Below are 123,525 nucleotides of genomic sequence, written 5' to 3' on the forward strand. Positions count from 1 at the left end.
CCCCCCCCTTCCCCAACCCCAGAGGCCATTAAACTGCCGGAGCTCACGTCTCCCTTAACAGCATGACCACCCCCATGTCTATCTTTGCTGACTCACCTGGCCTTCGACTGGTGCACTGGTCCATTGGGAAAAACAGAATGGGAAGAATTGGCACTTCCTCCAATTTTAGCCTCCTGTTTAATACTGTGATGGTATAAAGTGACTAATTAAAGGCTTAACAACTCTTTCTTTCATTTTTGGCTTGTGGCTTTAATAGGCTACTCCAATACCTGAACGCTCAGCTCTCCCAGCTCAGCTGGGCTCCTCCTGACAAAACCAATCACATTTTTTCCATTCACAAACCACCACTTAGAATCACAGTCATAAAACCATTGACAACACTGAGCAAGTATGGCTGGTGCTTGAAAAACAAAATGAGTTTTAATAAATTTGCTCCAAAATATTTTATTAAAAGTTTTATATTAAAAAAAACAATAGAAGAAAGTTATGTGTCACACTGAATAACACATTGAAAGCATGTGTATGGTTGTGGTTTTTAATTTCTCTACAAAATTAACCAGCCATGATGGAGTAGAGTTCACGTACATATCCTATTCATATCATTTTTTTGGAACACTTCGAAGTACAAAAAGCATTCTGCTAATTTTTAAGTGCAAAGAAAGCTCATAATAAAATAGACTTTAAAAATTACAAATAAAAATCTGTACATCAAGGATATTTTTAAGGCTTTTCCATGTGCATAGCACTATGTAGAGAAAGAAGAGGAGCTGCCAAGAGAGGAACCATCATATCAGGTGGCACAGGTCTGGCCCATTTCCGCTTGCAGAACCATCTCCTCTTTTCTCAAGGGGAAAGTGTCAATCAGATTGAAGAGGGCCGCAGGCATCACCAGGGAGACATAGCGTTCCTTGTCCATGCCATGCTTATCCACTAGCACCATACTGAAGGAATAGAGAGGAATTCGCAGCAACAGCCTAGGGAAGACAGACAAAGAAAAGAGAAGACTACGTCAAACCTGACTCCCAAGGTTCTAGTGGACCAACACATGCCCTATAGTGATACTGTGTTCAGAGAAAGGCTTCTACCACAAAGGACTGAATCATCCTTTAGACCCTTGCAACTACTCCAAGTATGATCCTTGGACCAGCAGCATCACATTGGAACCTGTTTGTTAGAAATGGAGAACCTCATGCTCTACCCCAAACCTACTGAAATATTATCATCTGCATTATGACTGGGATGCACATGAAAGTTTGAGTAGATTATAGATTATACTCAGATTATACTATAGATTATACTGCTTTAGATTATAATGGTCAGGAAGACTTGAGGCCTACAGTGGTACTATATACCAATAGTTACTACAAGGCATTTACAACAATGCTAACAGATTTTTTTGTATTAATTGGAGTCAACTCAAGTTTGCCAACTAGGTTTGCACAACCACATACACACTACGTCAATGGTTAGCAACAAGGGTGATTTTGCCCCCCCCCCCCCGGGGGCCTTTGGCTATGTCTGGACGCATTTTTGGCTGTCACAATGGAGAGGGGGATGCTACTGGTCTCTAGTGGGTAGAGGCCAGGAATGTTCCTTAACATCCTACAATGCACAGGACAGTGCCCCCTCCCAAAGAATTAATTATCCATCCCCAAATGTCATAGTGGCAAAGTTGAGAAACCCTGGACTAGATGAAGCTGATTGAAATACCTTTCCAAACACTGTAGTTCTGGCCCATTCAGTAACCAGCTCAGGGCTGCACAGTTAGAGGGGAATGAACTTGGTCTACAGTCTAGGTATATTGACTTGGTTAATTATAATTTGTACCTCAATTCCAAAAAGAATTTTAAGTGGTTTCAAAAGTCTAATGTCCTTTTCTACTCTACCACACTAGAATTTAAACTATGTAAAAAATATGATTTTCATATCAATTCAAACACATTTAGATGAAAAAAGCCAGAGAAAGCAAACAAATAAGCTGAGCCCAGGGAAAAAATGAGCCCACTCAGAGTTTCTTCTCCAGATTTTGTTTTTTAGTTGTGATTTCTTGAGATTGTTGTGAGGCAGAATATACACTGCCATCTGGATTTAAAGTGAAATATTTTTTCCTCACACAAATGGAGGAAGGAAAAAAAAATCATTACTCAAAAGCCAAACTGACTATACTTTCTTCTGCCTTTTAATAGTTTTAGGAAAGATGGGAATAATTTATATTTTATCCCAGTGGGAAGCTAAACTGCAAATCCATTTTAGTGACTAGAAATAACAGAAAAACAACATTATAATGTCTCTGTCAGGTTTCCTGTGGTTCTAAGAGGGGAGCACAGGAGTAGATGACTTGTGGAGTGCATTAATGAGTCTTTGAATATGTAAATGTAGACCGTGAGGTGAGGTGAGAATGGAGAGCTAAACTGCTCTGCATCTTTAAGGACAGAAGTATTGAGAGAGATTTTTGGCCGGGGGAGAAGTCCTAGGCCGCAAGAAAGGGGGTGTCCCAAGCAACAGAAGAGTAGAGAAGTAAGCAAGTCTGGATGGAGAAAAAGGCCAAGGAACGTTGTGGTGGCTGTAGCCTGTGGGAAAGGGTGACCAGTGAGGAATTGGAGCATTTGATGTTACAGCGCTGATGAGGCTAGGATGGAGACGCCCGCCACCGCCCCCCCCCCGCCCATGGTGCCACCATCTGCTACCACACACATTCCTCATGTGAGCCTTGTGCCTTGATTGACACAGAATATAAAGAGGGAAAACTGCCATGGGAAGTGATGAGTGGTCAGATCAGCAGGCTAGCAACAGGCACAGGAATGCATCCCACCGTGGCCAAGAGACCACGGAAATCTTGGGGATGGATGATCAGACACCCCACAGGATGAGGGGTAGTGCCACCAGTATGTTGGAGTTACATAAATGTCTGTCATCAGATTGGAATGACTTCCTCCTGGAGAATCTTCTAGACTCAAAAAAATAACATGGGAGGTTCCAGTTCAAGATGCTGATGTAGGAAGATCCGGAACTCACCTCCTCCCATGGACATACCAAATCTACAACTACAGATGGAACAACTTTCTCCAAAAAAAACCCTAAAAAAGTAGTGGAGCAATTCCTGCATATTGGGCAAGTTAGAAGGAAACCACATGCAAGTGGGTAGGAGAGGCTGAGACACAATCTCACCAAAAACCCCACCCTCCCTGCCCCCCAGCACAGTGACCCACCATCAGGAAGGAACTCACAACTGGGAGCCTCTCCCTGAGGAGCCAAGGGCTCGTAACCCACATTGGGCACCCCAACTTTTAAGACCAGCACCTGTGAGATGAGCTCCCAAAACATCTACCTTTGAAAACCAATGGGGTTTGTGCCACAGGCTGTGGCAAACTGGAAAACGGGGTAAAGGGCTCCCGTGCAGACTCACTCACCACAAGGTGCAGTACAGAAGCTGCTGTTTGAAAAGCACCCAGACTTTATGTCAAAGAGGCCCAGATGATAATTTTAAAGCATTGGACTGAGGGGCAGGGGTCTGCTGGGGTACTCTCTGGGGAAGGAGGCTGGTGGGCACCATTGTTGTGCTCTCCCTCTGTCCTGCCAAAACCAGTGGACACCAGCTCTTTTTTTTTCTTTTGTCTTGATTTTTCTTTTTTTGCCAGTGGGTGCCATCTTCACACTATCCTTCTCCCTTGCTACAGCCAGCAGGTGTCATCTGTCTGTCTTATTCTCTCTCTCTCTGCCTGTGTGATTCGCCCTGCTTTTTCTCTGTTTCGATCTCTCACTCTCTGTCTTCCCCTCTCTCTCTGTTGGTCTCTCTCATCCTCACCCTCTCTCTTTCTGTCTCCCTCTATTGCCTTGCTCTGTCTCTGTCTGGCTCTCTCTCTCGTTCTGTCTATCTTTCGCTCTGTCTCTGTCTCAATCTCTCACTCTCTGTCTTTCTCTTTGTCTCTCTCTCGCTCTGTTGTTCTCTTTGTCTCTTACTCTGTCTTTGTCACTCTTTCTCTCTCTCTCTGTATGTCTGTCTCTCCTTGTCTGTCTGTCTCTCTCTGTCTCTGTGTCTTGCTCATTCTCTCTCTCTGTTCCTCTCTGCTTACCGTCTCTCTTGCTCTCTGTCTCTCTCTCCTTTTCTCACTCTATCATGATCTCTCTGTCCCCTGTCTCTGTCTCCTATCTCTCTGTGTGTCTCTGGATGTCTTGCTCTCTATCTTTCTCTCTGTTCCTCTTTGTCTCTGTCTTGGTCTGCCTTTCTCTTTGTCCCTCTCTGTAACTCTCCTGTCTCTGTGTCCTGTCTCTCTTCTGTGTCTACCTGTCTCTTTCTCTCTCCCATCTCTCTGGTTCTCTTTGCCTCGCTCTGTCCCTCTGTCTCCTGTCTGTCTCCTGTCTCTGTCTTTGTCTCTCTCTGTCTCTGTCTGTAAATCTCCATCTCTTGCCCTATCTCTCCTCTCACTCTATCTCATCTCTTCCTCTCTCCTGTTTTTTCTCTCTTTCTGTCTCTGTCTCATGCCTCTTTGTCTCTCTGTCTCTATCTCTGACTCTCAGTCCCTGTGTGTCCCTCCTGCCCTTTTGCCCCCTCTCTCTCTGTCTTGCTCTGTCTCTCTCTCTCTCACTCAGTTTGCCACTGTTTGTCTCACTTTCTGTCTCACTCTCTGTATCTCATCTCAACTGTGTCTCTGTCTTGTTCTATCTCCTCTGTGTCTCTATGTCTCTCTCTGTCAGTCTTTGTCTGCCTCTCTCCTGTCTGTCTCTCTCTGTCTTTGGTACTCTGTCTCTATCCTGTGTCTGTATGTCTCTGTCTCCTCTCTCTTGCTCTGTCTCCTATCTCATTCTGTCTCCTCTGTCTCTCGACCTCACTTTGTCTCTCTCTCTCTCTCACTGTCTGTCTTGCTCGCTCTGTCTGCATCTGTCTGCCTTTCTCTCTTGCTCTGTCTGTCTGTCTCTGTCACTCTGTCTCTCCTCTCGCTCTCTTCTGTCTCTCTGTCCATCTTTGTCCTCTCTTGCTGTCTCACCCTCTTGCCCTCTCTTTCTGTCTCTCTGTCTCTCTCACTGTCTCGCTCTCTTGCCCTTGCTATCTCTGTCACTGTCTGTCTCACTGTCAGTCTCTGTCTCCTGTCTCTTTTGCTCTCTCTCTCCATCTTTGTCCCTCTCTGTCTCTCATCTCTGTCTTGTTCTGTCTCCTCTCCATCTGTCTCACCTTCTTGCCTTTGCTCTGTGTCTGTCTCTGTCTGTCTGTCTCTCTCCTGTCTCTTTGTCCCTCTCTGCCTCCTATCTCTTTTGCTCCCCCTGTTTCCTCTCTGTCTGTCTCTCTCCTGTCTCACTCTCACCCTCTTGCCCTCTCTTTCTGTCTCCTTGCCATCTTCCTCAGTCTCTCACCCTTGCTCTGTCACTGTCTGTCCTGCTCTCTTGCTCTGTTTCAGACTCTCTCTCCTGTCTTTGTCTCTTACTGTCTCTTGCCCTTGTCCCTGTCTCACTTACTCTGTGTGTCTCACTCTGTCTCTGACTGTCTTTATCTCTGTCTCTCCTGTATCTCACCCTCTCCTGTCTTTCTCTGTCTCTCTTGCTCTGTCTCTCACTCTGTCGCTCTGTCTCATTCAGTCTCACTCTGTCTCTCTGTTTCTGTCTGTCTATTGTCTCTGTCTTTCTCCCTGTGTGTGTCTTCCTCTCTGTCTCCTTTTTATCTCTGTCTTTTCTTTCTTTTATCAGTAGGTGCCCTCTTTGCACTCCCACAACTACCTCACTCCAGCTCGTAGGCTCCATCTTCACACTCTCCCTCGCCTTGTCTCAGCTCACTGGTTATCTTCCAGAAAGCAGCTTATACCCTTGTCTGGCGCCCTGACATTTGTGGCTGCTGTCAGGGTACATCTCTACATCATCTAGCTCTGGTGGCCAGCAGTGCTTATGCCCATGGGTCCCACAGGACTGTAACCAATGGAAGAAGAGTCCTTAAACTACCACCCTCAGGGTACAGCAAGAGGCAACAGACCCAGGAGCTCAGTCTTTCTGTGAAAGAGGCCTATTAGTTTATCATCATAGCTGCAGCCTGAGAGGCAGGCTTCTAATTAAACACATCTAAGGGCTGACTATAAACCTTTCCAGAGACCTCAGAGGGCAGGTGCTATCATCGTGATCCCCCTCTGTTGTGCTCCTGAGTACCAGCATCTATCAGAGGGGAGCTCGTATACATGTTAGGTGCCCCTGTTTTTGCAAATGCTGCCCAGGGAATACCCCCTGATCACCTAGCTCTAGTGGCCAGGAGGGCTTGTGTTCCTGGGTACCCTGGGACTGTAACAATCTAAGAGACAGATCTTGGCAGGCTATCACCCCCTGGGCACTGCACAGACAGCAGACAAACACAACCCTAGTCTTTCTGTGAAAGAAGCCTATTTGTTTGTCCTAGAGCCTCAGGGGCAGGGTTCAGGTTTGGCACACATCTAGGAGCCTGCAGAGGGACTCTCAGGGAACACAGGGCAGAAGATGCCATCTTTGTGCTCCCACTCTGCCTCACTACAGCTCACTGGTATCTCCCAGAAAGGAGCTTATACACTCGCCTGAAGCCCCAATTTTTGTGACTGCCACCCAGAGGACATCTCCAGATTGCCAGGCTCTGGTGGCCAGCAGGGATTACACTTGCAGTCCCACAGGACTGTATGTACTTGCATACTTTAAAAGCTGCTGCCTGAGGGAGGGTCTGGCTTCCTATCAGCCTGAATCTAGGTGTTAACTGACATACTCCCCTTTGAGACACATACACGTCTTGGCACACTCTCTTAAAAAGCTATTAAAAATAGGCTGCTTGGACAATCACAAATGTTTGAGAGACAACCAAGAGCTAGGGCAGGGTTGAATGATCAAAGGTTCATGTCATACAAGAGGCCACTCCTTCAAGACCAGAAGAGTTAGCTGTTTGATCTACTGTATAGAAACCAACACAGAGAGTCCAGCAAAATGAAGAAACAAAGGAATATGTTCCAAATGAAAGAACAAGATAAAACCTTGGAAAATAACCTTAATGAAATGGAGATAAGTACTCTACCTGACAAAGAGTTCAACGTAATTATCATAAAGATGCTCAGACTTGGGAGAAGAATGGATGAAAACAGTGTTAACTTCAACAAAGAGATAGAAAATATAAGCAAATACCAAATAGAGCTCATGAAGCTGAAGAATACAAGAACTGAACTAAAAACCATACTAGAGGGGTTCAAAGCAGACTAGATGAAGCAGAAGGAAGGATCAGTAAACTCAAGGACAGGGCAATAGAACTCATCCAATCAAAGCAGCAAAAAAGAATAATGAAAGAAATAAAAATAGCTTAAGGGCCTTATGGGACAACATCAAGCGGACTAACACTCACATCATAGGAGTCCCAGAAGGAGAACAGAGAGAGAAAGGGGCAGAAAACTTATTTGAAGAAATAACGGCTGAAAAGTTCCCTAGCCTTGGGAAGGAAACATATCCAGATCCAGGAAGCCCAGAGAGTTCCAAATAAGAGGAATCTAAAGAGACCCACACAGAGACACATCATACTTAAAATCTCAAAAGTTAAAGACAAGGAGAGAATCTTAAAAGCAGCAAGAGAAAAACCACTTGTTACATACAAGGGAACTCCCACAAGACTATCAGATTTTTCAGCAGAAACTCTACAGGCCAGAAGGGAGCGGCACAATAAGTTCAAAGTACTAGGGAAAAGAAATGCCAACCAAGAATACTCTACCTGGTAAAGTTGTCATTCAGAATTGAAGGAGAGATAAAGCTTCCAGACAAGCAAAAGCTAAAAGACCAGCCACCAATAGACCAGTCTTACAAGAAATGTTAAAAGGGCTTCTTTAACCTGAAAAGAAAGGGTGCTAATTAGTAACAGAAAACATATAAAAGTGTAAGTCTCACTGGTAAAGGAAAATATACAGTAAAGGTAGTGGATTAATCACTCATAAAGCTAGTATGAAGGTTAAGAGACAAAAGTAGTAGAAATAACTATGACTACAATCATTAGTTAAGGGATACACAAGATTAAAAGATGTAAAATGTGACATGAAAAACAAAATGAGGAGAGAATAAAAATATAGACCTTTTGAATGCATTCAAAATTAAGTTATTATCAACATAAAACAGACCATTATAAACATAAGTTGTTATAGGTAAGCCTCACGGTAACCATAAAACAGAAACCTATGGTAGATACACAAAAGATAATGAGAAAGGAATCTAAGTATACCACTAAAGAAAGTCATCAAACCACAAAGGAAGAGAAAAAGAAAAAAAAGAAAGGAACAGAGGAACTACAAAATAGCCAGAAAACAATTTAAAAAATGGCAATAAGTACATATCTATCAATAATTACTTTAAATGTAAATGGACTAAATGCTCCAATCAAAAGACAGAGTGGCTGAATAGATAAAAACAAGACCCATCTATATGCTGCCTATGAGAGAGTCACTTCAGACATAAGGACATACACAGACTGAAAGCGAAGGGATGGAAAAAGATATTCCACGCAAATGAAAACCAAAAGAAAGCTGGGGTAGCTATACTTACATCAGACAAAATATATTTTAAAACAAGGACTGTAATAAGAGACAAAGAAGGGCATTACATAATGATAAAGGGGTCAATACAATAAGAGGATATAACATTTGTAAATATTTATGCACCCAACATAGGAGCACCTAAATATATAAAGCAAGTATTAACAGATGTAAAGGGAGAAATAGAAAGCAATACAATAATAGTAGGGGACTTTAATACCCCACTTACATCAATGGATAGATCATCCATACAGAAAATCAATAAGGAAACATCTGTTTTAAACAATATATTAGACCAGATGGACTTAGTAGATATATATATAGACATTCCATCCAAAAGCAACAGAATACACATTCTTGTCAAGTGCACATGGAACATTCTCCAGGATAAATTATATGTTAGGCCAAAAAACAAGTCTTAATAAATTTAAGAAGTCTGAAATCATATCAAGCATCTTTTCTAACCACTAGGCCAGTGTTTCTCACAGTGTGATCTCCAGAACAGAAGCATCAGCAACACCTGGGAACTTGCTAGAAATGCAAATTTCCAGCCCCATCCTAGACCTACTAAATCAGAAACTCTGGGGGTGGGGCTGCAATCTGCGTTTTAATTGCCCTCCAGGGGATTCTGTTGCAGGCTCAAGTCTGAGAACCACTGCATAATTCATTTATGCAACTTACTTGTTGCTTAAATCATCCTCAACCTACAGAGATCTATAGTAGCCCCAACATATACAACTTGAATGATAGGTTTGTTTTTCCTTAAATCAGATTTTTCTGTTTTTCAAATTTAAACCGTTTAAAAATCACATCAAGATTTTATAGATTCCCTTTATATATATATCTGCAATCCAAAGCAAAACGTTTAGCAAATTCTGCAACAAGTTTTTAAAAAAAATCATTGACATAGGGTATGAGCAGGTAGTTCTAAATAAGCAACAGCTTCATAAAACTTAGAGAATTTTCATTATAAAATTTTAGATGTAAGCATAGTCCTCCCTCTTGAGTTTTGTGGTCTTCAACTTGAATAATTAGTAATTACACTCTTAAAGTCTACTATCACCCCTGGGAAGAGTAAAGCTGTTTTAATTTAGAGTCATTTACTCCACTTACTTAGCACCAACATGGTGCCAGGCACTGTGCTAGGTACTGGGTAGCAAATATTGAAAAGATCTGCTACTGACCTCAAAAGCATTAACACTCTAGGATGGTGCCAGCTGCAAATGCGGTAGGACAAAAAAAATATATATATAAAAGCTTATGAGTGTACCCAGCCTTCTCCCTCCTTCAGCCAACTAAAGAGAATTCAGGCATCCTCTTTTTTTCCCCATCCCTGACCCTCTGAGTTTTTGACCTTGGTGTGGATGGGGCAGACCCTAGCTAGAGAGAGGTATAAATCAAACATGGGATGGTTCAAAAGGCAGATGGGAAATAGGGAAATTAGAGAAAGAAGCTATTGTGTCAATCTATAACATTGCTTGCTAAGGACATATTTCTATCATATAATCTCTCAAGGAATTTCTGTGACCCTCTTTGAACATCTGTGAGAGGGTTCACCAGGTCCTATTTCATTTGCTTCTTCCTAGGAATAAAGACTGCATTTCCCAGCCTCCTTTGAAGTTCGATCGCCATGATGTGACAAGTTCCTGCCAATGGACTGGAAGAGAGAGCCATTTTATGCTTCCAATGTGAAGCATAAAAGAGGGGTGTGGTTGGTTTTTTTACTCTCTTCCCCTTTTGCAGAAATCTGGAAGCCATGTGTTCTGGATGCTGATGCTACAAGATGGTGGAGCTGCCATCAGCCTGGGACCCTGAGAGACTATGGAGAACAGAGATCTGCACCCTCCCTTGCAGTGTGTGAGAGAAAAAGATGGGTGAGAAAGGAAGATTTTAAGGAGTTTTGCTTTAGCCTAATTATCCTTTTCACAGTGGTCAAGAGATGCATGTTAAAATTTGGGTTGTTCTGAAATTACCTTTTGGATGTTGAATTCTTCTTTAATGTACCATTACTCAGAGTCTGAACACCACGGTTCTGGCTTTATAAGTGTTACCAAAATAAAATATAATTGTTAAAATGGGGGTATGGACAAGTGCCCTGGAAGCATGGAGGAAAAGGAGGCCAAGCCTGGAAGGGCTAATTGGATGCCTGCCCTCTTAATAAGACCAAGGATTGCTTAAGTCCTTTTTGCAGGCTCTCCCCTACCCATCTCACTCCCACCAAAGGAAAAAAAAAAAAAAAAAAAAAAGAACAAAGACAAAGCAAAAACACTTGGTTGGAGGGGGAAAGAAGAGAATACTGGTAATTACCCACTGCACGGTATATTTGGACAAGCAGCAACATGCCAATTAACATGGTTATAATACTCCTGGAATAAAAGCAATTAAATGTTGAAGGTTACCTGGAATCAATACTGAGTAGAAAGAAATCAGGGAACCCGATCAGAAAAAAATGTGCATGTATAGGGGATAAAACTGAAGGACAGGACTTCCTCCTACCTGAGCTGCAGAGCTAGGGCTGGAGGCATAATCTTTGCTCCTATCCTGCCGATGAGGGTCGGGAACACGCCTACCAGCTCCACCACGGTGATGTGTCGAAGATCTAGCCCACACTGTGCTTGCTGGAAAAAAAACAATAGTGGCAGAAAGAGACTTCCATGTCAAACTACAGACTGACAGAAGCAACACTGGTCTGTTTTTGGAAGTTTATTTGCCCACTCCACACTGCCCTGAAAACAGTTGAGAAATTGGGGTTAAACCGGTGGCTATAAAACCTAAATACCTTCCTAGAGGAATCATTCAGAAATGGCTTGGCAATGGGATTTTGAAAACCTAAGCAAAATGGCAGTCTTTGTATATCCAGATGGGGTGAGACCTCACAGGCGCCAAATTTCCTAGAAAGTGTCCAAGACCACTCCCTGAGGATTCTCAATTTGTCTTTGCAAGGAGAGAAGAGTATTTCCAGAATCCTCTTATCTGCCCTTGTTTTTACCCTCCACATCCCCTTGCTCTAGGCCCAAAGGAGACAGGAAAACAAAGATAAAAGGTTCCAGCCCTCTGAGCTGGCCCTTGGCAAGAGCCTCGGGAACAGGGCCCATCAACTACATGCCAGGTCTCATCAGGAGCTGCAACGGCAATAAGGGAACAAAAAAGTAACTAAGACGAATCTGCCTAAACGGGGAAAAAAATTTGAAACTCCTGAATTATTAGAACACCAATTGTTTTTTTTACTATAATTCTACTGAAACATCCCTATATGGGATGACAGAATTGGTAGAAAAGTTGGAAAAGGTAAAAATATACTTTTTTATTATTCTAACTGAAATACCTAAGTCAAGCAAACCTTTCCTTAAAGGCTCTGGTTAAAATGCAAATATAAATATGTTGAGTAGGGGGAGGTCACATACAAACATCTTGATTCCAAATATCTTCTTCATCTAGTTGATTAGTAACTCAGCTAGTACCTGAAGGAATGGGATAGCCTAGGGCGGGGGTCAGCAAACATTTTTTTGTAAAGGGCCAGATAGTAAACATTTTAGGCTTCACCATGCTGGATGGTCTCTGTCCTTACTATTCAGTTGTGCAATTATAGTGCAAAAGCAGCCATAGACAGTGCACAAATGAATGAGCGTGGCTGTGTTCCAATAAAATTTTATCTACAAAAGCCATGGTTTCCCAACATAGAGGAAAAGCAAGTTGTTTGGCTTATTCATTTTTTATGGAATAAGAAGAGCTCAGGAAATACATTGTGGAAAATGGCTGCCTGCAAGGCCAATTTCCCACACAATGGAGTGGTGTGAGCTTGTGTTACCTGAAGAGCAAGGCCCTGGCTGGTACAAGGGATACAAGGATGGAGGTAAGGTGCCAGGGATTGGGAGAAAAGACACAATGAATTGGATTCCTATCAAAGGAGCCTCAAAAATTTTGTATGGTTCATGGGGGCCCAGCCCCCTAAAGGGGGAAAATTAAGAAAGATATCATTATTCATTGTATTAATGCTGAAACGAGAAGTGAAATTGCAGCCTTTGATTAAACTAAGATTATTCTAAACACTTAGTTCTATTTACTGTAATAAATGAATGGAGTGCAAAAAAGGTGCAGCACCGTGTCCATGACCTAGCACTCATCCTGCCTCTTGAGCATTCAGTCAGGTTGGCCACTCTTATTGCAAACCAGCTTTAGGACAAAATCAAGTAAGTTCTAGTTTGATCCTTTCAGCTTTTAGTTTGTTTGTTTTTTCCTTCCCCAAAGACAGTGGTTGCCTCATTTAGTAGCTACAAAATTTACACAGCTGAGAAGGACACATTTCCTAGAAAAGTGTTCCTCAAACTTTAAGGTGCTGAGGAATCACCTGGAGGTCTAATTAAAATGCAGATTCTGATCCAGTAGGTCTGGGATGGGGCTTGAGAATTCGCATCTCTAACAAGTCCCCAGGTGGTGCTGATGCTGCTGGTCCCTGGACCACACTTTGGGAATCACTGGTCTCAAAGACTGTTGTCACTTTCTGAGGAGCTCTGTGAGAGCTGGGGAAGCCCCTTGGAGCAGGACCTGGGGCCTGAGGGCTCCTGGACTCCCCTCATTCCTTGAGCCAGCCTTTTGGGCTAACAACTGATTGATCGCCTCCAGCCCAGGCATATCCTGGACAGGTTCAGTATAGACAATTGTTCTTTGGCTGGGCCTGGACAGCATGTCAAGTAGGCTTATTAGTGAAGACAGACAAACCTCATTAGTTGGAAAACAATTGGGTTAGTCCTGGGGAGTCAGTGTTATTCAGGTTATGCCCCAGAACCAGAAATAAACAGTGGTAACTCTGAAGTGCTAGTTCTTGAGGCTCATAGTAAAAGGACTAGGCACTGAATCTGGCCTTTACATTTAATGAAATGTCTGGACCCTTCCTCTTAGAGGTCCCCTTCCCACCTTGGCCCTGCGGCAAGGACTCACTTGAAGCATTCCCAGCTGCAGTCTGTAGAGGAGGTTTCGGGCTGTGGGTGTGGACACAATGAGGAGTCTCCTTTTCTCATAAAACTGATCCAGGAGCGCAGCTGCTGTTCTGACGCCCACATTGACATTCATGGCTGTAATTAGAAATGGCCATCTGGGTCAGAAACTCCTTACTTGTTCTGACTTAACATAGCCTGTGATGACACAGAACCATATGTGTAAGAAGTAGACCCTGAGATAAAGATTCAATTGTAAGTAGTTTATTCGGGAGGTGGTCCCAAGAAGCACTGAGAGAAGAGTGGGGAAGTGTGTTAGTTTCCTCTTGCTGCTGTCACAAGTCACCACAAACTTAGTGGCTTAACACACACAGATTTATTCTCTTACAGTCCTGGCAATCAGAAGTTTGGAATGGGTTTCACTGGGCTAGAGTCAGAGTGTTGGCAGGGCTGTTCCCCCCAGATGTTCTAGGGGAGGATACTTCCTCGCCTTTTGCAGCATCTAGAGGCTACCTGCATTCCTCAGCTCGTGGTCCTTCCTCCGTCTTCAAAGCCAGCAGGATAGCATCTTCAAATCTCTCTTCTCTCTGACTTCTGCTTCCATCCTCTTTTTCTCTGACTCGGATAGCAGTTCTGCCTCCCTCTTATAAGGACCCTCGTGATTACATTGGGCCCACCTGGATAATCCAGGCTACTCGCCCCATCTCAAAATCTTAATTACATCTGCAACGTCCCTTTTGCTACATAAGATAATATATTCACAGGTTCTGGGGATTTGGATGTGGATATCTTTTGGGGGGTGGGGTGGGGAGCATTATTCTCCCTACCTCAGAAAGTGAGATGGAGAAGGAAAGAGGTATGTTCTTTCTACTTTAATGTATGAAATCGAAGAACCTTAAGCATTTAGCTGATGTCTCTCTCTCTCTCTCTCACCTACCTCTGAATGGCTGGGATTAAAGGGAAAGCATAAAGATGAGAAAGGACCAGAGAATGAGACAAAAAGAGGAGTATATAAATAAGAGCTATGTCCAGAATTTTCTGGCTAGTCTAAATTTCACACTATTATCACTACCCAGCCCAATTTTTGTTCCTCAGTAATAACAGCTGACATGTATTGAGGGCTTACCCTGGGCCAGGCACTGCTCTGTTCCACTGTTCAGTGGATGACCTCATTTAATCCTTAGAACAACTCTAATAGCAGGTATTATCTTCCTCATTTGACATAGAAGGAAAGATTCTGAATGCCCGAGGCCTGTGTGATTCCAAGCCAGTGCTGCAAAGCAGGCATTATATTCTCTGTATGTGGTAGTTTACTAGTTTTATAAAAAAGATCCTTAGACTTGTAGAATGGAGGAACAAGGGTAACTAGAGCAGACTGCTGATTCATCAAGTCACTAAAGGCTGGTCCCGGGTTCCCACCTCCAGCTTCTTCCTTAGAGGACATGAAAGAGAAATCAGAAGATAGGCAGAGGCAAAGGAGGAGAATGGATGAGATGAGCTGCAGCAAGGATCAAGGGATCATTTTCACCCCATCAGATGAAGAGGGATGGCATTGAACCTTTCCAAGTGTGTAGAATGAAACCCTACCTCCCTCTACTGGAATCCAGAACCAAGGGGTCTTCAGGTTCTGCTGCTGGCTAGAGAGAGGGCTGCACACATACCTGCACAGGTGGGCTCTGTGCCAGACCAAGCCAGGTTGGATTGACATACTCGGGCAGGGCTACCCTGTAGCTCGTAGCCACCGATGCAGGAGAACTCACAGGTGGCTCCGTAATTATCGCCGTCGCTGGAGCACTTCATGTAACCATTCTCTGGGGCATTGAGTTTGCCACAGCGTCTGACTGTAGGGATACAAGCCCAGAGGGGTCTCAGGGCTGAGCTCCCCTCAACAGAGTAACCAGGGAAGGTGAGGGCTCAGAGGTACCAGCTTTGTAATCAGGCTTCTATATCAGCCTATGAAATAAGTGAGGGGGCAGGGATGGCTATCTGGCCAGTGGGTGAGCCTTGGAATGGTCACTATTCATACCAATGAGACCACTGAGATCAAGTGGTTTAGCCCTCTGTGTTTTAGATGAGGAGGTTGAACCCAGAAGAGTAACGAGTAAAGATGGTTAGTAATTAGCTGCCCAAATCATGAGGCATAAAGTAAACCTTAAAAATATTTTTTTCAGGTAGAGGTTCTGGAACACCAAGAACATGGTCTGGTGGCCCAAGCTAGGGGGCTTCTAACCTCCTTTATAGAAGAACTTGCAGGCTTTAGATGGTCACTCAAGCCCAGGGATGGAAAAGTTATTGAATAATATTCTTCTGGGACAGCCAGGTGTGGGCTCATGTGAGACTAGCTTACTGCTCTCTCAGACTCCTTAAATAATCTGCCAGCACTGACCCTCATCTGGATTTGTATTGTGAAATTCAGACGTTAAGATGGCACGCTTCCCCTAGCCTCATCAGAGGTTAATCCACAGAAGGCAGTACGCCTATGGCAGTGGGCACTCAAAGAGGTTCTTGCTTGAGGGCCTGCCTCCCTTTGCTCTTGTAAAGAGGGGGAAAAGCCATTAAGCAGTATTCTTACCTCTTACTTTAACTCGAAATTTGCAAATGCCCTTGTTCTCGGCTCTGTCATAGACTGTGTACTGGATCTTGTGGTCTCCTTCTGGAAAATTCGAGCCTGGAGGGAGGCCTTTTAGAATAACACTTGAAGAAAAAAACCCAGAAACACCAAAGAAGATCATTATAGGCCTAACAACAATTAGGCAATTGTGAGCCTAATGATCAAAGACCCTCATTATGGGCATTTGTTGAGTACCCACTCTGCACAGGGCAACCATTAGGCCAGTTTGACTAGAACAAAGATTGCTTGAAGAACAGAATTTCCTGAGCTTTACTCTGTTTTGGAAGACCAGTATGAGACCAGAAAATGGAAGTCCCCAATTCCTGGGGAGTTTAGAATGTAGAACAGAGGATGGGGGAGGCTGAGAACTCAGGGCCCAAGTCTTTGTCCCATCCCACCTTTGTTCCAGGGGGGACCTGAATTGCCTCACTGTTGGGAGGATGAGGCAATTTTCTGTGAGGAAAATCATTGGACAATACAGTCCAAGCAGTCATTGGCAATTTGGGCCCGCAGGGGTTGCTAGAACTTTCTCTGCCTTTTCTATGTGGGCCCAATCCCTGATTATGTCAACTGTGACTTATTTTTTAATCCCAATTGCCTAAAGTTTCTCTTTAGGGGTTTGTGACGTGTATGTGACATCAAATAAATAATTTTTTTAATAAAGTTTGAACTTTATCTTTGAGGAGTTACAAGGAAGAACACAGCTAGCAGTATTATCTAGATGGTACACTGGGAGAAAATTATCAGGATGTAGGAACAAATGTCCTGCTAGGGGTGAGACTCACCCTCTTCCTAGTAGAAGATGTTCTGTTATTGCTAACAATTGCTTCAAAATGTTTTCTCTTGCACAGCCTAGGTTTGATAGGATTCTAGAAAGTCTTTCCCTGCCTCATGGCTCACCAGGGGATAATTCAGAGGTATCCTTTGTCCATAGGTGGAAACTTAGTGGGGAAGTCTAACAGGGCCGTGAACTTTAAGGCACAGAGTTGAACGTGCTGACAGGAAGTAGTGGCCTTCAGGGAACGTGGAGGCCGATAAAAGAGCCGCAAGGGTACAGGCCCAGATGCTGGATTAGAACAACATGCAGCTCAACTTCACCAAAGAGAACCACACGTTTTTAAAAGCATTTTGGATGTATGTCAAACTATTAATGCACTTTGTCCTGGAGAATGGGGTTGGGATGGGGAAGAAGGCAGAAGACATCTTCTCTTTTTTTATAAGCTTCTTCTGTAAGTGTTTAATGTGGTCACAAGTTTTAAAAAATAAATTAAAAATCCAAAGTTTTGAAAGAAGCAGGTGCCAAAAATCAAGGGGTGGAAAGTTCTGCACTAAACCATACTCACAGAGAGCACAAGGGGGGCAGCATCTGGCTCCACCTGGGAGACACAGAGGCTTCCCAGGGAAGTGACAGCTTAGTAAGGCCTGGGGGCATGAGTAGGAGCCCCCTGGGCAGGCGATGGGGGTGATTCTATCCCTGAATAAACCAGATGGCTTCCTCTTCCTGTCCCTCTTCTTCCCACCACCTCTTCCTACTTCCCTTCTTTCCTTCAACAAATATTTACTGAGTACCAACTATGTGCGAGGCACAGTTCTGGGCATTAGGGATATGGCAGGAAACATACTGTAGTGGACATAGTCAATAAACAAATACATAAGTCAAATATATAGTATGTCAGATGGTGAAGACGACTACTGACAAAAACAAAGCATGAATGAGGACTAGCTGAAAGAGTGCGGTCCTGAGTCTGAATGCAGAAACAGACCAGCATACACACACTTCCCCACTCTGGGTAGTAAATGTCTCACATAAAAGAGGCAACATCATTCCAGCTGCCAAGCTGCACTTACTCAGTTAGAATGCCGTCTGCTGTGTCTCTTCCCTCGGGGGTCTCCCAGGACACCCGGACTGTCAGCTTATTGGGTTCAGCAATGCGTTCCTTCACACTTGGGCACTGGATTCTAGGAGGTTCCACATCTGAAAATATAACCAGAGTATTCTCACCATCATCAAGAAATATCTTGTCAACTTGGGGTTCAAGACCCTGCATTTGACATGCCAAAGGCTCTAGGTGCTCCCCATTTTTGAAGGGTTGGTTCACCCCTCTGTATTTCTCTTCCTTCCCTTCATCTTGCCCCTTTTCTCCTGCTGAGTTTTGAAGATTGTTTGAGTACTCACAAGTGCTTGGTTAAACCTGCAATCACCTGGCCTTGCTAGGTGTCTTGTGGGGTAATTTATTAGCTACACCATCTTCCTTCCCATGTTTCCAAACTCTGCCTACTGACTTGGCAATATGGCAGTTACCCAGCTAGAAGTCATTCAGCCATAGTGGGTCCCTCCTGCTTTATAGACAGCATCACAGAATATTAGAGAAAGGTACCTGAGCTATCATCTAGTTCCATTCAATTCAAGGCAACAAATCTTTAGTGAGTGCCTGCCTTACTCAAGGCATCATTCCAACTTCTGGGTTTGGGGGTACACAAAGGCAAGAGAATCATGTGCTTCTCAAAGAGTTCATAGTCTATTAGGGGGATTATGTTGCCACACATGAAATATGACATGAGGTAGAAAATGGCACTGCTCCAGGTGAGGTAAAAGTAAATGCTATGGAGGCTTAAAGGAGCCACTCAACACTCATTTTACAGATGTGGAAACTGAGGCTCAGAGAGGTGAAGTGATTTATTCAAGGCCATGTAGACAGTGATAGTGTGGATTATAACCCAAGTCAGAGCACTTACTCCTGGAACAAGCTCTCTCTCCTCTGGCTCTGTCTATTCGCAACAATATTCCTCAGCATCTTAAAACAAACGATGGTCTGTCTGGGTCCACTCTCCCCTCCAACTGCCATTGGACAATTTCTATGGTTCTTTGTTTGGGGATAGCAGTTCTGCCTTGGCTCTGGCTCTCCAAAGGCCTCCCAAATTTCACCAAGTAGTTTCTCTACCTGGTAATAGAATTTCTGCCCTCTCACCATCAAGGATGGGTGGAGGGCCAGCCCAGTGGCTTAGCGGTTAAGTGCGCATGCTCCGCTAATGGCGGCCCGGGTTTGGATCCCGGGCGCGCACAGACACACCGCTTCTCCGGCCATGCTGAGGCCGTGTCCCACATACAGCAACTAGAAGGATGTGCAACTATGACATACAACCATCTACTGGGGCTTTGGGGAAGAAAAAAAGGAGGAGGATTGGCAATAGATGTTAGCTCAGAGCTGGTCTTCCTCAGCAAAAAAAAAAGAGGAGGATTAGCATGGATGTTAGCTCAGGGCTGACCTCCCTCACAAAAAAAAAAAAAAAGGATGGGTTGATAATAAAAGCTAGATATAAATGAGATGTCAATTCGTCACTGGGTTGGATTTCACCTTCTATAGCTAAAGTGAAATCACGAGCAGGGGGAGTTTAAACTTTTGCAAATTCTACTTGATGATTCTGAACAGAGAGAGAATGTATTTAAAGAAAGCATAGCAAATTAACCACATTTAGATTTGCATTGCTTTACATATCAACTGATAGTTATTTAAATGCTACTACAACCTGAATGAAAATTAAATGTCATTTGATTCTGAATCACAAACATCTTTGAGAGACTAAATGCACCAAGTAAAGTCTTCATATATTTTCTCCTGCATCTTGTCTAATAACTTATCTTATTTAGGGTAAGAAATTATGAATAATTTGTTAAACAATTTTGCCTTCAGCTATCCAAATTCATTTTCATTCTACATCATGCTTCAATGGAGTGTGAATTTACAGCCTTAATACACTAATCCTAAATTGAATAACTACCATACTTTACTGAATCTAACTCAATATCAATTGTGGGATGCATCTCAATTTCAGGGATATTAAAATGTGAAAAAATGTGCTTCTTAGAAGTAATAAAATAAAGTATATAAATGTTATGAGGAAATGGAAGCTGCTGTAAATGCATTCAAGGTATCTATTTTCAGTTGCTAAGTTTTTAATAATAATCCTTTTTTTCTTAACTATGATAGGTGATAGAAGACATACTTTTATAATTCAGATAATATATAATTATAATTTCACAGCTTTAGGCGAATCAGAAAGAGAAGTATACAACACCTGCCCCCTGCTGGTCAAATACAGCTGGCACTTTCATCATAGAAAGCATACTGATTTAAAAAAAATTTAAAGCGAAAGGGGAGGGGCTGAGGAGAGGAGATAGATTTCAATGTAAAATTACACCGTGTTACCAAATTTTTTCGGAGCAACATTGTCAGAGTGAAGAGATACTCTTAGTCTCTGTCATGTAAAATAAACATCTGGATGATATGTTGGGTTGTTTTCTATAACAGCTAGACGTGTTGACATTGTGAACAAACAGGCTCCAAATTAGGTTATCTGGGTGAAGAGTCTCAGAGCTTCCCAAAGCCAGCTCATGTCCAGCTAAGAAGGGTTAGTCGAAACTGACCTAGTTTTTCAGAAGCAGTGCTCTTCTAAACCAGAAACAAGAAGAAATCACTACAAATAACAGCTAATATTTACTGAACCTTCCTACATGCCCACCCCATGCTAAGCACTACCCCTGCATTATTTCACTGAATTCTCACAACCACCCACTAGACTGAGTATTGTTATTATCATCCCCATTTATAGACTGGAAAGCATTTCCTCTCATTTGGAATTTCTCTGTGGTCTGAGATTTTAAGACATGATCACTTATTTTTTAATTATTTTAATAAGCCAAACCCTCCTGTGTGTCTGTCTGCTGCTAGTGTTTTCCTCCAGCCTGTGCGCACACAGTCTTCTGTGGTCGCCTGCTGCAGCTTCCCCAGAAATCAGTGAAGAGCAACAGCAGGCCTCGATTCTGTTGCATCCTCAAGCATCATGCCCTCTCTTTCAGCTGATGAGACAGCTGGCCTGCCCTTCAGCAGATGCTCCAGAAACCTAAGCCTATTATTACACAGCCGTGGCCATCACTGCTTTTTATAAGTTATCATAAATTTCCATGAATGAAATGAACAAAGTTACTATAGAAACATAACTACAATTCCGTGTTGAGTCAGGATGCCCACCGAGACAGTTATTGTGTGGAAACCCTGAAGCTCGGTGAAAATCTTGGCCTCTGCCCCATTCATTGGAGACATCTGACCAACTGTCTCCCTTCCCTGTGCTCTAGTTTCCTCTCTGCATATAAAATATCAGAAACAAATATACTGTAGAGAGTCAACTGCTATTTCCCTAAGGAGCTGAACTATGTACTTGGGAATCCTTAACACGTCTAACCAGGTAGATGGTAAAAACAGTAAAGAGGTTCAAAAGGACAATGTCCTGGCCAACAGGTAACAAGAAAAAAAACCTTTTAAACTAAGGCTATAAGTTAACTGCATCCTAAAATGTTTGCTTAAATAGTGTTTTCCAGTGCAGATCTGTGTTTGAAGATGACTGTGAGGGATATGATTAATAGGTGCTTCAGAACATGACAGTAACTTCTGTCTGAGACTGCCTGACCTGGTGTGGGGTCCCTTCTCTCCATCTCATCCTAAGGCAAGATGATATGCTTATCCCAAGTGTTGTCACAGCTCCTCACAGCAAACAAACAGACTCCATTTATGCCCTTTCCTCTCTGACTTCCTACATATCCCATTCAAACTGGCTTTTTAACTGCTGCTTCTCTCACTTCTTTTATCCCTTGATCTTTCACACCAACTTCCTCTCAATCTGTATAGTCAACGTGGCAGAGCCTGGTGGTTGTTCATCTACTATCTGATCCCCCTTCTTTTATAGCAAAAGAAGTTTGCCTGGGCCTTTGGCCTTCCAGAATACAGACTACATTTCCCAGCCTCCCTTGAAGTTAGGTGTGGCCAGGTGATGGGTTCCACTAATGGGCTGTGAGAAAAAGTGACGTGTGCAACTTCTGGGCTGTGCTTTAAAAAAGGGGGTGGGGTGTACCCTCCTCTTTTTCCTTCCTCCTCCACCCTGGTTTGAACGTGGATGTGGTGGGGAGCTGGAACAGCCATCTTAGACTGTGGGATGAAAGCTGCAAGTTGAGGATGGAGGAACAACAAGTGAGAAGCAGTTTGGGCCTAAGACATTGCCCTGGACTGCTTAAGCACAAACATTTATACGAGAATGGAACTTCTATCTTGTTTAAAGCATTATTATTTTGGCCTTGTTAATAGTACCTGATCACACCTGTTTAAGCAATGACACCTGTTCTTTCAAAGTATTCCTATATAGCATCTTGTATAGTATCTCCCAAGAAGTATTTCACTAATGATTTCCAAGCACTGATTTTTAACAAAGAATATTGTGGTGAATTTTCTGCAAAGACGGCTACCCATAATCCCATTATATACATGCAGCTCCTCCTCCCAAGAGGTGGAGTCTATTTACCCTCCCTTTGAATCTGTGCCAGCCTTATGACTTACTTTGACTAACAGAATGCAAGGGAAGTGACCCTATGCCAGTCCCAGGCCTAGGCCCTTAAAGAGTCTGGCACCTTCTACTTTTGCTGTCTTGGAAGCCAGCTGCCATCTAAGGAAGTCCAATTATCTGACTGGATAAGTTATGTGGAGAAGATGAGAAATTATGAAATGAGCAAGAGAGAAAAAGACTCAGCCAAACCCCAGCCAGTACAGCCACCTCCGACTGAGACAAGTGAGTAAAGCCATCTTGGATCCTCCAGCCCCAGTCTGTCACTTCGGCCATTACTATGTGGAACAGAGGTGAGCTGTCTCCACCAAGCCCTGCTCAAATTCCCAGCCCCAACAACTATGAGCAATGACACGGTTGTTCAAAGCAACTAAGTTTTGGGTGGTCTGTTGTGCAGCAATCGATTACTGACACAAATATAAAATAATTTGAGGTTGGTGATGAAGGAAGGAAGCGACCATTTCTTGGGGCACAGAAAGAGAGTGACTGCCAAAGGCAGAACAAACCTGGACAATGAAAACTTGCCCAATTGTTTGCTTCCCTATCCAGAGTGTAGTTCTTGTGGATGCCTCTGGGAAGTGGTTCCGTTTCTTTGGTACCATATAAGATATTAGAAAACTTTCCCAAATGGACAAAAAAGGCAAGAAGGGAAGCAATAAATTCCATGATTAAAAGTCACCATCTTCATCAGATAGATGCCCAACTAAAAATTCATTGGTGATGTGTTTATATTAGAGAGGGCCACTCAAAGTTTACCTGTCCAGTTTGCACTAACAAAATCATGCCAGGTAAAAAGGGGATCAGTATCTCAATCAACCAAGTTGTTTCAAAGCTGAAACTGGCTTCCTGAAAGTTATTTGCCAACCCGGGAAAAATTTAGCATAATTTAAGATAATCTACAACAATGCACTGATAAATTTATTCTTAGCCCCACGATGTTTGTATCTTCAACTGAATCTCTGGAAATAATGCAGTGCAGCCCAGCAAACTTCCCTGTGGGACATTGGGTAAACCTAGCTGTCAGATAGTTGGGAAACCAGAAAGGTATTCCATCGATTTGTCTATCTTAAATCTCAGAGATTTTTTTATTCCAGAATTTCATTTGTGTTAACTCTCCATCTATTCTACTCTGTAGGAAATACAAAACAAGCAGAGAGCCATTCCAAAAACCAAGTTTGTTTGTACACTGTCCTTTATTAAAACAACTAAATGGGGCTTTCATGCAGGGGCTCTCTGCACGTCAAGGTATTTGCTGAGTTTTTATTGTCCATGGTTTTTAACTTTCTTGACTTTTTTTCTCTTCCTCTTTTGGCCTAGGAAAAAGTGTTGGTCTAAAGGAGAGATCGTGTGTGTACTCAAAATCTGGTCTGTAGATGAGGACTTGTAATTCTAACTGTCCATTGTTCTATCTAAATGCCAATGTAACCAAAAATAACTAAAAATGGAAAGAAAAAAATACCCCCAAAACAATAGTTGTTACATTCTAAAGTTTATTTTTTTATGTCAGTGGAAGTTGTGGCTCTTTAAATATCTTAGCCTTCTGCAATTTACAGTCCGTTTTTTCTTCTCCATTGATTTATTTCTATCTATATCTGTTTTGGAAATAACCATGGATTTGAGTCCACTGCCAGAGTGTGGTTTGCATAAGAGAATTAATTTTAACTTGTGGTTCTTTCAAATTAGCCAGACCACAGAACTGACCACCTCAGAGTCAAAAGTAAGCCATGTTCTCTCCTCCCTCCAGGTCTGGAAGAGAACTGGGACAATTTTCTCAGCACTCAGCACAACTCTGGCCAAGATGCACCATTCAAAGTTATGTGGAAATCTGGGAACTACTCAGTCACCATGTGTCAGCTCCTTAAATAGGCTGAGGTCTGAGTTATGCTCAAGGACCCCCTAGCGCCGCCAACACACAAAGTTATTAAACTAATTTAATACATTGAAAGCCAAAAGAGTCAATGACATCCCTGGAGTAAAATTCACTGGAGACAAACTCCAGCGCATCTGTCACCAAATCAAAGAATTGCCCACTTGCTTTGTCCATTTGTCTCTTTTTCCTGCAGGCTCTATGCCCTCTTGTGGCTCACTGGTCCCCTTTTTGCCGCTCCCACCTAAATGCATGCACAATTCCCCTGCCCCTCAATATGCCTGAACCTTGCTCTGGCAAACTCTAAGATAAATCCCCTGAAATTGGGGTTCATTTCTTAGTTCTTTCTTTCTCCTTCTGGAAAGGTTCCAGGCCCATCTGGTCCAGCTTCAGACATGCTTGCTGCTTTTTGAGAACAATTAGCATTTTCTTTCCGTTGTTGCACTCAATCTGGACATCTGAACAGTGTGATCCCTAGAGAACTCTGCCAACGCTTGCTTAGCAGAAAAATTTTTGAGCATCTCCTCTCCTCCTATCACCTCTGCCCCTTCCCATGTGAGGGAAGAGAGATTCAAAAATTTGGGGGGTTGTTTCTGAAGAGCTAGGAAATACTGGAGGAGATACTGACAGCAACATCTGTGAGGGCCCCTTCTGACCTGAACACCTGGCCTTAGGTCCTTGAAGAGGAGCATGTCCACAGTTCATAGCCTCAGTTCCACTCTACCTGTACCGGTTGGCCAGGACTGCTCTGTAGTCTTCTTTTCACTGAGAACTACAATGATTCAGGGGAAAACGTCTAAAACCTTGGAAAAAGGTTGCTGTGCCAAATATTCTGTTGCTGCTCTGTTTTTCTATAATGTCCCCTTTACTGCCTGGACTAAAAGTGTCAAAATTACATTTCCCAGACTTCTTTTGCCAGCTGGGTGCCAGATAGGTTTGCCAACGAGAGGCACTCTCAGGAGAACAGGAGGCAGGAAGAAGGTGGACGCCATTATGCTTCTGGTAGGAGCTTCAATGAGGGTTTCCTGGGCTTCTGAAATATCAGCAGGAGTGTGGGCTCCTGACCTCATTTTCATCAATGATGGTGTCAGTTACAGAAATGTCAGCATCACGGGTGGGCTTATGGACTTTGGGTGACACTACCATTCCACTTTTGCTCCTCCAGCCCTTGGTTGGTATGGCTTTCTGCTGTAACTAATCTCTGGTAACAGTGTTTCTCCTCTTTTGCTCCTCCAGCTCTTCCTATATTTTTATAACCATTACCCTGTATTAAATTCCCCTCTGTTTGAAATACCTAGTTGTTTCTGTTTTCCCAAATCTGACTGATACAAACTCCTACCTAACTCCTAGAAAAAAAGAAGCCCAGCATAAATCTGTCAGCTGAGTAATTATTTGGACCTGTTGCTCTCATCAACTGGATACAAGGTATGGTCCAGGCTGTGACTCCGATATAGAAGGGTTTTGATCACATCTTGGGCCAGGTCCCTTGGCTACAGCTCATTAACCACATGACTGCAGAGTGAGAACGGCTGGTGGGGAAGACAGTGAACAGTGGTGCCATCACAAAAACACCCCTGGGACCGAGGCCAGAGAAGTTATTGCACATCTGACCCCAGAGAGTAGCACCCAATTTCAGTCTTTCTCCTAAAGTATCTGTCCAAGACACTGAGCAGGCAGGAAGGAGTCCTAAGGGGGAGTGAGGTAAAGCACATTAGCAGACTGAGCTGAACAGTTCTCTGGAGGATGGGCAGATCCCAGCAGGGTAGCAGTCAGGCTCCCATGGCCAGCTGCCTTAACACCTCAGTGCCAGAGCTGTCCCTGGATTCAGGGACTCTGGGCCTGAAAGCCTGGAGACATAGGCTTGGCTCTATGCAACCCTGAGCAAGTCAAGTGACCTCTCAGGCCTCATCCGTAGAGTGGGGGATTGGACTAGAATGTTTTGTAAGGATGGGTCCTGGCAGCTCTAACAGTTTATGTGAAAATGATCCCCTGGGACAGTGTTTCTCAACGACTTGGGGGAGCTTCAGAAAAATACCAGTGCCCCAGAGATTCAGATTTAAATGGCAGCCAGAGTTGAAAACCACTATCCTAGAGCAGTCTGCCTCAACATTTAAAGGGCATAGGAATCCCCTGGAGATCTTAAAATTTAGATTTTGAGCTGCCCGGTTTTGGATGGGTCCCAAGATTCTACGTTTCTAAGAAGCTTCCTGCTGGTGCTAATGCTGCTGCTCAGAGGGCACTAATGTGAGTAGAAAGGTACTAAACTTCTTCCCAAATTTGATCTTCTAAGGCAGGTCCTCAAACTTAAGAGCATCAGAATCCCCTGGAGGGCCTGAAAATGCAGATTGCTAGGCCTCACTCCAGAGTGTCTAATACTGCTGGTCTGGAGTGGGGCTGGGAATTCGCATTTCTAACAAGTTCTCAGTTTGATGCTGCTGTTCAGGGGACCACACTTTGAGGTCCACTGCTCTCAGACAATGGTCCTGGACCTTGGCTGCACACGAAAACCACCTGGGAAGCTTTTATACTGCCACTTGCCTCCTCCAGCTGTCCTACATCAGGTAAACTGATTCAGAATCTCTAGGGTAGGACCAAGGCATGGCTAGGTTCTAAAAGATACTCAGGTGATTCTAGAGAGCAGCCAGGGTGGGGATCCACTGCCCCTAGACCAGTCCTTCTCAGAATGGGGGGTGATTTTTCTCCTTACTCTCCTCCCCCCTCCAGGAGACACTTGACAATGTCTGGAGACATTTTTGGTTGTCACAACTTGGGGGTGGGGGGGAGATGTTACTGGCATCTAGTGGGTAAAAGCCAAAGATCTGCTGCTAATCGTCCTACGGTGTAAAGACAGGACCCCACAACAAATAATTATCTGGCCCCAAATGTCTACTGTGCCAAGGTTCAGAAACCTTGCTATAGAGCACGGTCTAGCAGAGTCCCAGGTCCCCCCTCCAGACCTGCTGAATTAGAATCTGCATTTTTAAAACGGTTCCCAGATGAGTCCCCTGCTTGAGAAGCACTGCCTTAGATCAGTGGCTCTCTAAGCTTCAGAACGCCCTGGAGGGCTTATTAAAGCACAAAATGCTGCATCCCACCCCCAGAGTTTCTGATTCAGCAGGTATGGCGTGGGGCCATAATTTGCATTTCTAAAGAGTTCCCAGGTGCTGCTGCTGCTCCCAGGACCACACAGCAAGAACCATTGCTCAAGAAACTCCGAGCCAGGTGAAACATCCAAATCCCTTCCAGCTTAGCAAACTGAGTGCTTGCTGACTACCAGAGTCAACGACAAAGGAACTACATCTGTGGGCTGAAAGCCACATAGATGCTCTCTGCAGGACTGTCCTGCAAATGTCAGTAACTGCTCAACACTACAGGGCAGATCCCTGAACTAAAGCAGCAGGAATGTGCCCTACCTCTGCCCGCCTGCAGCTGCCTCAAGAGCAAGCAAGCCAAGAAAGAGACCAATGTCAGATGAAAGCCATCAGCTGTGAAGTCAGCTCTAGGATAGAGACTGAAGTTAGGTCTGGGCCGAGCCAGAGGACTAGGGATGAAGAGAGCTACTGAAAGCAAAGCTGGGTGCTTATGCTTTACACACAGGATACTGATGCTTCCTTTAAAATCCACTGTACGAACACCCCCTGCTCTTCTCAAAGTGTGTGCCTCCTGAAGGCTGTGATAGTTTCTTACCAACACAGGAGGCTGGTTGGCCACTCCAGGCCTTGTTATCCATGCATGTGACCGTCCGCTCCCCTTTCAGTGTGTATCCTGGTGAACAATAGTACTCACACCGGGAGTTAAAGTAGGCACCATCTACGCACTTGAACCCTCCATTTGCCGGCATGGCAAGGGTAGGACATCGCTTTTCTGAAAAAGAGAAAACCAGATATCCAGCATTTCTTAGTTTTTGTCCAGAGAGTTTCAGAGTCCAGAAACTCTGAAAGCATAGGGTGAAAAGTTCTTGGAAATATAATGGATAGAATTAGAGAAACAATGGATGGTTGCATGTCACACAGAAGGACACCAAGTTTCACATCAGACTGGCTTGGGTTGGCATCCCAGCTAAGCCACTGTCTTAGGCTGAGTTCCTCAGAAGCAGACCCTGAGACAACGATTTGTGTGCAAGTGATTTACTAAGAAAGTGCTCCCAGCGGCTACCAGTGAGGGGTGGGGGAAGCAGGACAGGGGATGGGAGGAAACCGGACAAGGTGGATCTCAGGCAAAGTCAGCCTAGCCTGCTCCCACGGGGGAGCTCTGCAGCATGAATGACACCTGAGTCTGTCCTGCCTTCAGGCAAGGAAGCTGGGCTTTCATAACCCTTTACCAGTCAGTATTGGGGTAGCTACAGGCTGCCCATGGGGGATGGTCTCCATGTCAGAACAAAGAGAGCAGTCTTCTGAAGGAGCAGAGCCTCTTCTTCCTCTGAAGAAGATCGAAGGTGCAAGTCCTTAAGAGCAGAGCACTCAGAAGCTGGGAGATGGACACACAGAACTGGTAAAGGGCATCCAGGGAGATCTGAGTGAAGCACCGAAAGTGTCCACTATCGTCACCCAGTTGCATAGTCTGCATAGGCTGGATCACATGGCTGCAGCCCTTAACCTCAGTTGCCCCAACAATAAAGTTAAAGTAATGGCACCCGTATCCATAGCGTTGCTGCACAAACTGAATGTATGTGAAATTCTTGGCACACAATAGGTGCTCAATAAATGGTAGCTGTTTTGAATAACAAGGGCATCTAAAAAGTGCTTCAACAATGCTATACCACTTGCAGTTTCCCAAATGAGATATGACTTTCATGAAGCTAAAAGTCAGCCCCCAAAATCATCTTCCAGTCTTCTCCCCTGAGGCACGCTCCCTTCCGTGGACTAAGCATCACTCTTCAGTGACTCTCCCTGTCTCCCTAACCCCACCCCTTAGGAGAACACTTCTTGTCTCCATTGCCATGAGTCCATGACTTAGCAGCATTCCTATACTCATTTCGCTGTTTACATCTCTGCCCTGCTGTCTCTGATGCTATCTTGTGATGTCTCTGATGGCAGAGCCTGTGTGTGTCCTATTTGTTTCTAAATCCCTGACACCTTTTCATGTCTAGCACTTACCGAACAAACCTAACCTGTTTACTAAACAAAAGCTCTGTTCTCTCTCCCTTTCCTAAACTGCTGATCATATCCCTCTGTCTGAAAGGTGTCATCTCACTTCCACCATAGCTTAGAAACCCACTGGCTTCTGCTCACAAGGGGAATGTTTCTCATCAAGGACCGCAAAACGTTCAGTAAAAAGCCCTGATCTCAGAGCAAAAGAACTTCAGCCCTGAGGACCCCACGTGGGGCTGGGCTACTCACGCTTGCAGATGACCTTGTCGGACCACCGTCTGTTTGACTGGCAGATCAGCTGGGAAGAGCCATGCAGCTCGTAGCCCTTCCGGCAGCGAATGTCACACCTGGTTCCCAGGGCTGTTTTGTAGTATCCTCCTTGAGGGGCCCTGCAGTACACATCCCCGTACTTCACCTTGATTGGGGAGCACCACGGGGTGTCTACAGGTAGCAGAAACAAAGGAGGGGAAAAATAGGAAGTGACGTCTTCAGAAAAGGTATCTCCTCATTCTTAAAGTCCCTGGCTGGCTGCATTCCAGATTTTGGACCTCCAAATAGTGCCCCATGTCTTTTAAAGTGTCTCTGGGTACGGAGGTTATGATCACAGGACTAGGTGTCAGACATATCTGAATATGGATCCGGGTTCCTCCATTACTAGCTGTGTGATCTTGGACATGTTACTTAACCTCTCTGAGTCAGTACCTATACCTTTGGCATAGGACTCTTACAAGGACTAAAAAAATAATGCATATCAAGCACCTAACACAGTGCCTAGCACACAGCAAACATTCAATAAATGCTTGTTATTTTTAGTATTTTCCTTAACTAGATACATAATTCTCTTAAGGGCAATCGATACCATCGTGAACCCTAACTCCAACCATCCATACATAGTGGCAGGGGAGTCAATAATTGGTTAATTTAGATTTTTCCAAGTCTGTATGCATATTCTCTGTAAGAACTCCTAGTACTGTTTTAATGAACGTGAATGAAGCTACAATTTCCAGGTTTTGGCCTCAGGATATAATTTTGGCTTAAAGTCACAGAACAATTGCTCCCCATAGGGCAACAACCCCCCTTTGCAGATGTCCCCAGTTACGCCTCATTTAGGTAAGCGAGTGACATCCTTCCCAGATGGCAAAGTTCCAGGGTGTTTTGATTTTGGTCTCGTAGTCGCCCAGAGCACAGCTAGGATGACACTAGTAAATCAGAAGTTCTCCCCTGTGCCTTTGGAAGGTGCTCGCTGAAAGCCATAAAATTATTAGGGCAAGACTAGCTCCTCGGTGGGGAAGTTCCCACGGTGGCCACTGCACAATCAATGGGGACCAGTGACAAGCTCCCTCAAGCCTGCCGGGCTCTCAATGCCATGAACAGGAGCAACGCCTTGCTCCTCACTCCACCCCAGCACCTGAGATGCCAGTGAGCGGGGTTCGTGCGCCATCATGTGGCCAGGAAGGAGGACAGACCTTGTGTGCCTTTCCCACGAATTCTCTTCTGCGAATGTGTTTCTGACTGCTTCTCAGCCATGAAAACCAACGGTCATGTCCAGGTCTTCTGCATAGGCTGTTTTTGTCCTTTTGTACTTTCACGTCTCCTTTGACTAATCTTTCATCACATAATGTCTTGCAGACAGCTGCAAGTGTGTCCTAAAGACAGGACTCAAGCAGCATTCCCCAGACTTTCTGGGTAAAAGTAACGTCCCGAGGGCTTAGCCTAGAGCTGAGTAAATTCCACTGTGTGGATACAGACTTGCAGGAGCTTACGCCAGGCCTACAGACTTTCCTTGAACAAAGTTTCCTTCCTCTGGGGTTTACACATATAGTCTGTATGTGCCAACATTTTTAAATGAGAAAAATATGGACCCTGAAGTAAAGTATAAAACAGCATACGTCTCCATTATTTTCTTCTAAAAAATAAATAATCTATAAAATAAAATCTATAAAATAATTATATAAAATTCTATAAAATAATTCTTGAACCAATTTTAAACGGTTTAGTTCTTTCTTTGGTGATGGCTCCAGGTAAGCCATGAAACTAGATTTCAAGATCACAGGTAAATGAGAAGCCCTTGGGATACGTTTGTTTAGCACTGCCAAGCTGTGGATATTTCTTCTATAATCAAATGTCCTTAAGATAAATTCTGGGGGCCGGCCCCAGAGGTTGGGGAAGAGTGATGAGGTGGGAGTGAATATGAGCGACCCAGAGGCAGATATGAAAACGTAATGAGCTAGTGAAGTATGGTGGATACAATATTGGGCAGAGTCAAGAGGCTTAGGCACACATTCTAACTCTAACTACCATCTCCTAGTAACCCTGGACAATTCACTAATGGCTTAGCGGTTAAGTGCGCGCGCTCCACTGCTGGCGGCCCGGGTTCGGGTCCCGGGTGCGCACCGACGCACCACTTCTCCGGCCATGCTGAGGCTGCGTCCCACATACAGCAACTAGAAGGATGTGCAACTATGACATACAACTATCTACTGGGGCTTTGCGGAAAAAATAAATAAACAAACCTTTAAAAAAAAAGATAAATTCTGGAAAAATCCATAAATGCCTACCACTCAAATAAAACTGAGATTTGGAACCTACTGGCTTCTGTGACTACCAGAGTGAGGTATATTTCTCTCTCTCTCTCTCTTTCTGCCTTTCTTTTCCAACTGTGATAGGAAAGATCACTTACAAGGAGACTCCAAAATGCACTTGGTGTTTTTAATCTCAAAGAAGCACTTTTTATAGTTCGTCAGAGGACTTCCATGGCGTTAAATCTTAAAAATCATCTGTCGCTTTACCTCTTTATCATCTTTCCCCCCCTTCTCCCTAACTTCCCCACTGCCTCACTTCCTCTTAGTTTCCCTGTCTGCCATGTTTCCCTTCTAGACTGCAATGCTTCTGTGCTTCCCCATATCTAGCCAATTGGGTCCCCTTTACCGTCTCTTTTCCCACCATCTCACAGGACAAACTGTGGAACCCTTGACTGAGAACTGGGCTCCAGAGAGAGAAAATGAAACCCCTATTGGAGGTTGGGGAAGAGTGATGAGGTGGGAGTGAATATGAGCGACCCAGAGGCAGATATGAAAACGTAATGAGCTAGTGAAGTATGGTGGATACAATACTGGGCAGAGTCAAGAGGCTTAGGCACACATTCTAACTCTAACTACCATCTCCTAGTGACCCTGGACAATTCACTAAATTTTTCAGAGAACCAGATTCCTTATCTATAAGGGACAGGAGTGGGCTAAATTATTTTCCAAGTCCCATCTAGCTTTAAAGTTGTATGATTCAAACTCTGTTTTATTCCTCTCTAATCCCCTACCCATCTCATACCCATGCCCACCTCCTTACTCCTTATTCTGACTGATAACTTTGGGTAGTCTTCTCTTGTAACCCTTCCAGCTGAAGGCAAATCCTTTTTGCATTCTGGGTCCTGATCACGATTCCACTAATGTACAAACTGGAAGAGTGTCCAATTCTCTACTTGTTTTTCACTCAAATGTTGAAAGCATTCACATCCTCTAGCTCCTGGACTTTGGCATGAGTTTAGGAGGGACACAATTTTAGAGTAAACTAATACGAGGCAGCATACTTGCAATTCTTAGCACACACATTATCGTTGTCTTTTCCACAAATGCATCCAAATATTTAAGGCTAGCAGGTACATTAAAGAATGACCTGCATATACATATATCACAAATTCTCATATTTCAATACAACATGCAATTAGCAGATTTTGCCCCATATTCTGAGTCTTCAAATCTTCCTAGCAGTGCTGGCTGCACATCCAAAAGCCGTGCTGTTGTCAACGTGTGGATAAAATGTCTTGTTTTCATTTATTTGCAAAAGAAATTTTTTTTGGATTACTTTCCAAGACAAATATTTGGAAGATATTTTGACAGCTTAGTAGCCCTGCAGTGAATGTAACTAAAATGTTGAGTGAGTGACTTGAATTTGAAGTGTATACAAGCACCATGCGTTACAGTGAATTAGCAAAACTTTTAATGTAGATGTTTAGAGAAAGGAAGCTCTTATGCTGCTTCAATTAAGACAGAGTTTGCTCAGGGAGAAGTCTAAACTGATTATTCAGGAGAGCTTTTTAATTCCCCTGGGCCAATGTGGTAAGCATTCCAGGTAACTGGATTTCCTGGGGTAGGCATTATCCTGTAGCAGACTAATGAAGAGCCACGAGCAAACTCTGCGAATTGAGTTAAAACATCTGGATTTCAGATCCAAACTTAATGTAATGGCTGTTGGCTAGCTGTGTGAATCTGGGCAAGTCACTTAAACCCTCTCTAATCTGTGGTTCCATCATCTGTCAATAAGGAGTAACAACATATCACTACACGCCTTCCCCTTCCCTCAATTAGTGTGAAGATATGATGGCATTCCAAGTAAAAGAATCAAAAGCAATGTTGGCCACATTCTGAGAACACAATAAATGTTAGTCAAATTTCAGTTTTTCTTTTACTTAAATTTAATTAAAAAACACTTATTGAGTGTATACTCTGTGCCAGACACTGTGCAGGGGCCTGCAGAGCTAGAGCTAAACCCCCAGTTAACAACGGTTTGCCTCTAAGTTTTAAAACTAAAAAACTGACAATGAAAGCAATTTCCTAAGAAATATTTATTCTTCAACATTGAGAGTAAGCTCTAGGGCAGGCACACATTTTGACCATCTGGTCTACCTTCTGCACTTGCGAAGCTGCGAGGTGCGAATGAACAGTGGGAAAAATGATCTGAGAGCACTAGACGACCCCTACTGTACATGTGAAGGGTCCCATGTGCACACATATGTTTTAGGAAGATTTTTCGACAAGGGGCTCAAAGAAACTAAAGATTTTCTAGAACCCTCAATTAATTAAGAAGTGTTAGGAATCAGAATATCTCCTTACCCCAAACATCTAATTAACAAGTTTGTGCTTTGCTTGATTGGTTATGTCTGAGGCAATTAATATAGGGGCTGTGGATAGGAATGAGTATGTGCATTCACAGGTCATAAGCAAATGTGGAATATGGTGGGAAACACACCTGGACACACACACCAGTCATTATATTAGAAAGATTGTTCAGTTGTGTGGAAAACAACTGAAGGACTCTGTCCAACCAAAGGCTGACCAGTACTGCCCTGATTCTCTTGGAACTTAGACATATCACAACAGAGCAAGGCAGTGTCCTCTTGCCATAATGTGGGCAAATTTCCTGGGAAAAATGCCACAATGAAACTTTATTAACCAATATTTTTCAAATTATTCCTCCACTGTTAAAAGGAACCAGATTTGGAGAGAAATAATCTAAATTTACCTTCACTTTTCCCAGGGATCCCTAGGCTTCAGAGAAATGCCTTACCAGTAGAAATATTTGTGGACATACTTACCTGAGTCTGCATAGAAGGTCCTTGATTAGGCTTTTTATACCTGCTGGGGGGTGGATTGCTGGAAATGTGTAGAGCTGAAGTTCTTTATCATTAGATTAAAGTTTCTTTGGGAAACACACTTTACTCATTATTTCAGGAGCCAAGCTGGACTCAGAAAGAGCACAATGAAATGAGCTTATGAAAATCAAGTTTTCTCATTCCCCATTCATCTCAGTACATTAGCAGCACTGGGTCCAGATTTGACCTTGGGTAGTTGACTCTGGACGATTCTGGCTGTAATGTATGAATCAGGCAGAACTCAGGGCTTGATTTTCACTTTCATCAGCTAGAGCTTGGCTTTGCAGAAGTAAGGACAGTAAAGAAACTTATGAGAATAAAATGACCACTGGGGTGCTGAAGGACAGCACTTCAGAGATTTCCAAATGCTTTTTGTTTTCTTTATTTTTTTTGTAAATGGGAGCATACGCGTACTAATTTTTTTTTTTTTTCTGGAGAGGTAATGGAACTTAAATGCATTGTCTGGTCACTTTATTATAGTCTGCTCTGCAGGGCAAAAAGGAAAGTTCTCCTGGCATCAGCAGGCCCTCATTAGCACATCAGCAAAGCATTCACCTTCATATCTAGTGTGTGAATACCCGACTTCCTCATCTTCTAGCGGTGAGTCTCCAGATCCTACAATAAAAAAGAACAGAAACTGCAGAAAGAAAAGCCACATGATATGAACGAATATTTCGAAGCATTGCATTGGCATAGTCCATGCAAGAGGGGCTATTAGAACGCAGAGCCAAGAGTGAAAGCTTTTATGGCCATTCATGAAGGGACAGGGGATCTCTCAGAGTGAACCTGGCTGGGCTGAGATTGCCAGAGTCAATCAAAATGAGCCTCAAAGTGTTTTGGAATCACCATGTGCCAACTGAAATTCTGGACTCAGATAGAGAGAAGTCAACTTCACTCTGAGAAGACGCCAATGTATATGAATCTCATGCCAGAGGAGATGCAGTAAAACGTGTGTGACTCATAGATACAAAGAAAAAACTAGGGTTGCCAGAGTGGAGGGGGGCAGGGTATGGGTAAAATAGGTGAAGGGGATTAAGAGGTATAAACTTCCAGTTATAAAATAAGTCACAGGGATGTAATGTACAGCATAGGGAATTTAGTCAATAACATTGTAATAACTTGGTATGGTGACAGACAGTTTCTAGACTTGTCATGGTGATCATTTTGTAATGTATAGAAATGTCAAATCACTATATTGTACACCTGAAACTGATATAATATTGTATGTCAACTATACTTCAATTAAAAAACTGTGTGTGACTCAGATATGGCCCATAGTTTCTCCAGCAGTCAAAGAAAACCCAGTAGAACCAGGTGTTTATGGTACCTGAAAGTCAGTCCATCTTGTGAAATGAATTTGGGTGGAGAATAAGGAGGCAAATCCAATGTCTTATCTTAATGACAAAAGAAATACAAAGCTGCTTTGGTATATTTGTAGGAAATGAGGGCCAAACTCGAGATCTGAATGTTTATTCAGAACCTCTCACCAAGGCATGGCTAAAGTAAAATATCTTAATAAGTCTTGCTACCCTTGAAAACCACAGCCTCAGAGAGAAAGTCTGTATTTAACTTTAAAATTTAAACTCATTTGGAAGTTGGAACTGAATCATTTTTAGAATATTGAATTTTGAATTCCAGTAAGTAGTAGGTCTTTAATTTTGAAGCAGTACCAGACCCCAAACTTCAAAACAGTAATCTTAAGTTTAGAGACCTTTCCCTCTAGACTTCCTAGTCTGATCACTGATCATTGAGTCAGCACCATCTTGTTCACACATTTACCTACGGGACCTGCAATCATAACAGACAAGGACACTCTATTATGAGGTTATTCAAATCTCCATATAGGATGAGCAAATGAGTAATGGTCCCTGCTCCACTTGTATTCTGGATGAGAGATGGTGAGTGTGGAAATTGAAAGTGGGGAGGTGATGAAGGCTGAACCATGTCCATTTGGAAAGGACCCTCCCAACTAGAGAAGCCCAGTTCTGTGTTCTGCTTGGCTACAGGTTTCTTCATCTGGTCTCTGGCCACCCAGACAGGTACAAAACTACACAAACTGTTCATTATTCCACATCAAAAAGTGGAAACCAGTATTAGCTTTCAGGAAAGCAATCTAGCAACATGAATCAAAAGCCTATGTTCAAACCCCTTGATCTAGTCATTCCACTTCTGGGAAACTATCCCAAAGAAATAATATTAAATATAGAAAAAAATTTACACACAAAGATTTCTTTGCAATGTCATTTATAATAGCAAAAGACTATAAACAGACCAAATAGTTGATATTATGGTTAAATAAACCACAGTACATTCATTGGATATAATATAATGTAGCCATTAAAAATAATGTTTATAACAAGATACAATAGCATGGAAAAAGCTTGTTATAACATTAAGTGAAAAACGTGCTATAACAAAATTATATAAATGGTGTGATTTATAACAATGTAAAGCAATCAAATTGAAAATAATGCATATAAAAGAGTATTGATAATTGGATGTTTTTCTTCCTTCTCGTCTAAACTTTCTACATATAAACTACTAAATTTTCATACTATAAAGTATGTATTACTTTCATAGTTGGAAATAAACTTTGTTTATTATGCATATAACTCAAAGAAGCTTAGTTTACAAAATACATTTTGAATATATTAGAAATGTTTAAGAATCTACTGTCCCTCCCCTCCCACCCTGCCCCCCATTTCTTTCCATATTCAGAGTCGAACTGGAATTCCTCTAAGAATGGTTGGATTCTCCAACTCCATAGGGCATTTTTCCTTCCTTCCTTCCTCCCTCCCTTCCTTCCTTCCCTCCTTCCTTCCCTCCTTCCTTCCTTCCTCCCTTCCTCCTTCCCTCCTTTCTTTCCTTCCTTATTATTTTATTGAGGTCACATTGGTTTATAACATTGTGTAATTTCAGGTGTACATCATTATATTTTGGCTTCTGTATAGACTGGATCGTGTTCACCACCAAAAGTCTAGTTTCCACCTGTCACCATACATATGTGCTTCTTTAACCCTTCACCCTCCTCCACCCCCTTCCCCTCTGGTAACCACTAATTTGTTCTTCATATGTGTTTGTTTGTTTGTTTATCTTCCACATATGAGTGAAATCATACGGTATTTGTCTTTCTCTGTCTGACTTATTTCACTTAGCATAATACCCTCAAGGTCCATCCATCTTGTCCCAAATGGCGCAATTTCATCTTTTTTATGGCTGAGTAGTATTACATTGTATATATATACCCATGTTCTTTATCTATTCATCTGTTAATGGGCACTTGGGTTGCTTCCAAGTCTTGGCTATTGTGAATAATGTTGCAATGAACATAGGGGTGCATATATCTTTTCAAATTAGTGTTTTCATGTTCTTTGGATAAATATCCAGAAATAGAATAGCTGGATCATATGGTATTTCTATTCTTAATTTTTTGAAGAATCTCCATACTGTTTTCCATAGTGGCTGCACCAGTTTGCATTCCCACCAGCAGTGTATGAGGGTTCCCTTTTCTCCACATCCTCTCCAACGCTTGTTATTTCTTGTCTTTTTAATAATAGCCATTCTGACAGGTGTGAGGTGATATCTCATTGTAGTTTTGATTTGTATTTCCCTAATAATTAGTGATATGGCACATTTCTAAGCATCAAGAGATCTGTCTCACATTAAGAGCACTTCCCTCTTCCCCCAAGTCATCCTGGCCTCCACATAATCTACTTAGGCAGTGAGAGGCTCTGGGCTTACTCCTGACTCTAAGCAAAGAAGACAACTGTGACAGGTTGCGTTCTCTGGGAAGCAGCTTCTGAGATGGAATTTAGTGCAGAGGATGTTTATTAGGGATCATCACCTGTGAAAGGGATAAGAACGAAGCAGGTTTGGACAGAGGGAGAAGTCGAGCTTTGATGTCAACCCAATGACAGCCTCTCACGTTGGGCTGAAATAGCTGGGCCTTTATATTCTTGCCTCAACCAGCCATTAGATAAGGCCTACCTTGAAAAGGATGTGTGAACTTGGGTGAAGTACTCCCAACACCTGAGGCAATCTCTGAAGGGGCGGAAAGCTGACTGGCTGTCTGAGAACAGCATTGCCTCCAGCTTAGACAACCACTTCTTCCTTGAAGGAAGATCTAGTTGATGCATCTCCACGACCAGCACAACAACACTAGCGCATTGAGAAATAACTTGAGATGCGTCAACTCATGAAGGGGGGACTCTCCATGGAGAAGAGAAGGGGCTGAGATCTACTGGAGAGACAGGTGTACCTGGGGTGCACAGCCCTACTTTACCGGTACATCAGCATTCTAAGACACATTCATCACATATTATTTATTATAGTGCAAGTTAAACATCTGGCAATAGGGAAATGAGCAAAGAAATTATCTTATATCAACAAGCTATTATATAGCCACTAATCAAGTTTGGAATGGGGAAATGTGTATGAAATACAGCTAAGGAAAAAGGCAGATGCTGCAGTCTATATACAGGATAAAGTATGAAACTGAATATATATATAATATTGACACATACATATGTCAAACTTGGAATATGATAAGGTGGGATTACTAATCAGTGAGGATGAAAGGTCGATAAATATGCTGAGATTAATTGGCTATGCATATAAAGAAAAAAAACTAAGAGTCCTATCTCACACCATACCAAAAAATCATTTCCAGATAGTTTATAGACCTAAATTTGAAAGCAAAAAATTTGAGGAAAAAATTGCAGAATATCTGCATGATCATGAGGTAGAGAAAGACTATTAAACAAAACTTACAAACCATCACCCATAAAGGAAAATATTGCTACACTTCACTACACTAAAATGTAAAACTTCTGTGCAATAAAAGACATATAAAGTTCAAAGACAATGCCCAGACTGGGAGAAAATATTTGCAATGTATATAATACAGAACCACTATCCACGACATAGAAAGAAAACAGTCAAACATGAACAGTTACTTTACAGAAAAATAACATGAATTTGAAGCAAATATCACAAAATGTTAATATGAAAGAATCTTCAACCTCACTAGTAATCAGGACAATATGTGTTAGGATACCAATTCACAGTCATCAGATTGGCAAAAATTTAACTGGCGAGGGTGTTGTGGTACAGGAACTCTCAAAGTTCTGCTAGTGGAAGTACAATTGGTACAAATAGGTTGGAGAGAAATTTTGCACTACATTAGAAACCACCCTTCAAATCAGCCATTCCACCTCCAGACATATGCCTCAGGAACGCCTGCATAGCGCAAAAGTAGCCAGGCACTAGAACGCTCATTTCAGCATCGCCATTAGTAAAAACAACTATAAAACCATTACTAGAAGTAAACGGTGGTGTATTCAAATGATAGAAAGCTGTAAAAGTTAAAATGAGTGAACTCGCTCTACATGAAACAAGGTAGAATCTCGAACACACACTGTATAGTGAATAAAAGCAAGTTACATAAGAGTGTGATATCAATTATCTAAAATTTTAAAATGCAGAAAATAATACTACATGTTTTCTATAGATAAGCAGTAAACATATAGTGGACATCAACTTCATATTAGTGGTTTCCTCTGCGCAGGGAGAAAGGGGAAGGAACTCAGAAATGTATACATAGGGGCCACTGATATCTTATTTCTTACAAAAATAAAAGATATGAAGCAAATGTGGAAATATTAATATCAGTTGAATCCATATTGTGAATACTTTTCTTATATTTGAAATACTTCATTATTTTAAAAAGGAAGAGAGGAGGAGAGGAAAGGAAGGAGAAAAGAAAGAAACAGGGAAGGCAGCTGGAAGAACATACTCTGTGCTGGAGCAGTAGAAATAATGGGTGAAAATGTCCCCCTTTCTTCTATGCTTTAGAAAACTCTATGCAAGTTCTCTTCATTGAGCATATAATGACCTTAAAATTTTTAACAAAAACATATTGAATAATTGTGAAGGACTAAAAATGGTGGATTGTGGTATCCAATATTTATTATTCATTCCAGACTATTCTAACACATCCCAAAGCCTGTTACACGTCTACAACGACGGCCATACAGACAAGTGCAGGGCCAACTGTCAGAAACTGAGCTTCTATACTCTGGGTTTTGAGTTTTCTCCATTATCCCCTTCATCTGCACACACATATCTCCTACAATGAGCTTTGACCCTGTTTGTCGCCTCCAGGGGTGTCAGGGGTAAACTAAATGTGTTGTTAAACCACAAGTTCAACTCAAGACCACAAGCTCAACTCAAGTGTCATTTGAAAAGCAGTAGATGTTTGCCTAAAGAGAAGAAACCTCCAGGTTACACCATGAGAAAAGTTTTTATAATGAGCCAAAAGGAGACACAAAGATGATTCACATGACCACCCCTAATGTAGCACTCTCCCTGGCAGAGGTCAAGCGGCTCTTTTCTTCTCCATTTGTTTCTTTGAACAGCTCACTCAAACCCAAAGCCAGGCATTCTCACTACTGCTTTACTTAAATTAGAGCCTGCAAGGCAGACATTTGAGATGATCTCAATTCAGAATCCTAGCGGCGGTTACCTTGATTAGCAACTTGATGAGCAGCTGACTTATATTGGTCCATCCACCACCACTTAGATTTTCTCTTTCCCTTGCACTGGCAGGAAAACAGCAAATGGCTTCTTCAGCAGTGCAATAACAAGTATGCCAAGGAAGAGTGGGCCCCACAAAGGCAAGATAAAGAATTTGTGTGCAGCAAAAGCTGCTGGTTGCCTGCCCGGCAGCCATTCTTCTCTTTCTTCTTGCTAAAAGACCCCAGGCAGTGTTCAGCAGCAATGTGCTCTTCTCCAGGAGATGAACCATGATGACTCAAGTCAGAAATTCCCCTTTGCCAGTGATTGTTCCAGTACTGGCCAATGATAAGTAAAAAGAAGTCTGCTTTGGGGGGATGGGGCTTATGGGAAAGATTTTCTCCCTGATAAAAGAGAAAACTGCTCAAGGAGAAGACTCTTGCCTTGTTTCTCCCTTCCTGCTTTGGAAGCTATTGTGTAGCAGTGAATGCCTGAAGCTATGGCAGCCATTTTGCAACCCTGAGGTAAGATGTCTCAGGATTAAAGATTTTCAGTTGAGGATGGCAGAGTGGAAGGATAAAAAGAACCTGGGGTCTGTGATGACCTTACTGGGCTACTAAATCAACCTTAGACATCTTACCTCCATACTTCTTGTTAGGACAATGATAAATGTCCTTTCAATTTAAGTCACTGTGAGTAGCATTGTTTGTTACTTGCAGCTGAATGCATCCAAACTGATATACAAATGAATGGAAAATTTACTGCCTACTATGGATAGGAGATAAAAGAAGTGAAAAGAAAATAAATGGATATTTGCCACCCCTTCCTGAAAATTTCCAGTTTATATTAAGCCTAAATTCATACATCAACTTTAATAAAAAAAATGATGACCAGTCTAAAAAATGGACATCCTGAAGGATACAATAAGATCAAAGACTGACTAACTTATGTTGAGCAAATTGTACTTACTAAAGCTTACTGAAGCAACAGGGAAGCTATTTTCCCCAATACATACTGAGGAAAGACTTTCCACAGGGTTAAAATAAAAAGAAAGAAAGGAAGAAAAAGTGGGGGGGGGGGGGAGGGAGGTTTCCTAACAAACTCTTCTTTATTTACAAAAGGCCAACTCCTTTAGAATTCTGGTTAATTGAGGTTTTATTATGAAAACCATTAATCAGTCCTCATATGGTTCAGATTACCACTCTTTGGAAAGAATGCTTCAATGCTTCTTCCACACAAATACAAATTTTACGTTGGCTCAGATATCAGAAACTCAGTGCCATGTAGGATTCTGTTCCTCAGCCATACCTGGAGCCAATTCCATTTATAATTCTGCTCTCCTTGCAGAAACTTCATCTAATTCAACAGATTTTCAAAGAAATAGCCACTCCTTTTTTTCAAAGTTCAAAGAAGGGTCTTTCTGGCCTATTGAATCCCACCCTTTCATTCTGAATGTCCAGTTAGATAATATCATTAGGCACCAAACTCACAAGAAATATCTATTGTATGTATTAGAATGACATAAGGAATTTAGATTTTAGAAGGCTAGTAGAATGCTCCTTCCATCACCTTAAAAGTTTTCTTATTGTAAGGTGGGTAAGGGGGCAGGGAGGGAGCATTTGAAACTAATGGAAAACGTGGCCAATTTGCTAAAACTATATATTTCTTTATTGTGACACATGATCCAAATTGACAGATTCGCTGGTTTTGTGTTATATTTTTAGCTCAAAGGTTTGGGTTTATTTTTCAGTTATTTTGAAGACAGCTCTGTATTCTTACTGTTTTGCCAGAAATTTTTGTTTTTCCCCTCATCATCATTATTATAAATATAATTTTATTATCAGAAGTCATCATATTTAGTAGTAAACTACATCATCAATTTTACACTGAAAGTCAATGGGAAAATAAAATTCACTTTGCAGTAGATTCTTAACCTGAGACTCTGGCCTCCTAGAGGGTCAATGGAAGGGCTTTGGGGAGTCATGAACCCCTTGCAATCGGACACGCCTTTTGGTACATGAATATGCTTCCTGGGGAAAAAGTTGCTGACTTACAGTAAATTTTAATAAGGGTCTATGATCCAAAAAAATATTAAGAACTATGATTTTACAGCATTCTTTATTATGAAACATGTTAGAATATTTATTGAAGAAGTATGTAGTATCTCCTTGATATTTAACTCTTTTTAGTATGGGAGAGGACAGACAAATATATTCAAAACAAGGATAAATGTTTATTTTTATTAGATCCTATTTTTTTTCTGGATTACTGCTGTCCAATGAAACTTTCAGCAATGACGGAAATGTTCTATATCTGTGCTGTCCAATAGGGTAGCCACTAGCCACATGGGGTTACTAAGCACTTGAAACATGGCTAGTACAACTGAGGAACTGAATGTTTTTATTTCATTTAGTTTTAATTAATTTAAATTTAAATAGCTATATGTGGCTGGTAGCTACCATACTAGACAGGATAGGTCTGGACTTAATTTTTTTAAAAAATTCTATGGAGCTAAATCATGTCTCTAAATTGCTCAGTGGTGAGAACCAAGTCTAATGTGCTTTGTTTACCTGGCATATGATTCAGAATTGGTAGTCAATAAATGTTAGAAGTAAGAGAAAAATCTGCCTTAAGTTTCCTATGACACATAAATCATGTGTCCTTATGGTCATATGTCTGGAATGATTTTATCCTACTCAGTACAGCTTCAGTATATAAATTTGAATTGTGACAATACTGGAGAGATTTGGATGTTTAGAAAAGGGTATTTTGCACTATTGGAAGCCATAGGGTATTTATTTATGGGAGCCAGATGATTTAGTGCTAGCAAATGATTTGCCAAAGGGGTTACACTGCAGCTGCAATAAAGTGAAAAGGACATTTGAATGGCTTCTAAACAAAGATCAAATTCAAGGCACTGCCAGGAAAACATAGTCTAAAGATGAAGCCAAGGATATGACTGTCAAATCCTTTGTAAAATCAAGGTGGTGCTTCAGAGTACCTTCAGTCATACAAAAGGCCCTTTAAAGAGATTAAGGATGTGTCTCACAGATCCTCTCAATCAAACAGACAAGAGTTTATGTCTATGAAATTTGTGGGTGTGGCTTTTGTCTAAGGGAGTGAACTCCAAGAAGATTCACAGGAGACCCACAAAGTTCTTAATGAGTTATATAGGCAGAAATATCACAAGTATGACTGAGGGGGACAGAGACATTATAGAATGAGGAAAGGCCTTTGAACTCCCAGAATTCTACTGTCAGGAAGCAGGCTCATAGAGCTGCTTAGCTCTAAATAGGTGTTACCTTTCATGAAAAAGGAAAGAATGCTCAGAGGGTGGAATCAAGACCCCAGAGGGTAGAGGAGGGAACCATAAGGAATTCTTTCCCTACTGTGAGGCCTGAACAGGCCAGCTAGATTCAAAATTTCTATGGAACCGTGACTCCTTTGTGCCTCCCATTTAACCCCATCTTTAACAGGAATCTCTATAGTAGTTATATTATGCCTATTCCACCATTGTAGGTTGGGTGCGTGGGGAGCAGATAACTTATCTCTTTAGTTTTACAGGTCTACAGATAGAGAAGAACTGTATTCAAAGAGCTACATTTAAGGAAGTACATTTGATGAGCCTCATCCCCATCTGGACCTCATTTAGATAGTGAGATTCTAGATTTTGAGCTGATGCTATAATGGGATGAGACTTCTAGGGACCTTGGGAGGGAGAAGTGTATTTTGCATGTGGGAGGGACATTAATCATTGGGTGCCAGAGGGTGGACTGTGATATGCAGCCTCTGAGATGGCCCCCAGTGATCCCTGTCTCCTGGAATTCATGCCTTTGTATAACTCCCCCCTTTGAGTGTGGAATGGACTTACTGACTTTGTTTCTAATGAATAAAATATGGCAGAAAGGATGCCATATCTCTTCTGAGGTTAAGTTATAAAAAGACTGTGGTTTCCATCTTGGGCACTCTCTCACTGTCTCTCTTGGATCACTCATCCTGGTGCAAGACAGCTGCCAAGTCATCAGGGAGTCCTGTGGAGAGGCCCACGTGGTGAGGCACCAAAGCCTGCCAACAATCACGTGAGTAAGGTTGGAAGATCTTCCTTGACACATACACATACACACACAAGTCGAGACTTCAGATGAAACCTCAGGGTAAGCTAACAACTTGGTTGCAACCTCACAAGAAACATTGAGCCAGCTAAGCCATGACCAGATCCTGACTTACAAAAATTCTGATATAATAAACAGTATTTGTTTTAAAAGCAAAAGGAGGAGGAGGAGAGAAGAAAGAGGAGGAGGAAGAAGCAGAGGAGGAGGAAGAGAAAGGGAAGAAGACAGGGCACTTAGCTTAGAGTCAGGTTTCTATGTACTTCTCAACCTTGGTTTTCTAGCCTTCTCTTGGGTCACTGCAGTAGATGCTGTCGATCCCCACTCAGATCGCTTTTACCCACAGTGGCGTGCCCATCTCCCAGCTGCTGTGAGTATTTGGTTGCTAATGGCTCACAGCTGCCCTCTTCTCCCGAGAATAGTACTCAGCTGATAGGAGCCACTTCACTCACCGCACCCGCCACCCCGGACCCCTTTGCTGGAGGCAGCTAATGTTTGGTTGAAATGGAGGGACAAAAGATCAGACTCCCTGCCTCAAGTGGCAGGGTGGGGGTGGGGGTGCAACCTTGCAGGATTTAAGTTCCTGGGCACCTTGTGGTGCTAGATTTTACCTGAGACTGTATCCTTGCTTGGCTCCTTTTTGCTTTCCTCCTTCACTTATAGGTTTCCCCTGAGAGCAGTCCCTCAACAAGTCACAGGCTCCGCTTCTAGGGAACCAAGTTAAGACAGCCATTGAATCTCCCTAAAACTCAAATACCCCAATCAGCCATGCCTCATAGGATTGCTGTAAAGGGTAAATGGCATATGTATGTGTTTTTAAAATACTATATTAAAATGAAATAATTACTACTATTCTTGCTTTGTTTTACAAGCTTCTCATTTGATGGCTCATAATCACGTTTTCTATTTAATTCAGTGTGTATATATTTTAGGCTTCTACCTTGAGTTGCTATGCATGTGAACGAGCTTCTTGTAAAAATCTTAAAATGTTACAAACTAATATCTGGCCTGATATGTTTTTCAAGAATTTAAACATTAGCATAATCAGGAATCGCAGTGCTATCAAAGTTTTCTGTGTGTTTTTAAATTCCTCTGTCTAAACCATCTTGTATGATTTATCATTTAGAAAAACATATATATATATATATATATATATTCAATTTAATAACCACCAGGGAAAGCCACATACTCAATCCTCTCTAGTAAAATAAACTGTTGTCAAGTTTAGTCTATGAATTCAGATGATCAGATGCTAAAATTTGCTTTAGGAAAAAGTGACTTTCAGGCTCAAGATATTACCATAGTTTATCCTTTTAGGCAGGAAAACCCCTGTGGTTCCCTATATGCCTTCACGACCTAAAGATTTTTACAAAATGGGAGCCTACAGAAAGGTATTTTATTGCTGTGAAGTATTACTACTGAGTCTCACATTCTTGTGGCTCTTGCTAACACATATGAGTGTTCAAACAATTTTGGGGACCCCGAGGAAGAGTGAACAGAAAGTAGAATGGTAACCCTTCTCTCCTCCATGGGTAAAGTTGCAGTTGCTTCTTAGCCAGAAAGTCCTAATACATGGGGGAGCCATTGAAGAAGCCCAGGGGTGAGTCTCACATGCCTGACTGGCGGGCAAGACCTGCTCTGTAATGTTTTGGCAAAGTTTTGAGACAGAGGAGAGATGTCCAGGAGCTAGGTATAAATGTGTGTGTTTGAAGGAGTGGAGCAGAGAAGACAATTTAGCTTTTCAAGAGCATCAGCTTCAACTCCGAGACATAGGCCCAGAAGAAGTACGCAGAAGGCCAGAAACTATAAATGAGACACACTTCCTTGGAAACTTTACTGCTCTAAATCAGGGGCAGATTAACAGATTAAAGCCCAAGGGTAAGAAAAGGTGGAGAAAGTTACAGAGGAGATACCTGTTCCAAGAGGAACAAGGGGATCCAGAAAGACCGATCTAAACCTTTTGCTAATCATGGGGAATAGATTGAAGGAAATGTTTATTACCAGTGTTTTTCTTGGGGGAGAATATTCACCAAAATGTTCAGATGGGACAAGTTTACAGTACATCTCAGACATTTACCTCACCATACCCCCTCCCTTCCCTTCTCCATCACCATCCCAGGCCCTCACATGTACCAGCAATCAACTAGAGTAGTATATTTCAAACTCCTGACTCCATTTAATTGGTCATAACTAGTATTTTTGTAGTGAAATAGAATTTAAAATGTTAGGGTTCATTGCACATATTAAAGATAAATACTATCTTCTGCAACTTCTGCTTCAATTATATGGGTGTATGTGTGGTAGGGTATCCCCAGTTTGCATGAGACAGTCCCATTTTGTGTCTGTTGTCCCAGCATTATTATCAATAGCACTCCCTTTCACACTGAAAAGTGTCCTGATTGGACAATAAATATTATATTCACCCTAATAATAGGTCACAGTAGAATATATTTCTTCCTATGGGTCTTAGTCAAAATAACTGGAAAACCAGTGATTTAGAATATTTTGAAAACCCATTGGTAATATATCCTTGTCTAGTTAATTCTGTTTCTTTTCTCAAAATGAAGATATTTGACTATCTGAGAAAGGCTTCTAGGGGCAGTGGTGGAAGCCTTTGCTTTCTCCTAATTTGTTCAGGACATGGATGTTCTATCCCACAAAACACCAAGCAGGTACCGAGTGTCCTCAACCGCCCATGGCCATCCTCTCTGGTAGGATGCAATTGAAAGAGCCCTGGAATTAAGTTCCAGCTCTTCCACTAACTGTACGGTCTTGACTGGGGAAGCCACTTTCCCTTCCTGAGCCTCAGTTTTTCTCATCTGTAAAAGGGAGTGACTGTAGTGGGGAGAAGAGTGCAGTACATGTTTTCAAATTATGTTCCCTCAGTACATTCCTATCTTCAACCTCTAGTTGGGATCATTGTAGTCAAACAAATCAACTTGCCCTCCCTCCTCCAACTAGTGATAAACAATTAGCATGGTGCATCACTCTAAACTTCACCAGGTTCTTTCATCTCCATGGCCTCTTGCAACCCCAGGAGGTGGGTATCATCCAGGGACGAGAATGTAAACCTGGGGAGGGCAGTGACTCTTTGCTACCTTGCTCATGACTGTACTCGCAGCTTGGAGAATGAAGTGAATGTCAATTACAAGAGAAACAAGGATTGAACTCCCTGACCGTAAATCCTGTGCAATTTCACAGCTACTTGTTTCTGTCTTAATGCCTTTGCACAACCAACCTGAAAAGTCCTTCCCCTCCACTCAGTCCCTTTCCCGTTTTAAAAGCTATTTCAAAGCCTAGCTCCTCTAGTTTGTCTTTTCTAACCTTTACTTTAAATTCTATTCATGTGGATATGCTCTGTTCACATTTCTGAATTAGCACTAATCTTATATTGCTTTGGATTTTCAGAAGTCATTTCAGGTGTGTGTAGGTTCTGTCTTGCCAGGTAGACATCAAACTCCCCAGGGAATATGGTTGGGTTCTGTTTCCTCTTACTAACCTAGTGAAACTAACAAAGTGCCCCTCCACCAAGAGGCCCTCAAAAGGGTTCTTCCCTTTGAGACTTTAGTCTACGCACTACTGATCTGCTTGAGCTGTTCCACCAGTGTCAAAATGAGACACCAATCTCCCTTAGTGAAGGCTGTACTTACAGCAAGAGATACTGTATTTAAGATTCAAAAAAGCTGCCCAAATAAAGCTGCAACTGGTACATCGTTCTTGGCAGTAAACCAGCAGTATAATTTACAAAATTCTGGCACATCATGGCAAAACTGAGAATAACAGGATTCAGGAAAGAGAGATACTAAGAAAATAAAATAAAATTGCAGCATTGTGTACTGAGAATGGTAGGCAGCAAGCCTTGAATTGCACAGCTGTAGAATGATATTTTAATACAGTAGACTAAATGGCATAGAAAGGGGGGGGGGGAAGACTGTGAGGAAAGACACTTCCAGAAAACAGCCCTTAAATGAATATCGTGAAAATGTCTGTAAGTGACAAGCTGCAGCCTGCTCAGCTGAAACCTGAGGCTTCGTCCTTCTGGAACATTCTCTGGCTCCCTGACAGAGGATGGAACACCAGTACCCAAGAATGAAAACTTAGACTTCACTTGAAGCCTTTCATGCCCAATTTATGTAGCCAGCTCTGTCTGTGGCAAGGTAGAATGGTTTCTTTTCTGTGTAGTTTCTCCCTTTGATTTTGAAAGCATCCATTTTCCATTCAGTGCCCTTGAACTGACAGTCACACACTGACTACTGTCAGTTATTACTATCTTCACTGGGAGACTCAACCTCTGGGGAAAAAAAGAAAGTGGAACTGAACTGACGGCAATTCTGGTTTTCAAAATGATTATCTGCAGACCGTGTGCAATACCTGTTGGGAGAGGCTAACCCTCAATACAGAATGCCTGGTGCTACCCTCTTCTAGGTGGAATGGACATCTACTGTTCTTCTAAGTGAAACAGGACTCCACCTTTTGGAGAACTGCATCATTCCCTATGCGACCCAGGTGGTTCTAGTGAAGATGGCTTTATCCTATCCCCTGACCACAGGGACAATCACATGAACCAAGCTGGGACAATCAGATCCTTCAGAGGATTTTTCTCTGGTGGTAAAACAAGGAAGACACGAGCCCTTTAGTTGCCAATGACAAAGGTTAAGTCTCATAGAGAATGCTAATCCAAGAGAACAAAATCATCAGAGAAAAGCAGAGACAAAACAGAGAGATATCCCACAGTATTTGAGCCCTTGGTTCCGGTATTCCTCGGGTCCACCAGCATATCCCTGCCCTAACATAAAGCTATAAAATCTCCCTTTTGCCAAAGCTAGTTCAAGACGGGTTTCTGTCACTTGCCATCAAGAGTTCTGACTTAAACAGTAGGCCATCAATTCACATTTGAATGAAATGAATGACCAAAACATATGGCATGTCATCTGGTTTGGGATAAGAAATCAGTCTCGGCATATCATCTCCAATTCCCTATTTCAAAACAATACTGTAGCTCAGATTTAAAACACATTAGTGTGCTGTTCAACAAATTTAGTGGGACCATCTTTATTTTTAATAAAATACATTAGATCAGAATAGGAAAAAAACAGTAAATACTTATAACACACCATACATAGGAATGGTTTATGAAACTTTTGTTTTCAGTAATATATATGTATATTATACAGATATATAGTATTTCGTTGATTCTAAAAAGCACTTTTTCTTACATTTTAATTTCTCTGAACTCATGATGACCTTTATAATCAATGGAATGGCGTAATTTAATTGACAACACTTTTTCCATTTTTAGTGGTACCTAAAATAAAAATAACGGTGCCTCTGACAACCAATGGAGTCTTAGATTTGATGACATACTCTGTGCACGTGCACGTGCACGTGTGTTTTCTGGATTGTGATGCAAAATATACTTCTTACTGCAGGTAGCAATCAAAAGAATTTGAAAATAACCGCATTATACAGTTTATCTAGGGATCCCAAATTGATCATCAAACACAGTAATCTTTGCTATACATATCAACTAAGACATTTATACACTTTCATATTTACATAATGCCTTAACACAACCAATTATACAAAGGGTTCCCCAAATGGCTTCCTTATTGTGGAAACCCTCTGATCCTCACAGGGAAACTTCAGGTAAGTGGGGGTAATACATTGGATCGATGGCTTCTAGTGTTATTCTACAAATACCACATGCAGTCTCCTGCCCAAAGAGAGGCACAGCGTGGCTTGTAACCCTGCCAGGATTTCAAGGCACTTATGACAGGGGAGCTCAACTGCCTATCACCTACAGATGGCAGTGTCCCAAAAGTGCATTTATAAATTAGTTGCTTGTAACTTGAACTTGGCTTTCCCTTGGAAACCATATTATAAATGGTGATCAGATCCCCTGGAGAGTCCACAAGAGCTGTTCTAAGACATAATGTGGTCAAACTCTAGATGTGCCTGGGGGTAACTCAGTACCCTGGTGGGATACCCTTTTAGTAAAGGGGAGGACATTCTCCTCTCTCCTGCACCTGCTACATCCCACACCTGCACTCCCCACCCCCACCTTGGGACACAACATTCAAGCTCATTCTATTCCCAGTACAATCATCCTGATAGTTGGCAGTCTAGATCTGCTGACCTAGAGTCTAACAAAGAGACTAATGTAGGGGCCGGCAGTGTGGCTTAGCGGTTAAGTGCGCGCACTCCGCTACTGGAGGCCCGGGTTTGGATCCTGGGCGCGCACTGACCCACCGTTTGTCCGGCCATGCTGAGGCGGCGTCCCACATACAGCAACTAGCAGGATGTGCAACTGTGACATACAGCTATCTACTGGCGCCTTGGGGAAAAAATGGGGAAAAAAAAGGAGGAGGATTGGCAATAGATGTTAGCTCAGGGCCGGTCTCCTCAGCAAAAAGAGGAGGATTGGCATGGATGTTAGCTCAGGGCTGATCTTCCTCACAAAAAAAAAAAAAGAGAGAGAGAGAGAGACTAATGTTGATAATGGATATCTATATGTGTGTCCTGGTTTCTCTTATTGAGAGTCTTCTAGTCCAAGAATTCAAAGCTCAGAAATTCCAGATGCAAACACAATTTACCATTTTTATGTCTTGGCTGCTTTCAAGGATGCTGCAACTTGTCAATAGCCTGCAGGCATGTTGGCCCCTTCCCAGCCCCTTTCTGGAGAAGGGCCTGCAGTGACAAGCTCCCTTTGTCCTTCCTCCAGCACCTCAAGTCATCAGTAAGCCCCAGGGTCAAGGCAACACTGTTTGCGGGGAGGGGACTTGTGGAGCTGGTCAAGTTCCCATTTGCAGGGATGAAGGCAATTCTCAGAAACCATGGGCCAGTAAAGAAGGAAGTATACACCTTTACGGGAACTTTGCCAAAGCCGTGTCTTTCCCAGCAATTTTCCAGCACCCTGATGAGCAGATACAAGTCCAGAGTAAGAATGAGACAGCCAAATAAAAGGTAAATGAAATGAAGTAGCAGTGATTCCTCCAACCTTTCATCACGCAAGAGCAGCTCTGTGCAGCCCCACATCATTTGACCTTATTGGCCAAAGTAGACACCAGTGAGTCCTAACACAGGTGTCTGCGGCTTTTAAGAGGGAAGAAGGACCTACTCTTTAGTGAACAGACACTACCCAGGCACTGCCCTGGGTGATTTACACAAAGTATTTAATTTTATCAATGTATTCACATGAAGCCTATCCAAAAAGAAGGAGAAATGCAAACACACTATTTTGCATCCCTCACAAAACTTGTCAGTAATTGTTTTGTTGGTATTGGTCTTTGAAAGTTTTTCTAGATGTATGGTAGTCATGTCATATTCAAATTCTAGACAGCAAAATTAAATCAAGTATGAGATATTTTTCATCATTAAAGATGCCTGGGGAGATGGGCATTTTTCGAGCATGAATGCCAATGTCTCCTAGAACTATCCCTCATCAATGAAATACTGGGCAAAGAATTGCAAATGAAAAATTAAGGCAGGCAGTAAATGGGAAACATCCTAGGCAGGCTTTTCCTCTCCTCCCTTGGTAAACACACACAAAAATTCTCAAATGTTAGCAAATGGCAACTCTTTGTTTTATTGTAAAATATTGAACAAGTGATGGGGTAGCCATCTGCACTGAGAATTTTCTAGTTTATGAATTTGAGGAGGGCAGTTTGAGGAGGTACACGTGTCCTTCAACTCATCAAATCACCAGATTGCTCTGGTCCAATCCTGCAAAATACATTTAAAAGTAACTATAGGTTGGAAAGGGAATCAATTTCAAAGTCAAGCAATTAGGACTCTATTTCAGGCAGTATGGGAGCCATTATAGCTTGACTGTGCTCACACAAAAATCAACTAAAAATTCTGGATGAATTTTTTTGTGTGTGTGTGAGGAAGATCAGCCCTGAGCTAACATCCATGACAATCCTCCTCTTTTTTTTTTTTTTTTGCTGAGGAAGACCGGCCCAGAGCTAACATCTATTGCCAATCCTCCTCCTTTTTCTTTCCCCTTTTTTCCCCCAAAGCCCCAGTAGATAGTTGTATGTCATAGTTGCCCATCCTTTTAGTTGCTGTATGTGGGACGCTGCCACGTTATGGCTTGACAAGCGGTGCATCGGTGCGCACCCAGGATCCGAGCCCGGGCCGCCAGTAGTGGAGCGCACACACTTAACCACTAAGCCACGGGGCCGGCCCCCTGGATGAATTTTTAAAAGAAAATTTTGAAATCTGATTTGAGTTCGCAAGAAAGTAAGAAATACTCAGAGGCCAAAACCTTTACAAAAGCGGGAACCTGGTCAGGTAAGCAGATATTGAGGCTCACCTTTCATTCTGAGGACAACTGCCAAAACTGAGCTTTGATATCCATGGACCGGTAAAGATTCAGGTACAGAAGACAAACTCCAGGGACCATTCAAGATTGGCAGTTTCAGAGGAGACTTCCCACCTCCCCTTACCTCCCACATAGAGCTAACACACCAAAAGTCTACACGTTCAGTGTAAAGAGTGAACTAGAAATAAATCCATCCCATGTACCGGGGCTACAAAGAAAAGTTCTTGTCTTGTACCCTGGCACTGAGTGGAAGATGAAAAAACCCTCCCATGAGAATTCATAACCACATTATTATTGCTTTTATAATGTTACTAAAATCTCATTAATAATAATAATTAAAACCACAGTGATACCATCTTACACCCAAGCAGTTTAGCAAAAATTTAAAAATCCAACAAGATCAAGTGTTGACAAGGATATCGAGCAGTGGAAACACACATTGGTGGTACAATGTTTAAATTGGTACAATGTCTTTAGTAAATAATTTGGTATTATTGAACAAAGTCAAAGTTATGCATGCACTGTGATCCAGCAATTCCACTCCTAAGTATTTATTCTAGAAAAATTTCTGCACACTGTTCCAGAGAAATGGCCAAGAATCTTCCCAGCAGCACTGTCTGTAATAATATAAAAACTAACAACAACCCAAATACACATCAAGAGTAGCATGAATAAACTATGGCATATTTACACAATGGGATTCTACATAGTCATGTGAATGAACAAACTACAACCATATGCAACAACATGAACCAATATCAAGAATCTAACCTAATGTGGAGTGAGAAAAGCAAGTTGCAGAAGAATAAATTCAGTATAAGTCCATTTATACAAAGGTCAAAAGCAGGCAAAAGTAAATACTGTATTGTTAGAGATATACACATATTCAGTAATACTATAAAGAAAGTCAGAGGAATGATAAACCCCAAGTTTATCATCTCTCTCCTCTGAGGAGATGGGACAGATAGAATCCAGGAGGGGTATAGCGAGGACTTCAAGGTAACGCTTATGTTCTTTTGTGATAATGTTCTTTTTATTGAACTGGCTGGTTAGTGCAGAAGTATATATTGTTGTTTTTTATTACTTTATCCATATTACATAAATATTCTTTTGTTCTACTCAATGTTTAATTAAATAAAAACAGTTTTTAAACCAGAGCAGTTATAATGTCTTTGATGCAAAAAAAAATGTTTTTAGGTTGGTTTCTCATTTGTTTGCAATTATAGGAACTTGTTTATCCTAGAAGTTCTTAAGAATGACCCTTGGGGCCTCAACTACAAGGAATGCTTTGCCAATAAAATTAGAGAGTCTTATATCTGGACATTCTCTCGAAAGATAATCTGATGCAGACACTAGCCTCAAGGACTGAAAGTATCCCAATGAAAACTCAAAGTTTGGAGACACAGCCATCCCAGCCTATTCTCAAGCGGCTGTCAACAGCTTACCTCTAGGACGGTCTAAAGTGCTTCCTTAAACTCCACCTAAAATCTTTCTTGCTTTAATATGTATGTCAATATTCTACCACTGCCATTATCAGCGCTCAGGAGAAACTTTCTGAGTGGATCAGATAAACCTGGGAAAGGGTTGATGACAGCATATCAAGGCGGACAGAAAAGGCCTCTTGGGGCTCAGGCAACAAAACTGGGTCAAATGGAGGCAAGGCCTAGTCCACAAAGTCACCCAAACAGACAATGGAACTTATCTCTGCAATGGGAAGTTGGAGTTCTGAATCTAGACCGCCCCGGGGAGAAGGACCAGGAAGTACTGATCACCATGGCAAGATGAGACGGGATTTGAAGTCTGGGAAAGAACAAAAGGGGAAAGGCTTACAAATTAAATTCATAAAATATATTTTCCCAAACAGATTAGAAAAACTTAAAAAGATCAGTAATATCCAGTGTTGGTTAAAATGTGGGGAAACAGACAGTCTTATATATTGCTTATAGACATGTGATTGAGAAGACTCTGGAAAGCAAGCTAGCAATACACATGAAAATCCTTAAAAATACACATGCACCTTGAGCCAGCTGCGTCCAGAATTCATCTTAAGGACACTGATAAGTTTGCATAAACAAGAATGTTTGTTGTGATTGTGTTTATGCTAACAAAAAGTTGAAAATACTCTAATACCCAACAAGAGGGGACTAGCTAAATAAATTGTGATATGGCTCTTAAAAATAATGAAACAAACAGTAATTGAAATGATAATGGTACACAGACTAAAGCATAGGGGTTCTGATGTCTATAAGTTTGAAATGTATTAAAAAATAGATGTATTAATGGATGGAGGGATAGATAGATATGCAATGAAACATGTATAGTTAAATGTTAATTGTAGAATCTAGTTGGTACCATATGATCATTCACCATAAAAATGCTTTTAACTTTTCAGTGTGTTTGAAATTTTTGCCAACATTTTTTTGACAAAATGTTAATTAGAATGGAAAGACGTCCACCACAAATTTTAATTTTACAAAAAGCAGATTACCCAAAAATAGATGGATAAATAACATTGTTTTAATTGTGTGAATGTATGTAAACAATAGAGCCTAGAAAGATAAACACCGATATTAAAACTGGTTATCTATGGGTGGTAGATTATAGGTGATTTGATTTGATTGTTTATATTTTATGCTTTTCAGTCCTTTCAGATTTTTTCAATGGCCCAGTGTTACTTTTACAATTATTTAATAAAGTTATTCCCACCCCCCCCCAAAAAAATGGAAGAACTGACGAGTATCAAGAACGGAAAGCAGGAAGGGGAAGAGTGTGGGAGTGAGGCAGAGAGTGGAGCAAGCCCAGAGCCCGGGCGGGTTGTGCTGACCCTGCTGTTGCTGGGTAAGCCCGCTTTCAGGACCCCTGCCCTAAACACAGTCAGGCCCTCTAAAGAATCTGGCAACTTCCCATACCACCAGCTATTCCCACAGTCATGTGGAAGAATTTCTGAACTAGTGAGTAGACGAGGACAACATCTTGCTCATCCTGTTATGACACAAACTGTGCAGATTCCATCTATTTTAATATAAATGAGGAGTTTTAAAGTGATAAGAATATAAAGATGAACTGGACACTACCTGAGAAGCTGTGGGAACATGAACAGATTAACAGACTAAAACTAGATTTTCTCAACTCCTGCTGTACTTCTGTCCCCTCTACGGAGACGAACCATCATCAGACTAGCAAAAGCCACATGTTAGGAAGAGGGGCTTGGAACAAGAGCGGTGAGCCCCCAGCTGGCCCCTTTACCTGAGCTCAAATTTCTAGATCCAGGGAAACTACCTCTCAGGGCCTGAAAGAATGTAGAGGGCAGACTGGGGAATTATTCCTCATAATCACTGAAAAAGTAAAGGAAATCAAAGAAGTGTCAAAGACTACGGATGGGCAATTTTCAAACCAGTGAAAATATGGAGCTGGAAACTATAGACGTGAAACACTTCAATTCTTTCCTAAGCTTTATTTTAGAACACATTATTAAACAGAAAAATAGGAAGAATTTTTTTAAATGATGATAATTTGGAATCAGCATTGGTTCAAAAAGAACAAAATGGGCCAAATTAATTTCATTTCCTTGGTTTACTCAAGAGAATGCCTCCTCTCATACAGCACATCTCGTTTGCATAAAGGCCCATACACCCTCATTTGATATCCTTGTGACTAGACGGTCATACCTTAAGCGGTTGTAAATATCCTGAAGAAATACTGATTTATATATTGTGCTCGCAAAAGCAATGACTTTTCAACTTTTTTTTACCACAACCCATGGTAAGAAATAAACTGTAACTTGTGACTCAGTACACACATATATTTACATAACTGAAAAATAAGTTTCACAGAGCAATACTTAAGGTGTGATGCCCTCTCCTATTTTCTCTTCTATTCCATTTTAGTTTTGTAAAAACACTGCTGATGACCCACTAAATGGATTTCACAATCCATTAATGGGTACCACACTCTCAGGAGACATGCTGTAGGGCTCTGTGTAGTTCTGTGAGTGAAAGAAGAATTAAGGAGAATAAATTTGCAGAAGATACAAAGCTGGAGAGGACAGGATCTTAGTTTTGTTCCTCCCAAAGCAGACCCTGAGACAAGGACTCGGGTGCAGGTAGGTCGTTTGGGAGGTGATCCCAGGAAGCACAGTGAGAAAGGAGGGGAAATGAGCTAGGAAAGAGAAAAGTTCATACAGGCGTGCTAATGAGCGGGCTGCCTCTGCGGGTAACCAGGACTCATGCCCACTGAGGAACCTCTGGAGAACTTAGAAGCTAGGGTATTTATCCACTGACTTCTGCTCCTCCTTGGCTGAATGCTGGCTTCAGGGGTGTTAAATCTCCTACTCTCCCAGAACTTCCTGCTGAGCAAGCTCCCACAGCACTGGAGAAAGCCTGCAGGCAAAGCCTCTGAGACACCGGGAGATCTGAGGCGAGAAGCTGTCAGCATGAGCAGAACTGTCTATCTCGGCTGCAGGAGAATGCAGAGGTGGGCTGAGGGGAGATGGGGCAGGGCATCAACAGCATTGGCTACGAATGGGCAAAAACTACAGATGAAGAAATCATCAGAGGCAGTAGCTGGTCAGAAACTTACAAGGAGAAATTTAATAGAGATTATAAACATGATGTCTTGTATTTTTCTTCCCATACTAAGCTATACCAGTATGCAAGGACCCACCCTGGCAGCCTTGGGAGAGAGTGGTCAGCTAGTTGCCTACATTGTGAGGTAGCAGGTGAAGCAGCTTCTAAAAAAGAGAAGGCAACAGTGACCAGAAAGAGGACAGAGGCTAAACTGCAGAACGCTAGTTTATCCTTGACTAAACCAACCACACGGGGAGTACCAGGCCATTTAGACCAATTCTTGGGGCTACACTTGGAGAATGACATTGACATGCTGGAAGATGATAGAAAGAAAAAACAAAAAGAGACCAACGTGGGCTAGCTTTAATAACAAGTGAATAAACAAATAAGTTAAAATGTTGTTGAATGGTGAGGAAACTTTAGATATACAGTCTGAAGAAAATTAGACTTAAGGGAAATAGAATCCCCGTGTTCTGATTTCTCCTGGATAAAAATATGTGGAGAGAGACTCGCTCCGTATAATTCCAAAAGTGAAAAACAGGGACAATGTCTGGAAGTCATCCACAGGCTGGTTTCAGCTCAATTTGAGGCAGGATTTTCTAAGGCTTGGAGACCATCTTGAGACACCATCAAAGCTCGCTAAGCCTGGAAGTATTCCCACGAGGCTAGAGGATGCTGGCAGGGGAAGTGAGATGGGGGATTCCTGCACTGGGGAGTAGGGTGGGGCTCTAAGGCCCTTTCCAAGGTTAGGACCCCAGACTGAATTTTATGTCATGGAGAAGCAACCTTTGGGGAGGGAGGGATGGGCAGAAAGATGGAGGAAGGAATGAAAGAAGACTCTAAAAATAAGAGAGAGAAATAATAAAAAGGCCAAATGATGAACACCTACAAAAGATCATTTCATCAGCCCTGGGGAGGAGGGAAGGATCCATGGCTTTCAATCCACTGCTGGTTACAAACTTGGGCTCCTACCCCTGCCCCTATTGTAAAAGAAAGATGAGGAGGGGGAGAGAGAAAAAGTCTCAAAGAATAATCATTTCATATGTCTCGGATTCAATGTAAAAAGAGGGAAAAACAAGAGGTTTCGGTGCTGTCATTTAGAAAATAAGCTACAGACTCTCTCACACATATTGTCAGAGCCTTGGAGCACAGACGTGCAGGGAAACTATAAATCCAGATGTGCCCTGGCTTGTTAGAAGCGTGCACAGCAAATATTAAACAAGCAAGTACCCCGGGGTGGGGGCCAAGATAACTGCATGATTATCTCCATGATTTTCCGCTGTGGCAAATGCCTCTTTTTAAGTAGGATTCTGCAGCACTAATGGTACAAAGATTATGCAGGCGCCAGGAAGCAAAAGTACCCTGGAGAGCAGAATAAAAGGGCTTAAAGAGGAAAATGAATTTTTAAGATGGATGAGACACAGTGACTTGTTGCATAATAAAAGGCCTTAGCAGAATATTAAGTTCTGAGGCCCAAGCAAAAAATCAGGGATCGTGCCATATGCCACTTGTCTCCTCTTATGCATTTTTCCCAACCTGTCCACCGCCAGTCACCCCTCTTCTGTATACTTTTTATAAATGTTTTATCTAAAGAAAAGTGCACAGTTCAATGAATTGTCACAAACTGAACACACCCATGTAAAAGCACTCAGATCAAGAAATGGAACATGACCAGAATCACGCCACTATCTCGACTTCTAACATCATCACAAGTTGATTTTCTTTCATATACTTAAAAAGTGTGGAAAGAAAGTTGTGAGCAAATTAAAAACTCAGTGTGGTCTCTTTAGTTGTAAGTGGATTAAAAATTCAGTGTGGTCTCTTCAGAGGTGAAGTTCTGTCCTTTCTGGAAGACTAGGAGGAAAACAATGGAGCAGGATGTTAGGAAGCCTCATCCAGCTCTGCTACCACCCAGCTGTGTGACTGTGGCTAGCCCCACCATCTCTCAGAGCCTTAGTTTCTTACTGTTTAAACGTGGAGTTGGTGTATTCTTTGAAGATTTTTAAATTAAGACATAGGCATTGTATCAGAGGGAAAGAGCTCATTTCAATAGTGTGAGCAGAAGGACACAGATGAGGAGGGAGATGGGAATGATAAACAACAGAGCTGCTGGAGAAAAGGAGAGAAGGTCGCAGATAGCAGGGCTGGATGTTCTAGTTGAAAGCAGCATGGCTCCATTTTAGATTTCAATCCTGATTTATATTTCTGAAGTGTTTTTATGAGCTAATGATGAATTACAAGTCAACATTGTTGGTTCACAAGAAAAGACTTCAAAAGAGCCTGTTAAATTGGGGGATTTGGCTTTTGTTGATGTTTTGAACAGAACTTGAAAGTTAATGCAAATGTTGTTTTCCAAGCCTCAGCTATCACTGGAATTAAGCTGTAGTCAATTTCAGATGTCTTCTCAAAATAAAGATGTGTGGCTGGTTCATCTATGATTAGAAATAGCTTGGGCGGAATAAGAAGCTGAGCCAATCACCTGGGCTAGGGCCACCTCGTACACAATCTGCTCGTGGGTGTGCTGAAGAAAGCAGTCATCTGACTGCAGTGGGAAAAAAGCCACAGTTCCTCGCAGTTCACTCTTTTATAGACAAGTGGATATAATTTCATTTGTTTTAAAGCTGTTTAATGTTTGATGATACCAATACAAGTGCCAAAATAAAAGCAATTGAAAAGTTTACCAAAAGCCTCATCTGCGTGAAAGATCATGTTTTACTGAATCTCCTCCAATTCCAAGGTTTCCATTTCTCAAACTAAAGATAGGGTTGTTTATTCACTACTCAGATAAGCTGTCTAATAAGCAAAAGAAGGACATATCACATTTGATGCATAATTGTTCTACATGGTTATGGTCTTTTAATTATTAACATATATTTAATGGCATTCCCTCATGAAAAAAGGCTTTGGATGGAACTAAAAAGAGGTTTTGGGTGGTTTACTTAAAGGAACAAAAGTAACTTATACCTGTGTCAGATACAGATATATTATCCTTTGGACTTTCAGGGTGACTTCGTAAGATCAGTATTCCCCATTTTTTAAATTGTGATTCTTTTCTTCTCTCATCCTAGTAGTTTATCTTTGGAAAGCAGAAAGTGTTTTCCAATGATAAGCATTCCAATCATTTCTCTAAATTGTAATAGTCATAAAACCTCACCCAAAAGAATTTTCACCATCAGCAACAAAATCAAGTCAAAAGTTTTTTTTTTATCAAATTCTAACAATACACTTGGTACCACAGTCAAGAAAATGTAGAAAAGAATAAACAAAAGAGAGAAAGAGAGAAGGGAGGAAGGAAATCACCTGTTTGATCACCATGAAAAAGATCATGTAACATTAAAAAAACAGGTCGCATGATTCCAGTTCTGGGTGAAATGAAATAATCACACTTCACCTTGTCTTTCCTACTGAATGCAACTAAAAAACCTGAACAGACTGCATTGAACAGCTATTTGAGGACTCTGAAAAGTAAACATTAACAGGCAGAGTGGAGAAGACGACAGAATTTGAAGTACCACTGAATTGGCAGTGGCTTTCCCCTGGGCTGACCTCAAGTCAGCCCAAACACAGAAATGGACACTGGATGCAGAGAGAGTTCCAGAAGAAGCCCTCTAGTTCTGGCTCAAAGAGTGGGAAAGGGGACTCCTAATGCTCAGAAAGAGTGGGGAAAATCCTCCAGTTTTCTCTTTTGTTTGTTTTCTTTTTTCTCTTGTGCCCCAGGTAATCTTGTGGTGGCACTGGGTAGGAGTAAGAGCAGTGGCAGCTATAGCAGTAGCAGCAGGGGTCTGCAGGTACCTAAAACTCCGGGTAAGGGGAACTTTCTTCTCTGATTGGAGAAGCTGTGGTCTCAAGAGGGCAGGGAGATCACCCACGGCTCTTTGTCCTTCTCTCTCTTCCTCTTGCTTGGTTAATTTTTTTCATTCTTTTTCAGGGACCTGTGGGACAAGATCAAAAGGTCTAACATTTAAGACATCAGATTTCAAGAAGGAGAGAACAGTGCAGCGGGATGAAGCTAAAGTGGTGCTTAGAGGGAAATTTATAGCATCAGATGCTTATGTTAGAAAAGAAAAAAGGTCTCAAAACAGTAATCTAAGCTTCCACCTTAACAAATTAGATAAAGAAGAACAAAATAAAGTCAAAGCAAGAAGGAAATAATAAAGGTAAAAGCAGAAATCAATGAAACAACACAACAGAGAACACAATAGAGAAAATCAATCAAACCAAAAGCTGCTTGTTTGAAAATATTCATATAATTGATACAACTCGAGCAAGACTGACAAAGAAAAACAAAGAGAAGAAACAAATTACCAATATCAGGAATAAAGCAGGGGGTATCACTTCAGATACTATGTACAGCTCTACACATAACTCGGACAACTTAGACGAAGTGGACCAATTCCTCAAAAATAATAAACTACCAAAGCTCATTCAGGATGAAATCAATAACCTGAATAGTCCCATAAACATGAAAGAAATTAAATTTGTAGTTAAAACCTACAAGCTCAGATGATTTCACTGGTGAATTCTACTAAATATTTAAAGAAGAAATAACACCTTTTGTTTTTTTTTTTGTGAGGAAGATCAGCCCTGAGCTAACATCCGTGCTAATCCTCCTCTTTTTGCTGAGGAAGACTGGCTCTGAGCTAACATCTATTGCCAATCCTCCTCCTTCTGTTTTTCCCCAAAGCCCCAGGAGATAGTTGTATGTCATAGTTGCACATCCTGCTAGTTGCTGTATGTGGGACGCGGCCTCAGCATGGCCGGAGCAGCGGTGCGTCGGTGCGCGCCTGGGATCCCAACCTGGGCCACCAGTAGCAGAGCGCGAGCACTTAACCGCTAAGCCACGGGGCCGGCCCCAATAACACCAATTCTACAGAGTCTCTTCCAGAAGGTAGAAGAGGAGAGAACATGTCCGAATTCATTTTATGAGGCCAGTATCACATTGACGCCAAAACCACACAAAGAAATTACAAGAAAATAAAACAACAGGACAACATCCATCATGAATATAGATGCAGAAGTCCCCAATGAAATATTACCATATAAAACCCAGAAATATATAAAAAGAATAATATATCAACATCAAGTGGTATATCTCCTGGGAATGTAAAGCTGGCTTAATATTAAAAAATCAATCAATAAAAGAATCAATCAATGTAATCCACCACAGTAACAGACTAAAGAAGAAAATTCACACGATCATATCAATTGATACAGAAAAAGCATTTGACAAAATTTAGCATCCATTCATGACAAAAACTCACAGCAAACTAGGAAGAGAAGAGAACTTCCTCAGCCTGATGAAGAGGATCTACAAAAAGCCTACAATTAACATTATACTTCATGGTGAATGATTGAGTGCTTTCCCCCATGACTGGGAATAATGCAAAGACGTCCACTCTCACCACTCTTACTCAGAATTATCCTGGTAGTCCTAGCTAGTGCAATAAGAAAGAAAGGCATGCGGATTGGAAAGGAAGAAGTAAGCCTGTCCCTATTCACAGATGGCATGATTATTTATGCAGAAAATCCTAAAGAATCTACAAAATAATGCCTGAGGTTAGCAGGGTTGCTAGATACAAAGTCAAAACACAAAAATCACTTGTATGTCTATATGCCAGCAAAGAACCATTCGAAAGTGAATTTTTTAAAAAAATGCCATTTCCAGTAGCTCCAGAATATGAAATACTAAAGTACAGAAACATGTACCAGATCTGTATACTGAAAACTCCAAAATGTTTATGAAAGAAAAAAAAATGACCCAAATAAATGAAGAGATATACCACGTTTGTGGATTGGAAGATTCAAAATAGTAAAGATGTCAATTCTCCCCAAATTGATCAATAGAGTTAACATAACCTGAATCAGAATCCCAGCAGGCTTTTTTGGTAGATATAGACAAGCTTATCCTAAAATTTATAGCCAAAACAATTTTGGAAAAGAACTAAGTTGGAAGAAGCACACTACCCAATTTTAAGACTATTTACAAAGATACAGTAATTAAAATAATGTGGCATTGGCGAAGGGATAAGCACATAGATCAATGGATCAGAATAAAGAACACAGAAACAGACCTGCAAAAATACTGCCAATCAATTTTTGAAAAAGGTGCAAAGGTAACTCAGTGGAGTTTATTATATGTCAAGGATATCTCAATAAAGCTGTCTAAGAAAAAAAACCCTGTGTGCTCCTCTCACATTTTTTTGTTTTTTTTTTTAATTTCAGGAATTTCAAGAATGTTAAATGCATGAAGAGGGGCCTTTGGGATTCACAAAAATGGAAAATTATTTGGGACACTGCAGCTGTTCATCCAAGCTTCTTTTTCCAAATTTAGAAACTAGATGAAAAATGTTCTGTTACTTACTCCTCACGTAATCAGTGTCCTTATTAAATATTCAGCATTGAATTTAACATCAGGTCCTGGAGAAAAAATAATATATGAGAATATACAATAATACATTTCAGACTTTACCATTGATTACAAGTAAATTCAAAGAAAAAATCAAGGTCAAATTAAATCGCTTAGGTATTGATAGTACCACAGAACACTAAAGCCCTTTGTTATGGGGCACGAATGATGCAAGTTCCTTGAAACGAAAGGACATTAGGACACTTGAGGGCAGAAAAAGTAGGCAGTGGGAAATTTTTTTAGGGAGCCCAAAAAACCAGATTGGCTTGGAAAAGCATGGTGGGAGACACCCACGTCCACTTGAGCTTACAGTAAATGATCTGCCTCAAATTGCTAGTGGCCAGTGGTTACCCAACAGTCATGGACAGCAATTTGTGGGTGTCTGTCACATCAAGTCCAATGAGGGAGTCAGAGAAAATGGCTAGTCAGCCCTCTACAAGGAACAGAAATGTGTGCAAGTTGTTTTTTGGGAGTTATAACTATACCTTATATTTGTACTGTATGTTACAAATCACTTCCCTAGGAGAGCAGGTGGCATTGTTTACATTTGGCAGATGAAAGCAAAAGGTAAGTTGGTCAAGTTCATCCAGCTAGTAGATGGGTAACCATGTTGAGAATCTTTTCATATACCTTCTTTGGTGAAGTGTCTGTTAAAATATTTTGGCCACTCTTTAAATTGGGTTACTTGTTTCTTATTGAGTTTAGAGAGCTCTTTACACATTCTGGATAAAAGTCCTTTATCAGATATGTCATTTGCAAATATTTTCTCCAGTCTTTGGCTTGTCTTTTCATTCTCTTAACTGTGTCCTTCAAAGAAAAGAAGTTTTAAATTTGGATAAAGTACATTTTTTTACCTTTTATAAATCATGTTTTCAGCGTCCTATCTAAGAAAGCCTTATCTAACTCAAGCTCACAAAGATTTTTCTCCCATATTATCATCTCCCATAACATCATCAAGAAGTTTTATAGTTATAGGTTTTATATTTAGGTCAATGTTCTTTTTTGGGTTACTTTTTCTTTAATAAAGTCTTTACCTTGGATGAAAATAAGAGAGTGAAGTATGGGGGAGTAAAAGATGGAAGTGGTGCTAGTACCAGTAAGCATTGGGAAAAGAACCTTGGATATTCCCCGGACTACAGATTTACTCAGTTCTATGGACTTGCAATGAATCTGGGCATGCCACATTCTGTAGCTAAACAGCCTAGTACACTTGGACAGCTAACCTAAGTCCAGTATTTAATCAGAATGCACCCAGCAAACATCCTGGGCAATTAAACTCACACTTCCAATGTGCTCTCTTCCAAACCAGCCCTGTAGTGGATAGCTTGCAAAGTTGGCCACCAACAATTCCTCCCACCTTGCACATGCATACCACTCTTCCTATCTTTTTTTGTGTGTGTGTGTGAGGAAGATCAGCCCTGAGCTAACATCCGTGCTAATCCTCCTCTTTTTGCTGAGGCAGACCGGCTCTGAGCTAACATCTATTGCCAATCCTCCTCCTTTCCCCCCCCCCCAAAGCCCCAGTAGATAGTTGTATGTTGTAGTTGCACATCCTGCTAGTTGCTGTATGTGGGACGCGGCCGGCCTCAGCATGGCCGGTGAAGCGGTGCGTCGGTGCGCGCCCGGGATCCGAACCCTGGCCGCCAGCAGCGGAGCGTGCGCACTTAACCGCTAAGCCACAGGGCCAGCCCCCCACTCTTCCTATCTTAAGAGGTAGAGTCTATCCACTACCACCACCACCACCCCAAATCTAGGCCTGCCTTGGGATTTGCTTTAATGAATAGAATATGGCAGAAGTGATGCTGTGACAGTTCTGTGCCTAGGCCTTCAATGTTCTGGCAGCTTTGGCTTTCATCCCCTGGGAAGCCATCTGCATGTAAAGAAGTCCACTTATTCTGCTGGAGAGAAAGGCAACGTGGAGAGACAGAGAAGACATAGAGAATAGGAGACTGCAAAAAGCTAGAGAGAGGCGCCCAGCCATCCCAGCTATCTCAGATGAAGTATCAGACACGTGAGTGGAGCCATCTTGGATCCTCCAGCCCCATATGAGCTGCCCCAGCCAACATCATGTTGAGCAGAGAGAAGCCATCCCCACTGAGCCCTGCCCAAACTGCAGAATCATGAGCAAATAAATGGCGGTTGCTGTTTTAAGCCACTAGGTTTTAGGATGGTTTCTTACACAGCAATAGATAATTGAAACACTCCCCAAGCTTCCTCAAAGAAGTCTGCCTTACGATTCACTTACTAACCTAGATAGCTCTATGCAGCAGGAATCAATTCAGCAGTAGCACAATCTTTGAATCGGAAAACAAAATCTTGGGTTAAGTTCTAGCTTAACTATTGTTTGCATGAGTTCCCCCAAAAGCAGACTCTAAGATAAGGTGCAAGTAGTTCATTTGGGAGGAGATCCCAGGAAGCACCAACGAAGGACTGAGGAAGAGAGACAGGGAAGGGAGGAAAGGCAGTATACTGCTTACTGGGCAACTGCTGTGGGCAACTGGGGCTCCATCTTCCTCCTGGGGACTCTTCCTCCTTCTCTTGCACCCAAACACTAGCCTTATTTAACTTCTTTCCCCATTAAAGCTACTCTTAAACATCCATTTTAACTTTATTTCATCCAGAAAAAAAATAATAGTGGTAAGGTTGGGGGCTGGCGAGAGAGTAACCCCTGCCAGACTTGAGCTCTCAGAGACAGCCTTGCTTCTACAGCTGCTTCACCTGAGAGAATATTCCCTTCCTCTATTCGAACTCTTCTGCACAAGACTCCAAAGTGAAGACTTTAGGCAGAGTCAATGGCACCCTTAGGCACTCTGGCTTTAATTAGCAAAGACAATTAAGACAGCATGTGGCTTGCGAAATTTTAATTGTCGCCATATTTTACACAGATAACAAAAAGAAAGTTAAAAGGATAATGTTACAAATGAGGCATTACTCTTGTTCAAAGGAAAAATAATATTTTTTTCAGTTTAGTCTTCTTCTATTGTTTAATATTATGAAGGGCTCAAGTGTGTCCCTGCACATCTCCTAAACCTGGAAGAAAGGAGAAACAAGAAAAGACAGGCACCTAATTCTGAGGAGGTTAGCCCAAAGCAGGGGCCCTCAACAAATGCCTGGTCCCACCAAGGGGCATTCCCAAAGCCCTGGAGTCTGTTCACATTCAACACAGACAAAAATAGGTCTAGCCTTTAAAGTAATATCAGATAGTGGAACAAAACAATGGCATATGGTCCTCCAAAGGCTCAACTGTCCTCCACAGAGGTCAACTGACACACAGTCAAAATCCAAGAAAGGAAGGAGTCTGCAGCCAGGCCTTGAGCAGAAGGTTCCAGATGGAGGCACTGGCTGAGGCCACATGGCATCAGAGAGCTGTAGAGCATGCGAGGGAGATGCTGAGCTAGAGAAGAGCTCTCTCTTACACCACGTTCACATTTGGAGGCCATCAAATTGCCTCTGTTTCCTGGCAAATGTGATTCTGCTTCTTTACAATTCTATTCAGAAGGCAAAACCAAATTAAGAACCCATCCATCCACATCAGCTTTTGAGGGCTTGAGGCCTCACCTCCATTTAAACAAAGAGCAAGGCCCTGGGGAACAGAACTTAGTGGCTCCTCTCACCTTACCCTTAAGCTTCAGTGCCACTGGGATTTTCAAACGAAGTGACAACACAGTATTTATGAACTCTCTGATAGCAAAGAATGAAAAGTGTTCGCCTGCAAGCCCAAGGCTGTGACACCACCGGCCCTCATAGCAACCAGCACAGGAGGAAGCTCTGGAATGAGAGGGAGTGAGCGAGCTCTGAGAAGGAATGTGCAGCTTCCCTGTGCTGAGAGGCGCTGCCTGGGAATAGGCCGTCTCCTCAGATCTGAATGCTTTCCAAGGCTTTCCCATGGAGAGAAGGGTCACTCACTGTGGGCAAGGGCACCAGCAAAAGCCATTTGGACTTGACTGGCATGGAAAGATGGGTTTGGAATTTGCATGAGGAAATTTTGCAGAGGAAAGAATGGTATTTTGAAAGGAGGCAATGCGCAGAGGAGGAGAGAGATTATCTACATCCCAAGGGCTGTTCCTAGCTTTCTTCACATTTTAATACATAAAAGCACATTTTAAGGAACACATGTTTCCAAAAGCCAAAAGTTGGTGGCTTTCAACTGGAGAAAACTTCTTTTAACCAAGTATGCACATGACTGCTCAGTGGAACAGATGTGAGACAGATGATGCTACCCAAAGGTTTTTTTTTTTTCTTTTTTTCCCCCTTGAGCATGCAGTGGTCACTGCCACCAGTAAATGCTTCAGGAAACTCAATGTCATCTTCCCAAATGTCCTGTCCTGAAACCAAAAGCACAGTTCCCTTTAAAAACAACAAATGTGAAACACTAGTCTAATGAGATGCTCTGAGAAAATAATTTGGAAGTGTCCACACCAGTGGTTCTCACACTTGCGTGTACATCAGAATCATCTGGAAGGTTTGTTAAAACACAGATTGCTGGGCCCACCTTTCCTCACAGCCAGATTCAGTAGCTCTGGGGTAGAGAATGAGAATTTACATATCTAATAAGCTCCCAAGTGATGCTGCTGCTGCTGGTTGGGGGGACCACAGTTTGAGATTTTGTGGTCCTCACTATTATTCCCTGTCTTGTCCCAGAGGGTAACAAGGTACATTAGCATATCAAAGACCCTGAGCAGTCCTGCAATAAAGAAACCTACTTAACTGAGCATTTCCCAACTTATTTACAGTTTGTTCTGCTGCCCATCGAACATCTATGAACCTTTCTGGGAAGCAGTGCTTCAAGGAAGTCACTTTTGGAAATGTTCTACTACGAGTACCTGCAAAGCTCAGGGATGATCCTGACCAGCAGAAAGATTACAGGCTCCTGAAGGAACAGCAATCAACAACAGACAGACGTCCGAACCAAGCCCTCAGGAGCAACCTGGGGTGATGGGCAGTGGAGGGCTGTGGGCCACGCCACATAACCAGATCCAGGCAGGGCAGCAGATACGGAGAGGCCAGAGCCTGCTGCCCAGAAATCCAGGCAGCATCAAAGAAGTCTGTCATCAGGTAGCAAAGGCCAGTCCACCTCCAACCTTGGATTAGGACACCAGGCCTTGACCAAGAATTGGCAAGAATAAAACAGGGTTCTAGTTTCTAGAGGGTCTAAGGTATCAGGAGGTTGCCAAGTCTCAAACACAAAGACAAGTCTCAAACACAAAGAACAAGACACCCAGTTATCTATCAGATAAATTAACAGTATGGTGTACAATGCTAGTTACAGCATCCTGGCCTAGACCTCTTCAAAGGCCCCCTGGCTAAGGCCAAGCTGAGTCCTGAGCTGAGCCTCATGGTGAAGGAGAAGCAGCCCCAAACACCTAGGGATCTTGTTAAAAGGTAGACTCTGATTTTATAGGTCTGAGGTGGGGTACAAGATTCTACATTTCTATAAAGCTCCCGGGTGAGGCTGGTTCTCAGTCCATACTTTGAGTAGCAAGGCCCTCGTGTAGGGGTTGGCAAACTTTTTCTGCAAAGAGCCAGATAAGTAAATACTTTCAACTTCGTAGGCCATATGGTCTGTGTCACAACTACTCAACTCTGCTGTTGTATCAGCAAGTAGCCACAGACAGAACCCAAACAAATGAGCATGGCTGGGTTCCAATGACACTGACATTAGACTTTCATATAATTTTCACATCTCACAAAATATTATTCTTCTTTTGATTTTTTCAACCATTTAAAACTTTAAAAACCATTCTTAGCTCACTGGTCATACAAAACCAGGCAGTGAGCCATATTTAGCCTGCCCAGACTTTGGAGACCCCTGCCTTAGATTACTGGTCACCATCCCAGATCTGCCAAAGCAGAACACACAGAGATGGGGTCAGGCAAGCCTTATTTCATCAGACTCCCCAGGTCATCCTAATTCGTCCTATCCAAATACCATTGCTAGATTTGGAACCACTTACCCACCCAAACCCCTGTAAAGGTGGGAGGCCCCCTTTTAGTGCTGTAACAGTTCAGTCTTCCTGACTTGCCCAATCTGGGGGGGCTTGGGAGGTTTAACGTGAGGCGCTGGGTGTGTTCTCCTGACTTCCTCATTGGTGTCAATCTCACTCATCCTGTAAGGTGCTGCCTCCTCCCTAAACCCAGTGGCACTGGCTTCTGGTAAAAACGTGTAGTCCCTGTGTCTGTAGGGGTTGGTCAGTTCCAGTAATTCTCAGTCCCAGGACAAGATCTTGCTAGAGAGGCAGCAGTAGCCCAGATCACACTAGTGTGGCTTTCTTACCGAGCTGAAGTTATTTCTAAGGTACAGCTAGCTGCAGAGCAAAGCCATGCAAGGAACCTGTTACCAATCACTGAAGACGTGCTTCGCTGCTGCTAGAAGGTTAGGCCAGGCAGGAGGACTTCAGAGGAGATGAAGTCAAGGGCCCCCTAAGGGTCGGGTTTGTTTTTGAGTTAGAAGAGGGAGTAGAAACCTAAAGGCTGTGCATGCTTATCTCAGGAATGTCGGGGACTTAGGAAAGGAAGTCTAGACGATGCAATGATGAAGGCAAAGCCAACAGGAAAAGGGAGAGAGGAGAGGAAGGGAGCTATTGTGTGACAGTTATAAACAGGCAAACTGCCCTGTCTTGGCAAAGGGATGAACTCATTCATCAGACCAGTACTTCTCAAATTTCACTGTGCATAAGAATCACTGGAGGGATCTTGTTAAAATGTACATGCTGATTCAGCAGGTCTTGGGCGTGGCCTGAGCTTCTGCCTTTCTGACTTGCTCCCAGATGATCCAAGAATTCAAGCAAGTAAGGATGCTGCTGACATGCCGGCACAGCTTTTCGTTTTGTTCTCCTTTTAAATAGACACAAGCTGTAAAAGAATATGGGGTCCACAGCTCTGTCTCACCTGGGGCTAAGCTACTGACATCCAGGACTGCCGCATATATGCTTGTTCAGGGAGTTCCCTATACCACTGCACCCACCATCACACCCAGCAAAAGAGCAAGCAGGGTCTCAAATTATCCTGCCCTCCAACTCTTCAACTTGTGAGTCCTGGGCCTGCCTCTATCTTTTTCCTAATTAGCCCAAAGTCTGTCTCCTGATCAAGCCCTGAGCCCATGAAATTACATGTGCCCAGAGAAGGCATCTTTTTCTAACTGGTCCAAAGGTGCCTTATGGGCTAGCAGTGGCCCTGCAGCCAGCGGTGACAGGGTGGCAGGCACCCTTAGGTGACTCTTGCCAGTATCCTACCACAGTTGGCAGAACAGACACTGCTTTGTCACTCAACCCTTGAGTGGAAGCTGTTAATAAGCTGAGATAAAATGATATCACTTAATCAAAAAGACAGATAATATCAAGGGTTGGTGAGGATGTAGAGAAATTGGAACCATCATACAATACTAGTGGGAATGTAAAAGGGTGCAGTCCCTTTGGAAAGCAATCTGGCAGTTTCTCAAATGGTTAAACATAGAGTTACCATATGACTCAGCCATTCCACTCCTAGGTAGATACCCAAGAGAAGTGAAAACATATGTCCAAACAGAAACTTGCACATGAATCTTCACGGCAGCATTACTCACAATAATCAAAAAGTGGAAACAACTCAAATGTCCATGAACCAATGAAAGGATAGATAAAATGAGGTATATCTATACAATGGACTATGATTCAACTATAAAAAGGAATCAAGTACTGATATCTGCTACAACATGGATGAATATTGAAAACATTATGCTAAATGAAAGAAGCCAGACACAAAAGGACAAATATAATATGATTCCATTTATATGGCATAGGCAAATCTATAGAGAAAGAAAATAGATTAGTGGTTGCCTAGGGCTGGGGGAGTGGCACTGGGGAGTGATGGCTAAGGGTGTGGGGTTTCTTTTTGAGGTAATGAAAATGTTCTAAAATTGTAGTGATGAATACATAACTGTGAATACACTAAAGACCATTGAATTCGTTTAAATGGGTGAATTGTATGGTATGTGAATTATATCTCAATAAAGCTCTTAAAAATTTCATCACATATCAGTTGGGGAGCTCAGAGCAAGAGGTGTAGAGAGGGAGCACTTGGGACCTTGACAAAAGGGGGCAAAGACTGCTTGGGACAGCAACTTCTCAAAACCCTTTAGGAACATCCAAGCAGCCCCAGATATGAGACCCTGAGATTGCAGCCAAGTGTTGATATGAACAACCATGCTGAGATACACCCTAGACAGGGGCTCTGTGAGTGCACGCAGTGCCATTGATTCTTGCCTGTCTATCCCTGGTGCCCAGCACAGTGCCTAACATGTAGTGGCCACTCAAAAATTGAATTCAGTACATGTCTGTGGTAGAGTGAAGGGAATTCTGGAGTCATCAGACTGAGCTCTAAACCCAGCTCTACTTCTAACTTCCTGTGTGACCCCAGACAAGTCCCTTCAACTCACTGAGCCTCAGTGGCTCATCCCTAAAACACAAGGAGTTACATCATCTCGGGTACCCTCCCAGTCTGAGGTTCCACAGTTCCATGAATTAGGTGGCCCATGAAGGGGAGCCTGGCTGTGGATGAGAAACTCATGTGGAAATCTAGAAGGGGCCTGAGACACCCACCCAGAAGGTCAGGACTGGCCAGAGGCGTGCTCCCTGGCAGATTTCATTCCACAGACCCACTGAGAACCTCCTGGGAACCAAGTCTCTGCTAGGCCATGAGGACACAAAATGAACATGATCTCAGTACCTGCTCATATGGCTGGGGGCATCAGACCCATGAGTATCTAATGGTGAAACAATATGATTCTACCCCTTGGAAAGCTGAGTTAAAATCTAAATGGAAACAGGATTTCAACATTGGATATTTAAAGGAATTGGAGCCTTTGACAAATGCTGAGTCAGTGGCAACAAGTCTATCCAAGTTCCTATAAGGAATGGCCACGCTGGGGGCAAAGTCTCAGAAGGTGGCCACACCACCACTTCCTCACCACGCCACAATGGGCCTGCCAAACCTCGGCTCAATTCTCGCCCTGTGGCCCTAATTTAACCAGTGTTTCTGAACATTCTTGGATCCCTGAAACTGGCAGGGTTATTCAGCTCAGCCACCCACACAGTAAGTGGCAGGCCAGAGTCATTCATCCAATGGTCCTCGGGTGCAATCAGCATTGAAGAGCTAGGTGTTCATTAGGCACAACTGGACAGACACTGCAGGGGAAACAAGTCACTGGTACATGTGACTCATCACACTACAGGTCCCTGTAAGAGAAGGGCAGAAGAAAGAGTGCAACAATATTTCAAGGCCAAGGCAGAAAGTCTGCCCCCACATTCTATGTTTGGATTTGTCTATTACTCATAAAAAAGAGTTTTAAAGCCAATACACTCAATTTACAACCCCAAACCTCTGGGATAATCCAAGCCATTATGTCCAAACCCATTTATCTTCTCCCTGGAGAACAATGTGTAAAGAGGCATCCAGTATGAGCTAAAGATTATGAGTGAGTGAATCATCCAGCTCGGGAATGAGTGCTCCAGAGGTTTCTGAGGCCAGAGTGTGCCATGCAACCGTAAGATCCAGGTGCAACCAATTATCATCTGGAAAACTTGCGAGCTTAGCAATGCTACCAATGACTCTTCTCTTGCACAAGCTTTATCATATCTTTATCTGAAAATCCTGCCTCCAGAACTCCCTGGAGTTTCTAAGTCTCCTAGAATAGTGTCCTAAGGTGATCTGAAATCCAAGAGCCTCAGCAACTAATTATGCTCTGACTCGTTGCCTGTCCAGATGAGTCTCTTGTTCAGGGTAGTGCAAATTTCCTCTGACATTTTGCTAGCTCGCATTACTTTCTCTTTGCGAATTATCATCTTGGAAATTCTGGTTAAATCCTGCAGGGATATTTGAAATAGAATGTGTTTCTTCCCCGTCATAATTATTTCAATCGATCAATTAATTAATCCACAAATATTGACTAAAGATCCTCCCCCAGGTCCCAGACACTGTGCTAAGCAAAGGGTACAACAAATCGCCAGCCCAGGCCTAAAGGCAATTACAATCTATGATTATGTCTGCTTTATTTGATGTTGCTTTTTAAATGAGAACAGGAAACTGTACTGCTGGTTATAACTCAAGAGGCCACCTGCTCATTGGTTCAATCAGTTTCCCTACCTGGCAATTTCACCCTACTTTGTGTGTTGATTTTCATGCCCATTAAGTACACATTCTCTCATAGAATGAGTGAGTCATGGTTTTGAGTTGGGATAGGGCCTTCTCCCCAGAAAAAGAACAACCACACAGATTTTTGTTTCCAATTTCAAAATGTTCTTAGAGAAGCCCCCAGACCCTGTAATTGAAACTTCCTTGGGCCTGTAGTGCCGCTATCATTGGCATCAGCATCTATCAACATTATTCTTCAATATCCAGGCCCAGTGTTCCTGCATGGCTCCTTTTTGTATTTCCAGGGCCTGTCAACAAATCTGTGTTATGACACTTACCACCTTAGATAAGTTGGTTTCTATTTCCCCATAAGATAGAAAGCTATTGACAGAAGGAATTCCCTACCTTCTTCATCTTGGTATCCCAAGCACTCTATCGTTCAGTGTCCCCTTTAAAAAGTAAATCTCTGGATAGAGCCCAGGTTTCATTAGAAAAGGCAGAAATGGATTCTACTTCAGAACTAAATTCAAATATCCAAGAGAAAGAATCAGGCTTAAAAGACCACCATAAATATTGGTCCATAAAACAATGGCCCAGAAGAGCTGATGGTCAAGAAATCACACAATTGAGAACTGAGGGGCTGACGTGAGAAACTCCCCATGAACTGGAACTCAGGAGAGGTGATTATTCACATTGCTATTTTGGAAGTGAATCTTTAACTTGAACTCTTTAATCATAATTTGGCTGCTACAATTTCATACTATGCTATAGCCTGGTAAAAGCAAACGTTCTGTTTAAATGCAATCTTCACTTTCAATTACTCATTTCAGTTGTGTTCTGTGAAAGGAGAATTGATGTAGCATACATATTTGCGTTTACTAAGGAAACCATTCAACCACTTTGGAAGGGGTTGTAGCAAAGTGGCCAACAAAAATAATAAATGCAAACTCCAGCTTGTGGCTGCAGTAAGTCTCTCGTCTTACAGCCCCCAACAGAGAAGGTTATTGCTTAAACAGAGGGTGTTCATGGGTTTGAAAGCAACCTCTATAGCCAGCAAGCCATAGTCCCTCTGTATGTAGATTCGTGGTGGCACAAAGCCCTGTTTACCTGAGTACATGTTTCTCTCAGCTCCTCTTCTGTCCAATTGTCCATCACCTGAATTACAAGGAACCATTAACTTGATAACCACAAATATCCACTTGGCTCAAGGTGCTCGGCTAGGCACCGTGGGAAATACAAAAAAAGGTAAGATGTAGCAGCGCTCTGCCTTCAAGAGCTCAGAATCTAGGAGAAGTAGAGAATAGCACATAAATTATTGTAATGTATGGCATGTATGACAAATACCACAAGAGAGACATGAAGCGCTGTGGGTGTTGAAAGGAAGGCAGAAGCTTCCCATCCACAGGATCAAGAAAAAGTTTCATCAAAGTGGGGGTGTCACTGGACGATGGGCAGAATTTGGACAGACAGGTGGCTGGGGGGAAGCATTCCAGGTGCAGGAAGCAGTAATCACCAAGAAGAAGGAAAATGTGACTCAGTTCTATAAAAACAGGTAGTCTATTTTTGCCAGATTTTAGGAAACCAGGAGAGAAGGACTGGAAAATTAGGCTGGAAGAAAACTATATAGTCCCCTGAAGATAGCTAAGAACTTTCTAGTTAACTTGAGAGAGGACAGGGAGCTGCTGCTCTACGTTTTTGAGTAGGAGAATAATGTGATAAAAATGGTACTAAAGTAAAATTGTACTTAAAAGACCAGTATCTGGTCCCAGCCCCGGTGGCCTAGTGCTTAAGTTCCACGTGCTCCACTTTGGCAGCCCGGGGTTTGGTTCCCAGGCATGGACCTACGCCACTCATCTGTCAATGGCCACACTGTGACCGCGGCTCACATACAAAAAGAGGAAGATTGACAGCGGATGTTAGCTCAGGGCAAATCTTCCTCAGCAAAAAAAACAAAAGACCAGTATCTAGCCAAGAAAGTAGAATGAGTTAGAATGAGAGAGACAAAAAGTGAGAATGTTATAATAATAATTGAAAAGAGAGGGGCTATATTTCAATTGTGGTATGAGGACTGATGAGGTGGGAAGGTTTGAAGATGGTGCTTTAACGATGGTTTCTGCTGCTTCTTTCAGCTCACAAATCTGTGAAATAAGATGCAGTAACACCAATGTACTGTACTGAAAGTGTTATGAAGAAAATGTCATACGACAAGGTCCTCCTCTCCCCAGCATTCTCCTTTGTAACGCAGAGTAATTTTGTCAGCCAATTACATGTTTTAAATCCAAATAGAAATTTCTAGACTAGCCTGCTCCTGGTGAGACTTTAATTGTATATCCCAAGCCAGGTGTTCAGTTCCTAATCCTTATCTCCAAATGTGGCATTTCAGAAGACTGCTTTGGCTGATGTGGTCTGCTTTCGCTTTTTAGCAAACCTCACTCAGCTTTCCTGACAGGCAAAACCACACTACTTTACCAGTTTTCTCCAGGCGTAAGATTCATGGAGCCTTTCTTAGTGGCTATGGCACTCATTCTCCACCTTCAGCCTTGCTTGCAGAAGGAGGTAGAGTGAACCTCCAAAATCTCAGATGGAAATGAGGTTTCAAGAGTTCATTTAAGAACAGAATAAAAACGGAAATACAAATCAAAACCACAATGAGATATCACCACACACTTGTTAGAATAGCTGTTATCAAAAAGACAAGAAAGGGGCGGCCCAGTAGCAAAGTGGTTAAGTTTTTGCGTTCCTCTTCGGTGGCCCGGGGTTCGCAGGTTCAGATCCCCGGCACAAACTTACACACCACTTATCAAGCCATGCTGCAGCAGCATCCCATATAAAGTGGAGGAAGATGGGCGTGGATGTTAGCCCAGGGCCAGTCTTCCTCAGCAAAAAGAGGAGGATTGGCATGGATGTTAGCTCAGGGCTAATCTTCCTCAACAAAAAAAAAAAAAGAAGAAGACAAGAAATAAGTGTCGGCAAGCTTGTGGAGAAAAGGGAACCCTTGTGCACAGTTGCCGGAAATGTAAATTGGTACAGCCACTATGGAAAACAGTATGGAGGTTCCTCAAAAAATTATAAATAGAATTACCATACAATCCAGCTATTCCACTTCTGGGTATTTATCTGAAGAACACAAAAAAACTAATTTGAAAAGATATATGCATCCCCATGTTCATTGCAGCACTATTTACAATAGCCAAGATATGAAAGCAACCTAAGTGTCCATCGATGGATGAATGGATAAAGAAGATGTGGTATGCATAAACAATGGAATACTATTCAGCCATGAAAAAGAATAGAATCCTGCCATTTGTGACAACACGGATTGTCCTTGAGGGCATTATGCTAAGTGAAATAAGTCAGACAGAGAAAGACAAATACCATATGATCTCACTTATAGGTGGAATCTAAAAAACAAAACAAACCAAAAAACCCAAGCTCTTAGATACAGAGGACAGATTGGTGGTGGCCAGAGGGGTGGGTGAAATGGGTGAAGGGAGTCAAAAGGTACAAACTTCCAGTTATAAAACAAATAAGTCATGGGGATGTAATGTACAGCATGGTGACTATAGTTAATAATACTGTATTGCACATTTGAAAGTTGCTATGAGAATAAATCTTAAAGGTCTTCATCACAAGAAAAAAAGAAAAAAAATTTGTAACTATGTATGGTGATGAATGGTGACTAGAGCTATTGTGGTGATCATTTTGCAATATACACAAGTATCGAATCATTATGTTGTACACCTGAAACTAACATAATGCTATATGTCAATTATACTTCAATTAAAAAAAAAGAACAGAGTAAAAACCCCTATCTGTTAATAGGCATACAAACATAATCAAACACAGACAACTTTGCTATGAACTTTCCATACATTTCATGCTGGTTTTTATAGACACTTCATCTTTGTTAGGCTGCAAAGAATAAATCAGAGGGCCAGAAAAGCTGCATCAAATTCAAAGATGGAAGAACTCCAGAGACCTTCCAGGAGTGGGAATGGGAATGATTTACTCTCACTCTGACAGACTTGCTATTAAATCTCAGATGGTTACATAATCCGGGGCTGAAGGGGCCCTAGATTCCCATCTCCCTCTTTCAGAGGTTCCACGATTCTGTGGGTGGCTGGGCCCTGGCAGCAAGCTACACTATATAAGGGTAGAAGCTGAGAGAAAGGAGAGCAGAGGGCAGGGGAAGGGAGGGGAGGGGAGGTCAGATGGAAAAAGAGAAGAGGCCCCTTGGCTGAGAAAGGCTCCACCAGATGTACAGGCAGCTCAGAGACGCCTCGCAATTCAACATGAAAGGCTGCCTCTAGCTTCTCAACTTCTCCCCCTGCTCCCTGTCCAGTATTGACTTCCCCTTCTCCTCTAGGTTCATTTTAACCTGACTCCTGCTAAAGGGGGTGGGGGGCATTAACACACCAGCCATGGGAATGGCACTTGCCTGGCACTGAGGATAAAGTCTCCTTTACACTTTGCCCTAAATCAGTTCCTACTGTCCATCACTTTACATATTTGTTTGATTCATTCATTCATTTGGGGATGTGCAGAGAATTTGCAGCAGCCCTCCCTACATCTCCCAAGCACACTATCTGGGAACCCTTCCCACTGCTCCATTCTTCACCCAGAACTTGGTAGGTTCGCTTCTCAGACCTCAGATTTAAACTGCCCACAGTGTTGAACGCAAAGCCAAATATCCGCCCTCCCATAGTCCACGTCACCCACTTGCCCATTAACACTAAATTAAAATGAGCCCATGGATGTCTTCTCCATTCCTGGGGGACAGGGGTACATCCACGTTGTCCTGCCCCTCTGAAGCTCTTTGCTAACCTTAGACTCCTGGATGAGGGCATTAGCTGGAACATCTTAAAGGGCATCTCCAAAGAAAGTTTTGACAACACCATGAGAGCCCCAATAAACACCAGGGTCCCCTTAGATGCTGGAGACCAAGCCTTCCAACAACAAGAAGCCACACCTCCTGCCTAGCAGAGCCGCGCGTGTGTAGTCCTCTTTCCCTGGGACTAACCAAGCGCATGCCACATGTCACCACTCTCAGCTGGCACCTCTCTCCCAGAGGCGCAGACTTTCTCGGAATCTCCGGCAGGGGGGGTTGGGGGTGTGGGAGAGGCCCCGCCTGTGCTGTCCTCAAGAGTCACTCTACCGTGGCTCGTGCCCTGCAGCCCCACGGGGTGGCCGGGGACCTCGAGTGGGAGGGGGTAGGGGCTCCTTCCAGGAAAAGCTGCCAGCCCCCTGGGCCTTGGCCTTGAGCAACCGTTTGAGAGGCAAAACTCCAGGTGGTGAGAAACTAGCCCGGGGCCAAACTTCTCTCCAAAGCCTCCTACGCCAACGTGGGTTTGACTGGACCCCTGGAACCTCAGACGCAGAGGGTGCTCGGGCTTACGGCGCCGCGAAGGCGCCTGGCGATGGGCTGACAGTCGGCTCTCCCCTCCCGGTGCCCAGATGCGAGCCCCGCTCCGCGTCACCTCCTCCCTGGGGCTGCGAAAGACGAGTTGGGCGCAAACAAAGGCGCCCCCTGCACCTCCCTCCGTCCCAAGCGAAGGGTCCCCGGTGCCCAGCTGGGGAAGCTGCCCCGCCTCCGGCCCTACCTGGGAAGCCACGGCTCGGCGGGACTCGCAGCAGCAGCAGCAGCAGCGGCAGCAGCAGCGCCGGCAGCAGCAGCGCGGGCCGGAGTGCTGGGCTCCCCATGGCGCGCCGCCGCTTCGCTCGGCTCCGCAGCGCTGCGCGCTTCCAGGGGGCGGGAGGAGACGGACGAGACCAAGGGGCTGCGCTGCGAGCGGGCGAAGGCCGAGCTGGAAAACTCCTCCTCTCGCCTCTCTCCCTCCCTCCCGCCTGGGGCCTGCCCTCCTTCCTCCGCCTCCCCCGAACGCTGGCGCGGTTCGGGGCTCCAACCCACCCCCCTCCTTTTGTGCCAGCGCTTCTTCTGGAAGCGAGGCTGACCCCCCCGCCCAGGGCCAGAGAGCGGCAGGAGCGTGCCCTAGCAAACCAGATTATTCTAAAGTATCTTTCTGTTCTCCAATTGCACTCCCTTTCACCCCAAATGCACACACTGTGGTGGCCCAACCACCTCCCAGATCCCGGGCCCCTAGCACAATGTCATCTGTGCAGAAAGCTGCGAGAATCACACAGAAACAGAAGAGACAACCGAGGGGGTCCAGAGTGGCCCGTCGCGGCCGGTTGTTATGGCCGCGTTCGCTGGTTTGACCCTCACGACCACGCCCCAAGTTCGGTGTTACACATTTTATCTAAGAAAAAGCCGACGCTGAGAAACTTGCCCAGGTTCACGGTTATAAGCAGAGCGGGGATTTGAACTTAGGCGTGTGGTTCTGCCGGCGCCAACGTCCATACTACAGCTTTTTTGTTTCTTTTTTGTAAAGGAATGAATCAACGGCTGGACCGGGTGCGTGCCTGCTGCACTGCGGTTTGGGATGGGGCTTGAGGTTCTCTTTCCAGGATCGGCTGATAGGCGAGCACAAGGCACAGAAAGTTCCCTGTCTTACTCACAGACCCGGGAATCCAGCTGTTGTAGTTTCCTGCAACCAGATTTCCCCATTTCCTGGGTTGTTCTCAGCCACCCCAAGGACACAACGACCAGCCTGGAGCCTCCACCCTGTGGCCTGGCATCAGGATAGGGTTTCTCGGCTGCCCGCTGGATGGATCTGGGTTCTTCTTCAACGCTTTCTCAATTTTTTTTTTCTTTTGTAAACCCATATGGCGAGACCTCGGCCCTTTCCTGCCTTGCCCCTTTCCTGCCCGAAGGAGATCATAGCTAAGGCAAATTTCAAACAGGGCTGCTGCATTAGGTTGTGCAGTTTGGGCACTGCACAAAGGTGCCTGGAGGAAGGGGCAAGTGGGAGCCAAAATCCAGCCACCTCTGGTTTCATGGAGCCCTGTGCCTTGGCAGGGGCCACAACCATTGTGAAAGAGCACCTTTCTCCTTGCCACAGCAGTCTGATCTGTTAGCTAGACTAAGGGCCCTGGGAACATCAATCCAGAAGGTTTTCCAATTCTTTTATGTAGAGGGTGTGCCCCATTTCCCAGTTCTCACAAAAGCCCCTGTCTTGAACTTCCATCTTATCCTCTGCAGTGCTTCGGGGGCTTCTCTCCACCTCCTGTGGATTTCTCCACTGCTGCTACCTCCTCAAGAAGCCAACAACCCTTCAATAACCCTCCGGTCACAAGAGAATGAGGGAGCTCTGGCTCTTCTGTGGCCTCCATCAGCCCAGACTCTCCAGGGAGTGGTTCTCAATCCTGTCCACACAGAAGTCACCCTGGGGGAGCTTCATGAAAATACCATATCCGGTCTCCACCCCAGACCAATGAAACTAGAATCCTCAGGGCTGTGGCCTGGAGTTTGACCAGATTCGTATTTTTGTTCTCCTATGCACAGTGGTGCAGGTTTCAGAATGGGATAAATTCTAAGCTAGGGTTTCTCAACCCTATTGACATTCTTTGTTGGGGAGGGGGGCTGCCCTGTGCACTGAACGATGTTGAGCAGCATCCCTGGCCTCCACGTACCCGATGCCAGTAGCACTCTCTCATTTTCCAAGTTGTGACAACCAAAAAATGTCTCCAGATGTTGTCAGTTGTCCTCTGTGGGAAAAATTGCCACCAGTTGAGAACCACTGTTCTAAGCCCATGAGCAAGGGTTAACATGCACCGCAAATTCCAGGTCCAGGCTAGTCTGTCCAGTGGCCTTCCTTTCCCATGTCACCTCTAGAGTAAGCTCTCCTCACAAAAACCAGCATAAATCCCATTACTGGGCTGAGAAGGAACACCTGGCTCTCTCCTATCACCTGAGTCTGGCTGAATTACAAGAAACACCACATTCGGTGTTAAGAGTTGCTCTCTTTGCTACCTTAGAGCAAACTCCAATCTGATTTATTATTATTATTATTATTACTATTATTCCAGGCCTTTCTCTGATAGAAGGGATGAGAGCAGAGGGAAGGTGGGGGAAAGAGGTTATCAATTCACCCCACAATATCTTGGTAGACAATAGGGTGTTTAAGTAGATTCATAATCTGTCAAATAATTGAACACAGAAGATGGGTTAATACTTTAGTGGAAACCAGAAGAGAAGTCCCTCAGGGAGTGCCACAGAACTATGATCTCATTCCTGTCCTGCTTGACGTAACTATTAATGAATTGGAAAAAGACACTGTTGGCATGAGACACAAAGACAGGCAGTTAAGAAACAGGTTTCAAACTTCTCTATAGGCAGGAATGCTGTGTTAACTCTGAATGGTAAAAGATAATAAGGATAAATACTATGCCCTATGTTAGATCTCAAAAACCGACCACACAGATACAGAAAACGTGGCTTCACAGCAGTACCTGTGAGAGTGCATCCTAGTTGCCTCCGGCTACGAAAGACTTCCCAGCCACCTTAGGGCCATGCTGCCAATGCCTTTTCTGTCCTCTGAAGCACTCCTGAGTGCTGGGCAAAGCACCAAAGGTGAGGAGAAGGGAACACAGTCATCAAAGTCTGGCAGGGGTAGTGGAGGTGTCTTTCCACTGTGTGCAGTGTGGAGGAGGTTGGATTAAACAACACAGTCTTGTCCCCTGAGTCAGAGCAGAATGACCCACAGTGGAGAAGGAAGGAAAAGGATTCCCAGGATTCACCCCTACTTTCTTCCTTGAGCTTGTCGACTCAGAGACAGCATTGAAGGAGAAACTGGCAGCCACCTACCTACTGCAGAAGAGAGATTTTCCGAGAACATCAGTCAGAGGGCCCTTCCTTCCCTATGCCCCTACCATCTTCCCACACCTCCTCATTCTCCTACTCTCTCAAACCAGTTCTTCTCTTTCCACTTTCTTTCAGAGTAAAGGGTCTGAAGTTTAAGGGGAACATTGGTGGCTCAATGTACCTTGGGAAATGGGTTGGCAGAGGAGTAAAAGTTGAGGAGACACTCAGGAGTGATGCATTGTAGGGCAGTGCTGCTCAAATGCTCTGTGGTAAAGAACAATTTTTTAAAAATTTCTAATCCAGGGGCCGGCCCTGTGGCCTAGTGGTTAAGTTCAGTGTGCTCTGCTTTAGTGGCCCAGCTTCGGTTCCCAGGTGCAGACCTACACCACTCGTCAGCAGCCATGCTGTGGCAGCAACTCACATACAAAATAGAGGAAGATTGACACAGATGTTAGCTCAGGGCTAATCTTCCTCACCAAAAAAAAAAAAAAATTCCAATCCATCATTGATCAATGCTTTTGTAAAAATCAATCAACATGACGCACTAGAAAAATAAAATGGAAAAAAGTCAGACAGCAGCACTGGTCCAGAGACCACACTTTGAGTAGCACAGTTATAGTGGATTTAGTCTTTTACAGACTGCACTTGTACAAACTACCGACTTTATTAGACTCTCCAGGTTTCTGAGAACTCGAGACTAGAAGGACAAGCAGATTTGACCTCAGTCTATTGGAAACATGCTCAACGGATGCTAGAAGGGTAGGGTGAGTTGGGCTGGTACTTTTGCTCACTGGTATCTACTGAAAATCTAGATCTGGGAGGGTTAAGATAAGAATGCTCAAGGTCACGAGCGAAAAAGCTAAGGACGTTCCAAGAATAGTATCTGTTTATAATCCTCTGGCTTAAAGAGATTTCTTCTCTTTTTAGGATAATATTCAGTATAAAACAACACAAGCTCTAGAGGATGAAAAAAATCTGCAGCATAAGGGAAAGAGAATATTTTATTTTATTTTTTCAAAGGAAAACATCTCTTTTATGAAAATAATAAGCTACAAAAAAAGGAAAGGTGATTTTAGAAAATATCTATTTGGTGTATTCAGTAAAAGATTCAAGGAAAATGCTTTTATAAAATAGGAATAGGAGGTTATAAGGAGAATTGAGAAATATAAGAATGCAGAGATTTAAAAAATGAAATTAACGACTTTTGGTTTCAACTGCCACATGCGGGGAAGTCATTATTCCTGTCCTGACAACAAAAAGCTGGGCAAACAGAAAAAATCAATGACTTTTCTCGGACCAAACAGAGAAGTGAGTTTTCAGGGCAAATCACCTATCACTGCCTGGAAAGACAAGCATATGCAGATAGTCATAGCTGTGATCTGCTTACCTGCAGCAGAAGATACACGGGAGCCATACACTGGTAGGAACACTTAAATGGCAATTTAAAAAATTGCTGGAAGCTCAGTGTAGACTAATATGAGAGTGAGAAACTCATGGGGGCTGAAGTCATAGGAGGGCTCCCCACACTGCTGCAGGCTTTACCTCCAAGAACCCTACCAGGTTTTCATGATGAAGATCCAAGAAAGATCCTTCCTGCTCTGGCAAGGAGAGGGTAAGAGTAATCATTCTGAAATATGCTCAGAGACTTCTCCTTAAAAAAACAACTACTCTACGGGGGGAAAGACTTTACCAGAGCTTTATCTCACTTTGGGGAAGGCCATTTCCCTTACTGGTCTTGATGAAGAATCCCCAGAAAAACATCACTTGGAGAACTGCTTGTGTGGTTTTGGAGGGGGCTGCCAACCACACGCACTCCAAATCTTGGTCATAGGTGTGGCGACATGAACCATGCTGGGTCAATAGCAGAACTTTATCCCTAAGCCACTGTAATTAGAGGGGTAAGCACAGGTCCCAGCAGGCCAAGCAGATTGCTTAGAGATTTTTGAAACAGAGGCTGGTTGAAATAACCCCCCTTATTTTCCTCTTTGGTTAAGCACTGTATGAATGTGACTTAAGAAACACTAGTTTTGAGTGGAGCTCAGAACAAGAGAAGACTCTGCAATATGTCTAGGCGTCTATCACAGCTACTCTGACACTTGAGCTATACGACCCGGGGGAGCATCTTAGTGGTGCTCAAAGTGTCAGTGGCAGATAGAGATGTATTTCGAAGTCTTTGGCAAGCTCCTATAGGTGAAGCAAAATCTGGCCCTTAGAATTTTGTAGCAAATCCCTGCCATCCTTTGCGGATAACTACTCTCCTTTTCAGAAACAACTTTTGGCTTACTACTAGGCCTTAGTAGAGACTGAATGCTTAACCGTGGGCCACCAAGATACCATGTAAGCCCATCATGAACTGAGTGTTGTCCAACTGGCCAAGCCATAAAGTTGGGTGTGCATAGCAGCACTCTATAATCAAATAGAAGTGATATACATGTAATCAGCCTTGAGCAGGCCCTGAAGACACAAGTAAGTTGCATTAGGAAGTAGCCCAAATGCCCATGGCCCCTACTTCTGTTACATTACCTTCTCCCTTCCAGCCCAAATCTCTGCTCTGATGGAATGTTCCCTGTAAACAGTTGACTGAGGAAGAAAAACCCCAGGCCTGGTTTACACATAGCTCTGCGTGGAATGCAGGCACTACTGAAAGTGGAGAGTGGCAGCACTACAGCCCTACCCTAGGACAGCCCTGAAGGACAGCAGTGAGGGCAAAGCCTCCCAGTAGGCAGGACTTTGAGCAGTCTAACCTGGTTACTTGACTAGACACTTACACTGGATATGGATTTTTCTTCTCTGTCCACATGCTTCTGCTAGAATTACCATTTGTGGTCTTACAGAATACCTTATCCACCATCATGGTATTCCACACACTTTGCTTCCAAACAAGGAACTCACTTCACAGCAAATGAAGTGAGGCAATGGGCCCATGCTCATAGAATTCACCGGTCTTACCATGTTCCTCGTCATCCTTATGAAGAGATAGTTATGGCACCAGCTAAGTGGCAACACCTTGCAGGGCTGGGCAAGGTCTTCCTGGATGCTGTATATGCTTTGAGTCAGCATCCGATATATGGTCCTGTTTCTCCATAGCCAATATCCATAGATCTATGAGTAGAGCGGTGAAAATGGGAGTGGCACTATTCACTATTCCCTTTAGTGATCCATGAGCAAAATGTTATTTCCAATCCCTGTGATGCATAGGCTTTGCTGGCCTAGAGGTCTTAATTCCAAAGGGAGGAATGGTTCCACCAGAGGACCCAAAAATGATTCCACTGAAATGGAAGCTGAGACTGCTGCCTGGACACTTGGGTGCCTCATGCCACTGAATGAACAGACAGAGAAGGAGGTTACTGTCTGACTAGGATGATTAATCTCGACTATCAGAGAGAAATTATGTTGCTACTACCACAGAATGGGGGTAAGAAGGAGAATATCTGAAAAGCAGGAAATCCTTAAGGGTGCCCCTTAATACTCCCATGTCCTATGATTAAAGTCAACAGGAAACTACAACAACCCAATTCAGGCAGGGCTGCTAATATCCCAGAGCCTTCAAGAATGAAAGTTTGTGTTACTCCACCAAAGAACCATGACCAGCAGTTGAGACGCTTGCTGATGCTAAAAAGAATCTGTAGTGGTAGAATATAGGAAGAAGGTAGCTATAAATATCAGCTATGACCATGTGACCATTGCAGAGACAAGGACTGTAATAGTTATGAATATTTCTTCCCTATTTTAATACAAATGTTTGTGTATTATATATGCCAGATATTTTTATTCTCTTCCCTTTCTCATCTCTTTATCATCTAACACAAGATATATTAATAATACTTAACTTTATATCCTCAGTATTTAAATTATATCAGCTTGGAAAAGAATAAACATCATCCAAGGATGAAAAATGAACTTTGTATTCTCTTCCCTGGGGAAAGGTTAGCATTTTTTGAGTTGTATGCGGGATAGCTGTATCATGCTAGGCAGAAGTAGGACTTGGGTATTGTCTTTGTTCAGAGATTAAGCATACTTTAAGGAGATGTGTATGGATGCCAAGTTGACTAGGGGTGGATTTTAATGGCTTTGTCAACTTGGCTAGGCTGAGCTACATTTCCCAGAATTCATTCTCTTGTTTGTTTCCAGTTAGGGTCAGCCACAGGGAGAGATTCTTGGGAGATTTGGAGGCTGGAAGGGAAGCAGTGCCATTTTGTAGCTCACACATGTTGTTGATTTGCTGACCTACCTCTTTGGCGTGGAGCAGCAGCTGGGCCTGCAAGTGTTCTACTTTGACCTGATCCTCCTTCAGCTTCTTCGACCCTGAGGCCAGGTGTGTGTGTTTAGCTCTGTGATATGATAAAGAGCCCCACTTCTGCTGGATACCCTCATCACCAAGGTCAGAGGCAACAAGAACTATGAGTTCCAGTTCTTCCTCATGGGGCTCCAGCTCATGCTTGTTGGTTCCAGCCTGCCCTTGAACTCCCCCCTCCACTTTACATTTTTCCTTCCCTACTGCCTGCCCTGTGAACTTTGAGCTCCAGCACTAGACTCAGAGACAACAGCCATACAGAGACTGCTTAGCAAGCTCCCACAATTGCATAAGAGCAATTCCCTGTAACAAACCCATATTGGCCTTATGCAATATATATCCCCTACTGATTCTGCTTCTCTGGATGAACTTGGACTGATAAAGGTGAGGAGCCAGTACAGGGAGAAAATGACTTTAGTCTTGAACATGTTAAGATTGCAGTGCAGGTGAAACAACAATGTGGAGATGCCTAGTGCTATGATAATTTGAAATTCAGTAGGAAGGATGAGGAGAGGGGTATAGATTTGAAATGCTGGCATAGAGGTGAAAGCTGAAGTTACTGCAGTGCATGAAAACATTGACGACATTGGACAAAAGTGAATAAGAGGAAAAAAAGAATATACAACTCAAAGGATATACAACTCAAACAGGGAAATCAAAGGAAGCCATAGCAAGCATCAGCTTCTGGATCTTGACAGGGCATATCCGAGTCCCAAGGAGGAAAGACTTTTTTTTGCCAGATAGGACCTGTGGAAATATATAGAAGGGAACACGACCCAGGACTAGAGGCTGACAGAAAATGAAAGAAGTGAGGAAACATTAGTTAGATCCTGGGGCATAATCTCTTTCCTATAAGGGTTGAGCCCCGTAACCTCAAAGCCCTCACCTTGGGTTGTAATGTGGGTTGTGGCACTAATCTCCTGGCCTAACAGAGGGCAGAGAAGCAGGAGGCCAGGATACTTCTGAGGTAGGAATACTTTAATGTGGTAATGAGGAAACAATCAATTTGTATACCAGAGGCCATGCATTTGAAAAGGAGTATAACTAGTGTGAGGGCATAAAGACTATCCTCAGAGATATGCCTCCATCCAACTATTCTGATATTGATTTCCCAAAGAAGACCCTAGTCCTTGGCCCACTGTGGTCTGCTCAGGGTCCTGCAGAGGTAGTTCTGGCCCTTTCACTCTTTGTTCCCAACAAGATTCTTGGGCGGCCAACTTTGAAGATGATGCAACTGACCCCCTGCAGAAGGCTGCATCTATTGAACCGCCTCCCCACTCTTTTCTTAATCCTCACTGATTCTGTTGATGTTGGCACATCCTGGGGCCTCAGTCTCTTAGAATGCTGATTCATCCAGAAAGCATCTGCTGGAGGTAACAGCCTTGTCACATGTTTCAAGTCAAAGAAGGATGTGTTAGAGGAGAGGGAAAGCTTTCATTTACTCTCTTGTAATCAACCCTAAGGTCAGCATCACTGCAAGGACATAGACTGGAAAATTAGTCCTGGAAGCTAAAGAAGGGCTTCTAGCTGCAAGAAGAACAGCTAACACACATAACCTGGATGTATGTGCACAGTACAGGCTGCCTCACCCTGTGGTTGTGCCCATGCCCTTTCCCCTCCTTTTCCTAAAGACCTCTCTTGGATGCTGAGAGTTTCTGGCTCATTGTGAGGTCCTCAGGGAGACCAGAGCACAAGAAGAAACCTTGATGTTTGGCCAGAGCTCCGAGGGCTCCAGCCAAGTACGAAAACAAGCCAAGTTTAGAAACAATGAGTTAATAGTCCTTCCGGGGTTGCATCATGCTATTAGTGATAACTAATCAAATGCTCCATTTAGTCAAATTCTGTTGGACTTTTTGTTCCAAGCACTTTTCAAGGATCAGCCTTTCTCTGACCCTGGTAAATAGCCAAAGAAAAGTTGATGCATGGAAAAGTTACAAGACTTGCACAAAGGCCCACAAGAGCTGAACACACCCAAGCTGAATAAAGATTCTGAGCTATTAGCATTGGGATTCTACAGAAATATTTTTCAGGTGGCTGCTTGAAGCTCTCCTATATTGCTCTGGTCCTTCTCTCTCTGTGCTGGAGTGGGTCCAGTTTCTGTTTGTCTGGAACATATAAGACACAGGCACTTTCCCGACTTGCATCATGCTCTCGTCTCTTTAAAAGGAGAATACACAGTGATATGTCTCTTGAGTGTATGATCTGGTACAATGAAACCCAATGTTTGGTATATTTTATTCTCAAATGGATGCTATTGCATGATGGTCATATTATATAGTTTTTCTCCAACTCTTTCTTTTCCTTTCAAAAAATTGTCCAAACTCTCTGCCTCCATCAACCTACTCCAATCTGGGTCTGCCCACATTGCTCCTCTGAAATAACTCCTCTTGCTGTCATGACGTGCATGTTTTTACCAACAGACATGTTTTAGTCCTCATCTTTATACACTTCTCAGAAGCACTCAACACTAGTGACTACTTGTCACTTCTAGTAACACTGACAATCTTTAGCTTCCAGGACACCACACTATTATACCTCCAATCTCTCTGGATGTTTCTTAGTCTCTTTGGCCACCCATCAGTCTCTGGGCAATCATCAAATGTTGAATTCCATGAGAAGCTCTATATTCTCTCCCTAGATGACCTCATCCACACATGGAGCTTTAATTACTAGCTAAACACTGAGAACTCATAAGTCTGTATCTTTAGGCTCTCCCATGCTTCCCTAGCCCTACTATATAACTTCTCTTGATTGTTCAAATGCATCTCCAACTCTCCATACACTGAATAGATTCAGGCCCTCTAACCTGCAAACCTAGTTGTCCTGTAGTAGTCTTTGTCTCTGTGACTGGCGCCGCTATTCATCCTTGACTCCTTCTTTCCACTCCATCCAACCCATCCCTGAGTCCAGTTGATTTTCCTACTTATGGTGCTTGAATCCAGCCATGTTGCTCCATCTTCATTGCCATCCACTTGGCCCATCCCGTCACTTCTTAACTGGATTCCTATCAATGACTTTCTACGTGGTCTCCTGCATCCGTTCCTGTCTATCCTGCAACCTCAGTATACTCTCCACTTGCTGCAGCCAGAGAAAACTATTACTCACCAGCTTAAAATCCTTTGATGGGTTACTGGTACTCAGGTACACAAGATTCTGAGCATAGCATACAAGGTTCTGTTGATCTGGACCCTGTCTACCTACCCAACTCTCACCACCCTTTCCATCCTTCTCTGTACTGAAGTCACCCTGACTTTCTTTCAGTCTGTGCTCTGTTCCTTTCTGCCTCAGGGTCTTTGCACATACTCTTCCTTCTGCTTGCTTTTCCTGTTCCTTATTCTAGGTAACATCTCCTTATTTTCAGATCTTATCTTAAATGACATTTCAGGGAAGCTTTCCCAGACTCCCTAGTAGATAAGTATAAGTCTACCTGTCCTATGTGCTGTGTATTTTCCAAGACGGCTGCAACAAAACCTCTGATCCGTTATGTTCTTCTTATAATGTGACAGTGAACACTCCTCCCATCACATGGGCTCTATCTTCTCTCCTCTCAAATCAGGCGGGTCTGCGACTATGCCAGAAATGACACTGTATGACCTCCATGGCTAGGTCATAGAGGTGATGCAGCTTTGGCCTGGTCTTTCTTTTTGAGATACTCGCTCTTGGAAGCCAGCAACCATGCTGTGCAGAAGCCACATGCAGGGTTGCATGTAGGTGTACCACCTGACAGCCCAGCTGAGATCCCGAAGTCAACAGCTAGCATCAGCTGCCAGACATGGAGTGAGGAAGCCTTCAAGATTACTCCAACCCCATAGGACACTGTAGGACTGCAACTGCATGAGAGACCCTGAGCAAGAACTGCCCAGCTGAACCCAGTTAACCCCTAGAACTATGAGATAAATGATCATTGTTGTTTTAAGCCACTAAATTTTGAGATGATTCATTATGCAGCAATAGATAACTGAGACATGGCCATCATAGCATGTACCTATTTGTGTAAATTGTTTGAATCTGTCATACTATTTATCTATTTGTATAAATATTTGTATTTGACTAATATCTGTATTCCTTGATAGACGATGATTTCTTTGACATAAGTAGAGACTGTCTGATTTGCTCATCATTGTATTTATAGCACTAACAGGAGTACATGGGAGGTACTCGAAAAACACTTTTTAAGTAAATTAGTAAATGAATGAATTCCTATTGTTTGCACAAGGTTTAAAAACTTTCCCACATGAAAGCTTAAATGAACACTTCAGTACATCTAATTGCGTAATCCCTTAATGCTTATTTGAGGCGACATTTCTCACTACAAAATTAATTACTCAAAGCATGATGAATGATGATTCAACATTCATTCATCAAATTTGACTATGTGCAAAGGCACTTTGGAAATAGCAGGAGTTACACCACAGGGTTTCTGCACTCCAGTTGCTCAGACATGGAATACTTCAAGAATTTACCAGAGACTACTGGCATTCAAGGTTTCCAAGTTCCCTGCATTTATTTTTGTGAGAAATTACTGAGGCACTTATTTGAATCTCAAAGGTTGTGATGCTTAGCTAAATGGGTCTTGACTCTCCATCATCTACATCTCAATAGACTTTTGTTTTCTGTCTGGTAACGCTCTTGAAGAGTTTGAGCCTCTGTGCCTTTGTGGCATTAACTTGCAGGGTGGTCCCATCCAGAAATCACCTCACTCTACTGAAATGTGATTAGAGAAAAAGCTGGGGATGCATACAGAAAATCAAGTGCAGATTTTAGTAGTTTAGAAGGGCTTTGTGAATTCCCAGCGTCTGCTGGGTGACACTATGAGTGGTACGGTCAATGAGAGGTCAAAGTGCACTGGAGGGGTCGGGAAAACCATTGTAGAGGAGGTGATGCTTAAGGTAGATTTTGAAGAATGGAAGCAGAGGGAACAATGTGACCAGAAACATGGAAGTGGACGTGTGCACTGCAATAAGACAAGAACAGAATGGTCATATAGGGGGACAGTGGGAGAGGCAGCTGTGAGACAGGAGCCAGCCTAACGAGATAGGGTTGTCTGCAAGGCCCCTGACCTAACAAGATAAGGCCCCTAACCAATTGGCAAGCTAGGAGAATCAGATAGAGACCACCAAGATCCACATTCTGCAGCCTCGGGACTTTCCCAGGCTTACACATGTGCCCTAGAACCTAGGAGTTGACTGAAAGTGACCTTTGCCCCATTACCATAGTAAAAATCACACCCAGGAGTGGAGAGCTAGCATGCTAATGATACACGCAATGCATGTGGTGGCATGTCGAACAACAGCACAAGTGCAAGAAAAACCTGGCCTCTACGTGCCATGACAAGGCACTCCTCCCCAGCCTTTGCCTAATAAAAGTCCCAAAATCCCACTCCCTAACGAGCCAGTCACCTGCCCCTTTCCTTTCCACACCAGCTCCCTTGTGCCTCCCTTGTGCACAAGCTAATAAACTTTTACTTTTCTACTCATGTTTGTTGTCTCTCTTTATTTCCAGCCTGGGGGACAACAAAGAACCCAATGCACCGGTAACATTTCTGGTAACTCAGATGGGACCTCCCTGAGTCTCAGTCAAAGACCAGATGGACTCAACACTGGGTCGACTTGACTCCCTGACATGTGGACTCCAGCAGCTGCAACCCAACCTTTGCTTTGGACTCCAGGTTTCGGTGAGTCCTTGTCCCGAGGCCGAGAGCCACCACCCTCTGTACTGGCCAGCTCTCTTTCTCTCTCTCTCTCACCCTTCTCTCTCTCTCTCCCTCTTGCGCTCTCTGCCTCTCTCCTTTTTCCCTTTCTTTTCTTCCTCTAATGCTAACAAACCCGTGTTTTATCTGTCTCCATCAGTTTTCCCTGCTCTGGCCACACTTGCGGGCACGGGATGAGCACTTAAATGCCAATAGGGTGCTTGCCACTTGAAGACTCCCATGAAAGGAATAGTCAGTCACGGACCAGGGTAGATTGCACTAGGCACCCCGCCGACCGGAAGCAAATATCCGTGCAGCGAGGAACACTCTGAGTCACATACCCATACCAACCTCGTGGCCTCACCCCCATTAGGGTTTATTTTTTTGAGAGCTAAGGGCATCTGTTTGTCTCTGTCCTTCTTTGTGTCTGTCTTTGTGTTCTGGTAAAAGTCTGTAGCTGCAGCCTCTGGTTTAAGAGAGTTTACTCTCCTCTGGATTTGGGTCACCTGGAGTGATTCCAGGATGACCCCTGGGTCAGTCTTTTGACTGACAAGGCTGCAGTCTCTGGTTTCAGAGAGTCCACACTCCACCCCTGGGAGCTCTTGTCTGGTTTGGGGGCACCTGGCGTGATTCCAGGTTGACCCTTGGGTCAGGCCTCTGACTGACTATCTGGAATCCTGTTTTGTCTCCTGTCAAGAATCTGTTGAGTATTTTAGGTGCCTACTGAGTCAGTTATGGGGACAGGAGACCTGTTATTTACTCTGTAAACTCTCTTGCTGGGGTTGTGTGCCCCGGCATGGGAACTGTTGTTTGTGTGACCCTTGATAACCTTTGAGAAGAGCCTGATCACCTCTTTCCCTCCTTTGTCTGTCTCGTTCATCACGTCCTCTGTTGTCACCAAGTCAAGGTCAACTTTGGGCTGACGCTGAGCAGAACCTGGATCTTCTGTAAAAATCAAAAACTTGAAAAACTTTCTGCCAGAGACTTAACTCTCAACTCCGGCATTGGGAGCCCTGGCCTCCGGCCTGCTCCAGGCCTTTGCCTCTTGCCTCCCTCGCTTGTCTTGTGGTGGCTCAGGGACTAAGTGCCCAGGCTGAGTGGGACTTGACTAAATCTTATAACTATATTAATGCCCGCAGTCAGGTTCTGCACCCCTGTCTGGGCCCGCTGTCAGTCGGACACCAGCTTTACTGTCACAGGGAACGCCCCAAGGATCCCCAAAGACTCACCCCTCAGATGTATTTTAACTAATTGGAAACACTTTCAATTGGGTGGGTTATGCCCCAGAAACTCCATCTTGGAGAAAACTTGAGTGGTTTCTCTGTACCTTTGTGACATAGTTGGACAGGTAGATCAACCTATAATGTCATTTAAATTACAACTCAATTTCTGAGAAATCAAAAGCAGCTGTCCTTAAAAAAATCCTTATAAGACTGGAAATGAAGCTCTAGAGGCAGTTCAGATTCTACCCATTACTCTTATCTCAAAGAGCTTACAAACGTTCCAGGGAATATGTAGCCCACCACTAATTCCTAGGACTGAAGAAAAAAAAAGGAAAAAGGAAAGAAAAACAGCCATAAGAGTGCCCTTGTCAAAAATCTAGCATCTTGAGTGTCTTCTCCACAAACATAAGTATAAAAAACGCTTAAAAGAAAATTTGGATTCATAACTAGGGATCCTTATATTACTGTACCTGATTCATGGCAGTAATTTTAAAACAACAGCTGTGGAGACTCTGTGTATGTGTGTCTATATGTATGTTACATATGTGTGATATTTTACTTCCAGATGGTGTAATTTCTAAAGAGCTCTATTCAATCGGTTTAAAGTGAGTACTTATGTAAATTATTTCTAAAAGTAACAGAAACTAACCCAAATGTCTTTCAAGTTAATGTGATATAAATTAAACTTTGCTAACTGAAAGCTTATGTAAGCTTGTTGGTTTGATTAAAATGGACGTGTCCTCAGAGTTATCAGCATTGGATATGATGCAGACATGCAGCCTTTATTCTACATTTATTGGTCATATAAACTGATGTTATCTCTATTACAAAATTGGTTGGCAAAAATAATAACTTAAAATGATGGCTAACTTTGTCTAACGTCTCATGAAGTTTTGTAGGCAATCTCAGTAATTATTGAGAATGAGTAAACTAAATAGATCTGGAAAAGATAAAAGTGTTGGGTGAACTTTTTATGTGTTATGGCATGTATACTTAAGATAACTTCCAAAATCTCTCTGGTAACTTGAAAATTTGAAGTTTTGCTAGGTAAAATTGAATGATAAAAAACTCATTGAATATCTGGGTCATTTTTCAAATTAGATAAAATACTGAAACATTATCACTAAACATGTCTAAGTTTATCTACTTTTAGCTTTTTATTACAAAGAAACTAAAAGATGTTTGGGTCTATTAGTAAACATGTCTTGTATTTTTACTAAAAGATTGTACTATGAAGTAGCATGTTTCCAGAAATTGTAAAAAGTATTTATAAATTTGCCAAGCTGCAGAATGCTAATGTAAAATATAGTTCATCATTGCTTATTTTTTAGTTTTCACTAAGGTTTATAAGGATTAAAAATTCTAATTAATATATTTAATTAAAGTTACTAAAAATTAATAAGGAAAACACCTTGGTATTCAAGGAAAGCAAGATATACATTTTCAGTAAACAAGATATAAAGAATGGAAGTGTTTTTGTTTTGTTAAGAAAGCTGGGAGAGTAATTCCGTCAATCCTGAAGAGGGATATAGACAGCACCTTGCAGCATCCACTATACTCCTAAAAAACTCATGCAGAAAAAGAGAAGTCCCTCTCTTTCCACTGATGTTATATGTGGATGTGATGCCTGGAATGCATCAGCCATTTCACAACCAGCTTGAGACTGGAATCAACGCATGGAGAAGGGGAAAATGAAGAGAACTACAAGAGAAACAGAACCAGAGTCCAGATCCGTGTTGCCTGGAGCCTACCTGGAATTCTGAACTGCTTGATACAGGTGGTAATAAATGTCCTTCCTGTTTGAATCAGCTGAGTTAGCGTTTTCTCTAACTTGCATTCCAAGTATCCTAGCCAAGAAGAGGTAGTTCAGGCAACAGATGGTAAGGCTTGTAAAACATAAAGAATAGGAAAGAAGGCATAGATACAAGAAACATTACAAAGAAAGCATCAGTAAAACCTAGATCCTGGCACCATATGGGGTACGATAGTGACTTCTTTTTTCTAGTAGCCATGCCCTTGTTTTGGGAATGGCCAAATAAATTAGATGGGACCAATATTCTGGTAAAAATTTTAAATGATTGATATGGTAGATATGTGTTTTGTGATAGCCCAACTCCCCTTCCAAATGGTACCTCAATTTCTTTCTGGGGAACTCCCTCTTCCTATTGTGAAAAATCTGGTGGTATGAGAAACCCAAATGGCTCCCTCTGCAACTATGGACACCCAAGGGGCTTCATGAGGTAACATCCATCTAATTCTTCCTTATTTCCACAATACAGTGCAAGGCAGGTACCTTTTCTTGGTCATTTGGACCTTGAATCTAGAACAAGTGACAGAAAAATGACAAAATGGTCGGAGTTTTTTTTTTAACCCAATAGCAGTGCCTTGACTGTTCTTATAGTGCCTATTTCCCCGTGCACCTCACCCTCACCCAAAGCTGCCAAGCTACCCTCCTTTTGCTTATTTCCAAACCTTTTCTTTTGCGTTCCTGTCCATATTGTGCATTCCTGAAATCCTACTCACTTTCCACCAATATCCAGTCTCTCCCTTTAACAGCAGAACTTCCAAGCTTCAGCTAGCCACTTGGATTCCCAGCTCAGGATAATATTTCAGCTTCCCTTGCAATTTGGTGTGGTCATAAGACCAAGTTTTGGTCACTGGAGGTAAGTAGAAGTAATGTTTGCTATTTCCCACTTGTCCCCCTAAAATGAAGGGGTCATGTGCTCTCCTGAGCCTTTCTCTTTAATCTTGGGTGGGAGATGAGAACTGGACTCAAGCCATTTTGAGTCATGAAATAAATGGAAGCCCCATATTGAGGATCACAGAACAGCTTTCCTAGCCTTGGACTGCACATCTCTAAATTGAAATCTGAGTGAGAAACACATACCTTGAATAAGGCACTGAACAGTGGGTCTCTGTTGCAGCATCTTGGCATGTGCCCTGAGCAATATAACTTCCAATAAGTTCTTAATTTATGATCAAACAAGCTTATCTGATATGCCTAAGAAATTAGTTAATAAAAAGGAAATATTAATAAAATTCAAACTTTTCTGGGAATTGTAGCCCAAATATTGGTGGACATGAAATATTTAAATAATTCTGCAGCCAAGAGAAGCTGCTGCAGACACTGGAATATTTATAGTGTAAGACAGGAAGAATCATGGTATTTGTGTTTCCATAAGGCTAAGGAACCATTTTCATCTTGGATCCAATCTAGAAATTATTTTTTCTGCCAAAGCCTAACTTGGATAAAACCTTCTCCTTCACCGATGTGGAACAGAAGCCATAGGAGGAGAAAACTGAGTTTCCACTGAACAAAGAACAGAGCCACAGCACAGAGAAAGTGATCTTACTTCTAGAATTGTACGATAAAAGCCATGGGCTTTTTGCAGAGTGTTGGAAGGGGTAAACCTGCCCAGTAATATAGTTGCTACATCTAAGGACTTTAAAGTAAACTTTTAACAATTATTCAAATAGATTTGATTTTCTATAAATTTTCTGAAAGACTCTATGGCACAGACATGTACTGACCACCAAATATCTATGTGCTCCTCTATGTTTCCTATCATTCTTGCAATAAGGTGGAACCATGCATCTGGCTCTGGCTATGAGAAGTGTGATGCATCATTCCTAGGCTTTAGCATTTAAGAGCCAACATGTGTAGTTAAAAACCTTCCCACAAAGAAAATTCCAGGCCCAGCTGAATTCATTGGTGAATGCTACCTAACGTTTAAGGAAGAAATAATACCAATTCTCATAAACTGTTAAAGAAAATTGAAGAGGAGAGAATGCATCCTAATTCATTCTATGAAGTCAACATTACTCTGATAGCAAAACCAGACAAAGATATTACAGAAAAAGAAAACTACAGACCAATTTCCCTCATGAACATAGATGTAAAACTTCTTTAAATTTTAGCAAATTGAATCAAACAATACATAATATAAAAAGTATAATACATCACAACCAAATAGAGTATATCATAGGAATACAAACTAGTTTTAACATTCAAAATTCAATCAATATATTTTACCATATGAACAGACCGTAAAAGAAAAACTATATGATAATCTCAATACATGCAGAAAAAGTATTTGACAAAATTCAACATCCATTACTGGTAAAAATTTTCAGCAAACTGAGACTAGAGAGAAACTTCTTCAACCCAGTAAACAGCAATTATTTACAAAATAACTGCAGCTAACATACTTAATGGTGAATGACTGAATGTTTCTCCCCTAAAATCTTGATGTCCACTCTTGTCACTCCTATTCAATATTGTTCTAGCCAGTGCAATGAGGCAAGAAAATGAAATAAAAAGTATTCAGATTGGGAAGAAAAAAGTAAAACTGTCTATTCAAAGATGAAATGATTGTATACGTAGAAAATCCAATGGAATCTACAAAAAAGCAATTAGAACTAATAAGTGAGTTTTCTATACTATATGTTATACAAACAGTTGAAAACTGAAATTTAAATATATTATCATTTGTAATAGCATTAAAATATGAAATATTTAGAGATAAATCTGACAAAAGCTGTGTAAGATCTGAATACCGAAAACAATAAAATATTGTTGAGAGAAATTAAATTTCATGGATCAGAAGACTCAATATTGTTAAAATGTCAATTTTCCCCAAACTGATCTATGTATCAAGCTCAATACAAATCAAAATATTAGTAGGCTTTTTAAATAGAAATTAAGAGACTCATTCTAAAATGAACAGTGGAAATGCAAAGGACCTAGAAGAGGAAAAACAGCTTTGAAAAAGAACAAAACATTTGAAGGAATAACACTCGTTGACTTCAAGATTTATTAAAAAGCTACATTAATGAAAATAGTGTAGTATTTTATACTACAATTATATAAAGATAGACAAATAGATAAATGAAACAGAATAGAAAGTCCAAAAATAGGCCCACACATATAAGGTCAATTGAATTCTGACAAAGGTGCAAAGGCAATGCAGTGGTAAAAGGATAGTCTTTTCAACAAATGGTGCTGTAGTAATTAAACATTTATATGCCAATAAAAAAAGAACTTTGAGCCATACCTCACACTAAAAACAAACATTAATTAAAAAAGGATCATGGTCCTGAATGTAAAACATAAAATTATAAAATATCTAGAAGAAAACATGGGAGAAAACCTTTGTGACCTGGGGTAGGCAAATATTTCTCAGATATGACATCAAAAACACACTCCATAAAAGAAAAAAATAATGTTAAATGGACTTCATCAAAATGAAAAACATTTACTTGTTAAAAGACAGTGTTAGGAAAATTAAAAGCAAGCCACAGATGTAGAGAACATATTTGCAAATCACATATCCAGCATATATAAAGAACCTCTCAAAACTCAATAATAAGAAAATAAACAACCCACCAAATTTGGAAAGACAATTCACCAAAGTAGATACATGGATGGCAAATAAGCACAGAAAGATGTTCAATGTCACTAGGGAAATTCAAATTAAAACCACAATGAGATTACTACATACCTTCTAGAATGGCTAAAATTTAAAAAACTGACCATATATACCAAGTGTTGGTGAAGATGTTGAGAAACTGGAACTCTCATACACTGCTAGTGGGAAGGTAAATTGGTATAACCACTTTGGAAAACAGTTTTTTAGTTTCTTAAAAAGTTAACCATACACCTATCATAAGACCCAGTCATTCCACTCGGAATAATTATGCTGAGTGAATTAAGCCAGACAAAAAAGAATACATACTGTATTATTCCACTTATATAAATTCTAGAAAACACAAACTAATCTATAGTGACAAAAAACATACCAGTTATTGCCTGGGGGAGCAGATGGAGAGGGGCGGAAAAGAGAGGTTACAAAGGGGAAAAAGTAAACTTTTGGGGGTGATAGATATGTTCATTGAGTGTGTGTGTGTGTGTGTATACATATGTCAAACTTGTCAAATTATACTTTTAAAATATGTACAGTTTATTGTATTTCAATTATACCTCAATAAAGCTATTTTTTCAAAAGTGTTTAGAGTAAAGATCAGATTAATGGTATGGCCCTCAATAAAATCTCTCATTTGTATAAAATTACTCACGGAAAAGAACTGATAAAGATTATGGCCTTCTTGAGGGGGTCCACCCCTGCGGGGCAGGGAGAGCATGAGGGGCAGGCCTGTGTTGGTGGAGTGTGTGGGGCCTCTGCAGCGGTGCGAGTGGGTTCACTTCTGTGGGGCAGGGCATGCACACAGGGCAGGACTGTGTTGATGGGGTGTGTGGGCCTGTAGGCAGTGGGGCTTTTCAGCTGCAGCAGACTTGTGCTTCTCAAACATACAGGGGATCTGCCCCACCTTCCAACGCCTAAAACAATTGTGTGCTGCCATGCCTGGGGCCGGCTCCACACAGCTGCCCTCTTGAGAGAGCTGACAACAGCCTCACACTGCAGAGAGCTTCACCAGAGTCCTGCAGCAATTGTGAGCCCCTGAGCCTAGCAACCAGCCTCAATGAGGGCCTACTCACTTAACAGCAAAACAGCAGCAGGTATGTGCTATTAGACCTTGCAGCCAACTGTGCTGGGGCTCCCAATCCCTGCAATAAAGTGACTAAAGGGACCATAGCAACCATACACAGCTGAGCCTTACATCCAGCTGCTCAGGGGGACAGCCTAGCCTTCCTGTGAACCTTCAGTAAGAGCAACCCCAGCAGAACAGAAGGACACATGTAGCCCACACAGGGGAAACTCTGGAACATTTGGAACTGGTGACAAGAAGAAAGCACATTGCTGGGTCTCCTAAGGCATCTCTTACATCAGGCCACTTCTCCAAGATCAGGAAATGTAGCTGATCTACGTAATACACAGATATAAAGACAGAGAAACAGGCAAAATGAGGAGACGAGGGAATATGTTCCAAATAAGGGAACAGGACAAATCCTCAGAAAAAGAACTAAATGAAACAGAGATAAACAATGTACCTGATAAAGAGTACAAACTAATAGTCATAAGGATGCTCACCAATCTTGAGAGAAGAATAGATGAACACAGTGAGAACTTCAACAAAGAATTGGAAAATATAAGAAAAGAACCAATCAGAACTGAAGAATACAAAATGGAAATGAAAAATTCACTAGAGGGACTCAATAGCAGAGTAGATGATACAGAAGAATCGATCAGTGAGCCGGACGAAAAAGCAGAGGAAATCACCCAAGCTGAACAGAAAAAAGAAAAAAGAATTAAAAAGAATGAGGACAGTCTAAGGGACCTCTGGAACAACATCAAGCACACTAACATCCATATTACAGGTGTCCCAGAAGGAGAAGAGAGAGACAAAGGGGCAGAGAATCTATTTGAAGAAATAATAGCTGAAAACATTCCTAACCTAAGGAAGGAAACAGACATCCAGGTACAGGAATCACAGAGAGCACCAAACAAGATAAACCCAAAGAGGCCCACACCAAGACACATTATAATTAAAATGTTAAGAATTAAAGACAAAGAGAGAACCCTAAAAGCTGCAAGAGAAAGGCAACAAGTTACGTACAAAGGAAACCCAATAAGGCTATGAGCTGACTTCTCAGCAGAAACCTTACAGGCTAGAAGGGAGTGGCATGATATATTTAAAGTGCTGAAAAGAAAAAACCTACAGCAAAGAATACTCTACCCGGCACGGTTATCATTCAGAATGGAAGGAGAGATAAAAGAGTTTTCCAGACAAGCAAAAACTAAAGGAATTTATCACCAAGAAAACAGCCTTACAAGAAATGCTAAAAGGACTTATTTAAGTGGAAAAGAAAAGCCATAAACAGGAATAAGAAAATTATCAAAAAATAAGGGCCGGCCCCATGGCTTAGCAGTTAAGTGCGTGCGCTCCGCTACTGGCGGCTTGGGTACGGATCCCAGGTGCGCACTGACGCACCGCTTCTCCGGCCATGCTGAGGCCACGTCCCACATACAGCAACTAGAAGCATGTGCAACTATGACATACAACTATCTACTGGGGCTTTGGGGATAAAAAAAAAAAAAAGGAGGAGGATTGGCAATAGATGTTAGCTCAGAGCTGGTTCTCCTCAGCAAAAAGAGGAGGGTTATTATGGATGTTAGCTCAGGGCTGACCTTCCTCACAAAATAAATAAATAAATAAATAAATAAATGCCTCTAAAAAATTATCAAAAAATAAAATCACTGGTAAAGAAAAATATACAGTAACAGTAGCAGATCAACCACTTATGAAACTATTATGAAGGTCAAAAACAAAAGAGCTAAAATTATCTCTTTCCATGATAAGAGGTTAAGGGATACACACATACAAAAAAGAGGTTAAATGTGATACCAAAAACATAAAATGTAGGGGAGGGGAGTAAAATAGTAGAGCTTTTAGCAAGAGGTCAAACTTAAGAGACCACCAACTTAATATAGATTGCTATCTACGTAGGTTATTATATATGAACCTCATGGTAATCACAAACCAGAAAACTATAATAAATATACAAAAACATTAAGAGAAAGGAAACCAAACATAATCCTAAGAAAGCCATCAAACTACAAGGGAAGAGAGCAAGAGAAGAATAAAAGAACAGAGAAGAATTATTAAAACACCCAGAAAAAAGGGAACAAAAATTACAATGAGTACATACTGATCAATAGCTACTTTAAATGTCAACGGACTAAATGCTCCAATCAAAAGACATAGGGTGGCTTATTGGGTAAAAATACAATACCCATATATATGCTGCATACAAGAGACACACTTCAGATCTAAAGACACTCACAACTGAAAGTGACAGGATGGAAAAAGATACTCCGTGCAAATGGCAATGAAAAGAAAGCTGGGGTAGCAATACTTATGGTGAATTCTACCAAACATGCAAAGAAGACTTAATACTTATCTCTCTCAAACTCTTCTAAAAAATTGAAGAGAAGGAGAAGCGTCCTAACTCATTCTACAAGGCCAACATTACCCTGATACCAAAACCAGACAGGCACAACACAAAAAAAGAAAATTACAAGCCAATATATTGATGACAATAGATGTGAAAATCCTCAACAAAACACTAGCAAATCGAATACAATAAGACACTAAAAAGATCATACACCATGATCAAGTGGGATTTATTCTGGGGATGCAGGAATGGTTCAACATCCACAAATCAATCAATGTGATACACCACATTAACAAAATAAAGAATAAAAATCACATGATCATCTCAATAGATGCAGAGAAAGCATTGGACAAGATACAGCATCCATTTATGATAAAAACTCTGAATAAAATGGGTATAGAAGGAAAGTGCCTCAACATAATAAAGGCCATCTATGACAAACCCACAGCTAACATCATACTCAACAGAGAAAAACTGAAAGCTATCCCTCTAAGAACAGGAACCAGCAAGGATGTCCACTTTTGCCACTCTTATTTAACACAGTATGGGAAGTCCTAGCCAGAGCAATAAGGCAATAAAAAGAAATAAAAGGGATCCAAATTGGAAAGGAAGGAGTGAAACTGTCACTATTTGCAGATGACATGATTTTCTATATAGCAAACCCTAAAGAATCCACCAAAAAACTTTTATAAGTAATAAATGAATATGGTAAAGTTGTGGGATATAAAATCAACATACAAAAATCAGTTGCATATCTATACACTAACAACGAAGTAGCAGAAAGAAAAATCAAGAATACATCCCATTTACAATTGCAACGAAAAGAATAAAATACCTAGGAATAAATTTAACCAAAGAGGTGAAAGACCTGTTCACTGAAAACTATAAAACATCGTTGAAAAAAAATTGAAGACACAAAGAAGTGGAAAGATATTCCACGCTCTTGGATTGGAAGAATTAACACAGTTAAAATGTCCATACTTCCTAAAGCAATCTACAGATTCAATGCAATCCCTATCAAAGTTCCAAGGGCAATTTTCACAGAAATAGAACAAAGAAAGCTAAAATTTATATGGAGCAACAAAAGACCCTGAATAGCCAAAGGAATCTTGAGAAGAAAGAACACAGCTGGAGGTATCACACTCCTTGATTTCAAAACATAGTACAAAGCTATAGTAATCAAAACAGCATGGTACTGGCACAAAAACAGACACATAGATCAACAGAACAGAATCGAGACCCCAGAAATAAACCCACACATCTATGGACAGCCAGTTTTCAACAAGGGAGCCAAGACATACAATGGAGAAAGAAGTTTCTTCAATAAATGGTGTTGGGAAAACTGGACAGCCACATGCAAAAGAATGAAAGTAGACCCTTACCTTACACCATACACAAAAATTAACTCCAAATGGTTTAAAGACTTAAATGTAAGACCTGAAACCACGAAACTTCTAGAAGAAAACATAGGAAGTATACTCTTTTACATCGGTCTTAGCAGTATATTTTCAAGCACCATGTCCGACCAGGCAAGGGAAACAATAGAAAAAATAAACAAATGGGACTACATCAAGCTAAAAAGCTTCTGCACAGCAAAGGAAACCATCAACAAAACGAAAAGACAACCTAACACTCGGGAGTAGATATTGGCAAACCATATTTCTGATAACGGGTTAATCTCCAAAATATACAAAGAACTCATACATCTCAACAACAAATAAACAAACAACCCAGTTAAAAAATGGGCAAAAGACCTGAACAGACATTTTTCCAAAGAAGATATACAGACAGCCAACAGGCACATGAAAAGATGTTCAACATCATTAATCATTAGGGAAATGCAAATCAAAACTACAATGAGATCTCACCTCACACCCATCAGAATGGCTATAATCAACAAGACGAAATAACAAGTGTTGGAGAGGATGTAGCGAAAAGAGAACTCTCACATACTGCTGGTGGGAATGTAATCTGGTGCAGCTACTATGGAAAACAGTATGGAGATTCCTCAAAAAGTTAAGAATAGAACTACCATATGATCCAGCTATTGAACTGCTGGGTATTTAACCGAAGAAAATGAAAACACGAATGTGTAAAGATATATGCACCCCTATGTTCATTGTAGCTTTATTCACAATAGCCAAGACTTGGAAACAACCTAAGTGCCCATCAAGGGACGAGTGGATAAAGAAGATGTGGTATATATACACAATGGAATATTACTCAGCCATAAAAAAGACGAACTCTTGCCATTTGCAACAACATGTATGGACCTTGAGGGTATTATGCTAAGTGAAATAAGTCAGAGGGAGAAAGTCAAATACTGTATGATCTCACTCACAAATAGAAGATAAAAACAACAACAACAATGACAACCAAACACATAGATACAGAGATTAGATTGGTGGTTACCAGAGGATAGTGGGGGAGGGAGGAGGGTGAAAGGGGTGACTGGGCACATGTGTATGGTGATGGATGGTTATTAATCTTTGGGTGGTGAATATGATGTATTCTACATAGAAATTGAAATATAATGAAGTACACCTGAAATTTATATAGTGTTATAAACCAATATTACCTCAATAAAAAAAAAATTTTTAAAAGATTATGGCCTTCTCTGTCCTCTTCTAGATTCCCTCACCATTAAATCAAGAGAAAGAGAAAGATATTGGATTTAGAAAACAGCCAAAAATGTGCCAGATCTGTTAACGGTGTTCCAAAAAGAACTGTGTGTGTGATTGCTACATGGAATTGACTACAGTCATATATTAAGAAATTTAGTAAGTTTTTATTAAGTTTATTTTTTTAAGTGTATAATTCAGTGGTGTTTAGTATATTCACAACATGGTACAACCATCACCACTATCTACTTCCAGAACCTTTTCATCACTCCAAAAAGAAATATCATACCAATCAGCAGTCACTTTCCATTCCCTCCTCCTCCCAGCCCCTAGAAACCACTAATCTACTTTGTGTCTCTATGGATTTGCCTATTCTGGATATTTCACCCAAGTAGAATTATACAATCTGTGATCTTTTGTATCTGACTTCTGTCACTTAGCATAATGTTTTTAAGGTTTATTCACATTGTGGCATGCACCACTACTTTATTGCTTTTATGGTTTGAATAATATTTCATTATATGGATATACCACATTTTATCTATCCATTCATCCACTGATGAATCTAATAAGTTTTTAAGAGTCTTGCACTGCTAGAGAAGCCACAAGCCTAGGCAAAAACAAACAAAACAAAACAAGCCTTTGACTATTTAATACTTAAAACAATCTTCTAATTTTAATCCCCACTCTTGTAAGGGCCGCTGAGAAAGCTATGTAGACGCAAGGAGGCCATATATGTTCTTCAATAACTACTTCAGATATGGCAAGGAGCATAATGGAAAAAGAAGAACCTCCAGAGGGCAGATGCAGGAACCATAAAGAACAGTTGACAGCAGAGTTCCTCCTAGAGAGAAAATCAGGGCCTGATTCAGAATGGCATTCACTCTTAGCATAGGGGTCGCCAATCATCCACAGAGCAGGGTTTTGAAATTGCTACATTCCAGTGACTTCTGTGTGTCTTCCTTCTTTTCCTTTCCAAACAGGAATATTTATTTCTGCCATTATACATTAGGTGTATGTTGGAGGGCAGGCCAGATAATTTGTCTTTTTTATTAGTTTTCTAGACCCAGGAGAACCAGGACTGGTCCTGATGTGATTACCATGCATTACCCAGAGATGCAAGATTATGAGCTAGATTCACTGATTAGATGGTATTTTGGTGGTCTTTCTTGGGGAATGGTGGAGGGTGTTCTATGTGCAGGAATGTTTTAGATCAGATTTCCTAGAAGTAGAGTCTAAGATTCTTGTTCATGTGGTTTATTAGGGGCATGTTCTCAGGATAAAGGAATTTAGGGAAGGAAGATAGAGCAGGGGGAAACCTAAGTAAAAATGTAGTATTAGGTATAGTATAAATTCAGTCTGATATTATGAAATAGTTCTGGAGCACTAGAATTAATCCCACCCTGAAGCAAGGGTGATGGCCTTTGGAACTCTATGTCATTCAGTCATTGGCTCAGGTCCACGCCCCAGGCATAGAGCCATCACCTTCTGTTCAAGGAGGCTTCCCTTTGGCCAAAGGCAACTTTCCAGAATGGGGAGCAGCTGTGAGATGTTGGCCAACACTTACAGCGGCTGGGGATGTATGCACCCGCTTGGTGAAAGGGATCAAGGTGGGGCACCAATAATAGCCACTACAGGGAAGATGGAAGCAAAGGATATTTGGTGAACAGAAGAGTGGACTGTGGCAGAGACATTTACTGCTCACTGAATATCCATATGTTTCTCCACACTTCCAAGTCCCTGTTATAGTTAAATGGAGTCATGTGGCCAAAGGGCTTGAAGAAGTAACATTTGTCATTTTTGAGCCAAAGCATTTCAGAGCCCTCCAGTCCCTCTCTTTCTCTCTCTCAGCAATCATGAAGCCCAAGTGTTGAGATGTCAGCATCTCCATTGGCCTGTGTCCCTGAGTGACTATGTGGATCAGAGCCACCTGCAACACCCACCTTGTTGACTCACGTTGGACTTATAACCTGAGCTCAAAATAAACCTTTGTTATGTTAAGCCACTGGTTTTGAGGTTAATTCATTATTGTAGTATAAATTGGTTTGTGCACTAGGGTTCAATTAGGAAAGCAGGATGACTGCAAGTAATACAGAATTTGGGATTTACGATAAGCATTAGACCTTAGGCAATGATGGAAGTTGGTGAGGAACTGTACAGAAAGCCGTTGTCTCTGCATATGGTGATGAGCCTGAAGTCACTGCAGGTAGCAGGGCTAATCATCAGAAAGAAAAACTGAACATGAAGTGAGAGAGAGCAAGGACAGACAGGAACCCACAAGGACAAACAGGAACCCATAAGGACAAATAGGAAACCACCTGTTATCACCATCTCCATCTTTAATGATGTGGGTGACCTGTAGAAGTTGGCACTTTTTGTCATGGAGCTGCATATACCTCTGGCCAGAACTTGAGGAAGCTGAAGGAGGTCAGGCAGGAGCTGAAGAATCTGCAGGCCCAGCTGCTGTCCCGTGCTAACAAAGTAAGCCAGCATATCAGCAGCAATGTGCACACTCTGCAGTATTGCCTGGCACCTTACACTGACCTTCAGAGAATAATGACTACTACTTCATCTTTACCTTCTAAAATCTCTTGTGGCCAACCACAAACCAGACCCACACAAGGAAGGAAATTCTGGGAAACTATTTCAGGGTTAGCTAAGTTGACGCAGTACAAAGCTAATATATGTAGCCTAACAATACAGACTCCAACGGGGATGGCAATATGACACCCAGAGGAGGGCTTACCAACAGAACTTGAGTAAAGTAAACCAGAAGATCAAAATGAAAACCATTTTCTTAGCCACACCTGGCTAAGGACATTCATCAATTCTTCAGAGAGAAAAAAGTGGAAATGAACATAGGAAATCAAATAAATACAGCGCTGTACACAATTTAAAGTATAGTGGTTAAGAGCACAGGTTTTGTAAAGTCAGAAATCCATTTATGAGCCGTGTGTTCTTATGCAAGCTAAGTACCTTCTCTGTGACTCATCTGTACATCTGAAAATGGGGATAATAAAACTTTTCTCACAGGCTTGTGAAGATCAAATGAGTTAAAAAAGAGAAAGCATTTAGAACAGTATGTGGTGCATAAATGCTTACTAAATGTTAATGCTTTAATTATTCTATATAATAATGCTTTAACTTTATAATAAAATATATACATTTATGATTCTCAGTAAATTTCTAGGTTGTCTTCATAAACTTCTGGATGAAATGCTTCTTCCATGTGTTATGTGTCTCTGCCCAATAGCTGTAGGCAAGATTCTGGTGTCCAGAATGGGGAAAACCAAGTCTGCAGTCTCTCTTGTTGAATGCTCCCATTCAAGAAAGTGTCTGATACAATATACACCTCATTAACATGAATTATTATCACTTCTATATATTTATATTTCTCATCAACACAGGACTTCTGACCTAGAAAAATGATATATTCACATTCCATGAATAATCAGAGAGAAAAAAAAACTGTCTACTCCTCTAAATTCTGCCCACTAGTAAATAAAGCCAAGGCATTCAAGCAAGCACAACTGTGGTTTATCATACTCAATTCTGGATCTGGCATGATTTTCACTAGAATGTGTGTGTGTGTGTATGTGTGTGTGTAAGAGAGGCTGTTACCAAATCAGAGTTTGTATTTAGTAGATTTTCACAGCCAATTTGGTTGATTGTATTTTGCTATTTTAAAACAGTCAGTACCTATTTAGGGGTAGGCCTGGGGAGCCACGATTGTGAAGACCAAACTAGTTAGGAAGTTTATAATGGAATCATCTCCTCTTTGCAACCTAGGTGTGGCTGAGCCTTTCTAATTTCTGATATCCAAAAGGAAAGAAATCTTTAATGATATATAAAATCCATGGATCCTACTGCATCCTATTGAGTCTCATGTCTGGGTTCTTTCCAGGGTCTCTGGAGTAGTGAGTGGGACTCTTCTATAGCACCTGATGGTCATGGATGATTCCATGCCATGGTTCACAAAAGAGATTGAATCAGCCCTCTTGTCTCTAAGGGGCCCATAAGGAAAAAAGTTACCCCAAGTTACCCTCTCTTTGTGGCCACACTGTTCAACTTAAACTAGATCAATGTGGATTTTTAAACTGAAGGATCATTGCAGCAAAGTCTTTGGTTTAATAATAGAACTCTTATTTTTAACTAGGCACATTGCTTCCCAGAATAAAGGACTATGCTTTCTGGCCTTCCTTGTTGTGGAAATGTGATGAAGTTTCAGCCAATGGGATTTGGTGGAAGTAGTGTATGCAACTTTTGGGAAAGTTGTTTAAAGGAGCTGACTCAGTTGTGGGGGAGAGCCTTTTTGTTTTCCTTCCATTCTCTTTTCTAGACTATATATGTAATGGCTGGAGCTCCAGCATCCACTATGGGACATGGGATGACCTTAAGGACAGAAGAAGCCACATGGTGAGAATGGCTGAGAATTATCATATCAATTGTACACTGTCTACCTGTGAACTTATTCTATGCAAGAGAATAAACCATTGTGTTTTTAGCCACTATATTTGGGTCTCTATTACTAGTAGCTGAATGCAATTCTTGATACAATTAGGAAATCTTAGAAGGTTATTAGGAACATGCTTCTTTTTACCTCAAGGCTCAGGCCTTTGCCAGGATACTGTTCCTTGTCCTTCAGTTCCTAATCTAGCTTTCTCACTTCAGGTTGGTGACAACTGACTAAATTCAAATGGCCATTGAATTACTCCCCATATGATTGCCTCATTCCTTTCCACAGGAGGAATTTCACCCCTGGGTTCCTTCAAGCATTGAACAGTACCTTTGATTTCAGCCAGTAGACCTGGACAGAGACCAACTGTTGGCTCCAGAGCAGTCTCAGTTTTATCAATGAAGATGATTCTGGATCATCCAATTCTAGTTTAGATATCTTATCAGTAAAAACTGCAAAGTTGATGGCGCATTTAACTATGCCACCCACTGTGTCAGTTTACGTCCTCTGGAAAGCAGATGCCAATATGGAGTTAGATGTACAAGAGATTTATTGGGGTAACACCTGTGAAGGAAAAGGGGCGAGGATGAAAACCCACAGATTTTTCAGATAGAAGTGATGGACTTGGTTTATAACAGATGGGGGAAATCCCAGCTTTGCTAGCCCAAGGCTGAAGTGCTGGTTTAAGGTGAATGGCGATTATAGCCAGATATCTAATGGAGAAATACTGGAAATTGGAGATTCATAGAAGTGTTGAGATAAGCTCGCCATACCTCCCTGGCAGACTGCCAAACTAAAAACACTGGGGAGACCAAAAGATCCTGGGGAAAAGCGAAAGCCAAGAGAAACATGAGAACTGGCTGGAACTTTGAATGCATTCCTTAACCACACAGAGTTCAATCAGCAGAGGGCAGAAGCCTTATGGGCTCAATTGTTTGAACACAACTTCAGCCATATTAATTGGCTAACCACTAACCTATTGAGACACAGAGGCAATGTTTAGGTTGAGCTAAAACGCAAAAATAAGAACTAAAAATCTGAACAGAGACATCACCTCACACTGCGAGTGAGGTGAAATAGTGGGGGTTGGGGATGGATGAAAACAGATTCTGCAGTTTAAGTTCAAACAAGTTACCAAACACCAAACAAGCAAAAACAATCAGACAGAAAACTTTCAGAAAAATAAAACAATCCAGAGTTATTAGAATGTATTATATAAAATATTGTCTAACTTTTCTAACATATAAAATATGTCCACTTTTCATCAAAAATTACTAGACATACAAAGGAACTAAAAAGTGTAACCCAAACTGAGGAAAAAAGTAGTCAATAGAAACTGACTCTGAGTGGACCCAGATGTTGGATTTAGCAGAGAATGTCTTCAAAGCAGGTGTTATAAATTTGTTCAAGGAATTAAAGGAAACTATGTTTGATAAATTAAAATATGTTAATAATGAGCCATTGAATAGGGAATCTCAATAGAGAAATAAAAATTATAAAAAAGAACCAGCCGGGCCAGCCCTGGTGGCCTAGTGGTTAAGTTTGACACACTCTGCTTTGGCAGCCGGTGTTAAGAAGTTCCCGGGCACAGACCTACACCACTCGGCTGCCAGTGGCCATGCTGTGGCAGTGACCCACATACAAAATAGAGCAAGACTGGCAACAGATGTTAGCTCAGGGTGAATCTTCCTCAGCAAAAAAAGAAAAAAAAAACAACCAGATGAAAATTCTAGAGTTGAAAAGTATAATAACTGAAATAAAACATTTAATAAAGCTGTTTAAAATATGAGTTTGGTTAGTTTTTGAGCTCTATTTTTTTTGTAGCTATACAGCATGAATTAGTAGTCTTTTCCTAATGAAAGAGACTATTTCTAAAGGCAGAGAAAATTTTCAAATGTTATTTATGTTTCCACTGCTTTTTTTTTCCTGAAAAGTTTTGAGGTGGTTAATAACTAATTGCTGAAATATAAAAACAATTTGCCAACTCCATTGAGCCTTACACAAATATAAGAAGAATTACAACTTTTCATCCAGTAGTTTCTGGGAGGTCAGATTTTTTTCCCTAAGATTTAGAGGATTTGGCAGGCTATTTTATTATTGATAAAATCGTTTATATTATTTTCAGAAACTTGGACATGCCAGGTAGTTGCTTAAAGGAAAGTGTACTGCGCTTGTATTATAAAACCAAATCCCCTCAGGTTTTTCAGCTATACTCAAATCCAAATAGCTCAGAGGGAGGGTCTATGTTTGTGTTATTTGGATTTCCATTTCTGTTTCATCCTTGGCCATTTCAATCCCTTCAAGGCCTCTTCTTACTGCCTCCTATGGTTTACAAAACGTCACATTTCTTCCAACCGCTCAATTCTCTCTTTTACGATTATTCCCCTTAGAAACCCTGAGGGAAGTGCTCTGCTAGGCCTCCTTTTGATAATGCAAAATCTTCAGCATGGGGAATTTTAGGGAACAAGTGACATATAGGCTTGCAAACCACACACCCACTGCCTAGTTGACATCAATTTTATCAATTTACACATGTATCTTCCTACTCCTTTTCTTATTGCTTCACCCACACACTGTCTGAGCCCTGTGTCTAATATTTCAATCCTTGATGAAAGTAAACTTTGCTGGTTTTCTAAATAAGAAATCCTGCCACTAGGAAGTCATAACCCCATGATGTAGTTCTGACACCGACCTCATGCTGAAGACTGGGGTATGGTCTTTTGGAGTACTCTCTCTTCTGATGCCTGAAAACACTTACTTGGATGTATTTGTGGCTGGAACAATCCCTTTACTAATGATTGTGAAAGATGGCCAAAATACTATCTAATTCTGTTACTCTGTTTAGCTTTTCAGGAAGGAGGACGCATAAAATCCCTTGCAAGTTCTCTCTTCTTGGAAACAAAACTTGCTTTCAAATCAGTGCAAACGCAGCCTGTTACAAACATAGGGAACAGACAAAATGTATGGATTATTCCATTTGTTTGTTGTTCAGGCCCTTCTAATAGGGGGTAAATTCCTGTCTCAGTAGATCACAGACAATTTCTATTCTTCTGTCTTCTCCTCTTTTTACCTCTTCCTACACATGCAAATACTGCTGCCACCACTACCACGCAAGCCAAAGAATCACTTTTCTAGCACTTAAGTGGAGAGTGAAGAACAGGATAAGGGATAGTCCATGTGCGCATTCTTGTTGAAGTACCTCTGTGATGCCCATCTCACTGACCAGATCCAATTTATTGTATATGCTAAGACATGTGGTACACACATTATGTTTATGGACAATATTTTTATACACTAAATGTTTAATGAGCAATAATAAATGCTTAATGAGTGGATTGTTTTTCAAGTCCACATAACTATCTGTGTGGGAGATAGAAAGGGAGGAAACACATCTGTGTGGATCTTCACTGATCCTCTGATACTCTGGAGAAGAACAGAGCTAATAAACAAAACTTAGAGGACAAGACCATTTTCTAAGGCACAAGGGAAACAATCAGGGACGATGTCAGCAAGTCCTTGTGATCAAAAACAAGAATGGGGTGGGAGGCCTCTGAAGCCCAAAAGGTTTCAAAAAAGAGACTTACAGATACGGCACCAGACCTTGAATATACAAGACGACCAGATCCTGGGTTCTGGGAGGTCACATGCAAGAGACTTACTGGGAGCAGGAAGGGAAAGGAAAAGGTCAAAGAGTCCTGCCAAGTTGTGTCATCTTATCTGAACATAACATGTACTTTTATTGGAAAAAAGGAATTTGGGATTCAGTTAAATTCTTTTTTGTATTTTCTAGTATTCTTAGGAACACACAACTATGCTTTGGAAATTTGGCTGTTTAATGCTGTTGGAATTGTCTTAAAACAAGTTTTAAATTATAAAAAGTATAAAATATTCCATAGTCCTTCACTCAGTTAATTGTGAAAGCACATGGATATGCCCTCCATTGGCACGTAGAGTAAGTATATTCAATTGTGACAGTTTCTTTGTTTTCCTGGGTTCGCAATTAGCCTACATTTTTCAATTTCCCTTGTGGTAAGTTGGGCCCATGCTATTGAATGCCAATGGAATGTGGGCAGAAGTGATATATACAACTTCCAGGCCTGGAAGTTGCCAAGGCTCAAATGGAATACCAAAGCCACCAAATAATAAGAGCCAAGGTCCCTGAGTTACTGTGTGGAACGAGGTTATCCACTCACCATTGGTGTATTTTGAAATGACAAAAGAATAAACACTTATTGTGTTAAACAACTCAGATTTGGGAAGTCTTTATTACGGAAGTTAAACTACCCAGACTAATACAAAGAGTATCTTCCAGAGAAAACAATGTGGAAATTTCTGCTAATTATTACAGTAGTTTGCTTGTGAGAGAAAACATTCTGAAGTTTTGTAGTAATTTGTCAGTTCAAATCAATTATATCACAGTTGCCTTGGAAGCTATTTTAAAAGACATGCCCAGGCCCTAGCCTTGACCTAGTGAATCAGAACCAGGTGAGGCATAGGCAGTTATAGTTGAAAAACTTCCCTGTGTTTTACATATCCCCTTGGCTAAGAACCACTACTCTATGATAACCCAAATTTTACCTTTAGATCAACTTAGATTTTCAGGCCTCGTTGTTTTGGGTTCATATAATTTATTTGACTGAATTGGGTCTTTTAAAGTATATTCTGATCGTATTTTAAAAATTAACATAATAAAATAGACTTCTTTTAGGTGTACAGTTCTATGAATTTTACACATGTATAGTTTCAGGCAATACCACCAAAATCAGGATACAGAACAGTTCCATCACTCCAAAAAAAAACTGCCTCACGCTATCCCTTTGTAGTCACACCCTCCTTCTACCCAACCCCGTTGGAACCACTTATCTCTTCCCCATCATTATAGTTCTGTCATTTTGAGAATGTCATAGAAATGGAATCATGCATAGGTAACCTGTTGAGACTGGTTTCTTTCACTCAGCATAATGCTTTTGAGATTCGTTCATGCTGTTGTATATATTAATAATTTATTTCTTTTTAATGCTTAGTAGTATTCCATTATATGGACCTAATACAGTTTGCTTTCTGGTCACCATCGAAGGATTTTGGGCTGTTTCCAGGTTTGAAGATTGTGAGTAGAGCTGCTATAAAACATTTGTGTACAGGTTTTTGTGTGAACCTAAGTTTTCCTTTCTCTAGGGCAGGATTTCTCGACTTCAGCACTATTGACACTTTAGGATGGATAATTCATTTGTTTGGAGCTCTGTCCTGTGCACTGAAGGATGTTTAGTAGCATCCCTGGCCTCTACCTGCTAGATGCCAGTAGATTCCTCACTCCCTAACCACCCCACCACGCTGTGACAATAAAATTTGTCTCCAAAGATTACCAACTTTCCCCTGGGGTGGGGATGGGGAAAACCCCTCTGGTTGAGAACTACTGCCTTAGAGGAACAAAAACCTCTAGCATTATTTTAGCGTGGGCCTGGCTAGTGACAAATACGTTTTTGTCTTATAATGTCTTTATTCACGCATATTTCTGAAACAAATTTTCTCCAGACATAAAATTCTAATTTGGCAGTTGTTTTCTTTCAGCACATTAGAAAAATCATTACATCATCTTCTGGATTTCACTCTCTGTTGAGAAGTCAGTTATAAGTCTTAATAGTGTTCCTTTTGAGGTAATGTAACATTTTTCCTGACTACTTTCAATGTTCTTATCTTTAATGGTATTACAGTCACCTCACAGAGGTGAAATGAACCCTCGACATAAGATTTACTTCTGATGTCATTACTAACGAGGCAACATACATATCCAGAAGGTATGAAAAGGTTTATTACATACATAGTGAGGCTTACCGGGGAGAGCAGGGCAGGTTTCCCAAGCTGATCTGAAAATGGCGTGAGAAAACGGGGAAAGAAGACTGGCTTGTGATTTTTATGGTGGTTGGGGAGTGGGTCTGGAGTTAGGGGTCCCACATGCAGGCTGAGGTTTGAACTTCCAGCTGGTGCCAAAGGAGAGCACCCGGGCTTTCTTATCAACTTGCCCAGATGTGGGCAGAAGGGAAAAAGGGAGAGGTGGACTTAAAAGTTGTCAAGAAAGACAAAAAACGGAGTCATACTCTATTACAAGTGTTAAATAGTTTTATTACGATTGCATTGGTGTGGATTTATATTTTTCCTGCTTGGAGCCTGTAGTGCTTCTTGAATCTTGGGGCTGATATCTTTTTGTTTTGAAAAGTTCTCAAAAGTTATTTCTTCAAATATTACGTCTGTTCCATTCTCTCTTCTCCTTTTGGGATTCCAATTACACATATATTTGACCTCTTCATAGTACCACAAGTGTCTCAACAATTCTTTTCTATATATTGCATCCTTTTGTCTCTTTGTGTTTTAGTCTGAATATTTTCTTCTGACCTATCTTTCAGGTTACCAATTCTATCAATCTAATAATAAGCCCAAATAATGATGTCTTAATTTTACTGCTTGTATTTAGTTCTAGAATTTATATTTCGTCCTTGTTAAATAGCTTCCATTTTTCTACCAAAATCCTCAATCTTTTGCATTAATTCCTTGAAAATGTTAAATTTTAGAAGCAACTAATACCTCTTGGTCAAAAGCAGCCCTACGTGCCAGGCACATCTATTTGGGTTTCCTTCCTTCCAAATTTTGGCCCCAGAATACTTTACTATCTTGATAGCACTCGGATACTTACAAATGTTAAATATACACACACACACACACACACACACACACACACACACACACATATATATATATATATATATATATATATATATATATATATATAAACATGTTTTGTCCAACTTTTCTATCTGTTCCTAGTGGTAGGGAGGCCTAAGCCACTTCTTAGGAATTACCAGAAGACTAGAGACTTGCTTTTAAATGCATATGATTACATTTTACAAGACAACTGTCCCAGTTTGTAAAAAGTTAATGTCATGAAAAAAAATATGAGGAAAGAACTCTTCTAGATTCAGAGAGACATAAGAGACATAACCTAATATAAAGCATGGACCTTGATTGATTCTCAGTTTAAATGAACCAGTTTGTAAAATATATTTTGATAAGAACAAGGGAAATTTGAATAAGAGACTGAGTAGCAAATACCTGATACTAGAAAATTATTGTTAACTTTGTTAAACAAGATACTAGCGTTGCAGTTATGTACAAAAATGTCATTTTTAGAAATGCATACTGATGTATTTAGGGTTTAAATGTGAGGATGGCTGGATACAACAGGAAGCAAACATAGCAAAGTGTAAAACATATCTATGTGGTAGGTTCATGGCTGTTTATTATTTTAATCCTACATTTCTCTGTATTTGAAATGTCTCCCCATAAAAAGTTTAAAAAACCACAACAGATTAATATTAATAACTGGATTTCATATTTAAAGTTTCTAGCTTTAATTTCTGAAGTCATATATTATCTAGTAATTACTGAGGAAAATCCACTTAATCTGATGCTTCAAGTTTTCCCAAATTGGTTTACACTTTTGTATAATTTTTGTAATTCTTAATTACTATATGTAGTAAATTAAATAATTATAATAATTAAGAAGTTAATATAAATCTGATGCCAAGTTGGAAAATATGTTACCTATAAATATGAAATCAAACATTCCTATGCACAGAATTTTAATGATTTTAAGCAATTGACAGACTTAAGATTTTACAATACAAAATTTTTCTGTTGTAACAACCCTCATGCCCATAGGGAAAAATTTGTAAAAATTTAAAAAGTAGTGCACTACTATTTTGACAAATTCTGTACAAATTACTTGGAAAAATTGTTTCTGAGAAACTTCAAAAAGTTTTCTATAATACACAATTTTTTTTTCACCTTAGGATGGATGTTTACCACTGAATCAGATTTTTCTTAAGTAAAAATAAAAAAGGTATTGGTGTCACTTATACATTCTTTAAAGTTAGATACACCTCTCTAGTCCACTGCTCACCTTAAGACATCTCCTCTATTGTAATATATGTATTCTACATACCAGATGAAAATGGAAGCAAGTAAAACTATTTGGGAATGCATCTTGGCCTGGCCAGATAAGTTTTCCTACTGTCGTTTTAGTAAATAATTCTAGGGTTAGGATAACATCTCCTGACATTTTCAGTGATTAGGATTGTGTAGTAACGTTATGCCAAAATAGTCATCTCTCATGATTATTGGAAGGACTGCTTATCAAAAGCTTGTTAGTTTGCTGTCTCTTAACTTTAATGTAGCTTCTTCCAGCAGAAATATCTTACTTAATTGTATTCAATATAATTGTACTCCATCATCCCCTCAAATCCCCACACTCCCAAGAAGGCATAGCACACATTTGTATGCAACAAAAAATTACCTTAGTAGAATGATCACTTTTCTAGTTAATTCTTTAACTCTCATTTCCTGCTTAAAATCTGAGATCAAACTAGAAAAGGTCATAATTAAAATAAATCCATGGGGGCTGGCCTGGTGGCGTAGTGGTTAAGTTCGTGCACTCTGCTTTGGTGGCGTGGCATTCACGGGTTTGGATCCCAGGTGCAGACCTACACATCGCTCATCAAGCCATGCTGTGGCAGTGCCCCATATATAAAATGGAGGAAGACTGGCACAGATGTTAGCTCGAGGATGATTTTCCTCAAGCAAAAAGAGGAGGATTGGCAACAGATGTTAGCTCAAGGCCAATCTTCCTCACCAAAATAAATAAATAAATAAAATCAATAAATCCAGGGCCTAATTATCTTAACATATTTTTCCTTATAAACTAATTTCTCTTGCCAAAATAACGTACTTTGTTCAAAACAGAGGTCAGAATTTGTCCCTTGTGGGCCAAATTTGGCCTGTAGTTATACTTTGGTTCTCCCTAAATTTATATATACACATGCACATGCACGCAAATGAGTTGTCCATATAAACCCAGATTTCCAGCTTCTTTTTAAAATGGCTGAGGGTCTGGCAATACTGGGCCCAGTATTGGGAAAGAGTAATTACTGGACAGAAGAGTGGCAGCAGCTCCAGTATGCCTACCTGTCTAGCATCTGAAAATACTTTAGGTTTTAGTTGTGATTTAAACAATGCATTTTTTTGGGGGGGCCAGCCCGGTGGTGCAAGCGGTTAAGTGCACGTGCTCCAATGCAGCGGCCCGGGGTTCGCAGGTTCGGGATCCCGGGTGTGCACCGACACACCGCTTGTCAAGCCATGCAGTGGCAGCGATCCATATAAAGTGGAGGAAGATGGGCACGGATGTTAGCCCAGGGCCAATCTTCCTCAGCAAATAGAGGAGGATTGGCATCGGATGTTAGCTCAGGGCCAATCTTCCTCACACACACACACAAAAGACAAAAACAACAACAACAAAAAAAACACTGCATTTTTTGTTCAATTCGATAAAATATCCTCCTCATTCCTGAGATGAAGACTTTCTAACCTTCTGATTTGTCTTCTCTTTTCATTTATTGATTTCTTATCCTTACAAGGTAAAAAAGTAAAGCATATTTTAAAGTTCTATCTAAAAAGATACTGTAAGCTTTTTAAAGAGCTACTATCAGATGAAAAATCTTTAAACTACGTGCCTTGGTAAAAGAAAATTTTAAGTATGGAAATATTTTCAATTTTGGTAGCCTCATAAAATCAAAGCAGGCAGAAAAACACTTAATTGAAGTTCAGGAGCATGATAAAGAAATCAGTCTGGTTTTGTCCTCAGTTATTCAGAGTCTCATCTCTAGTTCTACTGCCACCTGGGTATCCTGTGGGTAGAGGTCTGTGATACTAACCTTGGCTTCATTCGTGTTGCCAATCCTGATGATTATAAAACTAGTTGGCCTAATTTTCCCCCTTTTGGATGCTTCTGATGGTGTTCACTATTTCTGTTGGAAGAGTCCCTCCTGCTCATGGAAAGACTTTCTTTTACCTCTATGGATTTATAATAGCCTATGGGTAGTAAAATTGTACTGCAATAAACCATATGGTAAATACTTCAAAAAATGAGTTTAAACCTGAGTGTGTACAAAATTTCTAAGAAAAAAATCCTTGTCCAAATTCTATAACTGTAAATATGATTATTTGATAATCCTTTCGCATTTAATACATGCCCACTGTGTCTGGGATCCTGGAGAAGATAACCCCACTACAATTCCTGCTTTGATATAACTGGTGATACATTAAACGGAAGTTTCAACATCACAAAGTTATCTCCACTAAAGGTATTTTATTATTAAAGATCCAGCAGTTAGCAAGAGTCTCTACATTTTAGGAAAGTAATAGTAAGAATGTAAGAGACTAGAGACTATAAATAATTGAGGATATTTCTTGTGTTCTGTTGCTCTCAAAGCACTATTATGGGTTGAATTGTATCACGTTCAAGTCCTGATCTCTAGTATCTCAAAATGTGATACTATTTGGAAATACGGTCTTTAAGGAGGTAATAAAGTTAAAATGAGGTCATTAGGGTTGGTTCTAATCCAATATGACTGGTGTCTTTATAAAAGGCGGAAATTTGGAAATGGAGACAGACACGCATAGAAGGAAGACAATGTGACAACACATAAAGAGAATGTCACGTGAGAACACAGGACTGGAGTGATGTATCTACAAGCCAAGGGATGCCTGAGGCTACCAGAAGTTGAGAGAGAGGCATGGAATGTCTCTAGTGACTTCAGAGGGAGGATGGCCCTGCCAACACCTTGATTTTGGACTTCTGGCCTCCAGAACTGTGAGACAGAATTGTGAAAAACAACTTCTGTTTTTAAGCCACCCAGTTTACAGTACTTTGTTACAGAAGACCTAGGAAACTAATAAAAGCACATTTCTAGAACCATACCATTTCTTCTTCATAACTAGGAGGGTCTTAGTGACCACCAATTTTTCCTTTAATGTTTTGACATGGATTTGTATGCTCTTTTATAATATCTGAAAATCCTATCGCTACTGAAGTTTTATAAATTAATATCCATTTAACATTTGATCCATAATGATCTGAACAATGTCAATGACTCCCTAATGTTCAAGTCAATAGATTCTATTTTCAGGTCCCATAAAGATCAATAAAAAATGTCCAAAGCAACAGTATTCTAGACAGGAAAGAGGAATTAATGGAAAAGGTAATGAATATGAGTAGTTAGGTGATTAAAATAAACCATTTCACTTTTTATTAAAGCTATAAGGTTATCAGTAAATGTTAACTCCTTTTATTTCTGAAACTAGTATAAATTGAAGATTCTATTCAATTCCATCAATGATCTTTTCTGTTTTTTTTCCCCCGAGTTCTCAAATATGTTAGCTTAGATTTTTATTTGTTTAAATTTAGTGTCCACTAATCTCCTTTCCATCCAATCAGGAAAATTAGGTTTTTAAATTGCCCTAATATCGCCAATTGATAATGTATTTTCTTCATTTTACTGCCACATAACTGTGACTTCTATTTTCTTAGTTTCTGGCATAATATCTGGTACATAGGAAGTACTCAGTAAGTATTTCTTCAGTGTAAAAGCCAAATATAAAACCAAATTTAGAAAATCAATACAAGCATTCATAGTCCAAGGGCAGACGGCTAGTAGAATGTTTTTATAAAAGTACTTACTTGTACCTCTAAAACTGACTCTTGGTGTTGATTCTCAACAAACCACCTTATTGAAAAGTCTGAATTGCTCTGACATCTCTGACAAAGCAGGAATACTTTATCAGTTTGGTTATGCTTGTCACATGTTCACCTCTTCCATTTGCCTTGAATTAATCCTTTCTTTGGTCTCCGATCTGTCCCTTTTTCTTTTTCAATGACCGGCCAAATGACTGGTATGGCAAGTAGGCTCTAAGATGGCCCCTGTGATGCTTGCCTCCTGGTCTTCATGCCCTTGTGTCATGCCCTCATCCTGAGTGTGGGTGGGGCCTGTAACTTGCTTTTAACCAACACAATATGCCAAAGGTGATGGGATGTCATTTCCATGATTGTTACCTAAGACTATGGCCCCTGTCTTGCTAGCAGACTCTATCCCTTGCTGGCTTTGATGAAGGAAGCCACCATATAGAAAGGCCCTTCTCCAGAATAAAACAGGTATTAGTTTCTATTGCTGCATAACAAATTACCATAAGCTTAGTGGATTAAAACTACATATAGTTATTATCTCATAGTTTTCATGGGTCAGGAGCCTGGGCACTGCTTAGCTGGGTCCTCTGCTCAGGGCCTCACAAGGCTGCAAGGAAGGTGTCAGCCAGGATAATGGTCTAATCTGAGGACTGGGTTCCTCTCCCAGGCTCACTGGTTGTTGGCAGAATTCAGTGCCTTGCAGCTGTAGGATGGAGGCCCTTGGATCCTAGAGGCTTCCCACCATTCCCTGGCACATGGCACTCTCCATAATGTGGCAGTTTGCTTCTTCAAGGCTAACAGGAGACTATCTCTACTGCTTTGAATTACTCTGCCTTCTTCTATCTCTGATTTCTAGAGCCTCTTTGAAAGAACTCACCTGATTAGGCCAGGCCCACCTAGGATTATCTCCCTCTTGCTTAAAGTTAACTGATTAGGAATTTTAATTACATTAGCAAAATCTTTCACCTTTTCCATATAATGAAACCCAAGCAATGGAGTGATATCTTATCATAGTCACTGGTCCCACCCGCACTTAAGTGGAAGGGATCATTCAGGGCAAGTACCAGCAGGGGTGAACCTTGGGGGCCATTTTACAACTCTGCCTACTACAACTGGTATGTCTTAGCACTATTTGTGAGCTTTACTTCCACTTAGCTCCTATAGTTTATATTTTGGCAAAGTATTCTTGCAACATCGTACTAGTACTATAGTGGTAATAACAAAATCTTTTATTAAATTTACTTTTAATAAAATTAGAATTCTACTAAATGTAATAT

General features: G+C 41.7%; 1 protein-coding gene across 1 annotated transcript; it reads right to left on the minus strand.

Annotated features, from left to right (window-relative positions):
- Positions 1–428: 428 nt before the first annotated feature.
- On the minus strand, positions 429–80,605 carry SRPX (sushi repeat containing protein X-linked). Its single transcript, XM_058535640.1, has 10 exons — positions 80,442–80,605; positions 35,374–35,433; positions 29,643–29,834; positions 27,991–28,167; positions 17,895–18,021; positions 16,008–16,129; positions 15,097–15,276; positions 13,440–13,573; positions 10,998–11,119; positions 429–974 (listed from the first exon to the last, which is right to left on the minus strand). Exons 1-10 carry the CDS (start codon positions 80,539–80,541, stop codon positions 791–793), a joined length of 1,398 nt encoding a protein of 465 aa, XP_058391623.1. The 5' UTR covers positions 80,542–80,605; the 3' UTR covers positions 429–790.
- Positions 80,606–123,525: the final 42,920 nt, after the last annotated feature.

Source organism: Diceros bicornis, chromosome X (assembly GCF_020826845.1).
Source record: "Diceros bicornis minor isolate mBicDic1 chromosome X, mDicBic1.mat.cur, whole genome shotgun sequence".
Classification (NCBI taxonomy): Eukaryota; Metazoa; Chordata; class Mammalia; order Perissodactyla; family Rhinocerotidae; genus Diceros; species Diceros bicornis.

Coding starts and splice junctions, on each gene's coding strand:
- SRPX (XM_058535640.1), bottom strand. CDS start 80,541: ATGGGGAGCCCAGCACTCCGGCCCGCGCTGCTGCTGCCGGCGCTGCTG. Junction 35,434..80,441: donor GCCGAGCCGTGGCTTCCCAG/GTAGGGCCGGAG, acceptor TTTTTATTGTAG/GATCTGGAGACTCACCGCTA. Junction 16,130..17,894: donor GCAGACGGCATTCTAACTGA/GTAAGTGCAGCT, acceptor TTTTTCTTCAAG/TGTTATTCTAAAAGGCCTCC.